Here is a 144179-nt window from a genome sequence, read left to right as displayed (position 1 = left end):
TTCTGTAACACACTCCAACCATTAAAATATTTTTCAGTATAATTGTTGGATGTATTTCTTGTGCTCCTAAAAGGTTCACATGTTGTCTTTATAATACCATTGATGGTGTTTCTGTTTGTATGCTGCTATTTACATATATAAAAAGTTTATTTTCGAAGTCTGTAATTCACAGGTTGCCAGATCTTTTAATCATCCTGAAAAATATTACAACAACTTGCAAGTTTCATATAGACCTTCCCTGTAATATTTATTTGTCGTATCATTCCTTCCACATGACGTTTTTTTGTAAAACGCCGCTTCAAAAGTTTGTGAAAAGGGTGCTTTAGCTATAATACTTGCCAAAACATCTGCTCAGTTGAAGTATTTTTGGACAGATTACAACCTTCCCTGTAATATTTATTTGTTGTATCATTCCAACCCTAACCCTAACCCTAGCTATAACATCTGTTATCGACATCAACTGTAACTTACCCATTCGTCATCTCCAATCTCGTTATCTTCTACATCTTGTGGGGCAGATGATTTCATGGCCATTATTTTATCTGTCCAGGAACCACCCACCTGTTCTCCACCAGCAAAGTTAGACACTGTCGCAGATTGGCCCTCAACTCTTCCTATACTAACTGAACGAGACAAAAATGGGGTTTAACTCGGCAAAAACTGGGTCATTTCGGGACTAACATATAGTTCAATTTTATTTTAATAATTCGCATACGCATAGGGATCTTTAGCAGTGGGAGGTAACCGGAGGACCCCAAAAAACCCACGAGATTGGACAGGCGACTCTACTCCTTGTCGCGTTCAACCGGGGAATCAAAACCATGACTAACTACAGTATAAACATAGTCACGAAGATCAAAATTATTGATGCTACACAATAAATAGCCAGATAGTGGGTTCTTTAAAATGAAACAATGTAAGATTTTGTGAGCAGTTATTTTAAATATAACCGACCAATCCACTTGTTCCTTTAAAATACCTAGAACGGCTGTCAGAGAGGACCATATGCTAAGGCATTGTATATCTTATCCAGTGTAAGAGTGAGAGAAGGTAAGCCATCGTCTTAATTTTCGGTAATTATAAAGACTTCTCGTTTACATTAAATTGATTCATATTCTTGACTTTTGAGACTTTTGCAAACAATCTGGCTTGTGCCTTTTAGAAAGCTCTCAATGGATCAGAATGAAGGCCTTGCTTCCACCTATCCCTTTTGGGCCAAATTGTTTGCACAGCTGACCCGAAGCCGCTGTACTGAGAGAGAGAGAGAGAGAGAGAGAGAGAGAGAGAGAGAGATGGGGTTTAACGTCCACTCGACACAAACTAGGTCATTTCGGGACTAACATATGGTTTTACTTTATTTCAATAATTGACTTGCGCGTAGGGGTCTTTAGCAGTGGGAGGAAACCGGAGGACCCGGAGAAAACCCACGAGGTTGGACGCTGTACTGAGAGAAAGGACGGCACTGTGTTTACTCACAAATAAATGGACTATATCCACTAGTTTTAATACGAACAATATCATCATTATCTAGGTCCATCTTATCAAGCTGTGATTCCTGTATCCATAATGATAGAGTATTATTTGGTGCTGTCTTTTCTGTTATTTTCTTCAGTTCTTGTTTGACAATAAGATCTGTTAATTCTTGTTCTGTTAGTTTATCTGTTTTACCCTTTGCCTCGGTTTCTGCAAGAATAATTATTTAGTCTGGAAAACATTGTTTTAAACTAGGCCAAATATAATTCTGTTTCAGACTAGGCCAAGTAGAACCAGTTGGAAAATGCTGTTTTAGACTAAGTACATGTATAACCATTTGGAAAACACTTTATAACATTAGCCTAGGTTAAAAAAATTAGTCTGGAAAACACTGTTTTAGACTAGGCCAAGTATAATCAATTATAAACGGCTGTTTTAGACTAGGTCAAATATAATCAATTACAACAGGCTGTTTTAGACTAGGTCAAATATAATCATTTATTAACGGAACACAATTTTTATGAGAAACAATCACTGGTTTTATTCTGAAAGCACCACGTTTCGTTTCGACAAGTATCCTCTTATTATCAAGCACAATAAGGAACGATAAGAGGATACCCGTCGAAGCGCCTTGCTTTCAGAATAAAACCAGTGATTGTTTCCCATAAATTGTATTCCGTTAATTTGTTTCCCAAACCCTAAATGTCACTTAAAGATTATAATCATTTAGACAGAAAATACCCAACTCATCTGTTTTGGACTAAGCCATATAAACAGAATGTTACATGATGCATACATAAGGATGTCCACTATGACTCTGCTGTAAGGTGGTGTTTAAACTTACAATTAGATATTGTCTACACTGACAATTGCATGTAAAATATGTCTTCACTGAATGTTAAATGTTGCCAACACTAGGATATCAACACATGTTATCAGATGGTGTTTACTATTACTGTAATGTGGTGTCTACTCTGATAGGTATAGATAATGCCTACATGCATCGCTTACTGGAAAATGTCCACACTACTGACTGGAAAGTGTCTACACTACTCACTGGAAGATGTCTATACACCTGAAAAATGTCTGCACTACTTACTGGAAGATATCTAGTCTACTTAATGGAAGATATCTACACTAATTACCGAAAGATATCTACATTACTTACTGGAAGATATCTACATTACTAACTGGATGATGTCTACACTAATTACTGGAAGATAACTACATTACTTACCAGAAGATATCTACACTACTTACTGAACGATTTCTTCACTACTTTCTGAAAGACATCTACACTACTTACTGAAAGATGGCTTCACTACTTTCTGGAAGATGTCTACACTACTTACTGGAAGATGTCTACATTACTTAATAGAAGATATCTACACTACTGACTGAAAGATGTCTTCACTACTTTCTGAAAGATATCTACACTACTTACTGCAAGATGTCTACATTACTTACCAGAATATGTCTACATTACTTACCAGAATATGTCTACATTACTAACCGGAATATGTCTACACTACTTACCGGAATATGTCTACATTACTTACTGGAATATGTCTACATTACTTACCGGAATATGTCTACACTACTTTCTGGAAGATGTCTACATTACTTACTGGAAAATGTATACATTACTTACTGGAAGATGTCTACACTGTCTACTTGAAGATGTCTACACTACTTACTGGAAGATGTCTACACTTGCTGTCAGATAATGTTACTAAAGGATAACTTACTTATAGTAAAATGACATGAATAAACACTGTCTGTGCTATGTATTGTAAGAAATAGACAATGTTTGCACTTACTGTAAGACGAATTAAGGTAGCCTGTCATAACTTTAGTAGTTTCACTGAAGTTTGGTTCAATTTCTTTTCCATTGACATCAAATTTTCTTCTGTGAACTCTTCCAGGTTGCACATGGAATACAAAATACTTGACCTAGAATTAGAAAATAATCATTAATGGTTATAAAATATCACTTGTTTCTCATCATCTTTCCTTCAGTGTTGGCAAACATTCTTTGTACCATTTTTTATATTAGGCTAATAGATTCAAAATCACAATTTTTGTACTCCTCAACACCTTGCAACCCTAGCGACCTGTATTCACCTTTATAAGATCATGGTCAACCTCACAAATATCTTGTATTTCTCAATATAGTGTTATATTGTTGAATTTCAGAACCCATAAGGTTAATCCTTTAAAGTTACAATTTCAAAAGTTACAAAGTCAAAACATAATTATTTCTATGTCTTTTGCTCAATAGGTTGTCAACTCACTATTATACAATATCTTTCTCACACTTATAAATTTTCACACCGGAAATAATAACACAATTACCTTCCAATTACCTCCCCTGTTTTCCTATTCCCCACTAGGAATAGCTATCTTCAAACATTTGAATTTGAAGTTGAAAATGATATTTTTGCCAATTTCTCAACTGGCATAGTGAATTATAGGATTAATAGGATTATTCTTTAACAAGGTAGGACTGTTTATAGATACCATCTATTTTAAGGTTTTATTTTAATACATTTTAAAAATATAACTTAAAAATATGAAATTGTAACTTTAAGAACTTTACATTTTATCAGAGTTGTTCACCTTTGATTTTTAAAGAAAACAAATTGAATTCTCTAAACGTTTTCACTGGAACAAGAAATTAATTTTATTTGACCTTGGCTTAATTATTTCAATATAAGAAGATATCCATCTTAAACACTACAGTATACACTTTTCTTTTATATTCTCTCAGCATATTATCTCCATGTTTTCTTCTAATTAAAAAGAAAAATTACTGTCACCTTTTTATTACTAGTATCTGTGACTGCTATTTTAGATTTTCCTTTTATACAAGCCTCCAGTATAACTCCTTCCCCTTTGCTGTGATTAAAAAATTAAAACATGTTACCTCATGATCTGGATATAAAATATAGTAGGGCCTACTATTGATCTTAAATGGCAACATCATTGATAAATACAAATTGACAAATGAGTGCCAGTAAATCTTTACTCACAATTTAAGCCACCAGAAATTGCCTGGTCCCCATATGGACTTGTCAGTTGTCACCATGAGAAAAGGCAATGGGAAAACACATGTATCACCTATATGGGCCCGCACATAAAAAAATTATCAATCATTTTTTGGGCCCCTACTGACAAAAAAATCGTACTAAAGGGCACACATATGATCAATCATTTCATACTGGCCTGTGTTCAGATAATCAACTTTCTTGGAGTTGAGATCAGTTGCTTTTTCATTTGAGCTATTTAAAACTTCTATCGACAGTGTAACTAACAGCCAGAATCTTATTATGCACTAGAAGTTACAAAGTTTGATGAAAAGAATAAATGTTTAAAAGCAAAAAGAAGATGATAGATATCTGGGGGATTACCCACAAATTTGATAAAATCCGAAGTTCTGAGACAATATTTCAACTCATTTAGGTTTATACAATTATTTATTAAGAGTGGAGTGATGTCGAAATAGCGGCAAAGCTTCACATATTAGTTTTTGCGATGACTGTAGAAGAAAAAAATATACTCTACGTGAGCAGGGATGAGGGTCCTGATCCCATGGATGCCCTCACCCACCCCTATCTCTGGACACGCTCCTGGATGAGCTCTCTTCTAAATCACCCTGGGACTGAGATATAAAATATTTTGCCTTTCTACATTTTAGATTTATAGATTTTGTTTACACTGTGCCTACTTTTAATGCGATAATGTTGATAAAACATGGGAATCATTATTTATTTTAGTAGCACTAGCAGCTATATAAATTCAGTTACAGTTTTACAGCATGAACTGAAACAGAATAATATAATAGGGTCCATGGTACTTAATAAAATAATACCTGATCCATGTATCTTCATTCCAAACTGATGACCAGTTAATATTGTTCTGTGGTAAATTTGTTAATGGTGTATTATCGTATAATCTTGACATTTTCTTGTTAAAAACAATAAACAGGAAGGGAATGTCAACAACCTGACTAATCTACTTTCCCTTTTCTATTTCCTGTCAATATTAAAATAGGTTATCTCCCTTTATTTAAAGCCACCACCCTTTCTTGAAAGTCCAGAATAAGAAGAGAGAGTGAGAGAGAAATGGGTTTAACGTCCACTCGACACAAACTAGGTCATTTCGGGACTAACACATGATTTAATTTTATTTCAATAATTCGCTTGCGCGTAAGGGTCTTTAGCAGTGGGAAGAAACCGGAGGACCCGGAGAAAACCCACGAGGTTTGACAGACCCTAGACAGACGACCCTACTCCTTGTCACGTACAACTGGGGATTCGAAACCACGGCACTTGACTCAATGACAGACTTTATGATACAGCCCGCACACGCTAACCATTCAGCCATCCAACCCCCCAGAATCAAAAGAAAACCAATAAATAGTTCATATTGACAAATATTTATTTCTATAATTTTAAACATATTCTTTCTTTGATTAATTGTAGAGCAGGCTTAAACTTTTAAAAATATCCTTGATTACCAGTATTTTTAAAATGTGTAATATCATGGACCTTATAATACATGTATCAGGCCTAATTAAGGACCATGGTAATATCTGGCCGAGTTCACAAAGCATTCTCAGACTAAAGTTAAGAATTTACACAACTTTCAATCACTTTTAATGAGAAATATCTTTGATCTAGAAACACAAAACTTTGCACATAGTTTCTTATTGATGTATCTGATATAATAAAACAACAAAAGTTTTATAAAGGGCTATATTTCAGTTAAAATAAGGCGAACAATTTTAAGTAAATTCTTAACTTAAAGTCTGAGAATGCTTTGTGAAATCCGGGCTAGACTGGCTTGCTTTAACGAAACCTTATAAAACTTGTTGAAATAAAGTGCATGGATAAATATATTGATTTGATTTGTTTTTATATGTTGACCATGAAGTAAGCCTAAACTTAAACTTTAAAAATTTGTAAAAAATTACAATTACATTTGTAAAAAATTACAATTACACTTAACGATCTCTGGAAGCTGATCACTAATCAAATTAACATATTAGAACAACCCTATTTTGACATAAATCAAAGATCCCCTTTAAGAACATTTTGTGAAATGTACTTTTATACACTGTAGAAGCATGTTATTATAGCCTATTTAGTTCACATACATTTATTCAATAACTAACAATTAGAAATATATTTTATGTTTTAATCGCTTCAAACCATGTACTTTTATATATCATACATATAGTTTACGGCCATAAAATATACATAACAATATTTGTCAATTGAAATATATTAATATTTTAAATTAGACATAGTTTAATAATATGTAAGTGTAGATAAATATCACAGACATAAATAATTTAAAAAATTACAATTCAATATATACTATTCAAAAAAGTAGGGGATATTTGATTTTGGGAGCATAATACTAAAATATGCAAATGACTACGAAAAAAGTCACTATAGAACCTAACAGAAGAAACATTTCCAGTTACATGTGACGCCCAAACGCACCAATAGCTACCGCATGGAATGCAGGTGATGCTTGGGATCATCATGGGGGTCCAACCCAAGATTTGCACGACTCTGACTTTGAATGTTACAGTCATTGTGGCATTGAATTCCAGGGTGGAAACATCAGTTTAATTGTTTTAGTGACCAGAAAACAAATTTTGATATGCGTCGGCTTACCCAAAATGAAAGGTAACGTGCCCTTGGCATGCTACAGATCGGCACAACACAGGCGGTTGTGGCGCGGACGATAAATGTTTCTCAGTCTGTCATAAGCAGGCAATGGTCCAGATACCGTGATACACAATCTGTACAGGACAGACCACGCTCAGGTCGACCAAGGGCGACAACTCAAGCCCAGGATCGATTTATCCGTACCTTGGCCTTGAGAAATCGTGTCATCACAGCAAATCAGATCAGCGCTCGTCTTCAAACAGACACTGGTGTGAGAGTGAGTGGCCAGACGATTCGGAATCGACTGCATAGGGGTCACCTTCGCGCCCGACGTCCTCGCGTGATCCCTTGTTTGAGAGATCATCACATTCAGGCAAGACGTCGTTGGTGTAGGGATCGTCAACACTGGGATAATCGACGCTGGAGCATTGTGATGTTTTCAGATGAGTCAAGGTTCACTGTTGATTTTTTGGACAGACGTAGGAGGGTGTGGCGTCGTCGAAACGAGCGCTTCCAAGACGTTAACGTCATCAGACATGATCGATTTGGGGGTGGTTCTGTTATGGTGTGGGGAGGCATCACTGTTGCTGGAAGAACGGCTTTACATGTTGTTGCAGGGCGTGTTACAGGCCAGTACTACCGGGACAACATCTTGGCAGTCCATGTTGTGCCGTTCGCACGACGTCATGGCCGCCGTTTCATCTTCCAGGATGACAACGCAAGATGTCACAGGGCCAGGATCGTTACAGGTTACCTCCAACAACAGAACATCACCACATTACCTTGGCCAGCACTGAGTCCCGACCTCTCCCCCATCGAGCATGTCTGGGACATGCTTGGACAGAGGTTACGTCAACAACGTCCTGCCAATGTCCAAGAACTTGCTGCTGCGTTGCAACAGGAATGGGACAATCTGGACCAAAATGACCTTAGACGTCTCATTAGGAGTATGCCACGTCGGATCAATGCTTGTTTGGCAAACAGAGGAGGATTTACCCGTTACTGACTTGGTTGTGATGCTGTGGTAACTTTGCTGTTTGACCCCGGGTATCATTTTACCCTTATAATGGTCAGTCTGTGCCTTACTTAGTCTAACGATCATTTGGAATAAATCGATGAATGTGAACTTCATTTCATTTTGTCATTTGTTTCTTCGTCAGTTTCATTAGGTGACTTTAATAACACTTAAAAATCAAATATCCCCTACTTTTTTTGAATAGTATATTTTAGATAATTATGATAAAACAAATATTTAACAAATCGCATTGGGCCTTGACATTAACATGAAATCTATAATAGAAATGAAATGAAATGGGGTTTAATGTCCTACTGTTCTGCTCTGACTGGGCTAATGAAGACGGGTATATGCCATACAGTGTGCTATGAGGAAAAATTTGCCTGGGAAGCGGCACTATATGGCCTACTCTTATACTGAATTCCAACTGCCAAGGGATCTTTTACGTGCATGCCAATGTATACACGGAACCTTGGTTTTTTGTATCATCCGATTGACTAGACAGCTGTCCTTGCCAGGCACTCTGTCCTGCACCACTGACAAGGGGAAACCACGTCAGAAAATCCTGATGAACTCTCTCAGCCAATGCAGGAATCGATCACTCGACCTCCAGTCTAGCGAGCCAAAGTCTTACCCACTTAGCCTGCAGAATATATAATGGAATATATTGCTACTGATCTTTTTCAATAACTTCAGGATGGCTGTTTTATGAAATCAACCTTTATCCAAATAATAAGTCATATGGTGCAGGACGGTAGGATGTTAAACTCCATTTCATTCATTCATTGAAGTGTGGTCATTTATTTAATTTTCGATTGCTACAATTACAAGAGGTTGAAAAATAGGTTGCCAGGTAACAAAACATATGTTCACAGCAGATAAGTCAACTGAGCAGTCCACAAAGGTTGTCACATTTTTAATATTTTGTAGGTAACGAAAGACTTTATGGTACAAGGGTAACAATTCCTAGCAGTTGGGTGGAATAACTAAAATTTGATCGACTTCTCGCTCCTCCTAATACTGACATTTATCATGCAAAACACATACCAGTAATCAATTGATTTCTGCATGTCAATTAAGAACATAAATACTGTATATAAATTCAAAGTCAATCAGATAATAACTTTAGCATATATCGCATTCACAAATCTAGCACACCCATTGTCTAGGGCATCTACAAGATTTTTCTAAGTGCTCAAGAGCCAAAACCATAGAAAATCAATAAATATATTTGTCTCATGAACATGCACAACATGTATAAATGTTAGTTCAATTTAATTCTAAAATTAGCCTCTTGATCGTGAGTCGACAAGCTATTGTGAATAACAGGACAGAGAGTGCAGGTGAAGACAATAATCGACCGCATTTCAATGCAGTCGTATAAAAACAAAATGGAATATTTTTTACACTATACAGTGGTTCACTGGTCAATTACAAAAAAATTAAAGAAAAGACTCTATAAACAATTCAAATTTAATTATTCCAGAGATAAACACTTCCTGTTTGAATCTAGAGGGTTGTTATTGTGCAATAGACACCACCTGAGATCATTAAGACCCAAGATATATGATGATCATACCCACTTTCATACAAGTTCACGATGATCATAATCTGATGAATATACAGATTTAAATCTTTTTTAAATTTTCAGTAATTTCAATGACATCATGTGTGTGCAAATCTGATACTGTTTGGGTAGAGATCCATGACTGTTCATGTTACCAATAATTGTTTAGGGTTATTTTATTGCTATGGCTAATGGTTGACAATATGTCATGATTTTTTGATATGGCAAGATAAAAGGAGGGTTTAGTTTAAAATAAAAATAAATTAGGTGTACAAATTAACAAATCATAAGGGTCAAACTCTCAACTTTACCTATGCAACATACATTATGCAAGAGCTAAATAAGTCTATTGCAGGTTCTTCTTTAGGCCTGAAATGTTATCTAAATTAATTAACCTATCCAGACCATAATTAAATCTAGATGGCATCGCTAGCCTGCGATCTTTAGTGGATTATGAGCTGATTTACTGCATAACTTTCCTTCATGATTTAACGATTAAATGGATAATAGAGACTATGCTGTTTATCGTACTGACTTTAGTACCGATGATCGAGGCTAGGCGGAAATTTCAATCACTTAGTTCTCAGTTCATAGTGGATCAATTTGAATAAAATTTTCAGCAAATTGCCTTTACATTATCTAGTTTTAAACTATTATATTGAGAACTGCCAACTCGTTATCGAACCTCCCATAATGTATCTTTACGTATCGTGGTAATTAACATGTTAAATTACAATCTTAGTATCAAGTTATGGACAGATATAAATAATTTCATCAAATATATCAATGATTTTCAAATAACAGGTACCATGTATAAAGCAGGTTATGCTTACCCGACACCAATTTTTAATTATTTCATTTTTGATTTCATTTTTAATTTGTAAATGAACTTTCATACTGTACCAATTGTCTATAAGTAATTGTGGTCATTTAAAACTGGCAAATTAACATTTAAGTATGTAAATTATTAAATAAATGAAAAACTAGTTCTTCCATTTCTTAATTCATCATAAAAAGGTTTTAAAAATGATAACCAGTATAAGTAATCATGATCTATTAAAGCTTGAACAATAAACGTTAATATCTATTTAAAAATTTTTGGTCCAATGAATCATTTTAATGAGCAATTTATTGTCTAGAACATCACATCGTAATATAATGGTCCATAAGTCATTGTGGTCAATTAAATCTCATAAAATGGGATCTTAAACATTAAACTATTTAAATGAATGATCAAATTTTTGGTCAAATTATTAAGTAATATTTGTCGACAAGTTTTAAATTAATTAAATGAGTTTTCAAACCAAAATTTATATTTTTTGAGACAAGCAATCTTAAATATGCAAATAAATTCAAATGAACAAATTTTGTTGATTATAATTATAAAGATATTTCAATTAATAAAACTACAAATCTTTAAAAACAGTTGTAACTTAGTGCATCTAATAACATATTAATCAGTAATATTTTTCAACAGGTTTTAAATAAATTATATGATATTATAATTGATAAAATAGATAAAAATATAAATTTTTGATAAATTCTGAAGATATTTCAATTAACCGATAATAATAATAATAAAAGTTAAATTACAATTGTACTTTTGCACATCTCCAACATCATGATTGTATCAAGAAAAAATAGTGGGCTGTATAAAAAAATCAAAAACATTTTCCAATATAATTCTAATAACAATATCAATAACAAGATTATATATATAACATAAATATTCCATTCCAGACAATATACTAGGATATTCCATATAAGTAGTGAATTTTATTATTACAAATATGTGATATTGGGAAATATATGAATTTGGAACTGGTATAATTCTTATTAACATCTGAATAGAATTTTAAAATACATCATTCTGAGTATACTTTTTAACATTTTAAATGAAAAGAATTTTGGTTATACCATCATAAAAATATAAAATAACAGTTACAACAACAAAAATAAAGATAATACTGGCAAGAAAAAATAAACCGGAACACCAAACAAGTACATTACATATATTTTATAGCTACTGAAACTTGGATTAAATTAATTGTAGCAAGCATGAATTCTATACATTATAGCTGAAAAATCTTAGACTTAAATATAGAAATATATTTTATCATATAAATCCTAGTCAACTTTACACCTAGATACCGTTTGCAGCAATATTGGATTGTACAGAAAGCATATATAGCTGTAGCCCGATAACAAAATAAAATAAGAAACTAAACTGAAAAGGAAGATAATTGTAGAACATTTTAAATATATTTCGACAGAAAAAAATACAAAAGGTGATAAAGCATATAGCTCTCACTCTTATACAGAAATGTACATTAAGATTGTTTTACGGTAATTCAGGAAGCATAATAAAAAAGAAAAGAATAAATTTACACAACAATCATGTGTGGCAATTAGTCTGTGATGCTAAACCTGAGATTGGATTCAGATAATTCCTAGTTTTGATTTGATGTATCTTGATACGATAATCTGTGGTCTTGACTGCCATTCCTCCATAATATCATGAGGAGTTGATATTTGATCTCCATGTAAACGATCCAACAGTGTAACACATATCACAGCACCTAAAATATACACCAAAAATTAATTAAATTGACAACCACTATGCCTAATATTATAATAAATGGGGTTTATAATTGTTGCAGCAGGACGTAAATCCGATTTCATGATAGGTCAGTTAAAGTACTACTTTCTGCAGAGCATTCCTTTGGAATTTTTGTTTTCATTTTGGTGTAATTTTCATTTTGCTTATAGCCTTGCACTGGAATTTCAATTCTCCCTATAGCCCCACCTCCTGGCTGTCATCCAAGACGAACTGCATCCCTCTCAGTATGCCACAGAATAGAACTGGCTAGAAAAGAGGATGTCATATTCTGGCATTTGATTTACACATTTAATCTTGGATTATCCTTTTAATTGATTAAAGTAACAAGTTTTTATCCCTGGAACTTTCAGAACAAACGCCTGATAGTTAGAATCCAGTCCTAAAATATAACTGAGTATATCCACCGTGCATTAATCTTGAAATTAGCTTAACAATTAATCCCAAATACGCTTACTTTTGATACCAGCCCTGTGACAGTAGGCTGCAAAACAAAGAGATTCCATTTCAATATTCCTCACTCCTCTTTCATGTATTCTCTTTAAAAATGCCATCTTATCCGATTTCTTGTAATCACAGAATGCCCCATCAAGTCGACCTTGACCTGTTAAATATAAAATATCCATGGTAACTGTGTAGCTTACTTGTCACTAATAGGCAGTACCTGGAACAAGTTGGGCTTAGATTTCATAAAGTAGAAGCTGCTGGAGGATGAGACAAAAATTATGTGGTAAAGGTACTTTTGTATTTTCCTTCACTCACTGCTATTTGGCACCTTTTGGCACCGTGATGAACAGCTAATTATTAACTGTAGATCTTCCCCTAGGACTTGGGACTCAAAATTTTGTGAGACCTTAGAAAGCTCACAGACTTGGGTTATGGATTTAGACAGATAATCATTTTTTCCAAATATATGGTAAGTATTAGTATGTTTAGGGGTATTATATGCAGAAACTGAAGAATATGTTATTTTAAGAATGCAATATGGGCTTTTGAGTACATATGTGCACAAATATCACCTAGTGGAAAAGGAATGGGATATGGTGAATAACTCTATATGGATAAAGTGAAAATGTGCTATACTGCGGGCCTAGTGTATCCGTTTTATTGAATGGTGTAGACTGCATTAAATTGTCAGTATTACCTTCATAGAAATCATATGTACACATAGTTTTTCCACTGATGGTTTCAAAATGGTCGTCGGGGCTTGAGCTAGCGACTAATTCTTTTAATACTGTCTGATCTAAAGCTGCTGGGTATTGTAACATCATTCCCAGTGTTGCCTAGAATGGTAAAAAAAAAAAAATGTTAATTCAAAATGTTTTAAAATTTTGAGCATACATTTTTGACAGAGATCTAGAAAATAGAAGAATACGGACACCAACAAATAAGACAAACCAATTTAAAATCGACATAAAATCCATCCTAAGTAAATGATTTAAATAATTTATAGGATATTGAAAACTTACAACTTCCATATATGGTCTTAAAATACCATCTACGGCTTCTTCTGTGATTATAACAGTTCCTGGCTCAACTCCTGAATAAAACAAGAATATACGGTTGTAGGCCCAGGGTCCCATATTTTATGTCAGAAAGTCGACTTGCATAATTTAATTGCATTGCATTAGGCCCGAATATGAATAGAGCCAGCTGGGAAACATTTATAGAGAGTGCCACTTAACAGGCCTTTAACGAGTTACTAGTCTCGATGATTCAGCCTAGTAGTTTCATAGGTTTCTGTTGTAAACAACCGGTTGTACGTGGCAAGGAGTAGGGTCGCCTGTCCAACCTCGTGGGTTTTCTCCGGGACCTCCGGTTTCCTCCCACTGCTAAAGACCCCTACGCGCAAGTGAATTATGTAAATAAAATTAAACCATATGTTAGTCCCGAAATGACCTAGTGTGTGTCGAGTGGACGTTAAACCCCATTTCTCTCTCTCTCCCTCTGTTGTAAACAAAGAATTAAGCAGAGTTATCTCCCCTATATTATTTCAAGTCGTACATGGTTGTTAAGGTAAATCCTTAGTCTCACAATCCTGATAATATCCAGCTTAAGGTTTCTCCCAATCGTTGATTTTTTAATATATTTATTTAATTCATAACAAATTCCTACTGTATTTGATTGTCAACAGCATCTTGAACTGCGGATTACGGTGTTGATACTAACGAAGGCTGACTATACACCAAGAGGTGAATGCCCAAGTTTGGTTGCATCAAAATGAACAAACTACATATACTATACCTAGTCCACCACTTGTACCAATTCTAAAAAACATGACATCACTACTACCGGCATGAAATAGTAGTTTTACTATTTCATGGAAGATAATGGATAAAGATGGTATACCCATACCATGCTGAAAGACATAAACAGATTATCTAAAAAATAGTGGATGGTTATAACTGCATGGCAATAATGCATCGAAAGCAATGTGACTAAAATGAGTTCTTTATTTGTTCTGCATCATTATTCTAACTATTTAGATGTCTTATTTGAGCCACTGTGATTGGCTAAAACAATTATTAGCAAAGAATGAAAATTTTACCATTGGTTAAATGTCAGGTTTACACTCCCACCCGCTGTGAAACTGACAAATGATAATCCTGTTCTTGGGACTGACTTTGATCCCACACTCCTGCGAGCTAACATTAACTTCATTAAGCTCGATATGGAGAAAAAAGTTTTCAGATCCACTTAGCCTCACCTACATGCTATACCTTTATTTCAATATTTTGCAAGCTGCTGTTGCTGTCATCTAATGGTGATAATAGAAAGCACACCTTGTTGAACTACTTTGATTAATTATATCCAATTAGGCCAATGAGTATACTCTCATATATTTATATGGTCTTTTAAATGGATTATATTTCGAGGGGAATCATTGCATTTTTTAAGAATGAACCCCAGGGTTAAACAGAGATTGCCAATGACTCATGACTCGTATACTTACACTAACTGAGAGTACTGGTCCAACTTTATATAATACATATCTATCTGATCCTCCTGCTATATTACATAACGACTGGCCAGCAACCAGTTTATACTTTAATTCATTCACCATAAACTCTGCAAATTTCTTCATTCGACTAGGAGAGCCACCAAAACAAACAAACTAAAATTAACAAGAACATAATATAACTTTTTACAAATTAATGTTGACTTCGATCGTTAAACTTAATACAATTTGACCACAATGTGTAACTTTCTTGAATAACAATTGACGTCACATTTTTAAAATTTTTCTTGTTTATTGCCTGTTGTATAGAAATGTATTTTTCGTGGTAATTGCTGAATTACCAGCAATACTGCTGAATCTTAATACAGACAAACCTTAACATCTTGAAACATATCTTTAAGATCGTGTGATCTGTTACTAAGGGCGATGTGATAGAGTACATCTTCATCCTCTATATCTATATTTGGGTTTAGAATCTGCATTGGTCCTTGCCTGAAATACAGATAGAAAATTATAAAGCAAAAATAATTAATTTTATAATGACTGATTTGTCATATTGTCATTTCTTAGACATAAAAGACATTTTCTTTCAGAACACAATACCGGATATACTTTATCTTAAAAAAGTATCCACCATATCTCCACTCTACTGCATAGTTTTCTTTATATCCACTGAGAACTTTGTATACTAAATTCTTCATTTAAAATAGTTTAATACAATCTGATTAAAATACTGATCTATATTTCGGATCGTTTTTTATTCTTTCGATGGCTTACACTACATGAAGATCTGACCAGTTATAGTGAGAGTTCAGGTCAGAGGTCAAATGAGTGGCTTTTGATCCTATGACGTCAGACATTGATTAATCAATCAGCATTGATGTTTCTAGTGGTTTACCCACAGTTCTGTGCACAAAAAGGCCAAAAACTCGCCGTAACAGACCGTTTCACTGGCTAATTCCTCACATCAAGTAGAACGCCTGTTATATAACAACTCTTCTAGTATAGTGTAGTAAAGACAAGTAAACGAAATTTTGAACTAAAAAACGAAACGAAATAGGATCTGCGTTTTAATCAGATAGAGTTTAATAAATATATCCTTTTAATATAAGTAGTATGATTGGTTGGGAGACTTGGCCATGGTGGTTTTCCCATTTAGTAAACTTGTAGAAACTAGCTAGCTCGGACAGCGCAATTGACAGCTATAGATGAAGACATGTCACCCAAGACTGGGTAAAAACTGTTTGCAACCAGTTGTAAAAGTAAAACATGTTCGGACAGTCAAAAACTAGTGTTAGAAGAATCACTTGTCAAAAATATTCTTCTCTGGTTGTAATAGTGACATGCACTTACTTTATTGTACCTTTATCTAAATCAAGTTGGTCTACTTACTGTTGTTTAATAACTGCATCTTCGGGTGTCTTAATTGGGTGGAATCCTGCCATTTGCTCTGTTGTAAGTTATACAGTTTTATTCATGCCTTTACAAATAACAATTCAACTTCAGAAATTATAACACTGGAAAAGTAGATAAAATGTAAGAGTTAAATTAATATTATCAATTTTTGGACCAGGATATGCATGGAGAAGCCTTACTTTTCTTGCTGTTCTAGTCATTGGGGGGCGACACTCTTCAATAAAGCCTTAGGCTCTGCCAATTCATGTACGATTGACATGGAACTGTGCATGTTTGATTTGTTACATCCCACTTCTACTCGTTGCCACTGGCAACCTTTGATAAAACTGTCCTGTTTAATTGCAATACATGCTTATTGACATGGAACTGTGCATGTTTGATTTGTTACATCCCACTTCTACTCGTTGCCACTGGCAACCTTTGATAAAACTGTCCTGTTTAATTGCAATACATGCTTAAAAGTATCCGTGTATCAGAAATGTACAGAAAGAGTACTGATCATTTCTGATACACGGATACTTGGTTACTTTTATACCTGGTTACTTTTATACCGTTTTAGATATCTATCAAGCAATAAGTAGCGGACTTTAGTCCGACCCAGATCGCAATTGATAACGAGGCTCTAACCAATGTACAGGAAACAACTAGTCAAAATCATAGTAACAAAACAAAATGGGGGGAACTACATGGCAATTCAAAAACATATACAATGACATTAAATTAACATAACAACATATTACAAAGATCAATTATTATACATACCAATTGGCATCTATTTCATAATTTGGTTTGATTTATATTAATATGCAAAATATATAAATTAGAATATTGAATAATATATTATTTTAATTAATTGTGATGATAGAAGGCGCAGTTCTCTTGCTGGACACTTCACAGATTGAAAATAAGCAGGATGAAAAAAAAACGCCTAGAAAGTCATAAACTTTATTACAAATAAATTTCAACGGAAGAACCATCCGCCGATGCATACTTTCACCAGGAATGACCCACGTTTCGCATTTCCTTTACACTACATTTAATAATATCGCAGTCCTCTACGCCATAGACATTGTTTTGACGATGTGATCTAAACAAACACGTCTTTGTTTTACGCTCAGAGTATCATAGCAAGACGCACGTGTGAATACTACTCAGGTCGTCTCTCAACTGCGAAATCATTCTACCATGAAATGTAACGTGAGGCTCAGAAAGGGATAAATAATGAAAGAACAGAAAGTATTTGTCACTTTTCGGTTGAAACGACTCGATAATAAATACTATTTTTCACATTTTGCTTCACAATACTCGATAGAAATGTGATGTAAGTAACTTATTAGCACCTTTCCTCGGTGTATCGGTGAATATCAGGACAGTTTTGGTCGGGAGCCGCCTCGGCTGGGCCCCTCGACCAAAACTGTCCTGATATTCACCGATACACCTCGGAAAGTGTGCTAATAACTACTACATAATTGACAGACGTTGATTTTTGATATGACTTCACATTTCCAAGATGGCCACGATGATGTCATGCTTGGTTCCTGGTTCAAATAGTAGGCCTACTATCGTGTTTGTTTTTATATAGAACAGTACATCTTATACAGTAGTACACTTCAGTGGCTACACAGACTTGACGATAAATGTCATACATACATAGGGTTAGATCTAAATATTAAGGCCACCTCTAGATTTTGTCAAGGTAGCCGAGATGAAAATTCGTACATAATGGGTTATGGTTAGGATTAGGTCCTGGGTTAGGGTTAGCGCTAGCCCTGTTTAAATCTTGTGACCTTTGACTAAACCTGCAGGTGGCCGTAAGAAATAGATCCCTAGTAGTCCATATACATGGGTTCAAAACACTGTTCACGTATTTATTTCTTCTTTTCTTTCGATTATTGTAGACAGTTCAATTGAAATCTTATTTCTCTGTGCTTTGTGAATGGCTTAAAGGGAATTTCTTTGAAACATTCCCACACACGATACTGGATGTTTGTTCGATCTGGAAAATATCTTTCCGTGTTTATACTCACAATTCTAACCCTAACCCTTCAGAATAGTTTTACCCGCAATCCAATGTGTTTACAGCTTCAATTTGTACGTTTGACATGTAAATTGTAAACCTAGCCCTAACCCTAGAAAGATATTTTCCAGATCATACAATGATCTAGTATTGTGCCATTCCCAAAGCATTAATGAAGCTGAAATTTTTAATTCAGCCTTGAGTCTTGACCGTAGAACACGGACACAGTCACAGTTGTTCGAGTTTTAGATGAATAGATCTCCAGTGATAATCTCATCATACATAACCTATATATTAACAAGCGATAAAATATACCAGTATTATTGTAATTCTAATCGTGGCTTTACTCTGTGAAGCATAAATGCATAAGCTTGTCTTCTCCGACGATTAATGTCCTGCTTCTACTTTCCTATTTCCGGTTTTCTTGGTCAAATCAGGTGAAGGTCGTTTTCCAAGGTGACCTTTATTAGAGTGACTCATGAATAAAACTATGCGGAGTCCGATAAGAACCCGTTACTAAAGTAACTAGAATAAAACAATCTGCTAGTGCAACAGTTTTTAACATAACTTACATGCTTTCTGTGTTGTTGTGAAAGATAGGATACGGAATGTCTTCATCTTGTAGGCACGAATTAGTCTAGTAACGAATTGACACACATAGCGGAAATGGTTAAAGTTATCTCCCGTTCGTTAGAGGGCATCTGAGACATCCATTTTATATTAGAAGCGAGGATCTTGCTGTATAGTCAAGGTATAAAATGAACTTAACGCCCTTTTTCACCCAGCAGTTTAACAATTATTGTTGTTTATTTCATTAAAAGCCTTCTGAAATAGCAAAACAGGAAACCGCTTCAGTAAACATTCAGTCATTGACGCTTTTATTTATTTATATTAATTACCAGTTATTCTAATCTAATTCCATCTATCTATCATTCATAATCATACTCATAGTATCAACTTCCAGACAAGTATCATTGACATTATTCACAGGGCCATGGCATCTTTCCCGGTATTTACTATTAGTATTTAGGGGTTTCAGGTCAATATATTTTAAATGACAGAAATAATTCTTTGAATAGTCATGACTTGTGGCACCAAAATGAGTGCTTTTCAGTGATGTGTGTGTCTGTCAGTGTGTGTGACCTCAAACCTAAGACTAGTTAAGTGATCAAGGGTATTTCTCTGAGTAGCCTACCAAGTCCCACTTGCAGTCATTGTTTTTTTAAGGCGAGTGATTGCTCTTGGGCGCCTGGCTCCCCCAGCCCCCTTAAATACTGAAAATCGCTTTTCCTTTACAAAGTCATGGGCTGTTTATTATCATTTATGAAACCAAGAATGACCCCCTAAACATGCAGTTATTGATCGCCAGAACCATTTCCCATACATACAACTAATCACTCTCCTAATTAAGTCACCTTCATATCAGATCGCTCTCCTTAATTTCTAAATCATTCTTCTTATTGAAACTGAGAGTTTTTTCAGAGGAGTATAAAATTAAAGTAGCTAAGTCTCTAACTCAATATTATCCAAAATCTTCAACATTGAAAACACGATTTATTTGTCAAATTAAATCAACATTCATGTTGTGATCTTACCGGAAAAAGATGGGCTTTTGATATCCAATATTTAAGACAAAATAAACATTTTACCATTGGTACACGAATCGTGTACCATAATGCGCTTCAGCCCCAGTTGTATCAAGAGACTCGAGGGACGAGACTCGACACATTGCACCAAATCAAACGGCGTATGTAGACTGGAATAACCAGACGCTAGAAATTTGCACTCGCTTGAGACTGCTGGCTTATTTCGCCGAACATAACTGATTTGAAATTGGAGTAAAAATGGAAACCATTGAATGTAAATCAGTTTATATACATTCATATTACAGTATTATATGCGTTGCGACCCACTTTTGTCAATTTCTAGGTCCCAAATGTTAGCGATTTAGCTCCTTTAAGGTATAAAAGCATAACAAAAGGATCCTATTGATATTTTGAATTATTTAATTGCAGATGCAGGCCGGAGGGCAACCAATGAAGTATCCTTATACAATTGCTGCTAAACTACAGCAGTTTCCATGGAAATTTCACTGGAAAAATGGTCGATTTATTAGGTTCACTGCATATACATGGCTTATATGTTTACCAATTTTCTATAAGATTCACAAAGGAGGTAAATTACATTGTATAATTACATTGTATTCTTTTTCTGTAATGGGGAGATATTATTAGATTTAAATTGGCAAGACCTTTGGGATTTGGGTCAAAAATGAAATTGTTGATCGTCATCTCTCTCAAAATAAAATATACTGGTAAAAAAAAGGGGGTAATCATATAGAGCTTGCCCTAATACTAACTGAAATATCCCATCAGGAAAGATCAACACCCATCAATACCTTTTACATAAATCAAAGAGTTTTAGTTTTTTAAAATGAAAATGCAGTCAGAACTCCGTATAAAGGGGATTGAATATCACACTATCATGATTTTGAATATAGAATCTAGTCTGACCAAAAAAGGGAAAAATGTAAATGTCAGATGCAATTTGAAGTATTGTGCATACCAGACATTTGGCCTGACTATACAACTTCCGGTTTTGATACCGATATGTTTGGCTCAGTGATTAGTAAGGTGCTGGTTCACTAACTAAAAGGTTCCGGATTCGATCCTTGATTTTTCAGTCGAGTTTTCTCATGTCAGTATTGTAGAATGGAGGGCCTGACGAGGAACGGCATCTAGTCATTTGAATGGTCTGAAAATCATAATTAGTTTCGTCTACACATAAGCATGTACTTAAAAGAACCCATGACAGATCAAATGCACGAAAGACCTTGTATCCCCCTTTTTTTCCTTTCAATGGTTCAAATTGGGATGATTTTGTCATTAGTCACATACAGTTGTAATGAATGTATGATCAATAAAGTATTATATCATTACAGACTGCAATTACAAACATTGTAACGAAAACACTGTTCTGAAAGTGAGTAAAGTAAATTAAAAGAAACATAATATTTTCTCCTTATTTTAGCTAATTCACCTGGAAACGTCCGCACATGGGATGCCATAAGGAAGAAACGTGATCGTAAGTATTAAACCCCATTCAATATTGAGGTATTATACTGTGGTAATCCGATGGCTGGATTGGCCTGACCCCCACATCATGAATTGAATATCTACATCTATGTCGTACACACTCAGACTGCCATACATTCTTTTGTGAGAATATGCTGTGTTGAGAAACCAGTGGTTTCAAGGCAGTGAAGAAAATATAAAATTCTTGCTGTGAAGTGAATATGGAGGCAGACCACCATTAAATTTCATGATCTCGGAAACCACAAACTGTCGTTCATCTATTTATAGCAGTTCCCCGTTTCTCAATTCTCTCCCTTTATGCATCCGTGGGCATTTTTGTTGATTTTTTGGTCTAGTATGGAAGAAGAGGGGTCGAATTAACATTTTCTGTCAGGTTTTGGTAAATATTCGTTATTTAGAGACCGAAGGATAACAGAATTAAGAGGTTGGCTACGGTGAGATGTACGACAGATTGTTATGTTTTTTTAGTATGCTACTTCAAGTTTGTGTATCTCAAAATTTAATTGGTCAAACTCATACAAAATCTGGAGTAATAAAGACATGACCATTTGTTGCTCTGTCTGTAGTGAAACGTGTTCAGCCCAACGAAAATTTGGGGAAAAGTTGGGGCCGGGCAAAGAGACCAGAGTTAGCATTGAAGTCAATGGGGAAATTAATGTCTCCATACACAGAGACCTGTATAAGTACTAAACTGTATTTTAAAACTATCCCTTTTCAGCTTCACCATTTTTTTTGCATTTTGTTATTCAATGATTGATGCAGCTTAGGTCTGGATTGGACTTCCATTGATGACCTTACAGTCTGTGGATGTGCTGGTTACACTCAGATTAGAAGGATAATAAACTTATTGGCCCTTTTATTAAAATCCAAAATAAATAATTATTCTTTTTAATCTGTTTCAGATACACACTTTGATCCAGTACACGAATAGACTATAGACAGTGTAAAAAAAATTATGGAATCATTAGAACATGTTTGATACTATATTCGAATTAGAAAATCTATTTAATAAAAATTAAAACATTTCTTGTTAAGTTTCTATTCAATAATTTGTATGTTTTATTAGTCTAGTTTTTCATTGTTGGGAGTGGAAAATTGCTAATGTATAATTGTGACTGTTTGTCTGATTTGAGTGACACTACACAAGGGTGATAGGGTAGTCAGGGAGCGATGGGCCCAGTACAATTGCTCTACTGTTTCCAGTTTCGTCCTTATACTACTTACATTTAACGGGTAAACAGCCAGCATTGACTAATTGGGTCTACCACTTTAATACCAATTGTCAGAATAATAGGGGTGTTATCCATTGCCTAGTGAGCAAGTGTAAAGATGTTGAATGATATGAAGTCCTACTGTACATGAAATACTCAAAATGATTTGGAATTTGTGACAACACTACTGTCCTGGCAAAATCTATCCCTGGATGGCACAGGCTTACTAACCTGGAGTTCCCCAATAATATTTCAGTCTAGTTCCCCCTTAACGGTGGTTCAGAATGGAGGGCCGGTCAAGATAGAACCCTTTTTTCATTCAGATGGGACGAAAGATCAAGTTTACCTAGGTACTTGTTGGCATGCATGTAAAAGAACCTTTGATAATTAGAATGTGATGAAAGGTAGGTGAATATTTTCCGCCGCATAGTACATACACTGCATGGGGTATGCCCTTCTTCATTACACCTGTGCGATGTTGATTCATTGTTGAACCCATTCTATTTCATTTTGTAATCAACAATAAAAAAAAAAAACTCTGTATAAATGTTGACAAAATACTAAGGAGTTAGTGTTCAGTAAATTTAGTAAAAAAAAAACTACTACTGTTTCACTTCCTCCTGCACATGTAACTTGATCTGCCAGCTTCAGGTTTGCAAGGGCTTTATAAAATTCTTCACACCACCCACATAGGTCATAGTAGTTTAGGGTTTGAACAAAACTGATTTCAAATGCATCAGTGGCATGGCTTTGTAAAATATTTTGCTCATATATAGAACCCTATTATATGGAATCAGTGATTGATCATTTGAAGAACCCTACCGAAATTCACAGTTTTTGAGGCTAATGAAATTATGGCTCATAAACTTTCTGAAATATCAGGAGGCTAATGTTATTGAAATTGGCCCCCTCTTTCGAAGTTCATTGCTGGGGATTTTCTGCTTAGCAAAATAGAGACTGATGGCGGAGTCTTTGGAGCACAATAACTCTCCTAATATAGTAATTGAAGTAGAATGTTCAAAATTAGTGTAGATGTCTATTAGATGAATGCCTTGACAGAGTTCGATCATGCGCATTTTCCACAAAGGCTAATTAGAGATAAGCAATTTGATTTGTTGAGACTTTGGAACACGAAAACTTTGGTTCCAATTGGACGAGAGCGATGAAACTCTGGGTAGGTATAGATTCATTAATTATTCAATAGCTTGACTAAGTTACATGATGGGAATTTTCTGCTTAGGCTAAGTACGATCAAGCGACTGAGGTTACCAACGGGTATGGCATATCACGAAGATTTAGCTGCTGTGGGTGTATGTTTCGTCACGGTAACTTGCAGCACCTCTTTAATTTGAAATTCGACATTCAATTATTGGGTGTGCATTCCTGAAATTGAACGATGAAGCTGTGGTAGTTATCTCCCTTTATTTAGTCATGCGCATTCTGTGCTAAACAAGCAAGATGGCCTCCGTCGTGTTGGCATTTTGTCTCGCAAACTAAAAAATGGTGTTATTTAGGGTTTAGGATTGAAGAAATTAATGCAGACACTTATTGAAATTAAGGCTGATAATCCCTAAAAAGAAAAAATTGATTAAAAATGTCATGGCTTGGCGGCAGTATTTCGTCTTTCACAGGGCAACTGTCAAATTTGACGAAAGATATTCTTACAGAAGGAACCGAAGAAATAAGTGGTAAGCCCAATCAGTGTTTACTTTTTGTTTTTCGACACTCGTCAAATCCATATTCGATTGTCCAGCATAATTGCCCAAATAGCAAAAATTTGCAAGATTTAATTTGGTTGTTTATTTCGGGCCAATTGAATTGCAAATATGATTATTATTGGTACCGTAATTGTGGTTTGTTATTCAAACGACAACGTAGTAAACGTTTCAGTCACTCAATACTCAGTTCAACTTATTATGGAATATTCAGTATGTAAGTCTATTCATATTGTAATATTGAAATCCCTGACTGTTATTTTTATCACATATTTGTTCTTGTTTACATTTCAAGTGTCCCATGTCTATTTGACTTGTTCTGCAGACTGCATTATCGTCACTGCAGGTGTGAGATAAGGAAAGACCGACTACTTTAGTTCTATATAGCATAGCTTTTGTGAATCATCATAATGGCATTAACTGAGCAAGAACGACATGTATCATAACATACATTTTTGCACAATAATGACTGATTATTGTTCATTTGCTTTTCCCGACACCCCAGTCCCCAGAGTATGTCCGTGCATGCACAAGTAATTTTTTTCAGAGATCGGTGCACACGAATTTTCTTTAGATTTGCATGCCAGTTTGGCACAATATTTTTACCTTGCATGCACACAGTGACTTTACTTTAATCAGTACTAAATGCCATTTTTTTCCGTATATGGTAATCCGTTGTCGATGTGCATTCAATAATAACGATAATACCCGACATGCAAGGGAGACAACTACCATAATGGTAAGTAGTGAAGTGACTCAGTGTGCGAGGCAAATTGACCCAATCGAGTTGCCATGTGTGGCTAATGTACGGTACACGTGCAGTGGTTGCTATAATTTTGAATTTATTGGTACTTTTTTTAAATTACACGTCAGACAGAAATAGCATAATTTATCACTCGTGGATTTATCTCCTTCACGTCTGAAATGTTAGGCTGCACGCCAGAATTTAGTAAAGATTTTCATTGCACGCACAAGATCTCGTCGAAATCTGACAAACTCTGCAGACTGGCCCACACCCAACTACATCTAAGCATATAATCCTATGTGACAAGGGTGCAAGTGATCTTATTTAAATCTTAAGCAGTTTCCAGGCAGTCATTTTCATTTCAAGACATGCATACATGTAGATTACTGTGGTTAGCATATCTGTGCATCATAATTGTCAAAGTCGGTGTAAAACACTACTTGATTAAAGATACATTATCTAAGATTTAGATAAAGAGCTGGCCGTTCTTGCTATAATAGTTCAAAAATAGATAATGCAAAATGAATACATGTATATTGAATATATCATTCAAATTACTTTATTCTGAGCAAAGATATTAGCCTTTGACGCTTTGCAGACAAGATGTGTGCACTGATTATTACTACTAGGGCTAGCAATCGATGCCGATTTCAAATATCGATATCGGCAACCATTTCGGCAATATCGATATTGATATATTGAAAAATTTGAAGTTGAAAGAAATAACTGTTTGTATGCTAATAATGCATTTAAATGTGTTCTTGATCAAATAAAAAAAAACTATGATCCTCAAACTGTTTTCTTAATATTTGTTTCCTTCACAACTTATCGGATGGGGTTATTTACAAAATAGTTTTCGCAGCTTCAAGCTCGCCTTTAATCACTGTTGACAATTTTCCTCGGCCGATTATAACAATAGATAAATTTCTATTAAAATCGAGTTATTTCCCCTGAACAATTAATTAATTATTCATTGTCATTGGTGTAAACGTCTTAAAAATTACCGGCGCGGTGGTTTACCTTACTTACTACTTAGTGTGTGTGTTTTTAGTTTTAGCATGTTTTGAATGATATGGGTGATATGACCGTGATTATTTGACACAAAACATTTACGAGTATCGATATCAAGAACTGAATATCGATATCGATATTTTCCCTTATCCGGCTACGATTATCGGCTATATCGATATTTTTCGCCAGCCCTAATTATAACCACCATCCTGGTTGTTCGTCGCTTAGCCTCACTTCTCCATTTTAAGATTAAATCATTAAATGGCTAAACCGTTCTAATCTACTTAAAATCAGACCTATCCAATGGCATCAAGACTTATTATGGTCTTATCATGTTAATAAATGTCTTGTTCATCGAGTCGCTCATTACAAATGGCACATGCAAGCATTCTGGCATGCGATTCATTGTGTCTTAAATATTGGATACCAGAAGCCCATCTTTTCACGGTAAGATTAAAGATAACAACATCATGTTTGTAATGTCGAAGACTGGATGATACTGAGTTAAAGACTTGGCTACTTTACTTAAATGCCTAAATAAAGACCTGTAGTAGACAGATTTAGCTCTTGCATAATGCTTGTGAAATTTGTGATGTGTTCGGTTGGGTAGTCTTACATGCAGGGCTGTCGGTAATTTTTCACGGTTGATTAGCAGCACTGCTAATCAAAAAGTCCAATTTTGCCAAATTTGATTAGCAAATTTAAAAATTGATTAGCAGTTTTCAGTTTCAACATAAAACACCTAAATAACAAGATATTACTTTAGTTCATAACAAATATGATTAGATTCCATTCTTACTAATCTTAGATTTTTTTAGGACTGCCACAAGTACTTGTGACAGTTTGTGAATGTGATGTAGACATTTAGTTAGGTCTTATGTCTGAAGCCAATTCTTAACAGTGACTTCCGAAGCCCCAATCATTTTAATTGTTATTTTTTATACGTTAGAAATCTTCGTTAGAAAACAATTTCGTCTGCTTTTTATCGTGTATTGCTTTTTTTGTTCAATCGGGCGCACCTCAATTGACTAGACACGTGATATTTTACGGGAATTTTTACTTTGATTTATCATTTTACAATACGTTAACATTTATTTTTTTATATTTTATTTACAATACGTAGAGGATATACTGGATTTATTTCTTTCAAAATATCATATAATTACTTGATGTCTCGCAACGTGAGTGGTACTACTTGATTCCCTGTTTCCGGTTTAATAGTCCCTATTCATAGCGTTATGTCCCTGTATTATATAGTACCGTATAATGAATTGTGTCTGGGTAGTTCGAGAAGATAATGTCACACGGAGAATTCAGTTTTGTTTATAAAATTTTATTCAACATTTTATACTTGTTGAAATGTTGAGAAAGCTTTCTAGTCTTCAAATGTGGATTATCCTTGTGTCAATATCCAAAATGACAGGCATATTAATGATTCGCAGTTAGTGCGAATCAAAAACTTTAGATTTTAATTTTTGATTAGCAACGGACAAAATATGTATCGCAAATTGCGCTGCGATACTGGTTGTCGGCAGCCCTGCTTACATGTATGTTTGATAGTCATAATAGTATTAAGTTATCATATTTTTAAGACATTACAGACATTAAAAAAAAACTTGGTCATATCTCAGGTGTGTTGCACAGGACTAGTCTGGAAATCATGGTTTTAATCATATATTTACATGTACTTGACACAAGCTGGTTTCCAGTCGTTTAATATATATTGATAAAATTTCATAAAAAATTATATTGAACATCTGGGGATTTACTGATCATTTCATAAACAAGGTGTATTTTCTTTTCATGAACTAAAGTTATTTTGCAAGCCACATTACATGTTGTCTTGAGTGATATTCCCAGTCTATTTGAAACTGTCACATCACTCACATGTCCATAGCTACTCTGGCTTTCCTAAGAGTTTTTAAGAGTTGTTGTACATTATATGTACCCCTCTCTGTCCATCCCCCTATCATTCATAATGCCACGTGTATGATCTAGAGGGTAAATTTGTTGTGTTTACATACATATTCATGAAACAAATTAGTGGACTTGACATTTTATGTTAGTGAGAGAAATAAGCCTGTTGATATTTATTTAATTCTGATAATGACCTTATGCCCTTGATAATTTTGATGTTCATGCTCTCTTGTGGCTAAAGTTATCTCCCTTGACTTGAAATTTACATGTACATGATGTTTTGTGTTAGGATTAGGATAAGCCAATCTAATTCAAAGGATTTAATTTCCGATATTACTTCATAGTTGTTACCCTTTATCACTTGTTAGTGTCCTGAAAATGTTCTGCTTGTGTAGTTACCTACAAAAGAATCATAATGGACAGTATATTTTGTCAGCTGACAACCTATCTTTTATCATGTTTTTTAAAAGTACAAACCAGATCCTTTGAATGTTTGACTTGTATGAAATTATTATTACTATATTTTTGTACAAGAGATACATATAAAGATCATAGATGGCATTGTGAAATCACTAGGAAAACCAATGTAAACTTAAAACAACCCAAAGTTGAAGTTGATCGAAGTGGAACAAAGTGGTTTTAAATAAATGTATTTGTGTAGGGTCTATTTTCAGACTTTATTCTTGTATATGAAGGCATTTAAGTAGGCAACAAATTGCCGACAAATACCTTATAAAAAAAAGTGTTCAATCCTTGCATTTGCCGAAAGTTCATGCAGATTTTCCAGCGTGATTTTCCGTTGTCAGTGATGCAGGATGGAGAGCCTGACAAGGACAGCTGTCTAATCTTGCAGATGGGACAAAAAAAAAACCAACAAGGTCCCGTGTATACATTGGTGTGCACTTAAAAGATCCCTTGTCAGTTTGAATTCGATATAAGAGTAGGCCATAGTGCCTTTGCCAGGGCATTATTGCCATCTTAGCACACTGTATAGCGTATGTCCGTCTCCATTATCCCAGTTGGAGCAGAACAGTACGTAGGATATTAAACCCCATTTTGTTTCATTTCATTTTCTTATAAGAAACATTCAATTGGAAACAAATACTGGATTAATTTAAAGCAACTTTTTAACAAAGATTCTAGAGTCTTTATTATTTGCTTGAACAAGAAACCCACTCCCTTTGTTCTTAATAACTTTAGTCATGGTAATACTATGTTTTGAAAGAAGTCTATTTTTGTCAGGGGCTCATGAAGTATAGGGTCATCAATAATGATAATAATGGGGACATGATGTGTTGATTGTATACGAGTTGCTTGAAGCATGACATTACCACTGTTTCTAGGATACTGGTAGATCCTGATTACCTCCACTTTTATCTCTCCAGACATGTTGTCTTACAGGTGCAATTCATGTACACACACACAGACCATCTTACATAATAACAGCTGGGGAGACTGGAATATAGGGAAAAAAATGTTTTATTCAAGGACACCTTAGGATTTGACACTCAGCTTTAGAAAGGAATGAACATGCAACCGTTTGGGTATAGATCTAGCTCTCTATATATACTGCTCAGCAGTTTCTCTCACTTACCCACCTTAATGTAACATTCATATGAGTCTAACATTAGTGTCAAATATGAAAGGTTTTCCAGATGATTATTGACTGTTATATATGTTTATTGTACACAAGCTTGGAAATATACCACTTGACCATATCTGTGCAAATTTGCATTTTGTCAGGCACAATTCGTCCTGTGGTTTTGTCTCGCACAAAAATGTATATTTTCTGTAAAGATTTTATTGTTATTTTAAATACATGTACATGTCCAGCACAAAGTTAAAAATGACAGGTGCAACTTCAATGATGGTTGACGTTTTGTCAGGTACAGATGAAATTGTATTTCTATTCCAGATGTGATTGTACACTCGAAAGCAGAGCGGATATAATATTGTCCTGCATATGAATTCTCACACACAGACAATGCTAAAAGACTATTAGACTTAAAAAAACTTATTCATCTTCCAAGGTCATTACTCAGGGGCGTGTCCAGGAATTTGAGCAGGGGAGGGGGGGGAATCCAAGGTGGAGACAATGTGAAGGTTATAAAATCAGAAGCTCTGTGACAATATTTCTGTTCATTTAGGTGTATAGATGTAAGATTAGAGTTGAGTCAGGCTATACAATGTTTTTATCAATATTATTTTGATGGATGTATGAGAAAAGATACGCTCTGTGCACTCCCCCACCCTCTAGTCACACGCCTGTTGCTGTATAAACAGTTTTTAAACTGAATCAGTGAGAGTAAGGAAATATTTTCTAATAAAAGAAGACTTTGGTGACATTTAAAATTATGTAAATATATGAAATTGTAGGGGTTGAAATTGAATGCAAATGCATATACTGTTGTCATAAACCTTGCTTTCATAAATTTCAAGTGTGAAATCTTTTATTCAGCAAATAAAAATGTTACTCTCTAATCTCAATCATATCCTGTGTATTATAAACATGTTTTATCTTCAAGGAGCAAATATTAATACTGTAAAAATTCTATTGAGCAATCAGTTTTACAGCAACTGACCAATTAAACCTGTATATTACTTGAATAACTCAAACTGAAAACTATTTCAGATTGAGACTTCATTTTAAATAAATTCTTCAATATTAAAGTAACAATTCGCCATTTGCATTTCTGCTAAAATATCAAATTTCTCACAGCTTAATCCATGGTTTTTAATGTACACAGGATGAATATTTAAACATACATTATGCAAGAGCTAAATCTGTCTATTGCAGGTCTTTCTTTGGGCCTGAAATGTTATATAGATTATTAATTAAACATTAATTAACCTATTCAGACCATAATCAACCTTAGATGGCATCGCAGGCCTGCGATCTTTAGTGGATTATGAGCCGATTTACTACATAACTTTCCTTCACGATTTAACGATTAAATGGATAATTGAGACTATGCTGTTTATCGTACTGACTTTAGTAATGATGATCGAGGCTAGGTGGAAATTTCAATTGCTTAGTTCTCAGTTCATAGTGGATCAATTTGAATGAAATTTTCAGTAAATTGTCTTTACATTATCTAGTTTTTAACTATTATAGTGAGAACTGCCAACTCTTTATCGAATCTCTCATAATGTATCTTTAATAAAAAAAACTATACAAATTCTAGATGTACATGTATATGTAAATGATGGGCGTATCATTTTTGTTTGCCCAGAACAGAATGGTGACGGATTCATGTCATAATGAGCAGCATAGATCCATGAAATTTCAATCAATGTACCTTTGCAAATACTGATGGTAATTGAACCATTTTTATACGCCCACATTGAAATGTGGACGTATATTGCCGTCGCCCTCGTCCGTCCGTCCATCGTCCACAATATCTTGTGAACTCTCTAACGCTCTTAATGCATTATTAAGATTACTGAAACGAAGAAGCCTATTGAATTTCGGCAATTTCTGTTTATTATGTCTAGAGTCATGGCCCTTTTTTCACTTTATTGATCCTTGTGAATCTCACATCAAAAGTTATCATCCGATCTTTCTGAAAATTCTATGCATTATTTAGATTGCTGAAACGAAGAAGCCTATTGAATTTCAGCAATTCCTGTTTATTACGTCTAGAGTTATAGCCCTTGTTTCACTTTATTGATCCTTGTGAACGCTCTTACGTCAAAAGTTATCATCCGATCATCCGGCAATTTCCGTTTATTACTTCTAGAGTTATGGCCCTTGTTTCACTTTATTGATCCTTGTGAACGCTCTCACGTCAAAAGTTATCATCCAATCTTTCTGAAATTTATATGCATTATTAAGATTGCTGAAACGAAGAAGCCTATTGAATTTCAGCAATTCGCGTTTATTACGTCTAGAGTTATGGCCCTTGTTTCACTTTATTGATCCTTGTGAACGCTTTCACGTCAAAAGTTATCATCCGATCTTCCTGAGATTTATATGCATTATTTAGATTGCTGAAACGAAGAAGCCTATTGAATTTCAGCAATTTCCGTTTATTACGTCTAGAGTTATGGCCCTTGTTTCACTTTATTGATCCTTGTGAACGCTCTAACGTCAAAAGTTATCATCCGATCTTTCTGAAATTTATATGCAGTATTTAGGTTACTGAAACGAAGAAGCCTATTGAATTTCAGCAATTTATAATAATTACTTCTAGAGTTATTGCTCTTGTTTCACTTTGTTAAACCTTGTTAATGCTCGATTGATAATAGTTATCATCCGATATGTATGAAATTAATATGCATCATTTAAATTTGTGAAACAGGTCTAAATTTCAGCAATTTCCATCAATAATTTCTAGAGTTATGGCGATTGTGAACATTTGAATTACAAATGTGATCTGTATGAAATTTATATGCATTATTTAAATTAATAAAACGAAAAAGCCTGTCAAATATTAACAATTTCTGTAGATTACTTCCAGAGTTAAGACCCTTGTTTCAGTTTGTAGAACCTTGTAAACCCTCAAACGACAAAATTTATAATCTGATCTGTATGGAACTGTCTTGTAAAGGCTCCCAATTACCTACAAAGGAATAAATATGCGACAACCCTTGACGACCGCTCGGACGATTTAGCTGCTGTGGGCGTATGTTTTATTGCCTGGCAACCTATCTTTGTACTGATGTTCCTATTAGAGATTTATCTTTCACAACCTGTCTAAAATGGCGCAACAAGGCTTTAATGTTTTGTTGTAATTTGGAATATATTGAAATGTATCATGATTCAAGATGCAGAGCCATCAACTTATTTCTGTGATGAGATTTTTTTCAAAAGAACAAGTTCTAATCTACATTGTTTCTGGGCTTGGATGGATGGAGGATGTAATAGTAAATACAGGAGATTTTAAGATGTGTCTAGGGGATGGGATATTTGGGTAAAGGGTTCAAATTAGAGAAAAGGCAAAGATAAATAAGGACATGTATCCCTACTATATATATTCAGCAGGTGTGGATTTGCCTTGTCAGTGGCAGGGTTATGGTAATGGTATGTAATGGTCATGTAATGGAAGATTTCAAAAGTAATGGAAATGTAATTAAATACATTCTAAAAAACGTGTAATGGTCAATTATTTCCAACTATGACAAGCCTCAAATTTTAGCATTAAAGAAGTAAATTAACTATATTTAATGCTAAGTTCTCACTATCACGATTCACGCTATGATTGAAATTGTGGTTTTAATTCTGGTCTTATCATACATAGAGGTCAGTCGTAGCGATCCTGTTGATCAGCACGTACCTGATCGTGGACTCAATAGTGACAATCCCATTGTAATGTATCGCACGACAGTGTGCTAGGATAAGAGAAATCAAATTAATTGAAATTTAAAAACAAAAGCAGATTTAAATCTGTTTTAAAAAAACATAACAAGAACACATAACTATTTAATTTTATTACTTTTTATTTGGGGACCCATTACAGACATGCAATCTTAAACAAAGTGGATTTCCAAATAGATATAAATTGTAATCAAAGATTAGTGCTAATTTAGCATTCAATCATTAAACCAATCAGTTAGATTAAAAGACAATTAGACAGTCCTGTTACACATTAATTCTAATCTCAACGTGACTAGTGGCAAACCAAACAGTGGCCTTAAAGTATTTCATCATTTTATGGTTACTTAATATGAAAAATATATATATATTGTTTTAGTCTTGCTGTGCTGAATGATATCTTAAATGTTTATAGACAAACCATTTGGATTGATTAAGAATTGTATCTGATTACTTGAAATCAAATGAAGTTATAACTATACTTTCAGTTCATTTTTCAAAGCCATACATAGTTACAACAATGATTTATAGCAATTAGCAAATCAAATGATTTTGTATGTGCTTCATGACAGAAAAATAACGTTGTCTTTTGAATGTCTATAAAGTAATGGGTAATTAATTACTTTCAATGTAATGGGTAATGGTAATGAATTACATTGCTAAAATTGAGAAAGTAATTTATACATATAAAAAGTAATGGTAATGTATTTAATTACACTGACAATGGAATGGCCCCAGTCCTGACTCATTGGTGCAGGACGGAGGGTCTGGCGATTAACAATGTATAGTCCTACAGATGGGACGAAAAACCTGAGGTTCTATATCCAGGTATAATTTTCTTCATAGTACACTGTATAGTGTATGCCCATCTTCATTAGCTCAGTGGGAGCTGAAAAGTAGTACGTTAAACCCCATTTTATTCATTCATTCATTCCTATAATATATTGACTAGTATAGACATGTACATGTATGTTTAAATCCCCAATTTTTGTAACCGTACGTATTGCCTTTTATTTCAAATATTATATGTCCTACATGTAGTGATAACTTTTATGAGGTTAAATGCAATAATTGGTCCACCAGGCCAAAAGGCCAACATGTAAATTCCCCTCCCCTTCCCACCCAAAGTAACACTACACTACACTACACTTCTCTTGATAGATGTTTTCATGGGGTCTTAAATTGTATTAAACTGTCATGCATGACAATTTCAGAGTTCTCGTAATGAGCGATATGTACCTTAATAAACTTATACATTTTTTCCCCCCAAGCCTTAATAAGCCACTTTTATCGCAAATACATGCATCCAATAAAACTCGTACAGATGAGAGAATCATACAATCATTCTGTATGGTCACAATAATGAACATGCAGTTGTTATTTTATTCAAGACTTTCATAGACTTTAAAAAGGTTTATTGCTTTCTTTTTTATCTGGGAGCTGAGTCAGATCACTGTACACATGTGTATGCAAACTGTGTAGGTCATTGTCAAACCATTTTAAAACCTTTCAAACTTGTACAAAGACACTGACTCTAGACGGTTAAAGGGAATCATAATTTCTTTATTTAATTATTTGTTTATGGCAACGATGTATATTTAAAAAATATAGCCTCGGTTTCACTTTATAGTGGTTGCAGATTTTCAAGCTCCAAACAGGGTGCGGAACCTCGGCATAGATTGTCCCACAGGCCAGCAGCATCTCAAACAATTAAGGTGGGGTTGGCTTAAATTGATTGATTAGGGTCAGAAATGAGTATTATTGCTTGAAAAATCCGAGATTACGATTATTGCCAGGACAAAAAGTGTGTGGTTTTTTTTTAAATCATATGCTCCTTAACCCAGATCAAATTCCTGTCTATGTACTTACATACATGTATGTATTGTTCTAGATTTTAGTTATCTTTACATGCATGTAATGACATGAAAGGGAGCCACAGTGGCTAAGTGGGTAGGACACAGGCTCGCTAGCCTTGAGGGCGCATGTTCGATTCCTGTATTGGCCAAGAAAGTTCAATGGGACAGCTGTCTAGTCGTTCAAATGGGATGAAAAACTGATATCCCATGTAAACATTGGTGTCCACGTAAAAGATCCCTTGGCAGTTGGAATTCGATATAAGAATAGGTAATAGTGCCGCTGCCCGGGCATAATTTCTCGCATAGCACAATGTATGGTGTATGCTTGTCTTCATTAGCCCAGTAGGAAATGAAATGAAATGGGGTTTAACGTCCTACTGTTTTGCTCAGAACTGGGCTAATGGGGACGTGCATACACTATGCAGTGTGCTATGAGGGAAATTTTGCCCGGACAGCGGCATTACAGCCTACTCTTATATCGAATTCCAACTGTCAAGGGATCTTTTACGTGCACGCCAATGTGTACACAGGACCTCGCTTTTTTAGTCCCATTCGAACGACTAGACAGCTGTCCTTGTCAGACCCTCCGTCCTGCATCACTGACAAGAGGGAACCCTGCCGGAAAATCTGGATGAACTTTCTCGGCCAATGCAGGGATCGAACACCCGACCTCCAGACAAGCAAGCCAGCATCTTACCCACTTAGCCACCGTGATCCCCTTGCGCAGTAGGAGCTGAACAGTAGGACGTTAAACCCGATTTCATTTTATTTCAATGACATGAAAATATCTTGAATGTGATTTGAAATAGGGGAGGGGGGGATATTCCCTTTAAGGTAGATTATAACAGGATGTGGGGTTAAACATTTGAATGGTTGAAAGAAATTCAAAACTTTAACTGAATATTCTAGAAGATTACTCAAACCTTATGAAGGATTTTAACTTTACAACAGTAGAGAAGGCAATATCTATTCGTTATCTTACACTTATAATTCTCACGTGTCTCGCTTTATGGAACAAAAGCTAAGGCCCGGGTCTCTTATCAGTAAATTTTAGCGTGGCTTGGTGGTTTACTCTCTCAGGTAAAACAATGGTCGTCTCCACTCCTTTGCCAACAAAGTTATTGGACAAATTTATAACCACGACTGTCACATTGTGTACTAAGTACTTGATTTAATGCTTCATATTCATTTTACCTGCCTACATTGAAGGCCAATGTTTACACAGGTTTGTCAACAGTCTCCTATCAAGACTTTAGATATTGAAGTATTCCGTTTGTCTGCGTGGCATACATCAACCTTAAAGCTACAATGATATCGCATAGGATTAATGTCGCCTTATATCTTATAAGAAAAACTTGTTTCAATACTAAGGTTGGTATTGTAAAAAAAAAGATGTTTTATCTTTTTAAATTATTAAATAATATAGTTTACTATTAAAATATTGATTAAAGTGAACATTCATTTTAATTTTTTTTTTTTCTTAAAATATGTAATTTGTCTGTCATATTTGATTTAATTTATAAATACATGTAAGTGCTAACCGCAACTGAAGTCAACATGTTAGAGCCTGATACGAGTTGTAGAATTTATTTGCTCTTGGGGATTTAGATTTGTACACAAATGAGGAATATCTGTACAATATTATATAAACCTGTCTAAATGAAATTCTTTTTGGCAGGGGGGAGGGGCAGCCAGTGTTCTGAGCTAAAATTGAGTTTTGGGGCTGCCGCTGGCCCCCAGGAAGATTATTACACTAAGTAACAAATATTAGAGGGGGTGGGGGGCCTCTGACAGGTGTCCTATACACAACTGGGGCATTTCTACAGTTTAAGCAGGTTGTCAAGACCTAATGAAGGAAGTTAACACTAATTTAAGCAATATTTATAGACTTAAAAGACCAGAATACTTTAATCACTGCATTGTTGTAGATGTATTTGTCAAATATGAAAGGACAGAGACCACTAAAATATCCCACCACATCACAATCCACTAACCACCACCCAATGCACAGATAATAGATCTAATAAAGTTCATATTTCAATTTTTTACAAATTCTTTAAAAAAAAACAGGTAAAATAAGCTAGGATGGAAATTTAAGCATATACATGTATACCCATACATGTATATTCATGCTTTAGTATACATTCAAATACTGTATGATGTCAATTATAAAGATCATGAGATTATCAAGTAAACTGAAGATGCGATGTGTCGTGCATGATCAATCATGCATTTTACTTCACTGTCTTAGTATAATATACTTTGGGTATACTTGTGCAATAACACTGTCATGTGCCTGATAGTTTCTTCTGGATAGTTGATCATAAACCTAGGACAAAAATCTATCAACTGTAAAACATTTTAGGTTTTACACCCGACACCCTTAGTTTGTTTAGATATACCGGTATAGAAGTGCCTGACAGGGTAAGCTTATTCTTCAGATTAGAAAACTTTATAGATTTATGTAATTTTTGGGGTCTAACGCATAAGCTTTAGATCATGAGATCTGTCATTGAGTTAAGTAGTGAGGTCTCATTCCCAAGCTTGTATTTGACAAGGAGTAGGGTTGCGTGCCCAACCTTATGGGTTTTCTCTGGGTCCACCTGCAATTTCCTGCCACTATTAAAGACCTTGGGTGCAAGTGAATTATTGAAATAAAAATGGCCTAATTTGTGTCTAGTGGATGTTATACGCCCCACATTGAAATGTGGTTATATATTGTCGTTGCCCCCGTCTGTCCGTCTGTCCTTCGGTCCGGCATCCAGAATTACTTGCGGACGCTCTAGAGGCTAAAGTAAATATCCGATTGACATTAAATTTATACACAGTGTTTAAGGTCATCAGACGAAGAAACCTTTTGATCACTTTGAAAAATCTTGTGGACGCTCTAGAGGCTAAAGTTAATATCCTATTGACTTTAAATTTATACACAGTTTTTAAGGTCATGAGATGAAGAAGTCAACTGATTTTCAATGATTTCCGATAATTACTGCCAGAGTTATGGTCCTTGTGGATGCTTTAGAGACCATAGTTTTCATCTGATTGATTTTATATATAACCATTTCGATTGACCTTAGATTGATACACAGAGTTTAAGGTCTTGAGACGAACAAGTATATTGATTTTCAATGATTTTTGATAACTTGAACAGCTAAATTCTTGATATTAAATGTTTTGTATACTATAGAACGTTAGCATGGGTCAAACAAATTCTGATTATTTTCTGATAATTACTTAATGAGTTGTTGCTCTTAATTAGATTTAAGTGTATTATAATTGTTTCATTACAAACAAAAATAAAAATATCCTACTACTCTTGTTGACTGACCAGACTATTTAGCTGCTGTGGGTGTATGTTTCGTTGCCTGGCAACCTATCTTTCTCTCGCCCTCTATTCAATTTTATATACCGGTAGTCAACATCCTATTGTTTATTTTTGTTAAAATCAAGCAGTGGATTTTTATATTATCGCCTGATCTATTTCGTTTGTAATATGCAAATATTGTGAAATAAATTTTGTAGCGAATCGATCGATAAGAGCACATTGTAGACTGTGTTCAAATTATGTGATATCTTATGGTAATTCCCAGTTGCTGACTTGAAAATAATGCACAGATTAGTTTACAAACCATATTTTCTACTCAATGCTTGTGTTTGCAAGAACAATATATGACCAGTAACATGATTCAAGTGTTCTTTGCAAGCCGGAAACCTTCCATTACTGTAAATACAAAATGATTTGTATGCACCATATATTACAGTGGATATTATAGTCAACTTTTACTTTCATTTTCTACAAAATGTCATTTCAATTTTGTATGGCAAGACAAATTTCTTTGGATAGACTTCTACAGTGGTTAGTTAAATATGCATTATGTAAGAGCTAAATCTGTCTAATGCACATCTTTTGTTAGGCCTCAAATGTTATGTTATTCATTAATTAGACATTTATTCACATGCTGAGCCCATAATCAACTTATAGCGAGAAGTGTCAGCTCTTCATCTAAATTTACATAATGCATCTTTACTTTAACAAATGTGGGTAATCCAATTATCCAAGGATATATTATTATATGATATAAAAAACAGTTAAAATTACCATGTCTAATTAATTACATCAAAGAGAGTTAAGGCAACTGGCCAATTAGGAAGGTTTCTTGAGTGAAGCCAAGATGATAATGATCTACAGGTGTTTTTGGGTGCAGAATGAAATAGGTTTATTTTACTTCCTCCACTGATGTGATAGCGGACAAAAACACAGGTGTGAAATTGTGATTAGATTAACTAAACATACATTGCACAATACATGTATATAGATATAAACAATGAAGGGCATGTTGGGGTGAAGTAAGATTAAAGTTCTAAAGTGATGCATACCTTGTCATAAATTCATCGGTAAAGTTGCTTTAAATAACCAGGTAATCTAAGCTGATTTTCACCTGTAAGCAGCCCTGATTAGGCATTATAATAATAACTATTTATTATGGAATAACAAGTAAACCTTTTACCTGAGAGTACCATCGTCGAAACAGTACCTGGTAATAAATCAGTAATTTTCATTCTGTCAATATTTTGAAGGGGATACGGTTCAATTACTAAATGCCACTCAAAGAAATCGCTACAACCTACTTAGGGGGTTAGATGGCCGAATGGTTAGCATGTGTGCACTGTATCATTAGGTCTGTCTTTGAGTCAACTGGCGTGTTTTCTATTCCCTGGTTGTAATTGACAAGGAGTAGGGTTGCCTGTGCAACCTCATGGGTTTTCTTCAGGCCCTTCGGTTTCCTCCCAATGCTAAAGACCCCTACGCTCAAGCAAATTATTGAAATAAAATTGAATCATGTGCTAGTCCTGAAATTACCTATGCTAGACTAACCTCTCATTTACGACTGGCTCTTCTTGCAAGTTTCTTACCAAATGTACAGCCATAAATTTTCAATTAAATTGTGTAAAGCAGAGCTTTAGGTTAATGTTTGGCCAGCAATAAATGTTTGTCAATTTACATGGCACAAAATTTAAATATTTTAACTGCATTACAAATTTTATTTCCTCAAAAAGGCAAAATACATGTATATATACCAGACTTGGTATTGTTTTATTTTTTTAAAAAGAAAAAGGAAAAAACAGTCCAGGTTAAGAAACATTTGCAAAATATTCAAAATTCTGTTCTTTTACTATTTCCAGATCCTACCACAGAGTTACAACTTGCCAGAGAAAAACTTCAAACTGCCGATACGTTAAATAATGCAATTAGACAAGAGGTAAGTGTTGATTGTTTTGTAAACAAATTGTAAGACTGCAATGGCCGAATATTAAAGGAGCTAAATCGCTAACATTTGAGACCTAGAAATTGACAAAAGTGGGTCCCAACGCATATAATACTGTAGTATGAATGTATATAAACTGATTTACATTCAATGGTTTCCGTTTTTACTCCAATTTCAAATCAGTTATGTTCGGCGAAATAAGCCAGCAGTCTCAAGCGAGTGCAAATTTCTAGCGTCTGGTTATTCCAGTCTACATATGCCGTTTGATTTGGTGCAATGTGTCTAGCCTCGTCCCTCGAGTCTCTTGATACAACTGGGGCTGAAGCGCATTATGGTACACGATTCGTGTACCAATGGTAAAATGTTTATTTTGTCTTAAATATTGGATATCAAAAGCCCATCTTTTTCCGGTAAGATCACAACATGAATGTTGATTTAATTTGACAAATAAATCGTGTTTTCAATGTTGAAGATTTTGGATGATATTGAGTTAGAGATCATCATTACTAAAGTTAGTACGATAAACAGCATAGTCTCGACTATCCATTTAACCATTAAATCGAGAAGGAGAATTATGCAGTAAATCGGCTCATAATCCACTAAAGATCGCAGACTAGCGATGCCATCTAGAGTTGATTATGGTCTGGAAAGGTTAATTAATGTCTAATTAACCGGCCTAAAGAAAGACCTGCAATAGACAGATTTAGCTCTTGCATAATGTATGTTTAATGTATGTATTATTAGAACAGGATGTTCTTTAGGATTTAATAATGTAAAAAAAACTTTCATGAAACAGAATGAATAGTGTTGAATGTTTTGTTAACATCTTGTGTAGGAGGACATGAAATTATCTAGTCCAAAATGAAAGGACAAACTTGTTTTTGACTGCTACCTCAAGCGAGTGGCTTGTGTTATCCAACAGTGACCAGAAAGCTTTCAGTATTTATTATCTGCAATTTCTGTTATCAAAAATGTGTTGAAAAGCAATAGGTTACTATGGCTCATGAGCGTGAAAAAATTTCATGTCAATTTAAAGTGTCCACATATAAAAATATGCATTGATCATTTCACAAAATTTTGTTTACTTATACAGAAGTTATGCAACATAGTGAAGATGGTACTAAGAAATCATGAGAAAAATAATTTTATAAGATAAAAAAAAATGAAATTGAAAGAGAGGGATATAATCCATTCAAATCGGACAAGAATATATTACAGAATTAGAAAGCCTTTTTGATATCACTTTTATATCACTTTTAAATCGTCATTGTTACTGATTCACATTTCTATTCATTAATATTCTATACATTTTTTCAATGTGTTGTGCAGAATACTGGTAATACCCTTTTGTTATGTTAATCAGTGTATAAATAACAAAAGTTCCGTTTTCTAATTATCATATCTTGAACAGATATTAGATAATGCGCAATTGACATTCAGAAAGTCAAATATTGAACATGAATAGGTTTTAGATACCCACTATTACCATGGAAAACTACAAAATTTAAATGTTTAAAAGTTAGTGAATGAAATATAGGGAGCGTTCAGGCACAATACAAACAACACGTGTCTCAAATACACACACATGTAAAATCTTGATTTAAAGTGCATCCGATCAATGAATATTACTATGCACTAAACACTAAATCGCATATGTTGTAATTTTGATGTGTTTGATATAATTTGTATGTGCATGATGTAAATGTTTAAAATAAATTGAATTAATTTTAATTTCTTGAATGTAAATCAGGGCATCAGGTCCTCATATTATTGTCATTTGTATCTATCAGCCAGAAAATCCGTCAATTTTAATCTGAGGCGAATACTCTTCTGTGTTGAGTTCTGACAGACTCTTTTTCATTCCAAGAGACCAAAGGAAGATTCCCCAAAATCTAGAAATTTATCCACTTTTTCAATTGACGTTTTAAGAATGCAAGCATTATGGTGTTATTGTCCCTAGGGATTAAACCTATATAATTGAGTGTATTGTGATCACATGGATTATGACCCTTAAGTTACCACATGTCACTGCAATATTGATCATACATTGTAACTGCTCAGTAGTTGTGTCACTGCAGTATCGATTGCAGCTGCAATTATAGCTAAACAGTTGTGATGCCACTGGAATATCTGTTTCAGCTACTCATCGGTTACATCACTGGCACACTGCAGTATCCACCTAAACTACTCAGTTGTCACTGCAATATCCATCAAAACTACTCAGTCTGTACATCACTGCAGTATCCATAAAATCTACTCAGTTGGCAGATCACTGAGTATCGACCAAAACTACGGTACTCAATAGGCACATTACTGCAGTATCCATCAAAAATACTCAGCAGGCACATTACTGCAGTATCCATCAAAACTACTCAGTAGGCACATTAATGCAGCTACTCATCTGTTACATCACTGGCACACTGCAGTATCCACCTAAACTACTCAGTTGTCACTGCAATATCCATCAAAACTACTCAGTCTGTACATCACTGCAGTATCCGTAAAAACTACTCAGTTGGCAGATCACTGAGTTTCAACCAAAACTACGGTACTCAATAGGCACATTACTGCAGTATCCATCAAAACTACTCAGTAGGCACATTACTGCAGTATCCATCAAAACTTTTCAATATTCACATCACTGTAATACAATCTGTCACTGCAATATCCATTGCAACTTTAATACTTTCTCATCAGAAATGACATTTGCCTTTAGATATATTTTTGTATTTTTCAGAATGAAAAGTTAAAGAGAGTAAACAGAGAGTTAGAAGAAAAGGCTGAGTCAGCTGAAATACAGATAAATAATATATCAAGAGAATACAGAATATTACTAGAAGAAAAGGAGGTTAGTTATGTTGATGTAATGCAGATGAAATTCGTGTTTAAAAACAGATTAAATGCATATTTAGAAACAGATGAAATGTATGTTTGAAAACAGAAGAAATGAATGGTTAGAAATAGATGAAATCAAAAGACTATAAAAAAATAACTATGATGGCTGTAATTTTCCTTAATAAGTGAGCTTGTGCCATATTTTGTTGTGATCACAATTCTATATTAGTACATCTAATGAATGCACTGCTCTGCATGGTGGTGTCTTAACTACTGATATGAAATTGTTGGATTATTTTTTTTTCAGAAAGAAAATAAAGAATTAAAACAGAAACAACATGAATTATTAGATTTTCAAGCTAAATCAGCTTTATCAGTTCATGACTCACCTGTACCTCATATTACCAGCTCCACACATCGAACATCTAATACCAGAATACAAACAGGTGAGATTTGTTCTTGACCAACTCCAGTACTGAAGAACATGAATAGTTACCAAAGTCATCAGCATTAGACAAAAATGAAATGAAGTGTGGTTTAACGTCCTACTGTTCTGGGCCCTGATTCACGAAATTTTAACTTAAGATAAAAACCAAATTTTAGTAGATACCTCAATTTTGATTGGCTAAGCACTAAAATCAATCTAATATTATCCAATCAAATTACTAAAATTTGGATTTTATCTCAGTTAAGTTTTCGTGAATAAGGGCCCTGCACCTACCGGGCTAATTAAGATGGACATACATGTACGCCATACAGTGTGCTATAAGGGAAATTTTGCCAAGACAGCGGTACTACAGCCTACTCTTATATCATATTCCAACTGCCAAAGGTTCTTTTATGTGCACACCAACCATGTCTTCATGGGACCACGTTTTTTTTAGTCCCATTCGAATGACTATACATTGTCCCTTGCCAGTTCCCCCATCCTGCACCAAGGGGGAACCACGCATACACTTTGAAATCCAAATCCACAGAACAATATATTTAATGACTGTAACCTCCATTCATTTGGTAATCTGAAGGAAATGGTTCATCTGTTTCTGTATTCTAACAAAAGAACAAAATATTTAATTTAATGTGTCATTATAAAGCTTATTAGGAGCCACGGTGGCTGGATGGTTAAGTCACTGGCTCGCTAGCCTGGAGGTCGGGTGTTCGATCCCTGCATTGGCCGAGAAAGTTCATCCCAATTTTCAGACGTGGTTTCCCTTGTCAGTGGTGCAGAACGGAGGGCCTGACAAGGACAGCTGTCTAGTCCTTCGGATGAAACGAAAAACCGAGGTCCGGTGTATACATGGGAATGCACGTAAAAGATCCCTTGGCAGTTGGAATTCGATATAAGAGTAGGCAATAGTGCTGCTGCCCGGGCAAAATTTCCCTCATAGCACACTGTATGGCGTATGCACGTCTTCATTAGCCCAGTATAGGAGCAGAACAGTAGGACATTAAACCCCATTTCATTTCAATATAAAGCTTATCATCTCGTTTAATGTTGACAAGGATTTCTTGTTTTACAGTATACAATAAATCTTCAAGTGGAATTTCTTGTTTTTTCTTGCCGTTTTTTTACTAACAGTTAGGACTGATTGTGATTTTTGTATACAATTCTCAATGTGTTTAGAGTTTTTAAATGCCCACGTTAAAATGTGGTTGTACATTGTCGTCGCCCCTGTCCGTCAGACTGGCGTCAACAATTGCTTGTGGACGCACTAGAGGCTAATGTTAATATCCAACTTTATACACAGTGTTTAAGGCCATGAGATGAAGAAGTCTATTGATTTTCAATGATTTCTGATGATTATTGTAATTGATATTAAATGTTTTGTATGCTAAATGTTAGAATAGTGCAGAACTAGAAGCCAAATGGGTTATTACTGGTAATCAGATTTTAGTGTGTTGTAAATGTTTTCATTTATGACAAATGGAAAAGTATGCGACAACTCCTGTGGGTGTATGTTTTGTTACCTGGCAACCTATCTTTCCATGTGTTTTCTGGGTCTGCAATTATCTTACATTTACAGCATAACAATATATTGTAACATAAATTCTTGCCTCTACCCTGTGCACCATTCCTGTAATTTTATATGAATATGATGTACAGAGTTGAAACTGTCTGAATGACTAACTATATAGTATACCACATATAGAAAATATTGAACACATTAGTTGAAACTGCTGATCATCATATGGATAATTTTGAGTCTGCTGCAAACTACACAGTTGTTAAAGTTGAATGTGTAAAAAGTATAACATTAACAGTTCAAAAATAGTTAAATTCTGTTTAGTATTTATAAAGATATGATGAATTGAAAAAATTCAGCACCCTCTTCAGACGATATGAACAAGCCAGCGCCATTGGGTAAAAATTTTGATATTTTGGTCTCGTTTTCTTAATTAAATGTTAAATAATCAGTTGGAGTATATTGTAGTGTGGATTAAGCAGAGAACACTAAGATATTGTCCGAAAAATACAAATGACGATCAGCATCTTGAAATAGTTTTCTTATTTCTATAGAGGTTAACGATAGATATAAACATCATTCATTTTCATTGGGATGGTTAATGAGATTTCTAATTAAAACTGCCCTATAGATATTTTTATCTGAACTGCCATCATAATAGCAAATGCAATCAGTCTTGAAATATTCCAAGCAAAAAGATTTTAAGAAAGAAAGGTACTGAAATACCCTTGATCTGGACAAATCTTGTTTAGTGTAGAGATCTCTTAACATGGAGGTGGGGGGGGGGGGAGGGAATAGTTGAATGGTTAGCATGTGCATGCAGCATCATAAGGTCTATCATTGAGTCAATTGGCGTGGTTTCAATTAACCAGTCGTATGTGACAAAGAGTAGGGTTGCCTGGCCAACCTCGTGGGTTTTCTCCAGGTCCTCCAGTTTCCTTCCACATCGAATGGATGTTAAACCATATTTCTCTCTCTCTCTCTCTCTAAACATGATTGAACATGAATAGTGCAAATGTTTTTTATAACATGAGTGTATGTAAAGAAAAATAACTGAATTCAGATAAAACAGAATAAATCAACTGCACTTTTTTTGCAGATGTCAAGATATTGCGTTGCTTGTCAACGCAAACGACCTTCCCAGTAGATCTGGTATTTCAATTATTTTCACATTTCAAATGTTACTTATCATACATGTATATCATAAGAACACTGTGTAATATTCTGTCGGTAGCAGTTTTGGACTCTGAACTTCTATTCAAATTTGCTTCGTCATTAAAATTGAAACCGATTTTTGTCACAAATTTTGTAACAATCGAAATTGATATGATTTCAGACCGATAAAGTAATTAAATAAAGATTTATATAATATTTACGTTTACAAAAAAAAAATTAAAAAAATTTGAATTTCAAATTCAAGCATTTACATGTATAAATCCTATCATTTTGTCTTAACATGCACTAGATACCAAGAAAAATAGTTTGATAATTACGTAAGCTATTCATCATTATAAATTTTATATTTTACTTAGCTACACAAATATACAATCAGGACATATGTCTCAACATGATTTATTGATGATGACATTTTAAAACTTAAAAACACTGTCTGAACATAATGTTAAATGTAATGCTAGGCAACTACATGAAATATATATTGACATAAGTCAATGTAGACTCACAACATTTAGTAATTCATATCTAGCTTTCAAATGTAATTTGATCTGCTCATAAATTTTGTAGATCTTTTTGTTGTGTGTGTTTAAACATGATTTTGAAGAACACATAAAGTGAACACATTAAAATGGTATTTGAATGTTTTTTGTTTTGATACATCAAACATAAATTTTATTTAAATCCATTCATAATTAATTGAGTTATATTCATTCAAAGAATATACCTTGTTGACCCCAGAAAACATTTTACCCAATTATCTAAATCACTCTCGATAAAATTGTATGATACTCTACACTATATACAAACATGTAGATATGATTGGTACTTAATCCGGGGGGTTGGAATGGTTAGGTAGCACGCGCTGTATCATACGGTCTGCCATTGAGTCAATTGGCATGGTTTCGAATCCCCGGTTGTACGTGACAAGGAGTAGGGTCGCCTGTCCAACCTCGTGGGTTTTCTCCGGGTCCTCCGGTTTCCTCTCACTGCTAAAGATCCCTACGCTCAAGAGAATAATTGAAATAAAATTGAACCATGTTAGTCCCAAAATGACCTAGTTTGTGTCGACTGGACGTTAAACCCCATCTATCTCTCTCTGTCTTTCACTTTGGTACTTAATCCACATGATGAATAAAATATAACAATTACGTCAGAAATACAACATAGTATAGCTTATTTTTTAAATGAAAAATGGTGCAGTGTAACATCCTACTTTTCTGCACCAACTGTCATGAAGTGTGCTATATGTGGATTTTGCCCGTACAGCAGCATTTGCATCTACTCTTCATCGAATTCTAACTATCAAGGGTTCTTTTACATGCACTAAAATGTAGACAGGACCTGTGTCTTTCATCCTATCCAAACAACTAGGCCCTCCATCCTGCACCACTGACAAGGGGACATCAGGCTGGAAAATCCTGAGGAACTTCCTCTGCTAATACAGGAATTGAACCTGGGACATCCTGGCTAGTCATACTGCACCTTACTTACTGAACCACTGCAGGTTTATATAATATAATGAAAAGGTTGTAATTCATATACAATGTATAGTCAATTTCAAAGTGGTGGTTTTATTTTAGATTATGTTTAGGTTTTGCTGTGAATGTGCTATATGATTTGATAATGCTCTTTTCTGATCTTGCTTACCTGAGCTCATTAAAGATGAAATAAAAACAGAGTTATCAGCCAATAAACATTACTTATATCAATAACATATATATTGCAATGTCAAAAGCATTTAGATGCCCTCTTCATGGTTACAGTGAATCACATTCATGACTGATTCCCATATATGAAACCCATTATATATTTATTATAATAGATAGGTGTCAATCTATAGTATGTATGTATTATATTATATAGGCACAGATCTGCAGTATATATTTAAAGGAACTGAATCACTAATATTTGGGACTTAGAAATTCACACAAATGATAATGCAAATAAAGATGTAATATGAATGTATATAAACTGATTTACATTCAATCACTTCTGTTTTTACTTTAATTTCAAATCAGTTATGTTCGGCGAAATACGCCAGAATTTTCAATCGAATGGCAACCTCTAGCACCTGGTTATTCCAGTCTACTCCGATAGTATTTATTGCGCATGCTCTCCAGAAAAGAATGGTGTAACCGTTTCATATGACTCAACTGGTGGAATATATCTAGCCTCGTTCTTTCAAGTGCCTTGTTATAAATGGTCGCTGAAACACATTATGGTACAGGAATCGCAAACCAGAATTGCCTTCGAGCACCATATGTAGTGAAGCGACTCGGTAAACGAGGCTAAGCATATCCCAGAGAAGAATACTACCATTCAATTTAGACTCTTCTTTGTGTTTATCGCCGAACATAACTGATTAGAAATTATAATAAAAACAGAACCGATTGAATGTAAATCAGTTTATATACATTCATATTACATTATTATATGTGTTGTCACCCATTTGTGTCCATTACTGGGTGCCAAAGAATACAGAATTAGTTCCTTTAAAGTGATTCGATTTATTAATCTTTTTACATGATAATTTACCAGGGTTTAAATCTGTTTCCTGTCTTAAATACTGGATTATAGATAGGGTTATAGAGTATGTATTTTGTCTGATAAGGAAATGACTGATTCTTCTGCAAATTAATATGCATAAATATAAGAAAAGAAATGAGAGAGAGAGAGAGAGAGAGAGAGACTCTCCCACTCGACACAAAGTAGGTCATTTCAGGACTAATGCATGGTTCATTTTTATTTCAATAATTCACTTGTGCCGCATAGATGTCTTTAGTAGTGGGAGGACCCGGAGAAAACCCACGAGGTTGAACAGGCGACCCTACTCCTTGTCACGTACAACATGTATTAAGATAAAGTTTTGATCAATCATCACCTCTTTTAGGAATATTGCCATCCTATTAAGAATGTATTCCTATCTCACATCCTGATTAATTCAGGAAAAATTATAAACTTATTCAGCACTTGTCTTAATGTTTTATTAGTTCATTTTTATTTGTAAAAGTAATCTATTCCTGTTCTTTCGATGACACAGATAACAAATATTGAGATGGTGGGCAATATTTTGTAACCTGTTTTGTTGTTTAAATTATTTCCAATTCTATCCCTAGCTATTGGTAGAAGTATCCTATTGGAGAAGAATTCTTTGGGGTTTTGAGAGCAAAGCCTTTGAAAATATTTTTCAGTTTTGAGCACATTTTGTTCTAAAAATTGCTTAAATTCTATTTCCCATTGACAACTCAAATTTTGAGCCTTTGACACCTCTCTTAAAGCTTGCTGACGAAGCTAATATTTATCATTCTATCATGTTATCAATATCTATTTCCTATATTTTAAAGTAACTGGTGGAATAAGTTAATTCTGTATCAAATAATAAATCGATTGTATGTTATATTATGTATTATGTATTCCGATGAATTATGGTGCGGATGTGTCATAAAATTATCACTATTATATTTTTCTTTTCGAATAATTGTTTGAGAGACACACTGTATAACCAAGAAACTTCAGTTTGGTATCTGAGGTTAAAGAGACATTATACTAGGTCCATGTACCAAGATGTATAAGACACAAATTATTCTCTGACCTCCATGGGCTATAGGTTCCAATGTCATTCATAATCTATAGGTGATATTATCAAATTTCTTTTTTATTTATTTACTTTCCATCCATCATACTAAAATTTCTCACAAATGCTTAACAAGCATTACATGTACCTCTTAGAAAAATGAGCCAAAATATCGAACAAGAATTAATCTGCAGGTTGGAAAAAGAATTACATATACCAGTACACACATCTTATCTAAGAATCAAAATATTTTTTAACTTCATGACCACTCATTTAAATAAATGTACATATACTGCTTTCAGTATGGATAGACGTTTGGATGGGACGAACAACTGGGGTCCTGCGTTCACATTGGCATACACGTAAACGCTCTCCTGGGAGTTGGAATTCGATATAAGAGTAGGCTGTAGTGCCGCTGTCCGGGCAAAATTTCCCTCATAGCACACTGTATGGCGTATGCCCGTCTTCATTAGCCCAGTCGGAGCAGAACAGTAGGACCCCATTTCATTTTTTTCAGCATGGAGCCACTGTGGCTCAATGAGTAAGACTCTGGCTCAGTATCTGCAATGGGTTTTTCAGCATGATTTCCCTTCGTCAGTGATGCAAGATGGCTGGCCTGTTTCTATTGTATAAAAAAAAAAGTTTCATCATTGGCCAGAACATTTGACAAGTGGAAACCATTTTGGAGAATCATGAGGAACTTTCGCGGCCAACTTTCTCCTGGATAGCAAGTCAGCACCTTAATCACTGAGCCACCACACTTCTCCTATAGTTTGCTGCATTGCAAAATTTCGTAGCATAATGTCTCTTTAATAATGTTTTTTTTTTTTGATGATTTATAGCAACATTACTGATTAGCTATAGAGAACTATGATATTTAAAATCTGATAGATTTTTCAGTGAACATCTGTTGCTTAGTTAATATTTCCCAATATGTCGTCTGATATGAATAATAGTCAGTGGTAATCGATACATTATAATCTATTATTGTGTATTTTATAAATAATTGATATATTATGCCATTCATTTAAATATTATAAGAACTTTCACTTTCTAAATGACGTATGACCATTTCTTAAAAGTTATTGGCATCATTTTCAAATGCCAACTTTTAATGTGGATGAATATTGTTGCCACCTTCTTCTAATGGTCGATGTCCATCCACAGATTTTTGTGATCGCATAATGTAGAGTTATTTCCCATCTTATATTCAAATTTATGAGTTCATTGGGATTTTATGGTGTGGTTTCACCTTGTCAGTGGTGCAGGAAGGAGGACCTGACCAGGACAGTTGTCTAGTTGTTTGGATGGGACGAAGAGCCAAGGTCCCATGTACACATTGGCATGCACGTAAAGATCCCTTTGCAGTTGGAATTTGATATAAGAGTAGGTTGTAGCGCCACTGTCCAGGTAAAATTTCCCTCATAGCACAATGTATGGCGTGTGCCCGTCTTCATTCGCCCTGTTGGAGTAGGACATTAAATCCCATTTCATTTCAAATTTATGAAATTGTCTGAATGTGATATATTGTTCAGCGTTCTCAATGCAATTTTTTGTGTGGATTGTTCATTATAATATAAGGAAGAATCCTATTGATTTTCAGAAATTACAAATTGTAAATTCTGGACACGTTTTGTGGTCTTATCTTTGTTGTTATATGAAATTCATATGTAGGAAATACTTCTATATTGCCATTCTGGATATACTTGGAATGTTGTGAAAGTGAGGTAGAAATGTGGACTTGATCATGTCTCTAGGGAATAGTTTTAAACTTTCCTTGAATTCAAATAATCCATTTATTACATACTTAGAGTTCTATTGGGGAAACCGGTAATATTAATCTTAAGAAAAAAATCACAGGGTGTTGGGTCAATATCACTCCACCCCCCATCCCCACCGTTTGTGTGAAATACCATACTGGTAATTGTATTGTAAATCATAGGTAACCCTAGTAAATCATTTTAATTAAATACTACTGTTTACAGTTAATTGTTATTTCACTAAACTATCCCTGAAAGTATTCAATATAAATATAAATGAGAAAATGTTTTGTTAAAACTATGAGTGTTAAATAGTCGCCTGTCCAACCTCGTGAGTTTTCTCTGGGTCCTCCAGTTTCCTCCCCTATTCACCTATTCACAAGCGAATTATTCAGATAAAATGGAACCATAAGTTTGTCCTGAAATGACCTAGTTTGTGTATAGTAGTCTGATGGTTGTTAAACCGTATTTCTGAGCACTAGATGGTGTATACACATGAAAATGTTATGTTAACACCAGCAGTCACTATACAGGTATTGATATAATAAGACACACCCCCCACTCTACTCGACATTGTTCCTTGCATTGCTTAATATTGACTTAGTAGAGTGATTTATAATTTTCCACTAGCGCTGTACTTTTAAGAATTGCGAAAGAAAGAATGGAGGATATTCAGAAAATTGTGTAAGTGACTTTTATCTAGCTAATGAAATTTTAGCAAAGCAGTGATATCAGGTAGGGATATATATGGCACTTGAAAATGTTTGGATAGATATTTTGAGCGGATATTATACTTAAAGATACGATATGGTTAAGTTTAGGAATTTAATGCCCAGATGATAAATGTTCATTTAGAAGTGTCTGACACAGTTTAGCTTTATAATTATGGATTCAGTCAACATTTAGAAATGTATATTCTATTAAGTGTCCCCTAACACCATGTCATGTTGGTGAATTGGACGCGGGAAAGATATTCTCAAGAAATGATTACCTTTGGCGTACCTCAAATTGATCTTAAAATGATGATTGAAGGATTTTTAAAGATTATTTGGATGCAAAATATGGGGATTTAAAATAGAATGTAATTTTTAGTGGTTAGTGTAGAAATCGTACGACGATAGTAACTGTAAAATGTTTGTATTAATAGTGTAATGGTGGCCAGTTATCTGTACATGAAAGAGAATCTAATAAGATGACCCAACCCTTACTTGCTAAATATACTATCAGAGCACGATTTAAGCAAACATACAGTCTTATGTTTGCTTAGTGATTAATCAAATTCTGTTGACATATAACAAATCATACAATGGATAATGTATGGTATATTTAAAGGATATGCTAGGACGATTGGTGCAACGAGCAGTCAGTGTCTCCAATCATATTTAACTTTGCTATCTTCGACTCACCCCTCCACAAATCCCGCCCTGACTACATGCGTATCTTATCACCACATCAAGTTCAAAGTCCAACATATTGGTTTAATCTTATCTCGATTCACTGTTTGCCATTTGGAGGGTTAGTAAGCTGCTGTCTACTTAACCACGAGTTAGAGGTAACATTTTCTATTTCTAACTCATTGGTTTTAATTTTATATTATTCAATAATTGATTATCTTGTGACAATAATTAATGTTAGACCATTGATATCCAGAAATGTTTTATGTATGAACTACAATATTTTCAATGCAATATTCATGGCGATTGACTCGGATAGGATACCGATTACTACCAGAGACCGTCGCCATGAATATAAGTAATTTTCCATTTTGTTGAATTTGAAAAATCACAACTAAATTGTACATGTTTTAATTAGCTTGTAGGAAAACATTTTATAATATATCTACCAATTCATGTATAGATGTTCAAATTTATAAATCATTTGGATTTTATTTTAGTTTTCATAGAGTTCATGCAACTCTTGTGCAAAATGTGTTACTCTAACTTGGTCAGTATTGGTACTTGGATTTTTGGCATTTTGGTGAATTTTAGGTGGTTTTGAAAATGATATTACATATAAGTGAAAATAGTTAAGTTTACATTTAACATTTGAATGAAATCAATTTTGTTTTGAGTTGTTAGATTATTAGTAAAAAAAAGAAGTTTAAGTTACTCCACCAAAATAAAAAAATTAATTATAGGCCTATAGAGCTATGGGTTGTCTGTCAGTCGAATTCAACACTTTATTCTGGCCCTATATAAATTATACCTGGTCTTCTTTACCTTTTAGATGATAGGGTTCCACTTTAATCAGTATTACACAGTCTAGGGCATAGAAAAGTTGTGGTGTACAAGGGTATTGGATTTCATAAGATACACACCAAATTGTCCTGTCAGCATAGTAATTATTTAGTTAACCTCTAGGGTGAATGAAAGCATCAATTTAATGTAGGTTACCTTCAAGTGTGTTAAGTTGTATGTCATGATAAGTTTTTATTTCAAATCCACTGTGGTCTCTCTATCATCTTTACCTATAGTCTTGAGGTGAGAAAAGTAAATAACAATGGCAATGTACATCAAATTACAAATCAAGTGTCATAAAACTAAAATTACTATTCTAGTTATGAGACACAGTGTGCTTATTCTTCATGAAGGACCTGAAGCCACTTCCCATTTGTCTTGGAAGTTAACATGACTAATTATTTATATAGTAATTTGTACCTAATTGCTTTACGAGTTGCATTATCAAACCATTTGTTAGTAACCAATAACCAATCATCAACTCGACTGGATTACAAATTTATGCGTGTTCAGTATTATCTTTATCTTACAGTTTGCAGTAGCATACCGGACGATAGATAGTGGGGGGGGGGGGGGTCACTGCCCAGTAAAAAGGTTTTTGTCAGGAAAGTAGAAGGATACACGAAATACTGGTTATGTTTTTTCCCAGTATGCACAAACTTGAGCTGTGCCAGTGTAATTTCTATAGTCATGATTTTTTTTATAAATTAAAGCTTGTGAGTTCAGTGGTTGTATAACAAATATAACTCATAAATATGGTTATTAATAATATTGGACAATAGATGCCCCTTGAATGTATAACAGGCTTTAATAGAGTAATGGCTGCAAAAGCTGTTAAGATTATCCCATCTTCATTAGCCCAGTCAGAGCAGACCAAACCTCATTTCATTTCATTACTTATGATTTTCCTAAAACTAACTTATAAAGGGCATTAATCATATCAACAAACTAATTCAGTGGATGAAGGACTACCTCCCAAAACACATCCTGTATTAAACCTTTATATTTTTTGTGTACACTCTTTTCAAGTTTGTTGCTTGTGAAGTTATGTAATAATATGTCCTTTTATAAAGCCCTAAATCCACAAAGCATGCTCATGATGCATAATACACCAGTGTCTATATGATATAATTCAAACAGATACATTTTCAAGTCAGATTTAATTAACTCGGAAATAATGAAAACACTGTCTTTTTTTAGCTTGGTGTAGTTTTGCATGTACATGTACATTTGTGACATTTTCTTTCCGATTTGATGCATTGATTCATCATAAAATTGAAAATAAAATTTAAAATAGATTGCCATTGATAGTTTCCACTAAATTAGATCATTTCAATAATAAAAAATTTGCTGTAGGCGTTGCTCTAGTAATAAGTAAGCTGATAATATTTTATATATTAATGGTTAAGGTAGAGTATAGAAACTAGTTTGAATAAATACTGTCATATTAAACATTTTTTCTATAGGTTGTATAGTAGTCCTGTATTAATATTAAACCTTAAGTTAATGTAACCTTACAATATACACCATATATTAATGGGTTTGAAAGCATAGAATGGATCCTGGTGGATAGTTCGTTTGTATGCACCACCTCAACTTGGTGGCCTATTATATTACAATCATGTGACCTGACCATTCATAAAATAGTCCTTTTCATTATTACATCTTCCTGCTTTAACAGACGTCTAACCTGAGTGTTTTCTATACAAGCATTAGGTCTAAATTGATATGGGTCACAAGTAACAGATTTTATAGCCATTTATACCAAACAGAAAATCTGTATTGAATTAGATTAATTCCAATCCAATACAACTCCTGTTATTTAATTTAATATAATTCCCCTAAATTCCAGTTGTCATTTCATGACTCATGCTAGTTAAACATTGCATAACCACACAGGATGTTCGATTTCCTAGAAAAAAGGTTTTTTATATTTGAAATTCAGTAAGGTGTGATCTTCATTCAAATCGACTAAGCCACGCTAACTTAGATATTTTGGTATGTACTGATGAACCAATGATAGTGGGCTTTCAAAGTCACATGTACATGTGCTTCATACCGGTATATTGTTAAAGGTATATGCAGGTATTATTTTAAGGCTCAGATTTATCTCTTTATTATTTAATCAATGTGAAAACCTAGTTGAACGTTTGGAGAGATTATAAATTGTGGTTTCCAAGTAGAAATCCAGGTAATTGCTTTTTGTGAATTTATTGTGGTTATTTAGTTAGCCATTATAATTGTAATTTGATCTCCATATTGTTCTGTAGTGTAATAATGTCAGTGGCACGTGCTGCACATTAAAACAAATCAATTGATTTTTTTTTAAAAATGATATTTCAACATATTGTTCTACAGGTGATTATTTGTATTTTTGCTAAATCATTTAAAGTTAAATAAAGATATAGGTGACGCATTCAAATCTCTACATGTATTTCTTGTCATATATTTGCAACTTATGGTGAATGTATAAATGTATATTACATTGTACTAAATACAATTTGTAGTGGTGGTTTGGACGGATTATGTGTGTGTGTATCTCTCCCCTCCCTCATTCTTTGTTTTTGACACCCCGCAGGGCCATACAGAATCATTTGGTGTTCTCCTCCAACAAACTAAAATGGATCAATCCTTTCAAGTTAAAGACTATATAAATGTAGAAAATTTAGTCAGTGATTTTACCACCTTCCACCTTTTATAAACATGCCTGACTTTATAGTGCATAAATAAGGTTTAAACATTGGTGCTAGGATCATCTTATAAAAGTAAATTACTTTGTGGTGAATAGATATATTTAAACAGGATTTAGAAACAGGCAATCAGATTGGTTTGTTTAATTTATACACGACGTATAGTCATGGAGACATATATCAAACAGAATTGAATTCTCATTCCAGCCCTGTAGTACATCAAAGCAACTTATCTAATATGAAGAGTCCAGGGGAAGAACGATCTAAGTCACATTTTTGTCTTTTCGCATAAAAGGCAAAACAGACTTTTGGACGCGAACAGTACAACGAGTGGGTTTAATTACAACTACGAAATGATGGTTAATACGAATCATAATTACCAGTACAACAACTGACTTCCACTTTTCAGCCAAATTAAGGTCAAATAAATACAATAGACTTGTATTGGTCCGGGAGGCCATTTCAGAAGGGTCTTGGTTCGATGTGACTTCGATCGTTTTTACCTGAAATTGATTGTTCCACAGAAAGCTTATACAATTTGCTACCAGGTGGCGCCATTAACTGGGGTTCGTTGAAAAAGTGACTTAGATCGTTCTTCCCTGGGGCTCTTCATATGTAATATTAATTGGAGACCGAATTATTGCACCAATAGTTTCAATAATCATTGGTGTTGTACCTTCACAAAATTTAAGAACTCCTGTGTACAGAAAATGGTATATTTCTCTAGTTTAAATTTGAATAAGATGAAGATGATATATTTTTGGGGTAATTTGTAAAATATCTTTTATCTCTTTCAGGTGGTTTTCATGAAGACGATCAGGATTTGGGAGACTCTATTAGATTACAACATGAAGTCAATGGATTGCGACAAGATGTTCAAAGATTACGAGCAGAATGTCAACATTGGCGCTCAGTGGCTGGACAATTAGTAAGTGTTTTATTGGTATCATCATTCAGTCAATTTCTCTCTCTAATTTCTCTTAGGCCTAGATAAGAATATTTGGTACCTGTACACGTTATAAGATTTGTTTGGAGGGGGGTGGATGGCCTAATGGTTAGCATGTTTGCGCTGTATCATAAAATCTGTCCCAAAATGACCTAAGTTTGTGTCGAGTGGACCTTAATCCCCATCTCTCTCTCTCAAATTTGTTATACCATTACATAAATAGAGGAAGTTTTGTTCTGGGTTGTGAAGTAGGGGAGCCATGTGTCGTATGAACCAGGATGTACCAGGTTCGATCCTGCTGTTTTTGGCAGAGAAAGTTCTCCTGGTTTTTCTAGCCTATTTTTGAGATGTCAGCACTTGGGGCAAGATAAAAGTGTGTAGTCGATAAGATGGCACAAACAACCCCAAAGTATTGTCCAGAACCTGTGACACTTGGAATTTGAGGCACAAATGCAGCTGAAAACTGAATTGTGACTGTGCAGGCAAACTTTACCTCATAGCACATTTCATGGCATATGACCATATTTAATAGCCCATTTGGTGCATTTTTCGGGCTTTAAAATACATGAAGGAGATTCTAACTCTAGTGTTTTTAGGTGCCGACGGCCTAATTAAGATACCGTTTAAAACGCTGAATCAGTGCAAAATTAGTCCAAAACTCTATATATACATATACAAATATTATATTTTTTTTTATAAGCCGTCTTCATTCTCCTAATTGGAGCAGAACAGTAGGACGTTAAACCCAGTTGCATTTCATTTCATTTCGTTTTTGTTAAGCGTGAATCCATGTGGTTCTTTGTGCGGAATTTAAGTTCAATCAGCATCTAAGGGCAAATGTAGGTCAATTCACTAATTCGCCATATTAATAACCTGTTAATGAACTTTACATACAGAGGCAAGGAGGTCATACGTGTTAAGGATTCAGCTAATTTTACACAAACAATGAATATTAATACTCCATATCACCCCGCCATATCACTTCTCAAACAAACAAAATGGTTTTGATTAGATTAATACGATAAATGAATGCATGCGATTAATTTCTAATTAATATCTGACTATATTTATTTATGAGTTTAATATATTGACCAAAAGGTTTATAAATCCTATAATTAATAGATTAAGACTAAAATGATACACGCACACCATATATGGGTTTAACCTATATTTAACCTTTTCGAATTTATATATTGGTTGCTAAGGAATGTCGGTCTTATTTAAATAAAGTTATGTAAGATAGAGATAGATTTGTGTCAAATATAGATTGTACACTAATGTTGGTTGTGTCTCGGCTTGGTACGAATTCAAACTCTTATCTCTAAACGAGTGATTCCTATTGGAAGATATTAGTACGAGGAATTGAAGATCGAGATAAAAGCTAGGACATGACGCTGTTATCTGCCGCGTCACCCTATGTTGCTATGTAAAATAAGAATTTTCTCCCATATCTCAATGTGAGGTTATCTATTGAGGGCTAGTAGTTTATATTGAAGACCAACCCATAATATCAATACAGGTATACGTGAGACGGAAACTAGCGGCCATTGCTGTCATATTTCCAAGGTTGAATTGATACCTTTCAAGGGTATTTAAATGACGAAACTGTTGCACTTGCAGAATTTGCATCCACTGCGGTCTTTCAGGTCAAATTTTTTAATTTTTTTTTCTTTTTTGCTCTAAGGGAATATCAAATAATTTGTTAGGAATGTCTGAAAAATCAAGTTCAGGATAGTTTTGTGTAATATTCAAAAATAACATTTAATACTACTATAGTTCAGTTGATGACCAGATTATGAATTAATGACTGACTGAGGAATAGTTCAATTAATTTATTGTTTAAATAGTAGACAGTATCAAGGTATGAAAATATGAAACCATCAGATTAAGATTCTTATGTTGCAAAGTATTTTGTGTATTTTGCAACGTGGCGAAACCTAAAAAATTATTTATTGAATTTAACTCATTTGAATAGCGTCTCAGGAAATGTAAAAATGGAAACTTATTCATGTGACTTTTTTTGAATCAGACTGTTTATTCAGATTTGGTGAATCATTGAACATTAAAACCAGCTTAATCACTTTGATAGCAAACATAAGGTGTAACATAGATAGGTTCACATCTAATGCTGGAGTAGTTGTATGGAGGTTTAAAGGGACGCTACCATGGAAATAAGGAGGAAGTATTTGCTACATATTCCCATATGAATAATAGAGTGTGGCAAAGTTAAATTATAATTTTTCATTCAAAACTGCAAAGGAATAAGTGTATTTTTGCATTAATGTGAATAGTCATTGTGCAAAATTGTGGAAATCTAACCGGCAAATTATCTGTCGATAAATTAACCCATAATTCTGGTGGTAAGTGTAATTTTAGGAGAATGGAGTATAGCTCTTTAAGGAAGTATTTCGTTTCTCTCAAGATTTGTGGTTTCGTTATCAGCTTTCATATATTAACATAAGATTAAGGGGTTAGATAAAGGACATGACCGTTGGGGTTTAAATATTGTTACTGATCATGAGTCACCTACTTTTTAAATCAAATTTTAATTTGCTTCAAACTGGAGCAATAAACAATCTTGAAGCCCTTACCACAAAATTTAGTGCAATCTCTTAAGTCAAGTTCGCGATAAACTATTCCCATAGTAACGTCTAAGATTTCTTCATAATTTTTTCTGAGTAAATTTAAACATCCCAGTGACCACATCATAGATGAAACCAATCTGATCAGACAAATTTATTTAACATTTCCGAATTCAGGAGTTTTCGGTAGATTCATTTCATTTGAACTATATCTAAACTGCAATCAGTAAATCGAAACCTGATTTAAAAAAGTATATGGCATAGACAGTAAATATTAATGGATCTGTGTGTAGTTTTTATTTATTTTTTTGTTCAGGATCCAAACTTCTAATGGGTTGTATATTTTTTGTTTATTACCTGTGTATTGATTGTTGTAAAGGGTGTGTACATGTATTTTAAGATTTATGATTGCTACACCGTCATGTGGATGGGCTAGTCGATACTTGTTGCTTTTTTACTCATGTCATTCGTCTTAATATGAAATATTAATGTCCTGGATCAATTTAGGAGATTGTAATTTCATGCATACATTTCTAAAAATATTAAATATAGACTATAATTTGGTTGAAGTTGAAAGCCACGTTGGAATCATTTTGGAATCTGTCTGCTAATGCTCGTTAATTGTAGTGTGTATTGCTGTTAATGGCATTGTTGGGCAGGTTATTAAATAGGGAGTAGGCGGGAAATGACAATTATTTTAAGAAAATGATTTTTTTGTTTTTTTTCAGTCTGGCAATCAAAGTGCAGAAGAGCAAACTAAACATACAGAAAGTTTACAACTTAAAGACAGAATACAGGTAAATTATTTAAATTGTAATGTATGAATATAGGAAAATCAACTTTCCATTAAAGCTAGAATTTTAATTGATTTAAACAGTATTTATTAATTACAGTATTTATAATTAGGACAATATACAATACATAATAAATTATATGGATTCTGAAACAAGCTATAAAGCTTTGTTTTAAATTATCAGTACAGGTAAATAGACTGAAAGTTAATGCAAGAATATAAATTGGCTAACTACTTACAGTTTATTCAGGTAAATAACCTACCTGTACTAAAAGTTGAAATTGTTGAGTCGACTACGACCTATTTTCACTACTAGATTAACAATGTACACAAGTTAGAATTAGGTTTTTGTGAATGAATGAGTTAAAATCAGATAACAATGTAATATATATAACTGCCTTCTTTTTCATTCTGTGCACTTGAAAGACTTTAATACTTTTCTTGTTCAGGAACTTCAAAATCAGTTGATCCGAGAAAAAGATCACCATCAACATGAAGTTATCTCCCTTCAAGATGTTCACCATGAAAAACTCGCTACTATCAAGAAAACCTATAAACAAGATTTGGCTCGATTGGAAGAGAAGTTATCTGAATGTAAGTTTAGTATACCTCATCTATACAATCTCTTGTAACATGGACGGGAAATCTTCCTTTGTTCTTTTCGTTGAATAAGTAGATTGTTTTCCCTCTAGTAGATTGTGTGGAGCTTAACTGTGCAATAACTAGACATGTTCAATGTTATAGCACACTTTTGCTGATTTACACTAGTTTTAGTAGAAATCATATAGAGAAGTGGGGTGGGTTTTCTGTGCAGATGTCAATGTTACAAGTCATTTATAGCACACTTCATTCGTCAACAGGTAAAACACCTCGGCCTGCGGCCTCTGGTTAAACCTGTTAACTCATGAAAGCTGTGCTATAAATATAACTTGTGTTATAAAACAAATGATTTATCTTATTTGTAAACTATAAAGAGATATGAAGTTTGTGTTTCTGACAGTAATGTACCAGATGTATTGGTATTTGTTCTATGACTGATTATTATTTTATTATTTTACAGTACAAGATAACACCAGTAACCATGGTGACAGTTCTACAGATTTACATAGTCTTACACAAGCTAAACAAACAGTAAGTCAAACTTCATAAATCATTATTATAGTAATTTGCTTGGCAATTTTCATCTAATTCTTTGAAATTGTTATCTCTCAATAAGAAGACATTGTCTGTTAATATAAATATCTTGAACGTAATCAAAAGTAGTTAACGAAACCGTGACACACAAATATATGAGCAACCCTTCAGTACTACACCACAGCAATGAATAGTGACTGGATAATCTGCTCTTTAGGGTATCATATTTGTTTCTATGTGATCATTGAATACTTTTTAGAAACATTGAGAAACCACTTCTTAGGAAAATTGACCAACCAAAGCATTAAGAATTGTAGGAGTTGGAAATGATACGTTCTAAGTAAAATTTTCATTCCCTTTATTAAACAGCTAACTATAGGAAAAGAAAATAGCCATATTTTAGTCTAAAAAAAAGTGTTTATAATGCAGTCTTTTATTCCAATATATTATAATATGTATATATATTCATTTCTTGTAGCTGGAAGAAGAAAATAAAGAAATGAAGAAACGTATTGAATCTATGAGTGTTGAGTTAGAAAAGTTTAATAATGAGATAAAAGTTAATAAAACCCAGTCACAAACATTACAATCTATTGTTAAAGGTATGGGAATTATATTTACCCTCATGTTTTGTTCTTCTCTTCTCTCTTCTATTCTTTTGGACAGTTCATACAGTCGATCATGTCAGGACAATCTAACAGGAAGTATATAGATAGAATAGGTACAAACTAGTTAATACTATATTGAATTTACAATACGAGAGTAACTTTGTTGTGGCAAAGTTTTAAAGTTGTATCAGGTGGTTAAAACAAGAGTAAGCATACTTTGGCTCGCTGGCTAAAACTAGTATATGTACTTGCTTGTTGAGACTCTCTCTCACAATTGGTCGACAACACCATTATTTTTACATTTGAGACATTTATGTTGTTTTTTTTTATGTATTTTGTAGATTTAGAAGAAGAGAAGAAAAAGTATGAAGTAGAATTAGTCCAGGTGCGATTAGCTTTATATGAATATAAACAAAGATTATTGGATCAACTGGATTCCGATCATGTAAAATATAATAATCAAACTTCCTAGTTTGAATCTTTTAGCTTGATTTCTATAATAACTTAAATCTTCTGTATGAAGATGGAAATCTAATCTTGAATGTATGAAAAATGGCATGAATCTAACTCATAATTCTTTCTATGGTCCAAAACATTAGTTTGATAATTCGTATCTTATTGATGTTTTGAAATTAATGTGACCGTGCAAACTCTTACATATCATAATGTTTAATAATAGCATTAATAGCATATGTAACATTATGTATTCACTGATTTTGAAACAGCCTAAATGTGAGTACATCAATGATGCAATGGAAAAATGTGCCATGTATATATACTGATAGTGTATCTAATTTTAGTAGAGCATGCAATACGGAAGCGTCCAAATAATATATTGGCAATTGCCGGTGTTCATCGTATGATTCTTCTGTTTCTTAGGGAATTTAAAAGGAAGATTTTGTAATATAAATTGCCTTAACTGTTGTCTATATGTAGCCAAGTTGTAAACTAACACCTCATGCATATTTTAACTAAACAAGAAGATCTTCAAATGTTAATAGTAGTATTTGGAATGAATAATTAAAAGCATGGATTTCTGACCTGTTAAAAGAATAAAAAATGACCTAAATATATATTTTATTATCATTTAAAATTGAATGAAAAGCATGAATATCTGTCCTGTTAAATAAATAAAAATGGTCTAAATATATATAATATTTTAAAATTGAAGAAAAGCATGAATTATCTGTCCTGTTAAAAGAATAAAAATGACCTAAATATATATAATATTTTAAAATTGAATGAAAAGCATGAAATTTCTGTCCTGTTAAATAAATAAAAAAAGACCAAAATATTTATTATAATATATAAGTTGGTAAATCATTTTATTACTGATAAATAAATACTGAAATAATGTAATATTATAAAATTTCACATCAAATTTTAAATTATTCCTGAGAAATTTTCATATTTATTTTTAAATCAAGTTTTTAAAAGACTGAATAATAATATTATGTGTAAGATATGGATAATTGGTAATTTTAGACAGATATAGTTGACTGGATAACTGAAATGAAAGAAGTGACATATGAGTCAGATCATGATGCTGCTGTAAAACGCCTTAAACTTTTAAATGAAACACAAGACTTAGACACCAAAATAAATGAGGCAGGACGGAAGGTATTAATATAATTATAAATGTTTACGAACATATTGATTGTTGAGAGAAAATATTGTTTTATTAATAACTTAGTTAAAACATCAAGATAGTCGAGATAGTAGACAGTCTATCAGATCCCATGTATTATTGAATTTACTTGTAAGTGTTGAAATGTTAAAATATTTCAAAACAATATTTTAATCATATGGATTTTGTCTTCTCACTAATCAAAATAACATAACAACCCAATTCAATGCTTTAGTGGGACCTAATCAAAGAAATTTATCTCCTTTAATTTAATGATAATGAAACAATTGGTACATGCTCATTCCAGCTACTAAAACACCCTAAACTTGTTAAATATCTTCAAAAATTTTATTTCCATTTATTTATTTTGTGTACAGTTACGTCAAGCTAAACAAGAAGCTAGTGAACTACAAGTGGAGGAGAAACCAAGAAGAGTTGAGAGTGAATACTCTACATCTAGTATGTATTATGTTATTAAAATATTATTAAACATATTAAATTTCATAATCAGCTTCCTCTGAATAAATTCTATCACAAATTAACAAAAGCTAATTTCTACTTTTTACCATATGATTTCCTGCTAGATAATTTATAAGCTTACACACTTTGTAATGGAATCCTTTTCTTCTAGAAAACACAATTTTGTTATTTCAATCATTTTCTAGCTGTTGTCTATTTTTCCACAGATATAATAATGTTTATATATTTATGATACAGTGATATATCTACTTTGCTTCACCTACTGTACTAATAAAACCTATATCCATCCAAATTTTTAACCTAACCTTTGTCCTAAAACCTTAATTTTCCCACATATAATGATATATACATAATGAGGATTATATGATGATACAGTGAGGGTATGATATTTCTGATATATGATATATCTACCTTGCTTCGCTCGCCGTACTGATAGAACTTATTTGTTCAAATCATTAACCTAACCTTTGTTGTAAAACCTCCCCCACATGTAATGATGTACATATGAAGGTTTATATGATGATACAGTGAGGGTATGATATTTCTAATATATGATATATCTACCTTGCTTCGCTCGCCGTACTGATAAAACTTATATCCTTCCTAATATCGTTAACCTAACCATTGTCTTAATAAAACCTTCCCGATAATGATATATAAGGGTTAAATGATGATACAGTGAGGGTATGATATTTCTAATATATGATATATCTACCTTGCTTCGCTCGCCGTACTGATAAAACCTATATTCTTCCTAATATCGTTAACCTAACCATTGCCCTAAAAACCTTCCCCACATATAATGATGTACATATGAGGGTTAAATGATGATACAGTGAGGGTATGATATTTCTGATACATGATATATCTACCTTGCTTCGCTCGCCGTACTGATAAAACCTAGATCCTTCCATATCTCCAAATCATTAACACCTAGTCCCTAGGACTAACCTCTGTTGTAAAACCTTCCTTATAATCATGTATAATCTCCAAATCATTAACATCTAACCGATAGTGTAAAACCTTCCATACATAAAAATGACCAGGGTTTATATGATGATACAGTGAGGGTATGATATTTCTGATATATGATATATCTACCTTGCTTCGCTCGCCGTACTGATTAATCCTTGATTTATTTTGTCCTTAACCAAATCTTTTTAAGACTTTTGTATAAAAATCGTGAAATATTGTGGTTGCCTGACTGATAAAACCAAATCTTTATCTTAAATTCATTGCTGTATAGTATAATCATGTGCTTTATTTACATGCATTATTTGTAATATTATTCCAATAAGAAGAGAAAGTAACTGTGACTACTATCAACTATTTAATCCTAAATTTCAAAGACTTTAAAATAGTAATAATACTTTAATTTATTCGAGATGGGTTGGATGGCCGAATGGTTAGCACGTGTGCGCTGTGTCATAAGGCCTGTCATTGAGTCAACTAGCGTGGTTTTGATTCCCCGGTTGTACGTGACAATAATAATAATAATAATGAAGTTTTATATAGCGTCTTCTCCATGTTGACACATGCTCAAAACGCTTTTTGTAATGGCTCTACTGGTAAAACTGTTGAAACAGGAAAGTCTTTAGTGCAGATTTAAATTGATTAAAAGTTTGTTGATTCTTGATCTGTTGTGGAAGTTCGTTCCATAATCTAGGATCAGCTGAACTGAAAGACCTATACCCATATGACTTCAAATTATATCTTGGAACAACTAGTGACTGTTTGTTTTGAGAGCGAAGTGATCTAATAGGGTTGTAGTCATATAAGAGTTCAGATAAGTATTGAGGAGCTGCATTATTGCGACATTTATACACTAATGTTAGTATTTTGTATTTGACTCGCGCCTCAGCAGGTAACCAATGTAAAGAAGCCAGCACATTCTGGATGTGATCAAACTTATGTGTCCTTGTTACTATTTGGGCTGCAGTATTAAGAACCTTTTGGATCTTGGCTAGAAATGCTTGTGGGATTCCATAGAGTAAACTATTACAATAATCAATCCTTGATAAAATAAGTGATCTCACAAGTAGTTTACAAGCGTCAGCAGTGAGATAGTTTCTGATGTTGCATATACAGCGTAGATGATAGTAGCATGTACGGCATACCATATCAACCTGAGCGTCCATTGTCAGAGACGGATCAGACAAGGATTAGGGTCGCCTGTCTAAACTCGTGGGTTTTCTCCGGGTCCTCTGGTTTCCTCCCACTGCTAAAGACCCCTACGAGCAAGCGAATTATTGAAATAAAATTAAACCATATGTTAGTCCCGAAATGACCTAGTTTGTGTCAAGTGGACGTTAAACCCCATTTCTCTCTCTCCCTTTAATTTATTTGATATATTATTAATAAATACATGTTTTTGTATATTTCAGCAGATTTAGATGTTGATCAGCTAAAAGAGGAGAATATAAAACTGCAAGAAGAAGTATCTTCTTTACATAAACAAAATCGTAAACATATCGTTGAAAAAGATCTTTATGAAGAGAGATTAAAATCTTACAGAAGACGGCTAGCTGAAATACAAGGTGAGATTCAGTTGAAATAGATTTGTATTAGTTTTTCTCTGCAATGACTTATTCAAATATTTCTCATCCAGTAAAAATCTTGGTATAGGATTGCCATGGGCACCGAGGTTTAAACATACTTTGCTAAAAACATGTTGCTCAAAATGTAATTTGTAATAAAAATTTCACCACTATTTTTTTGAAGATATAAAAGATATATATTTAATAGGTAGTGTAACACAACACAGATCGTACAGAGATAACTGCAAAGTTAGTAACAGCTGTCTAGTTATTCGGGTGGGACAAAAAAAACGAGGACCCGTGTACACATTAGTGTGCACGTAAAAAATCCCTGACAGTTGGAATTCGATATAAGAGTAGGCCGTAGTGCCGCTGTCCGGGCAAAATTTCCCTCATAGCACATTGTATGGCGTATGCCTGTCTTCTTTAGCCCAGTTCGGAGCAGAACAGTAGGACGTTAAACCCCATTTCATTTCATTTCACTTTTGCAAAGTCAGTATAAATTGATGATAATTCCTTTGATTTATAATACTGTAATTATTTTCTTACAGATGATTTTGAAATGGATGAAGAGTTTGATGACTCTGAATTTGATTTAGGACAAAAACCTATGGTCTCTGGTATTGATTCCAATTCTCCGTTAGACGAACAAGTACGCCATCTACAGAGTCAGGTTCAACAATATCAGAATGATATAGAACAATTTGAATATGTTAAATGTGATTGGCAGCTAGAGAAAGAAGCATTAGAAGACGTTTTGATGAAACTACGTGAAGAATTAAAACAAGCTGAATCATCATTAGCAGTAGCACAAGCACAACAGGTTAGTAATTTTGTCAGTTTTTAATGTAGATGGTGAACTGGTAGATATAAGTTGTTTAGGTACTTTTATCAATACCATTTTCATTAGTCTGACTGTGGCAGATCAATAGGATGTTCAATATCCTTTTTGATCAAAATTTGATTTACTTCACTTGAAACAAACAAAGAATGAAGAAATAAATTAAAAACAAACCTGTCATTGGCAAGGGCCAAGGGCTCCTTTCTGATAATTCTTTAAGATTTCCACACTTACTCATGTTCATTTATTCTTGGTCACCCTCCTAATAAATTCTTGATATAAGCTGGTCATTCTTTGTTAAAAACTTATATTATGACAATGATGGGAAGGTGATGGTGCATAGTTTGGAATATAAGATACCATTTTAATGAATAAATAAACCACAATTTTACATTGATAAAAATACCTTTGGTTGGTTTTATATTGTTGTGGGTGTAGTTCAAAGTTTTTTCTTTGTTGTTTTGTTTTATAACAGTCTAGCTGTGTACATGTAGTAGAAAAATACAACAAAGTGTTAGCTATATGTAAAGCTACCCTAAAATGGGATGTTCTTCAAAAGTTAAGCATGTCACAGATTTGAGAGATTGCTTGTATAATTTCCCTATCCTAAAATGGGATGTTCTTCAAAAATTAAGCATGTTACATATTTGAGAAGTTGCTTGGATAATTTCAGTCTATGAAAAGTTTGGGTTATTTGCTTTGTTGTATTTTGTTGTTGGATGGTATTGATGTTGTGCTATGTTGTATTTAATGTAGGGTTTAGAAGAGGTAGCTAGACAGGGTACACAGCCATCTCTTATTGTTGATGTAAGTTTTAATATAAACCCCTTTACCGCGTTTTGATTGTCAAAATTCAACAGTTCTATCAATCCATAAAGCTTACCTAGTCGAGACTGAAATTTACCCTGCTTGTTTTAAAATGGTCATAACCACTCCTTTTCTTAAACCAATCTTCATATTTCCTTCATTTTGACTCCATAAAGCTACTGATGTTGTAAAATAGCCTATATATTTGTTTTAATGGGCATTTATTCTGAATGTTCAATTACCATTTCAAAGATCTATACCTTTTGTAATGGATTTTTTTGGTGTTTTTTAAAGGATGCTACAGAAACTGATGAGGACACTGCTAATAAATTAGCCAGTCAAATCAATGAATTAGTCAATGGTAATCAACAGTTAGAAGAAGAAAGGGACCAGTTATTACAACAAGTGGTAAGTTCTTATATACATGTATATCTGGGGGGGGGGGGTGGATAGCCGAATGGTCAGCATGCATGCGCTGTATCATTGAGTCAACTGGCATGGTTTTGATTCCCCGGTTGTATGTGACAAGGAGTAGGGTTGCCTGTCCAACCTCGTGGGTTTACTCCGGGTCCTCCAGTTTCCTTCCACGGCTAAAGACCCCTACGCACAGGAGAATTATTGAAATAAAATTGTACCATATGTTAGTACTGAAATGACCGGGTTTGTGTCGAGTGGACGTTAGACCCCATTTTCTCTCTCTCTCTCTTATCTAGAAGCACAGGTTTATTTTTACTAATTATTCTGTGATGTGTAAATATACCAGGCTGGTGTACAAGCAAAGAATTGCTGAGAGTTACAAGTAGAGAGTTTCTGCTCTGCCAGTTATTTCATATTTAAACCTGCTGTATTGTAGCTAGCTGTAGTTATTACAATCAGACTCATGAAATGAAATGGGGTTTACAATCAGACTCAGTCAGTTGTATTTCAATAGAAACTTGAAACATTGCTTTTGTTATTGTAGTGATACCATTACTGGGATTCTAATCTTAATGGTGACACACCAAGTACCAAATGCATGTGTAAGCATTTTTGTAACTTGGCCCATGGTTCTGAAATGGCAATCATGGTTATATGGAATAAAGATATAATGAAATCTAATGTTTTTGTAGACTGTAATATGTTTTTGATTTGAATAGTATCAAATAGAGATTATAACAATGTTCTTGTATTTTTACAGACATCATTAGAAGATAAAATACAGGAACTAGAAATAGAAACCATCAATCTAAATACTAGTCTTAGTCAACAACAGTCACTTTCAGGTATAGTTTGATTTATTTGAATCACTGCTACCAGTACTATTACGAAACACAATGGTTACATGTTGTCATCGGTGTTGGGACGAGGCGCCTGACAAGGAATATCATCTAGTCAATCGGGAGTGACAAAAAACTGAGGTCCTGTGTACCCATTGGCATGCACATAATGCCAACTATTAAAAACCTTAATAAATAGATATTTGATGAATCTAGACAGAGATGTTGCTGTCAGGACAAGAATTTCCCTCACAGCACACAGCATGCCTCATTTCATTTCATTTGAGGTTAAAGTGTATGTTATGTAAACTGGTTAGTGACACCCATCCATAGACTTTATGAAAGATTACATCTTGTAATTCCCACCACAGACTTTACAAAAAATTACATCTTGTAGTTGCCCCAACAGAGTTTATGAAAGATTACATCTTGTAGTTGTCTCCACAGACTCTATGAAAGATTACATTTTGTAGTTCCCACAACAGACTTTACAAAAAATTACATCTTGTAGTTTCCCCCACAGAGTTTATGAAAGGTTACATTTTGTAGTCCCCTCCACAGACTTTCTGAAAGATTATATCTTGTGTAGTTCCCACCACAGACTTTATGAAAGATTACATCTTGTAGTTCCCACAACAGACTTTACAAAAAATTACATCTTGTAGTTGCCCCCACAGAGTTTATGAAAGATTACATCTTGTAGTTGTCTCTCTAGACTCTATGAAAGATTATATCTTGTAGTTCCCACCACAGACTTTATGAAAGATTACATCTTGTAGTTCCCACAACAGTCTTTACAAAAAATTGCATCTTGTAGTTGCCCCCACAGAGTTTATTAAAGGTTACATCTTGTAGTTGTCTCCCTAGACTCTATGAAAGATTATATCTTGTGTAGTTCCCACCACAGACTTTATGAAAGATTACATCTTGTAGTTGTCTCTCTAGACTCTTTCTGAAAGATTATATCTTGTAGTTCCCACCACAGACTTTATGAAAGATTACATCTTGTAGTTCCCACAACAGTCTTTACAAAAAATTGCATCTTGTAGTTGCCCCCACAGAGTTTATTAAAGGTTACATCTTGTAGTTGTCTCCCTAGACTCTATGAAAGATTATATCTTGTGTAGTTCCCACCACAGACTTTATGAAAGATTATAAATCTTGTAGTTCCCACCACAGACTTTATGAAAGATTACATCTTGTAGTTTTCACCACATCTTGTAGTCATGAAATAAATGTTATACTTTCTTTACAGGTGATATTGATGAAGAGCTTAAAGAAAAAGATAAAAGATTACAAACATTACAACAGGAGAAAGATGAATTAGAGACAAGTTTAGATCAACTTGATTTACAGCATCAAGAGGAACAGACACAGTTAATCACTATTAAAGATCATCTCGCTAGAAAGGCAGATGAATTGGCCAAACAGCTCAAAGAAAATGAAACAATCATTGCTGATTTGACTCAGAAACTGAACTCCCAATCAAATGAATCTGAAAAAGATAATTCAGCCATGACTAAAGATTTGGAAAACAAAGTTGAAAAATTAACAAACGATCTTAGTCGAAGTAATGCCACATGTGACCAATATGCCAAAGAAATTGATGCTTTGAAAGATAAATTACAAAATGGTGCTGTGGCTGAAAAAGATAATTCAGCCATGACTGAAGACTTGGAAAACAAAGTTGAAAAATTAACAGACGATCTTAGTCGAAGTAATGCCACATGTGACCAATATGCCAAAGAAATTGAAGCTTTGAAAGATAAATTACAAAATGGTGCTGTGGCTGTTAATGATCTACATATGGATATACGAGAATTAGAAAGCTCTCTACAAAAATATAAAGATGAACTTGCCCACAAGTCTTCCAAGATGAAGGAACTAAAAGATGCAAATGTGAAACTGAAAGAGGAGAATCAAAACCTAGAGGATAAAATAGAAGATTTGGAAGATGAGGTTGAAAAATGGCAGTCAATAAATGAAAAGAATCGAGTTGGTCAGACATCTAGCAATTCTAATTTTGAAGCTGACTTCAAACGATATGATGAACAATTGGCTGAAGCAGATGCAAGGTTGGAAGAAGCCACTGCTAAAAAAGCTGAAACTGATAATACAGTTCAAGAATTAACCAAGTTAATTGAAAAACTGCGAAGAGAAAATGATCAGTTGATGACTCAAGCTCATAATTCATCTATAGAAGTTGAAACTCTTGCCCAAGCTTCTCCTGTGTTAAATTCCACTCAAAACACAGATCTAGAAACACAGTTAGATGCAATGTCGTCCGAGAAACAACGTCTGGAGAAAGAACTTGACCTCTTAGAGCAGAAATTATCCAATCAGACAAAACATTACGAAAAATATATTAAAGAGTTGGAAGAGAGTAAGAATATGGACGAAAGCACCTTGCAACAAGAACATCAACGTCTTGCCCATATCCTACACGAGAAAGAAAGAAGAATATCAGAGCTCAATTCACAACTTGAAGAGGTTGAAACTGAGTTGCAGGATACCAAAGAAACCATGAAAACGGCTGTGGAGAGTCAGAATCAGATAGCAACCATACTTCAGGAAAAGGAAGAAAAAATTCAGAGCTTGATGAAAGTCGAAGTTGAATGTGATGAGCTAAAACAGAAGGGAAAAGAATTAGAAATAACTTTACAATCTATGCAGCATTTAGAGATTGAAGTCCAAAGATATCAATCTTTAACTGAAATCCTGAAAAAAGACCTAGAAGAAGCTCAAGCTCTGGCTCAACAAAACACAGAAGCATTAAATGAAAAACATAAAACATTAGCTGTGATAACCGATCTCGAAACCGAATTGACTGTAGCTACTGAAAAGATCACAAGTCTGGAGGAAATTATTAAGAAACAAGAGTTAACAATAGCTGATCATGTCAAAGGTATTGCATTGCTCAACCAGAAAATAGATGAACAACGCCATGAATTACAAGTCGAGAAAGGTATAATAAGTCAACATGAAGACTGTAATGCTGTTCTTCAATCAGCTCTGACTACGAAAGAAGACGATTTAAAAAAACTAGGAAGAAAGCTAATGCGTGCTTCAAGTTTTCTCAATGATGATCAGAAAGCTGGTATTGAAATCGATCGTGATCCTGATTACACATTACCAGCTATAGAATACCTTCAAGATAACAATACCAACAATACAGTTAATGGTTTTGATGAAGAAATGGACCAAACAGATAAAGTCAGCAAGCATCTGGACCAGTTACAAGGAAAACTTGGTGAAAAAGATCAAATTATCACAGAATTACAACAGAAGAATTCATCACTGCTCAAAGTTCTGGAATCAAAATCCTTGACATCACAAAATGGTGAGGGTAGTATCCTGGATGTACGCAGACTGGAAAATGAAGTAAAGAAACTAGTTACTGAAAAAGAACAAATTTTAGCCATAATGAATGAGAAATCACGGGAATCAAGCTCCTTGAAGGCGGAAGTACATCGCTTAATGAATATTGTTTCTGCTGAAAAAACAGCTTTGAATAAACTGCAGAAGGACAACCACGAACTCACACAAAAACGTGACGGTCCCAGTCCAAATGATGACATGCAGAAAGCAGCCTTGCAGCAATTGTCCAGACTTATTCGGGATAAAGATGTAGAAATAGAGGCCTTAAAACAAAAGAACGAAACATTGTTAGCAGTTCTTCAAGATTCTTCCACGGATAACAGTAACAATCAGTTGAGTACTTTATTATTGGAGAAAGAAAATTTAAGTAAGAGATGTGCTGGTCTGCAGAGTCAGAATGAACAGATGATCGTATACCTCAACCAAAAACATCAAGAAAGCGTCACATATCACAATGAAGTTCAGCGTCTGTCGGTTATAATATCAGAGGAAAGCCAAAAGTACGAAACCATTAAAGAAGAATATGCCAGAATAGTTCCACAATTTGAGGAGAAGAAAGAGGCATTACTGAAACTTCAAGATGAACTTATAACCTACAAACAACGATTTAGCGAATTAGAAATTAGGTATGGCGAAATGTTACAGAGATCAAATATCAAAGACACTGTTGATGTCACAAGTTTTAATGCCAAAGAAGATGAACTTAAAAGAACTCAAGATAAATTTCAAGATTTACAAAAATATGTAAAGGAGAAAGACAGCAAATTACAGTCTCTAAGTCAGCAACGTAATGAAATGGAAAATGAGTTGGTTGGAAAAGAGGCTGATCGAATTAGCTTGAAGAAGCAGGTTGAACATTTACAATTTACTGCACAAGGTCTTCAGACAGAACTTTTTGAATTACGATCAGAAAATTCAAAATGGAGTCAAAATCGATCAGAACAAGATTCGGAACATCTGATGTTAAAAGAGGCCAATAATAAACTTAGTTTATCACTCAGGGAAAAAGAGTTAGAATTGTGTAGCATGATGGACAAATGTGATACATTGACCAATTTGATGCAGGATCATAGAAAGGATCAAGGTGAAGAAGGTCAGTTAGTTCACCAGGAGCAAGTTGACCGATTGGTTCAACAGATGGACGTATTAAGACAACAATCTGTAGAGTTACAACAAGAACGTGATCAGGCGTTATTAGCTCTACAACAACAACAAGAAAACAACAATAAATTAATTAAAGAGGTAAGCACATATTGCTTTTGAAAGCTTGCCCCATGGTTTTATAATTTCAAACTTTCAGATTTGCTTTCCTGCCTCTGACTCGAAATCTGAAACATTTCACATCATTTCTTGTTTTTAACTAAAGGAATAGTAGATCATCTTTTGACAACCTGGCCCCAAGTTCACAAAGCATTCACGACTTAAGAATTTACTCACCTTTCAATCACTGTTTATGAAAAATATCTTTAATCCAGAAACACAAAACTTTGCACATAGTTTCTTATTGATGTGATACATTAAAACAACAAAAGTTTTATAAAGGGCAAGATTTTAGTTCAAATAAGGCAAACGATTTTGAGTAAATTCTTAACTTAAGTCTGAAAATGCTCTGTGAACTCGGGGCCCGATTAAATTATTATTTGAGTAAATTATTGATGTAAATATTTTACAGGTAGAAAGATTGCAAGAGAAAGAAGGTAAAATGACGAGAGAATTAGACAGATTAAGAACACATCTAATACAGGTAATAATAATAATAAATAATTTAGGCCCCACACCTATTGTATACTTAAATTACATAGTGGTAGTTTAACTACACATTATGCATAATACATCTATAGATATCAATGAAATAATGAGAGTGCAGACAGTAGAAAACTACTGAAACCATCTGTCTGTAACGGGCACCAGGATCTTTCTTCTATGTCTTGTTGGTTTAAGTGTGTTGTTATAGTTATTAATGTTTAACATTCACTTTCACCGAAGGTGATATCGCAGACAAGTTGTCTTATTTTCAATTTTTTATTATCTTAGTGCACACGGAGGTGTCTTTCCTGTAGGGGAAACTGGAGCACCCAGAGTAAACCCACGACGTTGAGAAGGCACCCCTATCTCCAAGCCACATACGGTCACACCAGAGATCAAAACCACAACCACAACCAGAGGTGACTCCCCAGCTAGAAGTCGAAGCACGACACTTTAGACCACTAGGCCATCCCAACTTTCCCCTGTTGGTTTAAAACATTCAGTTCCAGTTATGAATACTTTAGATCTTTGAGCGAATAATTCATACATTACAATATAAATGTAAATCATTTCCTCATATTTTTTTTATTAAAGATTGAAGAGGGTTATACAAGAGAGGCATTAGATTCAGAAGAAAGAGAAAAAGAATTAAGAAACAGAGTAGCTATAGCTGAAGAAAAACTTCTCTCTACTTCAACTGATGTAGAATCTGCTAGGTATGTACTGTCTGTACTTTGTATTTTTTATTTTTTAAAAACTTTATGTGGTCACTTAACTAATTTCCCTGAATGAATTTTAGGAAGATATGTGATATGTGAATACATTTAGGGTAAAATAAATTTACTTTGAAATTAGTGAGAGCAAGAAATATGAGATCAAGTGTAAGCTGATTTACTTTGTTAAAGGTCATGATCAGATTAGAAGTTGAAGGTCATGATCAGATTAGAAGTTGAAAAAGGGTGAAGGAAGGTCTTTCAAAACTTGTGGAAATTGACTCAATGAAATAAAATCCCAAGATAGCCGAAAATGTTTTCACCTTCACCTTCCAACTATTATTTACATCTGTGTGTATTTATCTTATTTCTAATCTGTTTTATTACAGTCAACATATGTCTATACAAATAGAAGAATTAAAATATCAACTAGAGATTGTATCTAGTCAACGAGATGCAGCGTATAGTCAGGTGACAGGCATGCAGGATCAATGTCAACAATATGCTTCTTCATTGGCTAATCTACAATTAGTTCTAGAACAATTCCAACAAGGTAATCATTCTGTATGGCATCTTGTCAACTATTTCTATAATGGGGTTAATGTCCACTTCCTTATTAAAAGGTGCATGATTTTGTAGATAATGTATTCTTACTTGATTCAAAATATTATATTTATATAGCATATAAGGTGAAACATACTTGATGGTGTTTAATGGTGGGGAGGTGCTAGAGCAGGGCAAAGCATAGAGGCATGTTTTGAAGAGGTGACATTTTTTGTCTGCTGTATTTTTTAAAAAATGTTGACAAAATTTTATTTTTCGACAAGACTGCTTGCTGTCAGAAAGTCTGATTAACGTATATGGTGTTAGTTGATTGGCAGCTGTAAAATCAATTATCTGATAATTGGTGTGTTTAATTTAGAAATGAGAAGTTTACAGTTAACTAAGATTGTAGTAATTTGATTGGATAATGTTAGATTGATTTTAATGCTTAGCCAATTAAATTTAAGTATCTACTAAAATTTGGATTTTATCTTTAGTTAAGATTTCGAGAAACAGGGCCCAGTATTATATCCAGTATTAATGTTGACATCCTTCATATTTTTAGTATGCATTAATTTTCTTCTACACAGTTTTGTTCACCATCTTGATTGCTATATCAACATTTTTTTTCTGAAATGTGCCTAGCACTGTTTAATGATTTCATCCCCTAGTTTCAATCCTGGTTGTTAAAATGGCTTTCACCAGGTTGTTCTATCTATACTTACAGATAAAGAATGGCAGATCGCATCAGAATCTGAGAAATATCAGGAAGAAATACAATCATTAAAACAAGAATATGGTTCTGTACAGAATACTCTTATAGAAACACAGGTAATAAGATTAATTACAGACAATACAACACACAGAGAGAGAGGGACAAGTGGGTTTAACGTCCACTTGACCCATAATATGGTTCAATTCTATTTCAATAATAGGCCTCCGTGTAGAATCGTTACCCGTGGAACGAAACCAGAGGACCTGGACAGATGACCTTACTCTTTGTCACGTACCATTTTTGGATTGAAATCATGCCACTTGACTCAATGACAGACCTTATCATCTAAAGCGAGAGAAAGAGAAATGGGGTTTAATGTCAACTTGACACAAACTAGGTCATTTTGGGACTAACACATGGTGCAATTTATTTCAATAATTTGCTTGCACGTAAGGGTCTTTAGCAGTGGGAGGAAACCGGAAGACCCAGAGAAAACCGCCAGTTGACTCAATGACAGACCTTTGATCCCCCCCACCCCCTGTAGTTAATAGCAACACAGGTTATTTCTCCAAAATAAAGCCCTTTTGACTAATATATCTTGGATTCACTATAACATGGGTTTCATCAGTGGAATCAGCATGTATGGAGTATATTGTCATCAGTAAAGTGTAATTCTCAGCTTACCTCACAGCTAAAATGACTTTTACCTTGCTTAAAAATGTGATGATTCTACTGCTCACCATGTCATTCAGTTGTCAGGATGTGCTTTGATCCGGTGACAATTGATTGCAAGTTTGTCATAATGACGTATTTATGTTTATTTTTATAGCAACAATTAGAAGAAGCATCAGAAGGTTTAGAAGCTGCTGACAGATTATCTCAACAGTTAGATAGAAAAGAAGAAGCTGTTCAAGCATTACGAGATGAGGGTAGGATATGTTGTCATGTTTTATATCATTCATCATGTTATTAATAACCAACTCCCATTTTCTAACAAAAAATATTCAATTGGAATAAAAGAAAATTAACAATTTTATTATGTTAACCTTGTAGTTGACAGTTATGTCAGTTCAAGTTTTGAATTATCAAGAATTGGTTTTATTTTAACATTTGTTCAATTTTTTTTTCTCATTGATTTGCTTATTTTTTAATTAATAAGATTTAGCACTAACCATTTGAGCTATTTCGCTAACATTTAACTCTTAAACCTATAAATTAGTTCACTTATAGCAATAAACATGTAGCACTCAGTCAAATTACATAGTCTAGAAATCAGTCAGATTATATAGATAAACAGTCAATAAATTACATAGTCTAGCAATCAGTCAAATTACATAGTCTAGCAATCAGTCAAATTACATAGTCTAGAAATCAGTCAGGTTATATAGATAAACAGTCAGTAAATTACAGTCTAGCAATCAGTCAAATTACATAGTCTATCTAGCAGTCAGTTAAAAAACCCCATAGTCTAGCAATCAAATTATATCGAGTAAAACATTTGTTTTTGTCATATTAGAATTGGTTGCATTTGATTAATATGACATCGGAAAATACATATAGATACTAAATTATACACTTCATTTGACAAATCTTGAGTTTTAGTCATGATCCTTAATTTGATTTAATAAATATCATTTACCAATCAACCAGTTCATATCAATTTCACTCTTCCTTATATGGTGGTGCACTTCACGCCTGCTCTTTAAACTACACACCTTCCAAAACATCCTATATCCTCATCCCGTACCCCCATTCCCCTTACCTTGCCCTATTCCCATTTACCTTCACATCATACCTCAAGGGTTGCTAACTGCCTGGGTGAATAATTCAAGCTTTGTGTGGAAAAAGGCATTTTAAAATTAGCTTTCATGATTCTTCTTTTTTTTTTGGCTTTATCTTAGAATTTAAAATGTCCACTGCATTAATTATAGACTTTCTTTATTGAAAAGCTTGCTTCGTTTGCACATTTTTAAAAAAAAATGCTATCTTACAAATTTAAATGCTTTTTAGAATTTTATGAAATCAGATTTGCACTTTTTCTTGAAATTTTGTTTTTGATGCGCTATTTCTCTTCATAATTAAAACAGTAATGTTCAAAATGGTCATTTAAGCCTTTTAGGGTTATTACAGCGAGTCTCCATGATTTCTTAGATATTATGTAGGGTTACGTGCCCCTGGTTATATAATATCAGCTGGTAATCCTGAGTCATATGATTGGTTCTCTGGATGCTGGTCGATATTAAACAAACAGGTCAGCCAATCAACAGGCAGTTAGTTTATACTTGGGGTTGTGATATCATCCAATCATCCTCTGCATGTTATCATGAATATTCTATTTGTTTTATTTTTGAATTATGCATGTTTTAAGTAGATATTTTCTGCAAAGAAATGAATTAAGTGAAGAGTTATTGTATATGAGATACTGACCTTGTACAGCACAGCTTATAGTATATATGAAAATAAACTTGGACAGAGCTGTTCACACCAGAATGTTCTTAGCAGAAGATGCTTATTACGGTGTCATGGTCAATATGGCCGATACGGAACTGATGTATATTGTGGTTTATTTTGGTGTGACTTCCGTTTTTTTTAAAGTTAATACACAGACTTATCATTTGTTGCATTAACTTGAATAACATTTGCTATTAATTCCAATCATTATTGATTAATCCATTAAAAACTTTAACAGTGATTTGAATAAGCTTGAAAGTAATGCTGCAATGTTGTAATCAAAATGAAAGTAGAAATTTAGTTTGTGTTGTAATCGCTAAGTTTGAAAAGGGCTGTAACCGAACGTGTATAATAATTAAAGAATTGACCTTTTGCTTCCAAAGATGGCAGTATATATACATGAACAGTTTTGTTTTTTTTCTAAAATCAAAAACAATAAATTAATGACCTATCTTCATTATCCTAGATGAGGCAGAAAAGTCAGACGTTAAACCTCATTTCATTTCTAAATTAATCAACGTAAAAATGATGAAATTAGGCACGTACTAGTTGAGATAATTTGGAGAGTTTTTTTGGCATTTCTGATTGGTTGAGATTTTCATTCATCCTTGATGTTTATTTAATCTCAGCTGGTAATTCTGAGTTTTTTTCGATCCATGTCTCAAGTTACCCGCCGAGATTACATAAATATTTGGCCTTGCAGCATGAAAATTAATGCACTTTTTGTAATAATTTTTAATCACTACTTGTTTTTATTGCATGCTTCGAGTTCCATATATCACACACAGTGCCTGGCATGGAAATTTGTTTTTGTCAACATAATATTTGATTAATCATTGTTTTTAATTGTTTGTTGGTTTGTGGTGGTATTAACAACACAATATATTTGGATTAACATCATTGTTTTTTTTATTAATTCTCTAATAGTTTGTGGGGGGTTTGTGGTCTTAAGCTAAACAGCTATTTGTAATCTATCGCATGTGTGTAAAAGAATTTGTTAAATTCATTATTGAAATGTTAAACATTTTTCGTTTGGTGATTGGGAGTTGTTGTTTTAGCTGTATATTTTTATATTGAATGATAATCTGATATATGGTGATCTATTGTCATGTATATGTGTGTATTCCAACAAAAGGTCAGATTTGTTTTTTTATTTTGTTGATTCTTGTGAGTTACAGCTATATTTAAGTAATCAGTGTATAGAATTACTGGTAAACATAGTTTTGTTCAGAAAGAGTTTGTTGATAGTTTATTAGGTGTAATTTTGAAACTTTTATAATTTAACATTAATTTAGCTATTCTTATAATTAACACTAAGCTTTTTTTTACAAATTGTGTTTCCGTGTTTTTTTATATCTAACAATGTATATAGTTTATATGTAGTAGTGGAAGCATGATTCTGTCTTGGTTTGTCTCAAATGTTTTTTGTTTCACCAAATTATTTGGCCAAAATTGATATCTTGTACGTACATATGATCTGAACAATATAAGATCTTAAATCAACTTTTCCCCCGAGGCAGTTGTCTGAGTGGTTTGTTTATAAGATAAAGTGAGCATGACTGACTTGAACACCGCATGAGCCTTCCACTGACGCCAGTGCCGTGAGTATTACATCAGGTACTGAGGCGTCACTCCGATCAGTACCTTTTGTCATATTCTCAGTTATGGCGTTGTCACCAGCACTTTGACAGCATGCTACCAGTTGCCTTTTACTATTATAATTCACTAAATTTTGATTTTTTAGTTGTAGGACAGTAGTTTTAACATTGCTCACATTTTTTCAATTTTGTGTACTAGTAGTTGAGAGATATTTTCATTTTCTAGTTTTGACATTGAAACAACTGATGTATTGAGGGATAGAGAATTCGTAGCTAAAAAATTATTAAATAACAAACTTTATAAAGATTTTTTTTTTCATGGTTCCTGTTTCAGTTCAATTAAGAGAAAAATCTCTGAAATTAGCAGAAGAAGAAATCCGAAAATTGACATCAAGTACAGAGGCTAAAGTTGATAAGTAAGTTTATTAAAGTCGTTAATGTCGATCGTGCATTTTTCAGATGATATTCAATTTGTCACAACTCAATCCACACATAAATGTACTCAAATTGATTAACATTTCATTAAGGCGACAAAATCACCCTTTACATTTGGAATTGGATGTAGATTTTGTGGAATATCACTGTCCAGGCAGAATTAATGTATTGTGTTGATGAGACGTTAAACTCTATTTCTGGGAGCCACGATCCCTGCTAGGCGGAGAACAATCATCGGGATTTTCCGGCATGACTTCCCTTTGTCAGTGGTGTAGGACACAGGGCCTGGCAAGGGAAATTGTATAGTTGTTCAGATGGGACAAAAAAAAAACAAGGTCCTGTGTACACTGTGGCATGCACGAGAAAGAACCCTTGACAGTTGGAATTCGAAATAAAGAGTGGCCCATAGCGACGCTGTCTGGGCAAAATATCCTCATAGCATATCGTATGATGTATGCCTGTCCCCATTAGCCCAGTAGGAGCAAAACAGTAGGATGTTAAACCCAATTTCATTTCATTTTCATTTCATTTGAAACTCAATTTCTATCCTATCTTATTTTTGTATTAATGTGTTTTCTAGAGAACTGATGAAGAATCTGTTACTGGGTTATTTTACTACACCACAAACTAAACGCAAGGAAGTTGTCCATACTATTGGAGGGGTTCTCAACTTTAATCCTGAGGAATTTCAAAAGGTGGGTACCTTTTAAATAATTCTTTTATTATTCTTTGCTTCCATGGGTTTTTTGGGGTTTGTCTTTAAATTGTGTTCCTTGTCCAATATAGGGTAGACGGACTCCAGTCAAGTGAAAATATTGTTCAAATGCTATTAATAAAAAGTTACTCTAATTTTGTTAATAACACTGAAATTTCAACTCAGATGAACAAAGAAACAGAAATGATTAGATTTAATTAAGAGTTCAGCTTGAACTTATGCACAATATAATTATACTATGTATCCGTCGTTTTCCATCGCCCTGTCTTCAACGGCATATACAGCCGACATGGAACACAAGGACTGAAGAATCAATAAAGGAAGGCAAATACAACTGTGGAATAAATATCTGTATTTTTTGTTTATTTTTCTGTAGATTGCCATAATTTGGATTTTGTGAATTTTTTTTTGTTAAGTAATGTTTCAAACTGTTTAAGATAAGTTCCAATTTAAATGTATTTTTGTAGATATCTGAAGCTGAAGGTTCTTCAGGTGGTTGGGTACCTGGTTTATTTAAATTAGGAAGAAGTTCACATCCTACCCCACCTACTACACCTGTACGTAACTCAGGAACTAAAGCACCAAGTCTAAATCAGGTAATTCAATTGAGATATTTATATCTCTTTATACTCATAACTATCTCTGGAAACTATGGAACTATATCTTGAAACTATCAAACTATATCTTAAAACTATCAAACTCTCTCTCGAAACTATCAAATTATCTCTCGAAACTATCAAATTATCTCTTGAAACTATCAAACAATCTCTTGAAACTATCGAACAATCTTTTGAAACTATCAAACTATCTCTTGAAATTATCAAACTATCTCTTGAAACTATCAAATTATCTATTGAAACTATGGAACTATCTGTTGAAACTATGGAACTCTCTCTTGAAACTATCGAACTCTCTCTTGAAACTATCAAACTATCTCTTGAAACTATCGAACAATCTCTTGAAACTATTAAACTACATGTATCTCTTGAAATTATCAAATTATCTCTTGAAACTATCCATGTTGAATATGTATATAATTATACATAGGATATCTGATCTTCTCTTATTTATGGAACATTTCTTCTCATTTTGAATGAGGACAATTTTGTTAGTTTTATTTATCTTTTATCTTTTCTTTCAGTCTTTCTCTCAACTTTTCGTGAAATTTTTGGAGACTGAATCATCACCTCCTCCACCTGCGGTCAGACTTCCTGCAGAACAAATGGCAAAAGAACTACAAGAAAAACATCACAGAGAAAAAGAAACCACAAGATTATCTAAACCTCCTGCTTTTAATCCTTTCACAGCTCCTCGTCACGTATCTATGCCGATATCAGTTGGCACTGATCGCTCGGCCAAGTCTGATTCACATATATTAATGGGATCGACCAATACACCTAGTTTTACACCCATGTTTACAACGCCTGTCGCTAATGATAATATAAGTCAACCAAATTCAGGTCGTTCCACTCCACAAAATTCCAGTAGCGCAATACTCAAAGATGTCCTGGGTTCAAGATGACAGTAGCTCTGTATATTCATTAACTTAATTTTATTAACATTTACACATGACAATATTCATGTGTATATAACATTATTAATCACTGGAAGATGGTTGTGATTTGTCTGTGAAGAATCCAGTCATGACTTAATAATGTCTAGGACGTGCCATTTGTACTCTGTGTGCTATTTTACTGGCAACTCATGTTTCTTAGCACAATCCAACCTCGTGGGTTTTCTCCGGGTCCTCCAGTTTTCTCCCACTGCTAAAGACCCCTACGCGCAAGCAAATTATTGAAATAAAATTGAACCCTATATTAGTCCCGAAATGACTGAGTGCAAACAAAGGGTAGTAAGATCAAAAGCTGTGCCAAAAGTAGAACAGCTGAAATGAAAAAAAATCCACAGATTCACCAAGTCCGTGGTCAAATCGGTCTAAAAAAATCCCAATGTTGCAAAACATTAAACCCAATTAGAGATTTCATTTAAATAGGTCTATTGTCTTTTAAGCTGTCACTTCAACACCGACCTTAATCTCATTAACATTTGTGGTTATTATTTTATTTAAGGTGAAAATACTCCACAAAGTGATATTTGTAATGTGATATATATGTAACATAGCATTTGGTTGAATAATTGTAATTCCAGACCCACAGTAAAACACCAGAACTAGTCTAAATTTTTAGCATTTTTTGATAACAAAATACAATTACCTAGTAATTATTATCTGTTAAATATTAATAAATGCACAATTTGTTTTTGTGTTTCATACTAACTCATAGTGCTTACCAAACTATTATAATAAAACCAAACTTTATTAACTGAAAAGCTCGACATAAAATGAAAAAAGGTGATTTTGTTTAATAGTTGTTTGTTTGTGATTACCTGTATATTGTAAGTAAAATTAATCATATTTATATAATGGTGTATTATTATACAATATTCACCTGTTAAAAGTTTTATATTATATAAAGGGACCTATTGTTAAATAAAAATGTTTGTTTATTTCTTATTGCTGGTGTGAAAATGTTTGTTGAAATAATGAATAATTAAATGAACTAGTGTTTAACATTCTATACTTAAAAGTTGTTACAGTTTTATATAAAAACAGATTAAATTTCATAAATTTAAGATTTGTTTATATAATTAAATATTACATATTTCAAGAGAAGCAAATAAAATATCTGAAAATTGGTCCGTTTGTTCATCTGCATATTTGAATTCCCATACAAATAAATCAGAAGAGATTTGAGAAAAAAGACTTATTAGTTAGATCAAAGTAAGACTTTAAGATACATTATGTAAGATTTAGATAAAGAGCTGGGTTTTATTGCTATAATAGTTCAAAAATAGATAATGCAAAGTTATGAGTGTTTGAAGTATTGACTATATATAGTTCTGATTGTCAAGTACCATTGCTTTGATAATAAACAAATTATCCATGTTTACATTAAATTGTGATTGTGATTCAATCCATTCAAATTTACCGCCATCCGATGGTCTAGGGTGTTGATTGTGGGCTTGTCGTGGGAATGAATGCCTAATTAATAAATTATTTAACATTGAAGCCCCCTCAAAAAGACCAATTTGTAGATTTAGCTCTTACATGATGCATCTTTAGTCAAAAAGAAAAGTTGCCTAGATCATTTGGATGAATCATATGGTCTCTTATTGGCATTACTAGAAATATTCTGATATTTATTTCGGTGAAGTGTCCCTTTAATTGTAAATGGAATTCTGGTATATAATTGTTATATTATAGAATATCAATAATTGTACAAAACAATGTTATCTTAATACTAAGCATGTATAGTTGTATTTAAAAGGGAAATTTAACAATGGGGAATAAATTATTTTTAAAAAAAGGACATGGAATTTTATTGTTGTACCACATTTATTAACAAGTACAGGCATACTATGGACCAGGAACTGAATGTGACATCATTTCGGCCATCTTTGAAATGGGACATCATTTGAAAAATCAAAATCTGACAGTTGATGAACGATTTATTGTCAAGGGAACAACCACCCCAAGTTTCATATCCATCTTTTATAAATTGGTAGAGCCTTAGGCTTTTTGAAAAACAAGATGAACAGTGCTTAGGTAGTTTCTGGTCCAATAATCTAGGGCATAACAGTTTGAGTGTCATTTAAGCTCCAACAATAAAGGTTATATATAGATTTAAAGACTTCACAATCAAGAATATTGTTATTAAAAGATATTTTGGTCCCAGAATTATTCAGATTGATCAATTAAAACTTTTCAAGGCCATATTATTATCAGCAGTGGCATGTCCTAGGAGATGAATGGGGGATCCAGACTCGAGAGCCCCCCCCCCCATTTTCTGTTTACAAGATGATAAAATCTGATCAAGGGCAACAAGCCATGAAGTAATAATCATAAATAATACAAGTTTGATTAGCTTCCATTTCTTCCTAGCACCAACATAAACAGAACATGTACCGAGAATCAAGGACACGTCTAGCTATATAAATTTCAAGATGCATAAAAAGAAACATTGCATATCCATAACTAGCTTTCCAGGCCAGTCATTTGGGTATTTTTGACAATTTGGAGATCAATTAAACATACATTATGCAAGAGCTAAATCTGCCTATTTCAGGTCTTTCTTTAGGCCTGAAATGTTATCTAAATTATTAATTAGACATTAATTAACCTATCCAGGCCATAATCAACTCTAGATGGCAGCGCTAGCCTGCGATCTTTAGTGGATTGTAAGCCGATTTCCTGCATAACTTTCCTTCTCGATTAAACGATTAAATGGATAATCGAGACTATGCTGTTTATCGTACTGACTTTAGTAATGATGACCGAGGCTTATGGGAATTTCAGTCGCTTAGTTCTCGGTTCATAGTGGATCAATTTCAATGAAATTTTCACCAAATTGCCTTTACATTATCTAGTTTTTAACTATTACAGTGAGAACTGCCAACTCTTTACCGAATCTCCCATAATGTATCTTTAAGTAATCCTGAAAGTTGGTTTCCAATAGATGAATTAGGGTTTAAGTCCTACTCTTCTGCACCAATGGTTTCGAATCCCTGGTTGTACGTGACAAGGAGTAGGGTCGCCTGTCCAACCTCGTGGGTTTTCTCCAGGTCCCCCGGTTTCCTCCCATTGCTAAAGACCCCTACCCCTACCATGTTAGTCCCAAAATGACGTTAGACCCCATTTCTCTCTCTCTTCTGCACCAACTGGACAATGAAGATAGGCTTAGGCCATGTAGAAAGTTTTACCTGGACAACAGGGTTTCTGCCTACTTTTTGTTGTTGTCCAAATATTACAGGATTTTTAACATTCAAATGACTAGAAAAGGGGAAACCTGGCTGGAAAATCATAAAGAACGGTTTTGGCCAACCCTGGGAACGAACCAGGGTCATCCATCCTGGTTTGTGAACCAACACATTACCCATTGAGCCACTGTTGCTTCTTATCGCTCATAATCACCAGCGACACCCATCTGCAAAATGAGTGAACAACAAGAAAAATAAATAAATCTATGTGTAATAATTCAATCATAACTTTATTCTGCAGTGATGTCATTAGATCATTCAACTCATAATACAAAGATAAAATAATATAAACCATTAATATACACATTACAAATATACATACAAATAATATAATCAAACATCATAAAGTCATTTAAGGGGACGACCACAAGTTTATCCTTTATAATAAAATTCATTGATGTCAATGCATGATAGAACACTTAAATTTATTTCGATTAAAGGTATGTTTGGCATTATATAGTTATAAACTATCAATATCTAGTATGTAAGCAATATATTAGATTACTGACTATTGAAGGTATAATTTTATAGTACCGTACTGTAAGCAATACATTAGATTACTGACTATTGGAGGTATGTTTGGCATTATCTAGTATGTAAGCAATACATAGATTACTGACTATTGAAGGTATAATTTTATAGTACCGTACTGTAAGCAATACATATATTACTGACTATTGGAGGTATCATTCTATAACGATATAATTTTTATAAACTATCAATATCTAGTAATGTAAGCCATTGACTAATTGATAGATATAATAATTTACTAGTGATTTTAAATACATAAATATTACCAGTACAAATCTGAAAACAGAAAATACACGAATATATAAATTCAGATAAATTTATCAATAATTAATGGAAACATAATAAAATCTATCATAATAAAACATGATTTCTTTTAGAATATTTTAAAACTTTCATCATCTAACTAATTACCATCATACTCTAAAAACTGCTACAGTACAACCATAACTCAACCACATCTCAAATTTGATTAAGATGGGCTCAAAATATTTAAATACTAGTGGCCAGATTTGCAGTCTGTGACATTGTTGTGCCCATAATACCAGGGACCAGAGAATCTTTCACAACCTTCACTTATTTACTGTTGGTGCCAAGAAAGCAACATTGTAGAGCCCATTATGTGAGCAGTTGGTTCCTCATCCACGATCTTCACTTGCTTTAGTCGAGACGTGGACGTATTGGCCCCTGGAAACCACTGTATAGGCTGTGGAATATTCAAGAACTTGGTAGTCAAAGTGTTAAAGAAAATGTTTGAGAATATGATAATCACTTTAACAGATAACAGCTTAAATATCTGTGTGTGTTTGTTGATGTTATTGGAGTTGATGATCTGTTTGTTTTATATTCATAAGTATTTATTCGAATCCAGGGCAACTGTGGTATGATAAACATTGGCCAGGGATAAAAACGATTGAGAATGAAATGAATTATGGCTGTTGTAGAATGTTTTCAACATGTGAGCAATTTTATCACCTGAGATTATTAAACACCACTCCAACTCACATTTAAAATATAAACTTTAATATAGGTAATATGCTTCCAAAACTTGCTTGCCTTACATAAACATACATAAACATAACAATAGAGGATGAAACAGTTGCTGATTGTTCCACATAGCTCATGCAACACCTATATGAAATTCGATTATACAGCTCTATGTACAGAACTTTAGGCACACTTTATATATCTGAACCCCCATAGACTAGAATATAAGCAGGACTAAAATTATGTCACAGCTTGTTTATTGGCGGAAAGTTAGACTAATCACGGAAAACGGCGGGAATCTACCTGTGGCAGGTTGACATTCAGAATCGTATTTTACTTATGAAAAGGATATGTTGACATAATTCCTTGATTATTTAAAAAATTAATGAAGCTTTTCAGGTGACTGTAATTGATTATTACAGTACACACTAAAGTCTTTCATTTGAATCACCAATAATCAATTTATTATGTCTCGTGAGGAGCTTACATAGCCTGTATTCATTGGATATCTACAATAGTAATGAAGCATATTACCCACAGAAAGTGAAAAGAAACTAGATTATAAACAGAACTTTGAAGAATGTTACTAGGATATAAAAACAACAGATTTTAGAATGTTATGGACAAAAGAAAAACAAAACAATTTGGTAATGCCTCTTAAAATTAATAATATAGATAATTTAACAAAATAATCCTGAATTTCTTCAACAAATCATTCATTAATACAAAATGCGACCAAACAGATTAAACTTTGATAGAAATGATAGATAGCTAATTACAAAGCAGTATGTTCATTAACCTTTTTGTACTCGTGTATGTAAATATCCTCTACCCTGATGACAATCTTTTAAAGGCATTTAGTAACTGGATAGAGCAATAAACTATAACACATGCTTGGAAAAATGTTGTCTCTACATAAATATGTGTTATGTTTATTACCCTGGTGACAAATATTAGATTTAGTTATGTAGCTCAATTTCAAAACAACTTGAAACTAGTGATGCCTAGATCGCCCGAGTCACAGAATTAGCAAAAGAGAGAGATTCCACTCGACACATACTATTTCATTTTGGGACTGACATATGGTTCAGTTTCATTTGAATAATTTGCTTGCGCGTAGGGGCTCTTCAGCAGTGGGAGGAAACCCACAAGACTGGACAGGCAACCCTACTCCTTGTCATGTTCAAGTGGGGAATCGAAACCACGCCACTTTACTCATGACAGACCTTGTAATTTCAAGCCCACACATTAAACAACTAGACCACACACCCCACCCCACCCACCCACCCATACACAGAATTAGCAAAAGGTCCTTAACTAGTTCAAGGTAGTTTCAGACAATCCAAGTGTTAAGGATTAACATAACTCATTGAATTATTACTGAATAATTACGATAATGTTAATTTTATAATAAATATTTGTGATGATGCGTTACGTACATAAGCCTATACAGGTATTTATAATTTAAAACACTGAATGACATATCTTTTCATTATCTGTAAACATGAATATGATTTTATACAATGCTAGTATTTCTTACATCTAATTAAGCATATACATAGGTTGAAAGTGATTTCCTACTTCTAATTAAGAATGTACATGGCTTGACAATGTGTTGGTAGAAACATAGCGTTACACTACATTACTAGAAATATGTCTTTTCTAAAAAAGCATAAACATAGATACATAGCTTGGCAATTTGTTCATAGAAACATAGCTTGACAATGTGTTCATAGATACATAGCTTGATCATGTGTTCATAGATACATAGCCTGACAATGTGTTCATAGATACATAGCGTGACAATGTGTTCATAGAAACATAACTTGATAATATGTTGCTGGAAATATTCCTACTTAAGCATTTATACATAGCTTTACAATGCATTATCTACAATGTTTTCATAATGAGACTAGAAATGAAAATGAAGTGAACATGTTCCAACATTAATACAATAATCACGTCGATCAGATGAAATGAAAATATTACAAATAATTCTAGAAAATACATGATTAAAAATATTTCAAAAAAAAATATGAAAAAATGTACATGACAATCGCATCGGACTAGGCAAAAAAATATTCATACACCAACTACATGTAATACATAAAACTACAATTAATTAAACACTCTTCAACATAAAATGCATTGTTATATAAATTGGATATGTCATGAAATATATCAAATGTGTTATCTCTTGCATGAAAAATATATATACCTAGGAATATATATTAGGTTTTTGCTTTAATGATAACTCCTTATACTTAGGTGCCGGTGTAATTCTATATGAAGCGCCTTATTACAACATGAGATTACTATCTGCATCAAAAGATATATATGAGACATTATCATAATATTGACAATATATTGTTTTGAAATGCCATTGCTTGGTAATGTAATATCTTTAATGATAAAATGCCCTAGTATTAAATGTCCTGTGCCATTTTTAGACTTGAATATACATGTCAGTTGGTTTTGTGGTTCGTAAGTCAATGTATAGGTATTCTTCTATACACACAGAAGGACAGAAATTCTGTTTCAGCTTAATGTGGTTTTTAAAACTGTGGTAAGATAGCATGTGGTTGTTGAAACCAGGGTAAGACACCCATAGAAACTGAGGTAAGATACCCATAGAAATCAGGATAAGATACAGCTAGAACTATTTTTTAAGAGTAAATAAGGTTAGGGCATGTGATTGTTGGTGAGATTGTAGGTTAGGGTAAGTATTAGGGCTAGGTCCTGGGTTAGGGTTGGGATTAGCACTAGCCCTGTTTACATTTTGTGACCTTTGACCGAAGTTGGCCTTATCAAAAAATAGATCTAACTGGTAAGATACCCACAGAGAAACCCGGGTAAAACACCCATAGAAACCCGGGTAAAACTACCATAGAAACCAGGGTAAACACCCATAGAAACCAGGGTAAGACACCCATAGAAACCAGGGTAAGACACCCATAGAGACCAGGTTGAGATACCCATAGAAATTGAAAGTTGTAGAAATACTGTAGCGATACACTGGCAAGATAAAGCAGAATCATAAAATATATCTTTTTGAAATTAAACATATATTTTTCTAATATCAATTTTGCTACTGTAAATTTTATCATGTGTGTATTTTGTTTTTTAAATATCCATGGCAAAAAAATAATAACCCGGTAAAATTTATGTGTAATCTCAACAATTCAATTCTAGCCAACAAGCTTAATGACCAAATTGAATTCCTTCGTTTCAAGATGTTTTTCTCATAAATTGCATAGACTAAAACACCTAGAACATAATAATTACACACACAATTAATATCTGAACAGTTATAATCTTTAGACTAGTTACTATACACGTATGTTATAGGTGGAAGTAAATTTGTGTAGTTCCATACACTGTAATTGTACCACTGAGAGTAACATTTTTTTTGGATTTCAGGCGCCTTATAAGTGCATTATTATACTACAAAAGTATGATCAAGCTCACTGATTCGTTTCCATAAAAATCGATTAATAAAGCTGAGTAGAACTAAGTGGCTTAGACTACAAAGCAGAAGTGCTGTGAGCTAGGCACAAGTTCAGCAACACTGCTTGCTTTAAAATAATTTAAATAAAAGGCTATTAAGGCCTAAATAATAAATGAATGAATATTTCTATATGGTTAGATAGATCAAAGCTGATGTTGTTTATACAGTCAATATAATTAATATAAAAGCTTTAGAATGATATACATATATTGTTAAATACATTTTACATAAAACATGTGATTATGGTAATCATGAACAAAGTCAATTACATTCATATGAACAATGAGCTCTTTTCAAAATGTGATATATGTCACACAGAACATGCCTTTCTCAAAACTGTTTTAATATTAACCTAAACTATCTCTAAATAAAATCTCAAATGAAACATTCCCTTTTTTCAAATCCATTACATATTCCTTAATAACTCTAATAAAATATCCCCTTTTTCAAACCATTTTTATATCTCTAATCACCCCCACCACCCCTCAAATGAAACACTCTTTTTTTTTCAAAACCCGTTTTATATACCTTAGATTCTCTAAATAAATCTCAAATGTAAATCCATTTTTCAAAACCTTTCTTATATTGAAAAATTCTTTCAAAATTAATGGTACATATTTTAATCAATTTTTGACTTTAGTACCGGTATGTTTCAGAAGATCACGTTTTCGAAAAGCACTCTACAGTCTACATATACATTGTTTAAATAACATATGACTTGATGGTTGTTAATAAATTCACAATATTGAGATTTATATTGGATGAAGAGAATAATTGGAATACAAAGGGGGAAATCTTTCATAACCACAAATAAATATACATATAATTCACAAATATACACAATTAGTTCCAATTACTCTGTTTACAAAAACACTTATATATGTATAATATACATCAGTTCATGCATTACTATACTATACTGCTATATCTATACACAATACAATGTCAAAATTTCCTTCAATAATTATCTTACTCACTGCAATTTTTTGTTTTAAGTAATGGGTAAGATGCTGGCTCGCTAGCATGGAGGCCCGGGTGTTCGATTCCTGCATTGACCGAGAAAGTTCATCCAGATTTTCTGGCGTGGTTCCTCCTTGTCAGTGATGCAGGACAGCTGTCTAGTCGTTCAGATGGGACCCTATCCTTAATACTGATATGAACTTAAAATCACTATAGTAAGAGTACTGACTAGTTATGGTAACTGATATTATCAACAGGGACGTTCTTGATTTCACAGTCCGTAAGTTCATAGTGTGATTGTCATTTAGATAGTCGCAGATGACTAGGATAAAGGTTCCTTGAAGTTTTATTTAGATAGTTGTACATGGTTGCTAAAGTCTGTTCGTTATAAATACTGGTTACAGTAGAGATGTTAGGAGAGTTAAGTTTTTATCACATAAAGATGCATTAGGTAAGAGATACATTTAAATCAGCCTATTGTAAGTCTTTTGGCTTCAAAGGTTATATATATTATTATTTAGAGATTTATTCACATGACAAGCCTGTAATCAACTCTCTAAACCATCAGATGGCCGAGATTTAAATGAATCTGAACACACACAAGATTTAAATATGTAACGATAAAATGGATAATCGAGGTCAAGTCTCATTTAACAAGTACCTTTGCTACGATAATTAATGAACTACGCTACATCTTCAAACAGTCATAACTTTGATCAGAATAAAGTAATTTGAATGAAATTTTTAATATATTCATTTTCTATTATCTATTTTTGAACTACTATAGCAAGAACAGACAACTCTTTATCTAAATCTTACATTACGCATCTTTAAGCTGCAGGAAGCAGGATATTATCAAGGGAAAATTTACAATGTATTGAACCTAAATACCCAAACCAGATGAAATGACTACATAAATTATTATATATAAAGTAAAAAAATAATAATAATATAAAACTAGTTAATGAAAAGTGGAAATTAAAGTTTGAAAAAACAAATCGCTAAAAAGACTAATTCGACAAGACACAATTACAATTTCCATTAAATTTAAAACTCTGAAACTAAATACATAATGGAACCGTAATCTGTTCAATCAGGAATTTAACAGATAAGTAGCCATATTATTTTTGGTATTGCAGTTCATTACCATCAGCAGAGATCTATGCTAAATTATATTTAAAAAATAATCTCAGTTTCATCAATAACATGTATAGTATAGTATCAATTAATGGATTGAACCATAATTAAACCTAGGTACCACACTATAAACCACAACATCAGTAGTGAGAGATAGAGAATTGGGGTTTAACATCCACTCGACACTTACAAACTAGGTGATTTTAAGACTATGACATGTTTAGTACCATAATGTCTGGGCACTTCACTATGATTGATGAGTTTTTATGACATTCATCTGGTTTCAGTCAGCATGATCTTGGAAAATAAGTTTAACATAGCCTGGATTTCCTATTAATGGAGAAGCACAAAATGGGCAGATGGCTCTGAAGCCATGACAACCATGAGGAACTGCCACATACGCCCAGTATCTGCAAAACAAATTTTAAAAGTAAAAATATTGAATGAACAGATTGAACAATAAAGAATGTTTACAGCTATTTATTGAAACATGAGCATTTATTAAACAGGAATTATGCAAGAGCTAAATCTGCCTATTACAGGTCTTTCTTTAGGCCTTAAATGTTATATAAACTATTAATTAGACATTTATTAATATGACGTGGACATAATCAACTCTCGATGCCATCAACTCTCGTTGCCAATGGATAGGCCCGATTTAAAGTAGATTATATTATGATTTAATTTAAAAATGGTGAAGGGAGGCTAAGCCTCGAACAAACAGTGTGGTGGTTACAATCAGTGCACACACCTGGCCAAACCTTCAAAGGTTAATATCTTCGCTCAAAATAAGTAATTTAAATGAAATTTTCAATCTATTCATTTTGCATTATCTATTTATGAACTATTATAGCAAGAATGGCCTGCTCTTTATCTAAATCTTACATAAAATATGCAACTTTAATACAAATTTTTTGTCTTTAAAAACTCAATGTTTTAAAATAAAGGGGAGGCAACTCTGCTCAATCAACCTTATAATCATATTATCTCCCCTTAGACCACGAACCATACAAATATTAGTGTATTATAAAAACTTACTTGACTGTTTTTTCAGATGCTACATGACCACATGGATTAAAACAAAATGTTGGATGCTCGGAATCCATATAAAGACTTAATTCACATCCCATTTGTAACTTAACAAATGGACCCACCTAAAAGAACAAATGTTTTATAATATTCAAATACCAGTTGTTTTAACATAGGGTTCTTTTTTTATACACACACCCAATGAACAAACCCAGTCAAGTCTCTATAAAAAAATTCTATTGAGAACTCAGACTTGTTTCATGTTAACAAGAACAATCATGACCTAATGAAAAATCCCTGCAAATCTGTTTAATATAAATCAAGATCAGAGAAAATAAACTTAGAAAACAAATATATCTCAAATAAAAGATATGATATTCAGGAGGAACAAACAAGTCTTGGTTACATTTCTAATGAATCACTCTGTCATGTTCTTGATTAATAATTAATCTGTATTACAAGCAGACATGAGTTTTTGAAATTTTTCAAGCTGTGTCAACACTAATGTTAGTAACACAAAAGTTTCTGTCTATTATTTATTATATGGTGTATATTATGACTAATCCTGGACTGAAGGCACCTGTCACAGACTTTGTCAGACTCAAATTATCATGCAACATTTTTATTTTAATGTATATGTTGTGTGATAATTTGTGTCCAACAATATCTGACAGGTGAGTGAGAGTGAGAGAGAGTGAGAGAGAGAGAGAAATGGGGTTTAACTCCGTTCGACATTAGGTCATTTCAGGACTAACATATGATTCAATTTTATTTCAATAATTCGCTTGCGCGTAAGGGGTCTTTAGCAGTGGGAGGAAACCGGAGGACTCGAAGAAACCCACAAGGTTGGACAGGCGACCCTACTCCTTGTTACTTACAACCGGGGAATCGAAACCACGCCACCTGACTCAATGACAGACCTTATGATACAACGTACACACGCTAACCATTCAACAATCCAACCCCCTTGTCTGTTACAGATGCTTGATGTACAGGCTTGTATAGGTTGTGTGATAATTTTTACTTGACAAAGTGCCTTATGTCCAGGTCTGTATATGACACACTTTTTTTTAATAAATACAGAGAGTCCCAGCCACCCTCCCCCATAATTATTAAAATATTATAATTACTTACTGTTAAACATAGTGGACATGTTCTAGTACTTTCTGAATCTAATACACCCCATTGATGTTTACCATGTACATGACCACAGTTTAAATATACATACGGTTGTTTATCATGTAAGTTTAATGAACCACGTGTTGGAAGGACTAGAGTGTTCAAACCTACAGGACACTGTGGACGTCCTGCATTGATTTCTCCCACTAAATCTTCAAATTCATGTTCACTCTGAAACAGAAAACATTTATTCAAGTATTTATGTGGATGCCTACTTATTATTAATTCTTCTGGCCTCGGTTTCACAAAGCATTCTCAGACTTAAGTTAAGAATTTACTCAACTTTCAATCACTGTTTACGAGAAATATATTTGACCCAGTAACACAAAACTTTGCACATAGTTTCTTATTGATGTATTTGAAACATTTAAACACCAAAAGTTTTATAAAGGGCTATATTTTAGATAAAATAAGGCGAACAATTTTGAGTAAAATCTTAACTTAAGTGTGAGAATGTTTTGAGAACTCGGGGCCTGACTAACAAACTTTTGTTATGAATGAAATGAAAATGACATGGGAGTTTAACATCATACTTTTCTACACTAACTAGGCTAATGAGGATGTGTGTTATGAGGAAAGAATTTAGCTGCACAATGGCAATTTTGCCCCCTCTTCATCAAATTCCAACTGTCAAGGGATCTTTTATATGGTGAACTTCTGTTTTATGTCCAATCTAAACAACTAGACATCTTTTCCTTGCCGGGTCCTCCGTCTTAAAAATCTGACAAGGGGATTACTGTCCGGAAAATCTTGAGGAACTTCCTCAGCCAACAATGGGATCGAACCTGTGACCTCTTGGTTTGTGAGCCAATGCCATACGCACTGAGTCACCATGGCTCCATTTTGTTAGAAATGAAATGAAATAAAATGGGGTTTAACATCCTACTGTTCTGCTCCGACTGGGCTAATGAAGACAGGCATATGCCATGCAGTATGCTATTTAGGGAAATTTTGTCTTGACAGCAATACAAAATGCCAAGGGATCTTTTACGGGCATGCCAGTATGTACACGAGCCCTCAGGTTTTCATCCTATCCGAACGATTAGACAGCTGTCCTTGTCAGGTCCTCAGTCCTGCACCACTGACAATTGGAAACCTTGCCGAAAAAAATCGTTATGAACTTTCTCGGCCAATACCGGGAGCAAACCTCCGACCAACTAGCAAGTCAGCGCCTTACTCACTTAGCCTCTGTTACTCCCCCATTTTGTTAGAGAGAGAGAGAAATGGGGTTTAAAATGTCCACTCGACACAAACTAGGTCATTTCAGGACTAACATATGGTTTTATTTTATTTCAATAATTTGCTTGCACGTAGGGGTTTTTAGCAGAGGGAGGAAACCGGAGGACCTGGAGAAAACCCTGTGATGTACAACCAGGGATTCGAAACCACGACAGTTGACTCAATGACAGGCCTTATGATACAGCGAGCACATGCTAACCATTCAGCTATCCAACCACCACCCCACATTTTGTTATAGCCTACTGTTGTAATTACAAGGATCAAGAATGGAATGGTACAAATTTAAAAGCTCTAACGGTAAATAAACCTGAATACACAAACTGATGAGTATGTAAAATTTGTGGCAAAGCTCAAAAACTATTTGATAAGAGAATAAGATAAAATTCTCAACTTACAGGTGCTGAAATAAGACCAAGTGCTGAGCGCCATAACATAGTAGCACCACATAAATCTATTAATGTACCATCACTTAATATATTATCTTCGTCAGTTATCTGAAATAAATATTAAATAATTACCAAATTAAGAAAAGAGAGAGAGAGAGAAATGGGGTTTCACGTCCACTCGACACAAACTAGGTCATTTCGGGACTAACATATGGTTTAATTTTATTTCAATAATTCGCTTGCACGTAGGGGTCTTTAGCAGTAGGAGGAAACCGGAGGACCCAGAGAAAACCCACGAGGTTGGACAGGCAACCCTACTCCTTGTCACGTACAACCGGGGATTCGAAACCACGCCAGTTGACTCAATGACAGGCTTTATGATACAGTGCGCACGTGCTAACCATTCGGTCATCTACCCCCCACCCCCCCAATTTAGAAAGGAAACCATTCCATGAAATATTACTTTGATTTTTCAATCAAATTTTAGAGTTTTGCGGAGAATAATAAATGAGCAACTTACTACCTGACAGCTTTTTAAAGGAGACGGTCGAGATTCCCTTAAAGGAAATACTCCACCCCCTACAGACACCTCCCTCCATACACCAGGTTGAGCTGATGCAGCAAAACCCCCCTGAGGTTTCATTATAAATACACCATTAGTAGTTAAACCATCAATTTCATCACCTGAATACCACTTTACAGCTTTCTCCTGTAAACAATACATTATTTATTACTCTAAAGTATATCTAAATTCAAACGGCTCTTTGTCAAACTTTGGTATGGGCAACTTAAAACAAAATTTCCTATAGAAACTTGGAAATAACTAATTGGTACCGATTAATATATATGTAAATTTCTGCAGCATGTATAACAATAAAGCCTAATTTGCTTTGTTTAACATTGAACTATAGAAATGATTCAGCCACAAACAATATAGTGACATATCAATCAATCAATCCTGCTTTCTGAAGCTTTGAAAAAGCACAATTCAGTTTCCATTTGATGCTACGTCACTCGTTCTACTCATATTTTGTTTGACTTTTGAGTCATTGAATACAGTCTTGCAAAGTAGTGCTTATTCAAAATGATATTATAAGATAAATTCTGGAATCCACAGACTATAGCTTTCAAGAAGAGTCAATTAAAATTTGATTTGATTAAAAGATACTTTTCTTGGATATAATGATTCTATTTTCCGAAAAATCAAATTTTTGTTTCCATTCTCCTGATATATCATTGTCAGTGAAAATTTAACTATTAACTGTTGAACTTTGAATATTTCATGCACTGTTTATTTGGTCTATGTTTTGTTGCACAGTTTTCTTGCATTTGGACTTACCCCTAAAAATATATTTTTGCCAGCATCAAAACCTGCTGCTATAATTCTGGCTGTGTATGGTGGATTACGATCTACGATAATACGACATGCAAACCGCGATATTGTACTCTGGGTTATATTATTCTCACTACTACATCGTATATGACCGGGTATAGTATCCATGACAACATAATCTATAGGATTCTCTGATGACCGTCCAATCTGAAATATATTTTCAAAAAATTAATTTTTAACTGATTATCATTATTTTAATCTGGTTACAGTGACATAATTGGGAGAGGCATTCTCTCTTTGGGTGGTCAAACAAATCACGCCTCAAACCTTCCTTAATAAATCAAAATAATGCTGTTTTCAGAGGATTTTAGCAAACCAACATAAATGCTGTTATCAGGATTATGAGTTTTGAAAATATCTTTCACAGGGTTTTCGATCAGTGGTATATCCCCCATATTACTACCTTATTATTTATCTAAATACTTTACACATTGTATGAAGCAAACCTATCCCACACCTGCTCCCTTCCTAACACAATTTATAACCTAACCTTCAAGCTTGATAACATTGAGAGAATGCTCTTTGAAATGTCACCCAAATAAATTAGTAGCTGTTTTTCCATAAGTATGTGTTATTATATAGTAACTTATAGCTTAATATAATCTTCAAGATAGAGTTAACACAAAAAATTTAACTGAAAATCTAGACTTTTTGGGTGAAATTCTTTAAAATATCCGACTTTAAGACTTGTACATTGATTAACTATTGAATATCTCAACTGATCAATTATTTTGTCAGTTAGCCAGGATTGACAACAATCACTGAAATAACAAGCAAACAATAGTAAGGCTGATTTCTCTACCTCAATTACAAAATAAATTGATGATACTTATTAATTACATGCATGAGAAGCTTCCATCGCAGCGAGCAGGTTTACACTGATCGAAGAAATTGCTTATCACTCGGTTTAACTTGAGAAGAAAATGAGCATTATCCAACATTGTCAAGATATTTATGCCAACGAGGCTATATACCAAGTATCATCACTATTATTTAAACATACATTATGCAAGAGCTAAATCTAAACATTTCTTTAGGCCTGAAATGTTATCTAAATTATCAATTAGACATTAATTAACAAAACAAGACCATAATCGACTCTCGATGGCATCAGATACTCAAGATTTTAACTAGATTAAAACGGTTCGCCATTTAAAAATTTAATTTAGAAATGGGAAAGCGAGGCTGAGTCCTGATTATCCCAGAGCCCTGGTTACCACTGTGCACACACCTTGTCAAAACTACAAACAATGATAACTCGGCTGAGAATGAAGTAATTTGAATGAAATTTTCAATATTTTCTTTTTTTATCATCTATTTTTGAATTATTATAGCAAGAATGGCCAACTCTTTATTACGGTAAACTCTTAACTAATGTATCTTTAACTAGAATCAGAGACTTCAGAGTTATCATGTTACAATGCATGGACATATCAAACTGTTATCTCTATTTAGCTAAAAATCATTAAACTCAGTCAAGATATTTACCTAACATCTATACCTAGTTTAAACATTCTAGCTCAATTAGAGAATTCCATGCATTAGATCTCAATCAATGGAGGTATTGATGTAAAGAAACTATACACAAAGTTTCATCACTCTCACTCAATTAGAATCAAAGTCATTGTGTCCCAAATTACTCCCAAAGCTTCAAAAAAACAAAATCCTTATGCCCATTGTGTTTTAGAAGGTGTAACAGACAGACGGACGGACAAATCTTAATAGACCTCTATCTAGTTTGAACATTCTGACTCAATTAGAGAATTCCATGCATTAGATTTCAATCAATCAAGGTACTGATGTAAAGAAACTATACTCAAAGTTTCATCAGTCTCCCTCAATTAGAATCAAAGTCAATGTGTCCTAAATTACTCTCAAAGCTTCGAAAAACCAAAACACTTATGCCTATTGTGTTTCAGAAGGTGTAACAGACAGACGGACAAATTTTAATAGCCCTCTATCTAGTTTGTAGTTTGAACATTCTGGCTCAATTAGAGAATTCCATGCATTAGATTTCAATTAATGGAGGTATTGATGTAAAGAAACTTTATCACCCAATAATACATTCCACAGTGGATATCGCTTGTGTGATATATTTCATAATCTACTGCGATATCTCCTTAGGAGATATCGCTTTACATGAATTTGATTGGTCAGTTGAAATGGAATTACTTTTTTTTATTTTCAAAGAACAGTTCATTTCTTATTAAAAGTAACTTTTTTTTTTCAAAAATGAACTATTGTTATTCAATTGACCTTGATGGAAACACTGGGCCAATATAAAGGACTTTGCAATGGTTGACTTGCTGTCAAAAAATGATGTATCACTACGCCGTAATGTTCAGTAAAAGTGAAATCTACAGCAAAGAATTATATTTATTTATTTGTGCATGTAAGAAGGGATTGGGTGATAAATAAAATCTCTGACTCGTCTTTTTTGATATTAAAAAATATCAACTCGAGTTGATATTTTTTGATATCAAAAAAGACTGCTAGGTGATTCTCTATATACACAAAGTTTCGTCACTCTCACTCAATTAGAATCAAAGTCATTGTGTCCTAAATTACTCCCAAAGCTTCAAAAAACCAAAATGCTTATGCCCATTGTGTTTCAGAAGGTGTAACAGACAGATGGACAAATTTTAATAGCCCTCTTGTTTCTACGAAAAAGTGGGGTACAACAATAAAATTCATGAGTTACACAAAGAATATATACAGTACATGCACCACTTAGGGTGACCCACCATAAATAAATATCTCCAAATATCTCGACAATTACGCCACAATATTTATATATATGCCAAGCCTCAAATCAGTTTCACACAATTATAGTCACTAAATAAACGATCATGTTGTACCTAATAAGCTATGACCATTAATCATCTATAAATAATAGACTGAAAACTGGTTCCAAGTTGCGTCCATAACATCCAGACACTTTTGAGTAAAAGATAGGTTACGTGCCCTTGTTTTGAAATTAGTCTCGCTTAACCAGTCTATCGACCATTCTACGTCTGATTGACAGGTCGGGATAATCAAGACTACTTTTTTACGAAACATAACAGAAAGCTAGAACAAGAAATTGAATTTAGAAATAAGCACTTTAGACAATCAACAATTGTTTTAAGAAACTTGTAAAAGTAAAATGAAACTACTGCTAGTATCATGTTCCTGCTAAAGAAAGTGATTCAGAGATAGTATTTGTACTAAATCAAAAGATGCCGCTCTTAACGGTACAGTTAATGATAAAGCAATTTAAAAAATAAAACAAACGTAATTACTAAAGCTGCTGTAATAACCAAGAAGCTAAATTTTACTGCTATTCAAAATCGTCAACAATAGATTTTTTACGGCTGTAATAGTTGATATATTTGTAGAGAATTGCACGTGCCATGGCTATTTATCGACTCAAAGCGAGTGCGGGGTAGTCAGAAATCAGTTCGAGACACGCAACTGAAGCGTGCACATTTAGCCGTGTCGAGACCAACTTTCTGTAAAGTGCACGGGTCATCCTACGCACTGCACTGTTGTAGTTATTAACAGAGATAAGAAATTTTATAGCATTTAATTAGTCAACAGCTGTTTGTGAGACATTTTGATAACATTATCTAACAATGGCATTTTATGGTTCATTATAAAGCGTTTAAATCATATTATTATAAAATCAATAACATCCATTGATACAATACAATAAAAAACAGAAGACAATTAGGCTTTTCTCAAATGATTAAATGGTCTGTGCAAGCGATAATTCAATTTTTTAAAAAAAATATGTGAAATGAATGTTTTAATCAATATATAGTCACAGTGGGAAGTCGAAAGGTAATATCTGCCATTTTCTACAAAATTCACTTTTTTGCACATTTTGATCTAGATTTTAGTTTTATAGGTATTTTTTTTCAAAATCTTGTACCAGTATATGGATGGGTGGTTTCAAAAAGAGTGAAAATGTTGTACAAGTATAAGGATGGGTGGTTTTAAAAAGAGTGAAAATGGTTTTTTTCTATTAAAAGAAAATCTACCATGTAACTTACAAAGCATTACAAGCAATCCAAATATTGCCAGTATTGTTTTATGGTTAGTTAAGAGCCGTATCAGTTAAAACAATTCTTGTGACTCTACTGTGTGATAAGCTTATATCTAGGCATTTCAAGCAAATGAAGGTGAAACTGACTGTATTAAACTATAAACCATTAAAATTTTAGTCTATTTTCAACACTGAATTATAGCCTGATTAGACCTGATAGCTACCTGTTGCTTAAACAGCTATTTGTATAAATCTGAGAAAATCTTTAGAAATACAGCAATTTGCATACAACATTTATATAACGTTTTTTGTAAGCTATCATGATTTTTAAACACTATGCATTTTTTGGCTCTCGTGAAAAATTTGGCAAAACCCGGATACAACATTTTGACTCCCGCAGCAAGTATATGTAAATGTAGTATCACGTGTGTCAATATCAATAAATAAACTGATGTAGGTATTGTATACATCTGATGTATGTAAGATTATAGATTAGAAATACGCCAACACAGACTTGTTGCATGTAATGAAAAACAATTCATGACATTCTTTCTTCTCTACACATCCTGTATAACTGTTTATTTATTAGTGTTTTATCTATTAAATACCCTGGCTTACTATTCTCTCATTTACTTGTACTTGTTAAGAAAGTGTCAAATTTCCCTGGAATTGTCAGTTTTAGTTGAATCTGACAGTTTTATTCACTGTGGCTGTTGTATTATTGGCAGTCTTATTCTCTTTACATTAGTTTTTGTTGTTGTTTTTATTTTTTATACTATATATTCCTATGTAGTAAGATCTATCTGATAGATGTATACAGGAGTTGGCTATTAGGTCAAGATTCAAGGAGAACTACACTTCCACAAATATGTCAGGAGATACAATTTTTCAGCCAAAGTAGAGAGAGAGAGAGAGAGAGAGAGAGAGAGAGAGAGGGAGGGAGGGTTTAACAGCCACCAGACAAAAACAAGGTCATTTCAGGACTAACATATGGTTCAATTTTATTTCATTAATTCGCATGCACGTAGAGATCTTCAGTATGGGAGGAAACCAGAGCACTCAGGAGAAAACCCATAAGATCAGCCAAAATAGGCATTTGAGGCAGAAGTAGCCTTTGTTCATGCAATAATCATTAATTTGGGGGGCAAAAGTATTCAATGATAAATTCAAGCAAAATTTTTAAAATCCTCCTAATAATATTATCTGATAGTGATGTAATAAATATAATATATCATACCTGAAACATATCAGTATCATCATCAGACTGATATTCTACTATTATAGCTTTATTTCTAGTTAATGTATATGACACTGAATGTAATGCAGAATCTTGAACTGCCTGCAAAACAAATATTAGAAAAAGGTGTGTGAATTAATTCAAATTATAATAATATTACTATCTGAAGCATCGTAAATTTTAAACGGATTTCTTCGATTATGAACAAACAGCTTAACTTTGGTTATTAAAAACTTTGAAATTACAAGTAAATAGTTAAATTTGTCAAAAGAGAACTTTTTTATTCGTTGGAATATTTAGTTGTGCAATGGATTTTACTGAACGGGAGTTGATTTCAAACACACAGGTAAGTTTATAATAACCAAAGTTAAGTAGTTTGTTCATAATCGAAGAAATTTACGATGGTTCAGACAGTAGTAAGATGATTGACAGCATCAAGGTCTCCCACAGTTGAACATCATCAGTTTACATGTTGGCCATATGTTGTTCCAAGATGACACCACTATGAAGATTAGAACATGTTATGTCACTTTAAGATCGATATAATTCAATTTAAGCAAACATACAGAATATGTTTGTTTATACAGTGACTAAGGGATTATTCTCCATTATTACTTCACCCAAAGTCATACATTATTGAATTATTAAAAGAAATACTAGTATCAGAAAGAGAGAGGGAGAGAAATGGGGTTTAATGTCCACTTGACACAAACCAGGTCATTTCGGGACTAAAATACTAGTATCAGTTTTTGAAACAAGATGGAAGAAAAGTTGCCAGGCAACGTAACATCCATACATCCGAGAGTTGTTACATTTTTATTCTTTTTTAGGTAATGGGAGCATTTACAAGACATTAAAAACTGATGAAGGGCAAAAATTAAAATCTGACAGTTAGTTATTCCCAACAGAAACAAATCATGTACAGTACATGCATCAGATAATCAGCTGTTTGAGTTATAGGAAATCATTGATCTCACAAACAGAAACAAAATGTTTAAATTTCAAATCCATTGTATGATAACCTAAGCCAATGTAGTGATCGGTGATATTCAATAGACTTCTTCATCTAATAATTCTACTGATACAACCTTCAAAAATAAATGAAAAGTTTAAAAATGATTTTACCTTGGAAGACTGTGGACATGTTACAAGATGTCGTTTAAAAGGTTTGACACCATTTGATTTTGGTCGTTTATATAAAATATATTTACTCTTTCTTCTTCCTTTATCTCCATTAGGAAGGTGTCCATTATATCTGTAATACATACATACATGTACACAAATAGGGTATATTACAATAGTTATAAATGTATGTAGATGTCCAGAATATTTGTAATGGACAAACAAGTAGTGGATACATATGTATATGTACTACAACAGTTACATTTGGATAAACAAACAGCATATATTACAATAGTTATAAATGTATGTAGATGTCCATTATATTTGTGATGGACAAATAGTGGATACATATGTACATATATATGTACTACAATAGTTACATTTGGATAAACAAACAGCATATATCACAATAGTTACATGTACATGCAGATGTCCATTGCATCTTTAGACTATCAATTAATTTTTAGCATTTTCCTACATTCAATCCAGATTATAACCCTTGTTATTTGTTCATATTTCTGAAGTTCTAACCCATTACATTAACTGGCAGACTATCGCCATTCAGGAGACGACAACCGTCAAGATCGATTGCATTACTTCTAATGTCTTTCTTGCAAATCTTCTATTGTTTTGTTTTTCATTTTAGGTGAATTCTGTATCATTACAGATTCATTGACTTAATTTGATGTTTATTTTTTGCAGTGTCTGAGTAGTTTGTCTTGTCCACAGGTTTGTCTTATTGGTTTTATTTGTGTGCAGTGCGGTCCTCCTGCCTTTACTATTATAATAATCAAACAAATTGAAATAGTGTATTATACATGTACCACAGACCTGCAGATGTCTGCCTTACAATATTTAAAACTGCTTTACTTTGTTAATATAGATGGCTACTAAAACCAGAATTTTGTTGCAATAATGAGTTAGGATTATCATTTTTAGTTCCATGTTTCAATTTTCAAATTCATATGATTTGTTTTAACATGTGTGTAATTTGAATATAGGAATGCCTATTATAAATTTATCTTTATTTTTTTCAGTTTTGTGTGTTTGCCCAGTCCCAAAGATGCATCCATTTACAATGTATTGTAAGTACCTCCAAACAAGTTGTTTATGAGAGGAAGTTTAACTATGTACATGTACATCCTACAGGGATGGTACAGAGTCAGAGACATTATTAAATGTCATATAGTAAAGATAATCACTCAACTTCACACATTACATATACAAGTATTACAGCAAACTCCATCACATTGTCTTTGTTATATACATAACTTCTCACACTGCTACTAGTATATAATAATTTGGGATTTTAGCACCCCCCTGTGGTTACAGGCAGTCAAAAAATATGTGTACATGTAGCTCTTTAGATAGGGATTGTTATGAGCATAGTCACAGAATCCACCCATCATGAAAAGCTGAATCAACAATGGATATTCAATCCTAATTTCAGAGGCTTCTCTTCTGTTATGCTTTCCAATGATCTAAGTAATAAGTAAGATCCACTGCAAAACAGTTTGGCATTGCAGGTGCATCCAACCAACGTTTACGGAGGGCAAATTCTGAAATCTTTCTGATTTAAAATTACATCAGATTTTAATAATATTCAAGAATTCCGAGATTAAAGTATATTGGCAACACAGGTGACCATTATATAAGTCTAAACATAGTCTAAGTATGACACACTTTACATAATAAAATACCAGGAACTTGTACTGTATTGTTAACTAATGTCATGATATAGGTGTTATGTCATTACTCATAGTCAGGCTATAACCATTTAAAGACAGAGAAAGTTATTTACAGAAATTAACGTCTAACACATGCACACAAATATTTTTGTATGAAAAATGTTTTAGAGACCATGCACAGTGTGACAATATATACATATAAAGATGTATTATATAAGACTTAAATCTGCCTATATTACAAGTCTTTTTCTATCATCAAATGTTATTTAAATTATTATTTAGACATTAACAAGCCCATAAGCAACTCTCCAGGTCATCAGATGGCTTAGACATTTAATGGATCAGAACAGACATGTCATTTAATAATTTAACGATCAAATAGATGATCAAGATTTTATTTATTTTCACAGTAATAGTGCTTGACAAAACTTCAAACACTCATAATAACAATAACATCCTTCATGTTCCTGAACCAACGACTGCAAGTTTTATCACATCTAGCTGTTGCTAGATTGGCCTGACATACCCGAACTTATAGGAACGTTATCCCCCTTTACCGCATGACACATGAACAATAGTGTTGTCCAATCAGAGGTTATGACACAAACAAACTCAAATCAAACTTGGCGACTTCCATGGAAATCTAGACCCTGAACGAACCTTGAAAGCAAGAGATTTTGTATTCATGATCATATTTTCTATCAAGGCATCTGATAGGTTCCTAGCTGGGTCAGTAGCCAATCAAAGTTCATCACAAAATATGCAGGGTATTATGTGAAGGGCCTGATAAAGCGAGATCAAACCTTCTATTGAAGATGAATTTCCCTCAGAATTAAGTTCATTGTAACGTTACTGAAACTTTCAATATATCCTTCTCTCATTATCGATTTTTGAACTATTATAGCAAGAACGGGGATATTACTTTTGGATATCATTTTTTTTGTTCAACCATCAAATACTGAAATACTCCTTGAGACAGTTTTGCAAAATATAAACTTGTGGGACATCAGCACAGTAGTGTTAACACTAGTTTAATGCAAGAGTAACACGGTTATACATTTACATGTAGCTCAACTAAAGGTCTAAGATTAGTGTCAAACATAACTCAACCTCAACACAGGTGACTTGAATTGACCCAATATACATGTATGTACCATTCTGCACACTTCCGACGTGATTTCCCCTTGTCAGTGATGCAGGATGGAGGGCCTGACAAGGACAGCTGTCTAGTCCTTCGGATGAGACAAAAAACCGAGGTCCCGTGTAAACACTGGAATGCACGCAAAAGATCCCTTGGCAGTTGGAATTTGATATAAGAGTAGGTGATAGTGCCGCTGTGTGGGCAAAATTTCCCTCATAGCACACTGTATGGGGTATACCATTCTTCATTAGCCCAGTATAGGAGCAGAACAGTAGGACGTTAAACTCCATTTCATTTCATTTTATTTTCATTCTGCACACAGAGAACTATCTATTTTGCGAATAGATCTCTGCACTAAATGGCCGCCATATCCAACAATTAGTATACTGTTTTGTAATGCGGTCCTACTCCGGTTCACATCTGTTACATTGTATACACAAAAGAACTAATTAAACCTTCTCAAAATTCTTGATTTAGGACAATTATAATGTCTACTTGTAGACAGCAAAAGTTTAGTATGCCAATGTACATGTATCTTATGTGTATTCAATCCTACTGTTAGAGAATGAAAGTACATTTTCCATCTTCATAATGTCAATGTGATTTTGCTGAACAGTTTTGATGAACCTCTTTGTAATCTAGTTTAATCCAAACAGGGAGATTATCCATTGTTGATATTTTCATTTAGTTTTCTTAATTAAATATTAAATAATCAATTTGTTGAGCTGATTAAGCCATGGATAATCTGATGTTACTCATAAATACTTTAATTTTTGGTACTTATAATATTGTTCAATAATTTAAACTGTTTATCTCGCTATTGACAAACGTTATTTGGCAGCCAACCAAGTTTTAAAGTTATCAAACATTACTTTTGTTTGTACATGACCACAATATATCATGTTTTAACGCCATGCTTCATTAGCCGAGACAGTGCAGAAAACTAGGACACTGAACCCCATTTCATTTCATTGAACTCCATGCAAAGACTACTGAACTTCAATGGTATAACAAAGTTATGTATTTTCAGTCAAGGTTTTAAGACCTTTTAATTTATACATTTGTTGAATAACACACTGTTTATGGATAACAATAAATGCCTTTATTTGTGTAATATGCTTGATAACGACTTGTGAAATCTTGTTGAAACCTTGCAGTGAAATAAACCATAGTAAATGTTATCCATACATGTACATAGTGTGTTATTCGATTATGTTCCAATTACTAATTAAATGCCATTCAAAGAATAGAATTTATACATTGATTTAAGAAATCTACAAATGTACAATATAACAATTGAAATAATATGTGGAATGTGGACTGATTCAAAGCCTCAGGAAGGAAGGAAGGAAATAAGATTAAACAACCAATCAACATAAATGACATTCTTTAGGTGGGAATGACAAAGGGAAAACCAAAGAATTTAAGAGAACACCCAGGTTAGGAAGGGGATACCGATATATACTATTCAAAAAAAGTAGGGGATATTTGATTTTTAAGTGTTATTAAAGTCACCTAATGAAACTGACGAAGAAACAAATGACAAAATGAAATGAAGTTCACATTCATCGATTTATTCCAAATGATCGTTAGACTAAGTAAGGCACAGACTGACCATTATAAGGGTAAAATGATACCCGGGGTCAAACAGCAAAGTTACCACAGCATCACAACCAAGTCAGTAACGGGTAAATCCTCCTCTGTTTGCCAAACAAGCATTGATCCGACGTGGCATACTCCTAATGAGACGTCTAAGGTCATTTTGGTCCAGATTGTCCCATTCCTGTTGCAACGCAGCAGCAAGTTCTTGGACATTGGCAGGACGTTGTTGACGTTGACGTAACCTCTGTCCAAGCATGTCCCAGGCATGCTCGATGGGGGAGAGGTCGGGACTCAGTGCTGGCCAAGGTAATGTGGTGATGTTCTGTTGTTGGAGGTAACCTGTAACGATCCTGGCCCTGTGACATCTTGCGTTGTCATCCTGGAAGATGAAACGGCGGCCATGATGTCGTGCAAACGGCACAACATGGACTGCCAAGATGTTGTCCCGGTAGTACTGGCCTGTAACACGCCCTGCAACAACATGTAAAGCCGTTCTTCCAGCAACAGTGATGCCTCCCCACACCATAACAGAACCACCCCCAAATCGATCATGTCTGATGACGTTAACGTCTTGGAAGCGCTCGTTTCGACAACGCCATACCCTCCTACGTCTGTCCAAAAAATCAACAGTGAACCTTGACTCATCTGAAAACATCACATTGCTCCAGCGTCGATTATCCCAGTGTTGACGATCCCTACACCAACGACGTCTTGCCTGAATATGATGATCTCTCAAACAAGGGATCACGCGAGGACGTCGGGCGCGAAGGTGACCCCTATGCAGTCGATTCCGAATCGTCTGGCCACTCACTCTCACACCAGTGTCTGTTTGAAGACGAGCGCTGATCTGATTTGCTGTGATGACACGATTTCTCAAGGCCAAGGTACGGATAAATCGTCCTGGGCTTGAGTTGTCGCCCTTGGTCGACCTGAGCGTGGTCTGTCCTGTACAGATTGTGTATCACGGTATCTGGACCATAGCCTGCTTATGACAGACTGAGAAACATTCATCGTCCGCGCCACAACCGCCTGTGTTGTGCCGATCTGTAGCATGCCAAGGGCACGTAACCTTTCATTTTGGGTAAGCCGACGCATATCAAAATTTGTTTTCTGGTCACTAAAACAATTAAACTGATGTTTCCACCCTGGAATTCAATGCCACAATGACTGAAACATTCAAAGTCAGAGTCGTGCAAATCTTGGGTTGGACCCCCATGATGATCCCAAGCATCACCTGCATTCCATACGGTAGCTATTGGTGCGTTTGGGCGTCACATGTAACTGGAAATGTTTCTTCTGTTAGGTTCTATAGTGACTTTTTTCGTAGTCATTTGCATATTTTAGTATTATGCCCCCAAAATCAAATATCCCCTACTTTTTTTGAATAGTATATTACACCTGTGCGATCAACAGGCCTGGAATCTATGGTTTTAGTTATACCATACAAATTGTTAGGCATTTATGAATTAGTACCTGCCATTTTGAACTTGTGTCAGGCATTAATGAACTAATAAAAACACTGATAACAGACAAATCAGTGCCGGACAAAAAGACAGGCACCAGAGGAATTGTGCTTGATAAAGCCTGAATTCATACCTGACAATTTCTATGACAGGTGCCTTATTTTCAGGCTAGGGTATTTTGAATTAAACCACTAGGAAATCAATTTTCCCATATAAATTATGTGGAAAGCACACTAACCTACTGTATATTATCAATTCATTTCAATGAGTTTAAAGAGACACTTGAAAACTTCACTTATCATGTGAAGCAGAAATCTATCTACATGTAATAAGTACATTATTGAGTGGGTGAATTCATGTAATTTCAACTTGATACAAATGGAAAGGAAATGGTGCGTTAGGTTAGATAGATTGTAATAACACTATAAGCTTATTAATATTATGTATATGCTGTTAGTCTAATTTGCTTTACACCTAATGATAATTTAAAAGTTACATGCGTAATTTCATTATTTTATTATCATAAACCAATATAAATTAGGTTACATAAATATACAGATTAATGGTTTAACTGCAAGCAATGGTGCATATTATTCATTTATTGACTGAAATCTTTACAAGTCAGTTCCTCGCTCTCACTGGTCTAATACAGTGGTATGAAACTGCATAACTCAAGTAATGCTTTATTGGTGAGAAACTGCTAGCAAGGTATAATCAAACTCACAACCTTATTGGAATTATATATGCAGTAGAAATCAGTCACACATGCATTTGACAGTTAAAGAACTAAATTGAGATACTGAATAAGATACATATATTAAATGGGATTTAAATGGTATAAATTACACAATACAGCTATAAATAGTCCGCGATTTCTTTTCAGCGTGCAGTTTATATGTCAATAAAGAACAGATTTTAGTTCATTTAAGTATCAAAATCAACTAGAAATTGAAAGCAAGAAAATTGAACTTCTTTAAGTGGCATTTTAGTAATTGAACAGTTCCACACTAAACACTATTTATGGAGAACAATTACTGGCAGTAATTGTTATCCATAAATAGAGTTTAGTTTAATGTGTAAAAAAATTGAAATACAATGTATTTAATGAAATTTACACTCTCCTCAAACCAGAACAGATTTTAGTTCATCTAAATATTAAAATCAACTAGAAATTGAAAAAAGAAGATTGAAATATAATTTATTTAATGAAATTGACACTCCTACATATCACTTCAAACAAAACATTATAGAGGATTGTCATTATATTTTTCATTTAAAACAAGGGAGTGTATATAAAGGCCTAAATCTACATGTATCACATAGACTCTTGTGGGTATAATCTACATGTACACTAATCTATACACTCTTAAAAATTCTCTAATTAATGTAATTAATCTTATTTTAAACAATATCATATAAAAAAATAATGTTAGCGACTCACCTAATTATGGAAAGCAGAGAGAGAGAGTTTAATGTCCACTCGACACAACCTAGGTCGTTTCGGGACTAAAACATGGTTCAATTTTATTTCAATAATTTGCTTGCACATAGAGGTCTTTAGCAGTGGGAGGAAACCGGAGGACCCGGAGAAAACCCATGAGGTTGGACAGGCGACCCAACTCAATGACAGACCTTATGATACAGCGTGCACATGCTAACCATTCGGCCATCCAACCTCCCATCTCAGTGATGAATTGATGGATTAAATAATTCAAATTGTGAATAAGTTTACACATTTAATTTAAATGCTTGTGATTTAACGATAGTTACATAATGTAAATCAAATCTAATTAAAAATTATTATTTCACCGACATACTAAGATCTAAAGTTTGTAAAGAAAATACAATGGTGTGGTCTAGTGCTGGGTATTGCCACTGCAGTCATGATATGATGCGTATTGTGATTCAGGTGATTATTAACGATTCATATCACAATTCATAACCAGGTCAATATTTACCAAGAAAACAACGGGATAAATGAATAATTGATAGTTTTAGTCCTGCTAATGTCAAAGAAATAAAACTGTTTTATATCACAATAGTGATGTGAATCAAAATACGGACCAAAACAAGTTAAGAGTGTTTGTGTTCCTATGGATAATGTATGACGTGGATAATTCAGAGTGACAGGTTAGGCCCCACTTACTAAAGCAACAAAAAAGCATTAACAAGAATAGGGGAACATTGATTCTGCACCTTGTGATTCAATACCCGAATCATGAGAAGGTAAATCACTATACATCAATTAAACAATATATTGCGCCAGCACTAGTGTGGTCATGAATGTTTTATTTCAATGAAAGGTGTATTTTAATAAATGGGGATTTCAATTCAAGACATTTTAAAAAAAAACAAAAAAAACCTCACTGGTTTATCCATTCTAAGAACGTTCCTGCTATGCATCATTTAGGCCTTGACACCCTATACCAGTGGTTCTCAACCAGTGTGCCACGGCACACTATCTTCCTAGATGTGCTGCCAAATTTTGAACGACACACTAAGATAATGCGAAAAACCATGTGATCCTAATTGAGTATTTACTGATGTCTACTGATAAGTTCATAGCTGTGTTTTTCTTTATCTAGTTTGAGTCATTCTATGTGTCTATGGCTAGTCTCTGTCTACAGTTGCATGCAGTATATGACTGGCCATGTTTTTATTTTGCAAAATTCAATATTTGTCATATATTTAGCCAGGTGTGCCGGTGGCAAAAAAAGGTTGAGAACCACTGCCCTATACCCTATTTATTTAGGAGATTAGAAAACAACTATCTGATCAAAACACAGATCCTATTTCATTTCGTTTTTATAGTTCAAAATTTTGTTTTACTTGTCTTTACTACACTAGGATCTGGAAGAGTTGTTATCATTGAGGTGTTCTGGATGGTGTTAGGGATTAGCCAATGAAACGGTCTGTTACGGCAAGCTTTAGGCATGTTTTGTGGGGAACTGTGGGTAATCCATTAGAAATATCAATGCTGATTGGTTAATCAAATGTCTGATGTCATAGGGTCAAAAGCCACTCGTATGACCTCTGACGCGACCTATCGCTACAACTTGTCAGATCTTCATGTAGTGTAGGCCATCGAAAGTATAAAAAAAAACGAAACGAAATATAGATCTGTATTTTAATCAGATTGAGAAAACAAAAACAGCAACCTTTGTGAACTAGATTATTTTGCTGCCTCTATTTTTATAATAATTACCTGTAATTGCATGATTCGGAGCCTGTTTTAATCACAGGTATCAATTATAAAAAAGACATCATCACATCAATCAATCTAAATGTCAGGCAGGGCACAAGTTATCAATCATTCATAAACATCTTTTTTTCATTTCTTTCAATATAATCCTCATAACAGCACACTGTCAGACTTTAAACAAGACCTTTGAAGTGGGGGAATTGTTTGAACATTAAATTGATTTAAACAACATCGTGTTGATTTTTCTTTCCAACCACACAAATATGGAAATATTTACTTAAAATGCATAGAATAAATATTTAATGCACGGCTAATTTTCATAGCTGAATATTTAAAGGATTAAATAGCATTATTTGATATGAAAGTTTTGAACCAGGTTTAGAAATGTTTTTTTGTTTGCATGTGTGCTGTTTATTTCCAGTTTCAATGATTATAGCGGATATGTATTGTGTAAATTGTTCAGTTGGTAATGTTTGTATTATTGAAATAACCTGGCTAAAGCAGAACACAATGACATAATTTTCAATCAATGTGCAGCTTTCCGTTCAAATAAATGAAATGAAATGGGGTTTAACTGTTAACACCTTACTTCTCAGCACAACAAAACCAATGAATACTGGCTTACAACATAAGCGTGCTAGAAGTGACATTTTGCCCTGACAGTGTCACTATGTTTTAATCTTATTATGATTTCCAAATGACATGGAATCTTTAACATGCTGCCAATGGAACCTTGCTTTTTGTTCCAACATCTACATGTAGAAAGCAGGCTCTTTCTTGGAGGATGCCATGTTTGAATCCCCGATCTCCTGGCTAGTAAGCCAGTAACATATTAATCAAGTGACCGTGATTCCTACATTCAACAATTTTTGTTACTTAACTTTATAGTATAATTGTTTAAATAGCTGTTCCAAGATCTGCTAATATAAGTACATTAAATGTACATGTAGATATACAGAATGAAACAAAAAAAGGTTTTTTGTCACATTAATTTTGAAGTAAAAAATTTTTCTGACACCTTTAAATGGTCATTCTTATACATTCGAACCTAATATACTTGTAAAAAAAATGTGTTCTCTAACTGGACTAATGACTTAGGGTATATGTCATGCACGTGCAAAGAGGGACATTTTGCACAGGCAGTGGCACAACAGCCTTCTCTTATTCTGATTTCCTATTGTCAGGGAATCTTTAAAGTGCTATCATTTGTATACGTAACCTTGCACCACTCACAAGGGGAAGCCTTGCTTAACAATCCTAAGGAATTTTGGAATCGTCAAGAAAATACTGACATCACATCTAATTTGCTGACAAAATGAATATTAGTCAGTCTAAGAACTATGCTCTTTAGTCCACATGTTGTTAAAGTACATTTTTTTCTTTGATCTTTAAAATCAAAATAAAACTAAGGTAAAACAAAAGTACAAGTGAGTTGAATAGAAACAAACATGTAATTCTGTGCACCAGTACGTTCTGTTTTTTCTTTAAGAAAACAAGTTGGTTGAACGAAGGACTTGAGGACAAGTCGTGTGTGAATGTGTCTGGAGTTGGTTAAAGTCAGTGAGTTATGATGAGCATGTAAACATGTTGTGTGTTGTGTTGACCTCGTGTAAATTAAACAAGTGATTTGAGGTCGAAACTATTTTAAAACAAGATAATCAATACAAGCCTATCAAATATTGGCTAAACAATCACTTGATTCACTGCCCAACAACCACCAACTATATCAACTTAAAATCAGAAACCTCTATTAAAAAAAACCCATAGATTCCTTGAGGTTTGTGACAAGTGAAAATATCAACTTGATTAAATTTGATGAGTTGAACTTTGAGCTGATAATCGTTATTTCTAAAGCTTAAAAACACTGACATTTGAGAGAATTTTAATCCCTCGCAAACTACAGCATTGTAAAAGTTGAATCTCAAAAAGGATTATCAGTCTAAATATACTATAGGTTTATTTTTTTCTAAGCCTACTTATCTACATGTACTTATCTACATGTAGATGTGACAAATTATTAGTAAAACATTTTGATTGGCCTCTATTTCATTAGACTGAATCCAAACTGTGACATTATCTGTTGTTAATATTTTGATTTTGTTTTCTTAATTAAATTTAAATGTTAAATAACTCATATGCATACAGTTTACTGTGCATAAAGCTGTGAAAATATATTGTTTCAAAAAAGACAGATCAACTGCCTTAAACTCTTTCATTTTTTAAATTACATGTATGGCATCTGAAAAAATATTTTTCATACTTATGTACTTTGTGTTTTTATTAATATATTACATTATATCTAAAACTGCAGCATAATAATACCTCTGACTTTGATCAGACAATCACTCAATGATCAACCAAACAATTCTGCTTGCTAGTTTTGTTTGGTAGGTTGATAATAATATGTAATTGACCAATCACAATCTGAGCATAACTAACATGCTCTATACAGAATTGACTTTTTAGACCAAGATGAAGTGGAGCATACATTTACATCCAATAAATAATATTGAACAAAATGTTGGTATAATTTTAATTAGACTAAGTTGTTTGTTCTTTGTACCGTACATCTTATCAGATACATGTACATGTATCAATGAATAATTGGTTTTATTTGTAAGCGTTAATCTTGTAATTTTTTAACTAAGAATTCACCACAACGTTATGAGTAACCAAAACCCATGGCTATCATCTTTATTGGATAAATATATCCACTAACACAAACGATAAAATAAATTCATATACAGTATGGTTGATAGAAACAACAGTGGGATAGAACAGAATGTAAAATGGAGATATAATAAAAGTATTAACATCAATATCAGTAATCTCTAGAGATGGATCTGAACAAATAACAGAATTTCTTTATTGTTAATGTTAGAGCAATGAATAAAAGAAATGACTTTCAAACAAGCTCATCACGTCCATCAATGTTAAATGCTATTACCTAAAAGTGACAACAATGAATTAAATTAGAGCCCTCTTAAAGGACAATGATAAATTCCTTGAGCACATGAACAGCCACCAAATCATGTATCTCAACAAATAACCAATAAACTTTGTATGTTTCTATAAAGGGAGACAGACACATGTATAATAGAAAACAAAATTATGGCAGTTATGGCAATATCTCCTGGCTGGTGTTTGGTAATAACTGTTCAACTGATTCAATGAAAAGTGACAGGGGAAAGCTTAAAATATTTTCCTGCGTTGAAATACAAAAAAACACAACACAATTTATATGGAAAACAATCACTAGTTTATAAATAAGTATGCTCTTGACGTTTTCCAGCACAAAAATGATAAGAGAATACTTGTCGAAACGTTGTGCTAGTCTATAAACAAGTAATTGTTTTCCATATAAGTTGTTTTTAAATGTGCTAAATTGCTAAATGCCACTTAAAGGATTATATGCATGGAAATACTTTCAAGCAACTTTTAACACTTATCTTTATGCTTACAGGGGGGGAAATATATACATTATGTATGCATGCAGTTTGTAAATCACAAGTATTTAATCACAGATAAATGATGAAATAAACTATAACTTACCCTAGAACTATCAGTTCACCATATTTAATAGGTTGACTGTCATCATCAACACTGTGAACTGGTTTATTTAATGGCTTACTGTCACTGGAAGTACAGGTAGTTGGTAACTTATCGCCAAACATCGAGTTCTCGTCAGGAGGCCTTAAAGTTAAAATAAGTCAATATACAATGACATGTATAATGATATAATATTCTGTATGTACATACATGATTTTAATGTGCAGACAACTTCAGTTGTTTTGGCATTTTTCTTTGTTGGAGTGGGATGGGACAGGGCATTATAAGTGTCTATTGAAAATCTACTCTCACATGACATGTACAAACGTACATGGACTGAAAGTCTATTTCATTAAAAATTTAACAAATTGAAATGTCTACTTTAAATATTGTTAATGTTGACATGCAACGGATTTTTGGTTCAAATAAAGACATTTACAGTATATACAAGTACATGTAGGTTGAAATTTAGGAGCAGTATTGATTATGTTGTGATTTTCAAAGAATTCAGTAGAAAACTCTTGCAAATAATATCTTGCAATTAGTGCTTGGATTGTCAATAATTAGATACATGTAACACTATCACAGTTTTTTGAACATATTTTTATTATATTAAAATATGTAATTTACTTTCCTGGTGTAAGTGACAAAGTCTAAGTTGGTTAAATATAGTACAATGTACATGTGTGGCCCCCAACATCACAGTAATTTGATAATCCAAGCCATTACATAATGTACCGGTATTATTAATCTTTAACCTAATATTTAGGCTGACCCAAGGCAACCCTTTTTTCTTATGGGTAAAACGATTTTGACCTGATGACCCATGCAATATCATCAATTTTAATTTGGAGTGGGCTAATAGTCATGCCAGTTTTTTTGCCACTCAATTACATTTACATGCTAATACGTTTTCTTCTTTAATAGCAAATGTCCATGTACATATAAGTAAGGGTCAGTTGATAAGTTCATGGTCAATCCTCTTACATGTACCGTACACAGTATGTATCTTTATACAGTAAGGTAATCAATAATAGTAAGCTGTAACATAACGATTTAACAAACCAACCTGATCAATCAAGGTTTCAAAACATTTCCCACTGGGACAGAAGAAATATCTCTTTCACCAAGAAAACAACATACAGACTAGTATTTAATTATTGTACATGTAAATGTATGCCTAATGACCTAATAAAGTTAAAGCATCTTCATCACATAGAGCAAATCATTAGATGAATTGTGTTGGTAATCCATGTGATAATCACTAACAATGTGGTATGTTTTGCACAAGCAATCCTTAATCTGCTTAATCATTCAGGATATAAATTGCTTCAATGTCATAATTTAGTAATACAGGTAGAACTGGATAAGTCAATGGAATATATGTACACACTATACAAATACGCTTTGAGCATGCTTATGAATGGATTTGGTGCTCAATTACAGTTTATTTTCTTACCGACATTTTGACAGGGATTCTTTAGTCTTTATTAACAAAACAGTAATTGTAATCCATAGAATTTAGTCCTACACTAAACAGTTTGTAGGTTTAGCTTGCAAAAGACTTTACATGTATGTTTGATTGAATATTGAAAACTATTTTTAACTGATTATGTCAATGATCCACAAAAAGGGATTACCCCATTAAAAACCAACTATGTTAAACAGGAGCTAATTAAATCTTTCACACATTGATCTTTGTTTTCATCCCAATTTTCTGTCTCACATATATACACATTGATTTCTAATTGATATTCCTGACAATCTGAGAATAAAACGACACTCCACCAAGTCCAAGGCACAATTAGAACTTTCTTAAGAAAATAAATAAATCTAGATCTAAATGAATTCTTTTTTTTCTTTTTTTTTTTAAATGGAAATAAATTATAAAAATTAAAAAATAGAATAATAACTAGATTCTACAAGTGGTATGTTTTAGATTTGATTCGGAGAAAGTATTTATTAGGTTATATACACAGTGCAAAACTGATATCAATTATATTCACAGTGTCAGTCAGTGCTCGGTCACAATCACGTCCATCAAGAAGACGAGACTGCAGCACACGCAAAACAAAAGAAATTCCAAGCAATACTGAAGATAAATCGCCTTTCATAGAACTTACTTTTTCTTCGTATCTGGCATGCCTTTCGTTTTCTCCTCTTAACATATACCTTAAGGCTTCTTCATGCCTTCCATAAATCCAACCCCATACCATTCATGGACATACTCGCAATATTATTTAGAACAACAAAATGAAAACATTTGGGTTTCATCCAACACCGGAAACGGAAGTCTGCTGCTGTAGTTTATCAGAGAGGGCGCTGGCGTGACGGAAACGTAAACAGGGGAATAAAATAAGTTTATTCAGTGCAGATTGCGTAAATATTTTTATTTTTCTGTCGTGAACAACAACTGTTTGATCGAAATGGATCTTCTAAACTTGTTTTCTGGTGAAACTGGTGATTTTCTTCAAAATGTGGCGCTGTTCACGGGTGATAAGGACATGCTTCAAAGAGTAACAGGTCTTCGAATCGCTTCCACTGTCTGGAATCGAATCTCTGGTGAACAAGCAATCGAGGCATTGCGAAATCAAACTATTCTGAACATCTCTCAGTACGTTAAAGATCACCCAAAAGCATCCAAGGAAGAGATGGTTAAAGAAATTGGAAAGCAAATTTATCTCTTTCAGAAGCAAGTAGAACAATTGTAGTTCCAGGCCAGTGTGACAGTAAAAATTCGTGTAATTTGGTAATGCCACCATTGGCACCAGATCACAAATTAACTAGGCCTATTTTTAATTATGAGACTGAGAGGTTATCCTTAATATTGTAATATTTTCTACTCTGTTAATTTAACATTATCTTAATCAGGCGAAGAAGAACAAAACGTTTACATGTACAGCAGAAGGATATGGTGCCCAGTGGCAGTACTAAGAAGTAGACTAGTGAACATTTATCATTTTAATTTATAGTGAATCAATTCATGGAAAATTATAAGTATGGTTCTTATAATGTAACATTAAAGAATGTTTCACTGGCAAAATGGCCCAAAACATCAAAGTACTTGAACAATAGCAGAAACATATGGCAGTTTGTTTAATGAAGAATGTAGCAGGAACTAATGGAATTTACATACAATATAGTTTTGCGACACACATGTTCAAATTACATGTTTTAGACTTTTTTATTATTATTCTATACATGTAAGCTTATTTAGCGTAGTGTTTAAACTTTATCCATATGTGAACTATATCCTTTAGCATATAAAAAGACAGAAAATAGACCAATTTCTTTGCTTTACCATTTTCAGAATATGATTTGAATACATCATACGTACATTTATGAGTTTGATAGTACATGTACATTTATGAGTTTGATGGTACATGTACATTTATGAGTTTGATGGTATATGTACTTTTTAATTTTGCTCATGTATATTTGTAATATTTTAATTTTTGTTGTTTTTATTAAAAGCAATTGATATTTTTCTTTTTTGTTTAAATTAATGTTAATCTCAGGCAAAAGGAAAACATTATTGTAATACATACTGTACATGATATCATATATCACATAATTTTGTCAGTGATGAAGTCATAACGTTCATAAACCAAACAGCCAAAATTCACTCTTGGCTCAAAGTCACAATTGACTCAAAATCATTTGATCAAAGTAACAAGTAGCTGTTAATCATTTGATCAAAGTAACAATTGACCATAATCTTTTGATCAAAGTAACAATTGACCTTAATCATTTCATCAAAGTAACAATTGACCTTAATCATTTCATCAAAGTAACAATCATATTGAATGTGGTTTCAAGTAATCATCTTAATCAATTAATATGCCAAGCCAGGAACTGCTTGCTTTTCTTCAAAGAAAGAAGCTGAGTAATTATTAATCAACTGCTTAGTTTATCCTAATTGAAGGGGCATTAGTTAAGATTAGATAAAGAGCTGACAGTTCTGTTCTCATTATAATAGCCTTGGCAAGATCACATTTTTTTTTTTAAGTACCCGGAGGAACTCCTTTGGATGAAATTTTACCTTGGAAGCTACCCTGCAAAAGGCAATATGTATTTTATTTAAAGGAAACAAGATTGAATAGGCCTACTAATCAATCTCACGTTTCCTAACCATCCTTGGCTAAGCCTACTACATGTATGTGGTTTCTCTGGGAAGTTCCTAGGAAACATTTGTCTGCGATATCACCCAAGCTGGAAGCTGATGTAAAACCATATGAACAAACGAACTATAAAAGTTAAAAAATAGGTAACGAAAAGGGAATATGTTGAAGATTTCAGTCAAATTACTTAGCTCTGAGCCGAGATATTGGTGATATACACTGTTATTACACTGTATCCTTGACTGTCATTGTTACGATAATAAACAAAGTCTCGAGTATCTATTTGTATAGTAAAATTAACAATTGAAAAACATATTCAAATCTACCTAATATCGGAGCCACCTGTTGGCATCGAGAACTGCTTATGTTCTTGGTACGTAATTAATGTTTAATTATTAATTTATATAACATTTAAGGCCTAAAGAAAGAGTTGCAATAGGCAGATTTACCTCTTGCATAATACCTGTTTAAGTACTTCACATACTTCAAACAGTACCCAGTATCACTGATTTTGTTATATTACCTGAACATTGATCCAGACTTACATGTAAATTTTAATGATCAACTACCTTTAGAATTTGCCATGCTAAATTTATGTCAATATATATCATTAGATTGACATAAAATAACAAAAATTTTGTTAGCCATTCTGACCAAATTTTTGGATGGATTTGGTTTACATATGAACCTTTACAGTATCTATAGCCCAAAAACGTAAGTGACTGGCAGCATTATAAAGAAAGGTTTGATCTCGACTGACATGATCAGCATCATTAGGAAAAGATTTTTCTCAGACAGTCATGACCGATATCATAAGATTTTTCCCAGACATTCATGACTGGCATCATTAGGACTTGTTTTAAAAATGACATTAATATAATATGTGTAGATTACATAAATGCATGCATTTGCATCTACCATATGTGGATTGTGCCACAAAACAATACATTTTGTTTGAATAGTTTGGCTGGTGAGTCTTCTGGTAGCATTTGAATAGTAAAGACAGCAGTCATTGTAAACACTACCTGGTCTGTTCCTGAACTGCAATAATGTTATATTACAGCGATGTGTTTCTATGCTGCTATTAGATTTTACTGGGTCACAAGAGCATATCAGTACATGACTGTACATTTACTGTTTCAATATTAAAAAAAATTGAACTTTGTCTAAATCTGACAATCTGACACAACATTTACATAAAACACAGAAACAAGAATTAAATATCACATTCTTTTTGCATTATCATCATGTCATTAACAAAAATACCAAGAGTGCAAGAACACTCCCTAAAGATTTTATTTGAGAGTGAGGAGGTACTGTATGCATCACAACGTAGAAAAAATACAGATTCTATACATGTAATAAAATTGCAGCATTCTTATTCTCCTCCTGTCAACCTCGGGTAAGATTTGGTGATAACTATCCTTGTATTATAATAGGAGATAAAGTCTACAATGTTATAAAAATCTTTTTAATTATCACAAGACAAAAGACATGAATCAAGATGAGCGTTAATTTCTACAGTTTTCACCGTAACTTGACAAACTGGACACAAAGCCATAGGAACATCTGATGACACATGATTGTCTGACGACACACTGTTACTTGATGAACTTGATTCTGGGATTTGAGAAGATGTTTGTGAGAAAAAATCAGAAATGTTTTGCCTTTGGTGAGATGGCGGAGAAGTAAGGCCATCTTTGGATCTGCGAGATTTAATAACGGGTGACACAAGATTATCAGGGGAATTTGAGCGTTTTAATCTTTTGTTTGGAGGTAGCTGCTCGCCATCGTCACTATCTGATAAATGTAAAACAGCTTTTTTTATTTTCCGTTTGGCATCTCCATTGTTCAGAATGTTCGATAATTTAGGGGTAGATTTTCGGCGATTGAGAATGTCTATATCTTTATTGTGAACAGGTTGATCTTGTTGAGCATTTGCTTGAGGTATTGATAAGTCTTTCCCACTGTGGAAATGCGGCTGATTTGAATAATTTGTATTTTGTGCCTTGTGTTTACTATTATCTCTTTGCATAGATGAGTCCATATTCTTTCTTTGTCCAGGTTTTCCAATGTCTTTTCTTAATTGGGCCAGCCAACTTAATCCCCCATGAGCCTGATTTTGACCACCGATTGTCTCCCCTTTTCCTGTAAATGTTGGTCTAGATATAACTTGTTCTCGATCTTTATTCCATATTGTTTTAGCATGCATGACATTTAAGTCTGGATTAGTATTATTTTTAGGGGTAACCAATGGCTGATTCGTTGTACCGTGTCCCTGATTTGGCCCCCCAAGTGTCTCTCCTTTACCTGTGAAGGTTGGTCGAGAAATAACTGGTTCCCGTTCTTTATTCCATATTGTTTTGACTTGCATAACATTTGAATCATAATTGGAATCCTTTTTCGGAATATATGGAGGGACATTTGTTGCGTCTACTCCAATAGTTTGTACAGAATTATCTCCCTTACTAGACAACTCACCATTTACCCTTGGCATTGGTTTTCCACTGTTTGAACTATTTGTTTTTGGAATATTGGTTTTATTGTTTGTAACAGATGAATTTCTGACTGGAATATTAATATTATTGTTGGGGTTGGTATTTGATGTAGATGTTGAGCTTTTAGAAGAGTTTTTATCATTCACATTTTTACCACTCTCAGGATTTTTTCGTACTAAAACACCGTTTTGTATTACTTTGTCTATTTCTGAAATTGATCCCGATGTAACTGTTGCTGGCTTCTTATTATCTGATGAGTTAACATTTCCCCAAAATGTCCTAATATCTGGTGATTTAACTTTACCTGTTAAATAGAAAAAAAAACTGTTATACATATACTTGAGAGCAATTAAACTCAATTTAAAAACTGAAGGAGGAGGGGGGTGTAAAGGTTAACTCCAGAACTGGTCACGGGGGCCTCAGAAAATTTAGAGTACAACAGTTGACAAGCTGTATGAAGTGATGTCTTTAATTAAATTATAAATGAGTTTTTCTGTATAAAATTCATATAAATGACTTTTCGATGCAATTTGCCACATACCCTTTTCAGAATCTGATTTGCTTTCATTTTCTGCTTTCTTTCCTCCTTTCTTTTTCTGACCATATCCTTCTGGTTCTTTTATTTTCGTGTAAGTTCCACCACATGTTCTTTGATGTTCTCCCCACCAAAAATCATTAGCAGATGGAGCTCGGTTCATGGATCTTTTAACATATCCAAAGTAGGGCTTTCTCTGTTGACAAGGACCGTCACATTTCCACCAATGTGTTTTATAAACAGCAACCTCATCATGAAACGTATGATAAACCTATAAAATCAACATGAGAAAATACGAATGCAAATACAATTTATTTACATACATAAAGTTTTGTACTTTTTATTGACATAAATATTAAGTCATTCTGGCTTCTGTGTACAATGTAAGGTAACATTTTGCCAGGATAGAAACTAAATATTAAAGACTTTTTTCAGTCATCGACACTTTCTTCATAATTGTAACAATGCTACTTGACAATCAAGACTATCATCGAAAATTTGTTCATATTTGTAACAATGGTACTTGACAATCAACACTCAAAACTTCGCTCAGAATAAAGTAATTTGACTAAAATTTCAATATATTCATTTCTCATTAACTATTTTTGAACTATCATAGCTCTTTATGTCTAAATCTTTAATAAAATTACCAATTTGTTGAACTTATGAGGTGGACACACTAGCCGAATGATTCGGCCGAATCAATCAGCGTCAAAATTCGCCTAGTGTGTCCACTGTCATTCGACCGAATTTCTATTCGGCCGAATGAATCGCCCGAATCAAACATGTTTGATATATTCGGCCGAATTATATTCGCCTGGTGTGTCCGCTTCTCCAAAGCATTCGGCCGAATATAGAATTCACCACTCATATCGAGAAGTCATGTGATAGATTGAAGCCATAGACGCCGCCATGTTTAATCATGTGACATGAAAGGTAGTGTGTCCACCCATTCGGCCGAATAAAATTCGGCACCGATTGATTCGGCCGAACGATTCGGCCGACCGATTCGGCTAATGTGTCCACTGCTTTACAATAGTTGGTGTAGGATTTAAAAAAAACATAACTCTTTAATTGTGTACTAATACTTTTTAATAATTGCTGTTTCCTTACCGATATGTTAGTTCCTGTTTCTGCATTTATTCTGTACATATGTTTGTGAAATTCTGGTCCATGCCCGTCATGATCCTGGAAAAAATTGCAATATATTAACAACAGATAATTTTGATACTGATACAGATATATATATATATATATATTTGCATGTTTGTTAAATGTTGTCTTTGTCTAGTTTGCTATTGTTTGTAGTATCAATACAAGATATTTGTGACCTGTATCAAAACAAAGAATTTCTGTAAAGGGAATTTGTATTTCAATCACAGTTTATTTTTTAAAAATTAGCATTTGGAAAATTTTACATAATATAAATGTTCAAACTTACCTTATTATTATCTGTTACGAACAAATAAGCATGAATCATTTCATGCTGAAAGAACAAAATAATATGTATATACAGAAATATTCAAAGATATTTAAAGTGAGAAAAGGAAACCATAAGAAATGTGAAAGAAAAAATAAAATCCTAGACTGTGATGAATTAACTCCTACTGAAAGTACTGTCGATGGGTAGAAGAATCCCTGTAAAGTGCAGGCAAAATCGTATCTCAGTGATAATAAAGTAAAGGTAATATTCCCCAAGCAACAAACATGACAAGACTGTATAGTAGAAGTATTAATCCACAATGTTAAGCCCGTGAGTAATAATTCCATTGTCTTTATATACCGGGTAACAGGATTATTTTTGTAACCAGTTGATAACGGGCAAATGCCCAAAACGCGTCCTGGATTAAGACTACTCTACTTCGTTGCTTGGGGAATTGTGAAAGAAGATGATTCAGACCAGAAACCAATTCTGCATTCTATACAGCAAATGCTAATATGGTACATGTATATTAATCTGTTTGCTGTGTAAGAAAGACTATTTCTCATTCTAAACTGAAGGTCTGCTGATGGTCAATTTGCAGATGATGGTCATGTACCAGAAGGTAACATTTGTTAACTCTGACACCAGGGCAACTTTAACACAGAGTCTACGTAAAGAGCTGTGGGATCCAATTAGGACCATTTTTGGAAGCCTCCCCACCCCCACCCTCCCTCTGGTTCACAGCCTATGTCTATTTATTTAAACAAGGACTAATTTACTAGGGAAAACGGCCCTATTGGAAGCAATCGGTCCAGTAGGACTAACGTCAGCCATTCTTTGACACATATTTTATATAGCAAAACTTGCCATGGCAGCTGCTTTATTTTTAACCCTGTCACAATTGCAAGCATGTGTCAGTTTGTAGCCATGGTATCCATGAATAGGAAACATTTATTTCTGTTTCATTCTTTACTTACTAGCAATGTTTCAACTAAATCTTTTCTTGGTCTCAATTTTAATAATGGCGTACTTAATCTCACAGAACAAAGTCCTCCTCTACCTTCATAACAACATATACCTGCACATCTAAAATAGAAAACAATAAATTAGATAATCTAATTATGTTTTTATATTAAATCATTATTTTATCCTCTACTGTGAAATTTGTAACCCTGGCCCTAGCCTAAATCACAACTTTCTGGTTGGTGACAGTAGTGCACACACAATGTCAATTATATAACATCCACTTGGCATTTAGGTGTCTTCAGCAATGGGAGGAAACCAGAGAAAAGCTGTGAGGTAGGACTGATGAGCCTACTCCTTGTCACTGACTTAGTGACTTACAAGCGAGGGAAATTTAAGCATGAGTGAAAATTGGGGAACAGAGACAGGAGTTATGCATGGTTATTAGGTAAGAGTTAAGTTGGTACTAGTGTACAGTAGCGATATTTACAATCATTTCATATCTCGAATGACGTTGGCAATTTTCAATCAAACATAATAAAAGTATTACACTGTCATTCTTGGGCTCCATTTTACTTCTATTCCTGCAAGCCTTCCCCAGAAGAACCTTTCGTTAAACTGTAGAAACAGTGCTCTTATATCAGGATTTGGGTCGGTTAACTCCCAAAACTCGTCCACCAAACTTGGTGATTTGAAGGTTTTTGATTTTGATGACGAATTGTGATGATTGGAAATTATCGGTGTTTGGGGAGATTCGTTGTTCAGTTCTTCCTGTAGAGCTAAAGCAAGGGCTAAATCGGCATCCTCCATTACCAAGATTTTAGAAAAATTAACTTTTCAGTAAAAGTTTACAACAAATAATTTGATTTTTTTTCTGTTTACATCCATTTTTACCCGCGGCTTCCTGTGATTGGTGAGGTAACTCTAATTCTTAAAAAGAGTTCTTTCCCTTACACCAGAAAATTGTTAGTGTTCGCTTAGACTTTCTTTCCATGAGTCCCTATATCGAAATCCGTATTATAAAAAGTAACGGTAATCCGATTTCGACCTTTGTATTTGCGATATAAAAATGAGTTTTCATTGCCAAGGAGACAAAGGGCCCATTTCTTTTTTCTGGAATAACCAAATATTTAAACTATCAGCAGCTGTGTATATGGTTTTCAGGTTAGAAAGCATTGGGGGGGGGGGGGGGGGAGACAGCGGCGCTGTCTCAGAACTTTGGTGAAGAAGTTTGGGCTAATTGGTGATATAGCCACACGTTTCACGAGTCATTAGCCATTCTATTTGAAACACCAACAGGCAGAGAAAAATAAGATGGAATATTGCGCAGGCCCACGGCCGTTGTTCAGGGATGGACTGAAAAGAAGTCTGCGAGTGCGGGAGGCTTGGGAGCCCCTAAATAAGTTAAAAGTCTTTTTAGTTCTGAATTTCTGAGGTGTTTGATGGTTTGCAGTTGCTGGATTCTGGAGGTTTGGTACGTAGGATATACTCCAGTAATCAGTTTCAACCAACCCTGAACAACCCGAGAGTGGAGGTCCCTCAGTTGGTCCTTCGCGTGGTTTTTACAAAGAGTCAAATACGAGAATGTGTCACTGGTGACACATGAACTAATAATTCCATTCATCAAGGAAGAGGACACTGTGTTCACCAGTCTGTTTCGCCACTGGAACGCCTCTCAATAACCGTTCGATGCCTGATCACTGATTACGAATATTTAAAATTAATCAGTCAATTGGACATAATTGTTACACAATTGGAGAACATCTAAAAGATATCATGACAAGATAGGTGATTCGTGTAATGTATGTTGTCTTGTAAAGCAATTTGTACAAAAAGATAATATAGCATTACGTTATAGCCAGCGGTGTAATCAGCTTGACATCTGACAAGGGTCATGGGTATAAAGAAGAGATCAGGAAGTTAGTTAGAAAGTTAGGTTGGGGATCATGGCAGACCCCAAGTTAAGACGAGAACTCTTAGAAACATGAGTTAATTGGGAATAGGCTTGAGTCCAGGCCAGAGCGCCTTCAGTTAGCACCAGGGCTCACTAAAGACAAGCTAACTAAGAAGTCATTAACTAAGGAATCATAACTAAGGAGTCTTATACATTATATGTTTGGATGAACAATGAAAGTATGAAGTTAAACCAATGTTGTCACCAAGAACCCGAATCAAAGAACCAATACTGTAACATAATGTATTGGCGCCGGCGCTCTGAAGCACCGGGCAATCGCCCTGCTTCCCTTACATTTTTGCCGGCTGTACTTTAAAATGTATTTCAGCAATACACGCCTTCAAGACAGAGATGGTTATCTTTTAGATGGTACCTAGATTCGAGATTTTTGTTCGGTATATATACGTCAAAGTGCACCAAATCGAATCTTGTTTCTATAGATCTGACTAGAAGACGCCAGCTTTTATTGTTTTTTCGGGGGAAGAACCCGAGTGAGAAGAAATAAAAACCTGCCCACCACCACCACATGGTCCCTTGCACCCCAGAACATATGAAATGACTCAAGTCGTATATAAAGATAAGAATTGTTTTATTCATTGATTACTGCTTATTAAAATAATACAAATTCTGGGAATTTCCTGGTTTCTTAAAACCATCCATAAACACTATATTGATTTCTTTCATACAAACATACAACTCATAGCAGAGTATTAAAAACTGGATATAGACAAATGCTCTTGCAACTTTTCATTCTGGATTCAAATGGAATGCATAACACACTTTTCACACAAAAACTGGAACCTCGTAAACAACTAATGTCATTGCACTTAATCTTATATATATCCAATACATAAAATGAAATCACGTATAATTTCATGATTATTCGCGTACTGACTTCGTGTAGTACCTACGAAATTGAAACCAGGATCCAGGATACAAATCTTCATCGTTTTTATTTCAGTAAATGAATTGTTTACGTTACCAAGATGTTGAAACCGACTACTCATAGCGTTAATTAGAATTAAGCCATTGGAATTGGTGAAGTAATGCGCTTTGGCCCTGGTCTGTTAAAACAGATAAGGTGTTCCGTACCTGCCCAAAATGTGTTGTGTATGGATCATAATTGCTGCAGCTACTGATCACAGAGGCTATGAATTCGCGATCCATCGCGGATCCCCAAAACGTTAATTCTAGGTTCCCACTATCACGATTCACGCCACGATTGACATTGGTTTTAATCGTGGAGTTATCGTGGTGATCCTATCAGGTCTTATCATATGTTGAGGTCAGTCGTACCAGACCGTGGACTAAATAGGGACAATCCTACCGTAACAGTTCGCAAGGCAGTGGGAACTTAGCATTACAGTCATGTCTGAGTTGAAATGTTCCCTTGTTTTCAATACTATTGCCAATTATATTGATATTGTGCATGTACACTCAAAGTTCGTCAAAATTATAGCACAAAATAATGGATCAACTATGGACCACAGTACTTAAATTACAACTTAAACTATTATCATTTATAATTATATATGTATTTATTGAGTATATATTATTATAATATTATAAATATATATGAATATTTATGTACATATCAATTTTAAATATTTTTGTACATCTGAACAACTTTGTATTATCATCAAAGAGTGGTAAAATAATTGCTTTATTTTCTCTACGTTTCAGTTTCAGTTGTCTTTATCGGTAAATACAGTGCCGGGCGCAGGCTATTTGGTAAGAGTGAGGGGGTGGGGTAATTCTCCCGGACCCACCAGTTAATACTATGCTGTATAGTGAGTGCTTCGAAGTTCTAATATTTCCAAAGAATAGTAGTATATCTTGGTTTCAAAATAAAGCTGTAATAATGAATACAGCATTTTATTACCATATTTCAGTCCAATTTGGTAACAATATGTAATACAATATTTTGTCTCTTTTCTACTACATGTATATAAATACAACACAGAAAAGCTTGGCATTTCATTAAAACTAAAAGGAAAACCTCTTTCTGTAAGATCCAAATTAGAATCGCCCAATTTTATTCAATGCTAAAAATCATTCAAAATACTGTAATTTTAATCACATCACATGCAAGAAATCATAAAAAAACAATCGTATTCATGGTGAGAATAGAAAATTATCAAAGTCATTTCTTATAACATTAAGCCGTATTATTATTTTACCCGTAGGAAAAACTTGAACATTTCTCTCACTCTATCCCAGTGATTCTCAACCAGTGTGCCGCGGTACACCTGTGTGCCGCGAAATTTTGAACAGCACTCTTAGAAAATATAACTGATGGAATTCGAAACACTGCAATAAAGTAAGTTCATAGCTGTGTTTTTTTTTCTTTTTATTTAGTTTGAATCATTCTATGTGTCTATGACTAGTCCAACGGTTGTGTGCCGTCTATGACTTGCCATGTTTTTATTTTACAAAATTCAAATATTTTTCATATATATATATATATTTAGCCAGGCGTGCCGCCATTTTTCATGTGTTCCAAGGTGTGCCGTTGACAAAAAAAGGTTGAGAACCACTGCTCTAGCCGTTAAGAATCTTGATGAAATCCACAAGTCGTACTAAACTTTACTAAGAGATTCACCATTCTTATTTTTGTTCTTCTAATTTCTGTTTGAGTATTTTTCTCTGCATTTCTCTGTATTCTTTATCTCCTTCTATTAATTCCCTGAAATAAATAATCAAATTAAATCGTATCAATGACTATTAAAACAACTGTTGCTAGATGTGTAAATTGGATGTTATAAAAACATTTGTAAACGGAACACAGCTTTTAAGTTTTTCAAAAGAAAGCTATTCCCGTTTTTTTATTGGAAGACAAGTAAACCAGGCATCGCCAAGACCCAAAAATATAAAACAATGGAAAATAATGTCGTCAAAATATTTCATTTCTGACAAATCTAAAGGAGCTAAACCTATTTCATGTAGGCCAAAAATAAAGGATTTACTTATTATGGGTTGATCTGAGGCCAGCCCTTTACTAATTTTAGTGTTTTTTGGGGAGCTTATGGTGTCGACACAGAAACGCCAAATCGTTCATATCTGAACATTGGCTTCATCTATCGAAGAATATATCTATATTGAACGAAGACAGACTGCCATCTCAAAAAACACATTAGAGCTCTAAATTTTTATTTTTGATCCAAATCAAAGATATCTAGTTGTTTGGGGCTTCAGGTTGTACCGGAACGCACGTGAGCGAACAAAGAAGTTAAAACGGTTCCACTGATGCATGCCCGAGCACCACCTGACTATATAGGTATATTTCTTCGGGGAACGGTCTTTACATATACTAGTCAACTATATGCGGTCCTGTGCAAACAACGACACCCTTACGGCGCCATCCACATCCCCACTCCCCAGAGCACGACAGTGCCTGCACTTAGATTTCGGCGTTTATCTCGGCTTCTGTATCAGTTTTGATGTAATTGAGTGGTTCAAAGGAATAACGTACAGACTACACGGGGATAGTAGTTTGAATTAAAGGTAAGAAAATGGGGATACTTACGCGAAATCTATTTTACCATTTTTATCTTTATCTAATTGTTGTACCAGTTCTTGAATCTGTGTCTCTGTCATATTAATATTAGCAGCCTAAAAACAGAAGAATTATGATCAACAGGTGAAAGTAAGAGCGGGGTGCTGTATGGGAGAGTGATTAGCCAACTACATAAGTGTGTTCGATAGTCCAATGGATCGTATTAAAACGGCTTCCGATTTGTCGTTACATTCTGATTGACATTTTGGCAGCTGGTGCCTGTTTACCAACACGTTGTAATGGAAATGAAATGGATTTTGGACGGACATGCGTATACAGTGCGCTGTGGGGAAAAATGGCCCGGACAGGAGATTTTCTGCTAACTCTTCTTCGAATTCCAATACTGCGGAGATTGATTTTACGAACACTGAAAACTTGTAAACATTCTCCAGGTCAGTGTATTTTAGGTTTTTTTCCAAACACGTGGATTATTTGGAGAAACTTTATCGAAATCCAGTCCTGAAAACTTGAAAACCACCCTTCAAAATGCTGCTGGTGGGCGTATATTTAAATTTGAAAATAGAATAATGGACTACCTGTAATCCTTTAGTGAACTCATCTCTTGTAATAAACATATTACCATCTTTATCAAAATCTTTAAATAAATCAATTAATCGATATCCCGATTCCACAATATACCTGTCAAAACAAACAAAACAGTATAAACAATTAATCCAAATCCTTATAAATAAATCGTATCTGTTAAAATAAATATACAAACTATAACATATCCAATATATATAAACAAATATTCCATATCCTGACAATATATATACATATATACGCAAAAACAACACAATTTTGCTGAAAAACCGAAAGAACTAATCCTTACACAGATTCGCAGTTGACGCCATGAATACCTGGCATAAGCGAAATCTGATAAACGTAATGGGCGTGGGGGGTGGGGGGGGGTCATAATAGTGATAATTTGTCTATCGTGGTGGTGACCGAAATAGCCAAATCCTTTCGCAGGTGACAACATGAATACCTGGCATTACCGAAATTCCATAAAGGTAATGGGGGGGGGGGGATATAGTGAGGATTTGTCTATCGGGAGCCATGAATACCTGACATAAGCGAAATCCCATAAACTTAATGACGTGGGGGTGGGGCATAATAGTGACGATTTGTCTATCGTGGTGGTGACCGAAATAGCCAAATCCTTGAATAAATTCGCAGGTGACACCATGAATACCTGGCATTACCGAAATCCCATAAACGTAAACGTTTGTCTGTCGTGGTGATGCCAGAGTCTCTGGGGTTTAAATGTATTTTGAATATGATATGGTGATAGTTTTGTATAATTCCCCTTTAAAAGCTTATAATGTTAAAACATCAATAAACTCACTTCTTCAGAATACTCATGGGATTTTTTGACATCCAGCTATCTACTACGTCATCTAATCTCCAGGAAGTAGGTATGTTATAAGTATCATCGCATACTAATCCACCATGGAAAATCTTCATCTGACGCTCAGTTTCTAAGATTTTCTTCAAATCCATGAATTCTTCTGTAACTTCTACGTTCTACAACAAAATACACGAATATTTAAATCTTAAAACTTGTTTTATTAATACATATTTTATGAACTCAACATATCAGACTATTTAAATAAAACAGATCGACTTTGTCAGCTTTGTATATTAATGTTCATCGTCGATGTCAGTCTCCTTTCAACTTCCGGCCTGGGTCCAAAATGATAATAACAAGCCAACAGCGAGGGTGATGTTCCCAGCCGAAATCCCGAAATAAATAGATCACACATATAAATTAATTGCACGTTTATCTTTTTCAAAAGTATCGAGCAATCAAACTGATTATCATCAATTCACTAAGTTTCGTCACTCTCTTTCAGATAGAATCAACCTAACGAACATCAACATCAGGTTTAAACATTGTACCTCAATTAAAAGCAGAGTTGTTATCTTCCAAACTTGACCAATCAAATTGCTTATCGCTCTACTTATCCTCAGGCGAAAATGTTCATTATCGAACTTAGTCAAGGTATTGATGTGATAAAACTATACATCAAGTTTCATTACACTCACTTATTTAGAACTGAAGTTATCGTGTCCCAAAGCATCAACCAATCAAATTGCTTATCTTTGCTTACTCTAAGCAGAAATTGCTCATCTTCGAACTCCATCAAGGCATCGACCTAATAAACACCTACTCTAAGTTTGAAAATTCTAGCTCAGTTAGATTTAGAGTGATTGTGTCACAAAAAGTGTGACGGACAGACAGACAGACAAACAGACAGACGGACGGACGAAAAGACGGACGGACGGACAGACGAACGAAACCATTTTAATAGTCCCCTGCCTTCTTCGAAAGGCGGGGGCAAAAATGAACATATGGCAACTTGTCTGCGATATTACTATCGGTGGAAGCGGACGGTAAACATCAAGAACAACAAGGAACAATTATACCGTTATCCAGTTGTTTCCATTATAAACCTATGTTACTACGATACATTGGTGTCAAGGCAATTATTTAACCGTGTAAAAGGAAAATGAATCGGGTTATACGTCTTACTTTTCTGCGCCAGCCGACTTCGTGACAAAGGGCATACGCTATGCATTGTGCAATGAGAGACATTTTGCTATGCGCTACCTCGCTGTATTTTATTATTTCGCCCGATGCCCCTCGTTCTGCGACCCTGAGGAGAGGGAACCTGTCTGAACAATCGTCCTATTCATTAGGCAACACAGGATCCTATGGACTACGTCAAACAAAATTGAGAAATATATCGTGTACGTTTTCGACAGAAACACAAACCTCGTAGGTTTTCTACGGGTTTCGCCACCGTCAAAGACCCTTGTGGGCAAAGGAATTGAATGTTATACCGTGTGTGAGACCCAAAAAGGACCTATATTGTCTTTCCCTCTCTTTTTTTCATATTAAGTACTTACCAATAATTCTAGATAATTTAAAGCACTACTATCATTCTTATCAATAGATTTTAATAAAAACAAGGCAGAGTCACCACCAAACTGATTCGATCCGATCTGAAAAAAAAGGTAAAGCGTGAAATAATTAGCGCGTCCATATATCACGAGCAAAGTGCCATAATTCACTTGGATCATGAGAAAATTGTTAGCTATGTGAACTTGAAATGGTATCGGATGTAATGTAAAGATTACACATACATTGTCTCGCGGAGACTCTGATTGGAGTGATACGTTAGAGCGATTTCAGAAGCCACGTGGAAGATTTACGCAAATCCAAGTCCATTCCATCGGGACAAATAAAACACAGAATTTCATTAATGAATTTAAAGTTGGTAACGTTTCAACCGTGATTCTAATGCCGTTATCAAGTCGCCAAGCAAGTTGCTATACCCATTTTTATCTTTGATTTGGGTAAAATAAAACTCAGCCAATAATAAGGTTGCATCCTTAAAATATTAGTGTATATTTTCATAATCATGCCAATAATTATGTGTTTTAAAAGACAATCTAAACTGTCTAACTGAAAAATTTTCTAAGTAAATAAATTATTTACCTTCAATGATTTGAGCACATCATTTGTCTGTAAACCAATGGCTATTTCTTCTACACCTTTATCGGGTATTCTATTGAAGCACATATCTAACTCCTGTAGAGTTCTGTTTACTTTCAGGGCCTTTCCCATACTACAGGCACCATCCAGACCAAAACCATTCATACACAGATTTAAACATCGGAGACCATAGTTTTCCTTTAAATAAAACAACAAAACTATAATACAATTTATTCAATATTTTCAACTTATTAAAGACGGATGTGAGAGTTTGACAGTTTTTTTTTATAAAAAAAGACAAAACACTGGGAGACTTTCGTGGTAAAAGTCAAAAAAGATTATGTTACCGATAACGTCTAAGTAGACCTTCACAAACGGGATCCCATAGTACGGCCATTATAAAAGTCTGATACCTACCAATGGTGTTTAAATCTTCGATCACCACCAATGACGTTTAAATCTACGATCATTACCAACGACGTTTGACCAATATAAGTACATGTAGATGCTAAATGTTCGATCATTAACAACAGTGTTGACCGGTACGAACATTACAAAAGGCTTTGACAGAAGCGTACATAAATGTAATCATTATCACTGTCTAGTAGTACAATCCTTACAAAAGACATCGTAACCTACCAACGACTTCTAAAAATATGAAAATGCAGGACATTAGTCCGCCGCCATGCTCCAAAACCAATGTCTAGCTTCGAAGCGATCATCCATGGGAGATAAAAACTATTATATCATATTATGCTTACCTGAACACCTTCAGCTATACAAACAGCACCACGTGTTCTAAATCTGTTCCAACTGAGATCTAAACTTTCTAAAGCTTCATTTACAGACAAAGCTTCATTAAAACACTCTGCTGCTTTTTCTTCAAACTGATTATGACTAAGTAAAAGATGTTTAATTGTTGCGTTTTTCTGAAATTGAACAAAACGAGCATTTAAAGCGAAATTTGAAAATACATGTACATGAAATCAACGTATTACAATTTGCATACTAATATTTAAAGAATAAAAAAAAATAAAATTGATTTTCAGTGTGTTTAGGGGCAATGTATTTATTCATTGATTAAATATTCAATATTTACATACCTGTAACATTTCACATATCTGCACAGCTGATACATCACTTAATTCATTCCCTGTTAAAATATAAAACATGCATTTGATATCAACCAATATAGCTAGTCTCTGGAAAACAGTGAAGGGTATATTCTGGGCCAATACGAAATGAAATGAAATGAAGTGGAGTTTAACGTCCTACTGTTCTGCTCCTAACCTGGGCTAATGAAGACGGGCATACGCCATACAGTGTGCTATGAGGGAAATTTTGCCCGGACAGCGGCACTACGGCCTACTCTTATATCGAATTCCAACTGTCAAGGGATCTTTTACGTGCACGCCAATGTGTACACGGGACCTCGGTTTTGTCGTCCCATCCGAACGACTAGACAGCTTTCCTTGTCAGCCCCTCCGTCCTGCATCACTGACAAGGGAGAACCACGCCGGAAAATCTGGATGAACTTTCTCGGCCAATGCAGGGATCGAACACCCGACCTCCAGGCTAGCGAGCTAGCGTCTTACCCACTTAGCCACGTGATCCCCCTGGGCCAATACACCCCGAATTAACTACAAGTAGCGAGACGGGATCGTGCATGGGGTAAGGTATGCTTACTATTTAGTAAAGCTCATCTTCTCTTTGGTGCGTTCTGTTTTGTGATAATTTCGTGTAGCATTATTTACTTTAACGATTCTACTGTAATACAGTAGAATCTGTAGGAGCAGCCACTCTTATACTTTGACGATTATATATTTATTCTTTTATCATACATATATTTTTTCAAACAAAATAAAACCAACCCAATTTACATGTTCTGAATAAAATATTATTTATTAAAAGAAGTGATGACACCATAACCTAGATTGCTCGAGACTACTGATAAGTATCTCAACGATGACTTGACCGACTTGTCTCAAATTTTGCAACAACCCGATGTCGAAATTATCGTTTTTTAACAAATTGAGAAGGTACTCAACAGGCTAATCCATCTTTAAATAGTGTCTTCTGTTTTATTCTTTTGCTGTTTTTTTATGTTGATAATTTGTTTATTTATTTTACAATAATTATGATGAAATTAAACTACATTTTAAACTTGACCCTAACAGTTGGAAAATTTTAAAGATGCTAAAACCTCACTGACTTAGGCCAATATAAAGTACTGAATCGTGTTTTTTCGAACAGTGGTGATTCAGCCCTGTACCATTACAGATTAAGCGGTAGTCGATTTTTACCCAAATCTCGGTTTCATTTTAGCTTACTGTGTCTACTCAAGACAGTATATTGACTTAATTTGAAAGCAAAACGGACAGTGACCCCACAATACACATCAGTAGTAGATATCATTCCATGAAATCGACACTTTTATTTTTCAAAGTGAAATAAATGAAAACAAGATATTAGAATAAACAATTAAAACCTTACCTGATATATCTAGTGTTGTGACAGCATCGTTACGTTTTAATATATCACATAAAGTTATTACACCGTCATTGCCTATTCTATTGTTAGATAATACCTGCAAATAAAAACACATATATAATTTACAAGTGACACAAGAATAAATCAGAAACATGACATTTTTCAAGAAATGCTGGAATACTTAATTCCAGAATTCAATCCATGTAGAACAATTCAAAGTGATTTAGACTATTTTCTAACTCAGTATTATTAGATAAAATGAGAATCAAATCGTTTACATATAATAAATGAGTTGTTCGGATATTATAAAAAATCTGACGGATCAACGGATGGGCTTGAGAGATATTGTTCGAGATCATTAATACAGCCGTTGAAGAGAGTGGGACTCAACTCAAAACCTTGGTTAACTGACATGTAGGAGTATATTTTTGGGATATATTTTCTTTGGTCATTTAATAATAAAGTGCACTGCCTTGCATGGAAATAGTTAATTTAGAACATTGACATTAATTTCGTCATCAAGTAATACGTGCGTGTATAATTATAGAAATCATTACATATGTCCTAATTTGAGTGAAGTTCCAGATAAAAAAATTACAATAGATATATACGAAAGCCCAGAAGGCTCATTCCAGATTCCAAATTCCAGATTCCAAATTCCAGATTCCAAATTCCAGATTCCAAATTCCAGATTCCAAATTACAAATTTGCTGCTGTAGCAAAAAAAAAATGCCAGTCCTAGGATACCGAGTAGCAGATTAGCTCACTCCAGAGAAACTTTGCCCCAAACTGTTAACGTCTGTCGAAGCAAACCCGAACTGGAATAGGGGGTTGGATGGCTGAATGGTTAGCGTGCGCGCGCTGTATCATAAAGTCTGTCATTGAGTCGACTGGCGTGGTTTCGAATCCCCGGTTGTGCGTGGCAAGGAGTAGGGTCGCCTGTCCAACCTCGTGGGTTTACTCCGGGTCCTCCGGTTTCCTCCCACTGCTAAAGACTCCTACGCGCAAGCGAATTATGTAAATAAAATTAAACCATATGTTAGTCCCGAAATGACCCAGTTTGTGTCGAGTGGACGTTAAACCCCACCCCTCTCTCTCTCTCTCTCCGAACTGGAATATTGTTATTATACTCTAACTGATAAGGGGGGGGTGGGGGTGGCCGAATGGTTAGCACGTGCGTGCTGTATCATACGGCCTGTCATTGAGTCAACTGGCGTGGTTTCGAATCCCCGGTTGTACGTGACAAGGAGTAGGGTCGCCTGTCCAACCTCGTGGGTTTTCTCCGGGTCCTCCGGTTTCCCACTGCTAAAGACCCCTACGCGCAAGCGAATTATTGAAATAAAATTATAAAACCATATGTTAGACCCGAAATGACCTAGTTTGTGTCGAGTGAACGTTAAACCCACCTCTCTCTCTCTCTCTCTAACTGATTAGTCAAAAGCAAAAACCTGATCCGATTGGTGGGATCAGATTTGGAATTGATTATTCAAATTTGTGAGATAAATAATAGTGTGAAACATTATCCAGTGTCGCTTTTAATAGAATACGGGGTAACAGATTGTCCAAGTTTTAGAGTAGTTGCCTGAATGTATTCATAAATATTATCTTTAATTGGCATTTAGTAATTGAACATATTAACACAAGGTACAATTTTATGGATAGACAATTACTGAGTTTAAAGGGCCAATCCCGATAATATTTCTGAGAATAAAACTGCTTCATTTTGTGTTAAAATTCCTTAAAATCGTCTACCTTAGAGTCGAGCAACTTACTCAATATATGTGATACGTTTTCAAACAACTTACACCCGTCAGTCTTCATTTGTAAATGGAGACCGGTGCCCCAAGCTGTATGACGCGGTGTCTGGATAAAACCAGACTTTTATTTTATAAAAATAACGTGTATGTGAAATTTACCCTTCGTTATCAAGTACAGTATGTGGGCCATGCACTGTACAGACCTCTAAAGGAACGGGAATCGATTATCAGGTCATCCAACGAAAAAATTGACCCGAAATCTTAAAAGAGTTACGTGTCCGGATAAGTAGTTTTGACGTTCACGTCCAAATGACTCAATATTAAGAGCTAAAAATTTGAGACAGGGTAAATACACCATTCCTCTATATTTTGGCGTTTAAATTTCATACGTACTCGGACTTTTATTTTTGAGACTCTGTTCAAATCGGGATAGTCCCTTTAATACTAAGCGACGTTTTGACGAGTATCCTCGTAGGGGTATCCTCGTCGAAACGTCGCTTAATATTAAACTCAGTAATTGTGTATCCATAAAATTGTACCTTGTGTTATTCATGAATACTTTTATTTCTAGCGAGTGATAACCTCACAGTCAGCCTAATCTGTGAAACAATAATTAAATCATCTACTCTACTGATAGTGTCGTGTTACACTGAATAATTTAAATGCTCGTGACTGTAACTTACTATTAAATATAATGAATATGGATACCTTATTGAAACATAATTACTGATATTCAAGAACAATTGATGATGGTTTTATCAGACTCACAAATTCCACATGAATGACTATATTAGTTATTCTGTAGTGTCCATTAAAATTTTATTAATTTGTTTATGAATATCACCCGAATCAATTTTCAACTCATAATGTTTTTGATACACATTTTTAAATTACATTTTTCATCTAAAGGGGATGTTCTACTTATTTCTAGCAGAATGTAAGGATGACAGTTACTAGAATCAACTTTTACAAACATCTTAGACGCACCCATTTAAATGCCACACTAAATTAAAGTTTGATGGATCATAACGATGAATTATCACTTGGAAAGTGTAATAGTTAATTTCGACATAAAATAAAAACTTTGGCTGGTTTACTAAAAACCGTGTATTGCTAGTAGGCCTCGAAGATGATTTTATATCAGATGACTATGGTGCAAGCTTAAAGATCAAATTCTTCTTTGTGAAATATGTCCCAATCGTAAAGTGACAGAGGATTAAATTTTACAAAAAAAAAAAAAAAAAAAATATGTATTAATATCTGTATAATTTCACAGTAGGTATAAATGAAGTTATTTCCTGATATATTGCATAATAATCTATTAGAAGTAACATCAAGTCGGATCACGTGCAAAGTTCGCCCAACTATGACCTTCTTTGTAAAGAAAGATTAAATAATTACAGTTTACATTAAAGTATTTTAATAGGGCGTCTAACAAAATTAATTCTGACATAATTTAATTTATTCTGACGCACAATAAAAAAATTTTCTTTATATTATGTGACTTTGACTTGAAATTAAAGACTAGAGATTGTGTCTACTTCCTGTATGTAAAACATAATAAACAGCCGAGAAAAGACTGGTGGGTTGGGTCTACTTTCTGTATGCAAAACATAATAGAAAATACTTACTAGTTTTGTAATATAGATATTTTCACGTAACATATCCGATAAACAGACACAGCCATCTTCCTCTATATCATTACCTTCTAAATCTAATTTCTCTATCTTACTATTCATCTATAAAATATAGTGATACAATTAGAACACAGAGAGAGAGAGAGGGAGAGAGAGAGAGAGAGATGCTTCAATTTTATTTCAATAATTCGCTTGCGCGTAGGGATCTTTAGCAAGGTGGTGGGGGGGGGGCGAAACCGGCGGACCCGGAGAAAACCCACGTGGTTGGACAAGCGACCCCACTCCTACGTACAACTACACCAGTTGACTCAATGACAGACCTTATGATACAACGTGCACGCGCTAACCATTCGGTCATCCCATCCCCCTTAGAACACTGAAATACAAGACAATTCGAACTCTACAATTCGAAAATATCAAATCTAAATGTTTGAAATTAAATGAAATGAATTGGAGTTTAAAGTCTCACTTTTCTACACCGACTGGGATAATAAAGACGTGGACAAAAATAAATGTTTGGATGCTACACATACG

The 144179-nt window shown here is 34.0% G+C and overlaps 6 protein-coding genes and 1 long non-coding RNA gene across 13 annotated transcripts in view; 2 read left to right on the top strand and 5 right to left on the bottom strand.

The window, feature by feature from the left end:
- LOC126822268 (arpin) overlaps positions 1-5502 on the bottom strand; it is a 5772-nt gene extending 270 nt beyond the window's left edge. Inside the window, exons 1-6 of the mRNA XM_050551046.1 lie at positions 5345-5502; positions 4293-4371; positions 3294-3426; positions 1477-1683; positions 472-623; positions 1-194 (exon numbers count right to left, since the gene is read on the bottom strand). The exon at positions 1-194 is cut by the window's left edge and continues 270 nt beyond it. Of these exons, the coding sequence (XP_050407003.1) occupies positions 186-194; positions 472-623; positions 1477-1683; positions 3294-3426; positions 4293-4371; positions 5345-5436 (672 nt within the window). The 5' untranslated portion in view covers positions 5437-5502 and the 3' untranslated portion in view covers positions 1-185. The remainder of the gene's footprint in view (positions 195-471; positions 624-1476; positions 1684-3293; positions 3427-4292; positions 4372-5344) is intronic.
- A 393-nt stretch (positions 5503-5895) lies between these two features.
- Positions 5896-19169, bottom strand: LOC126822266 (uridine phosphorylase 2). 2 transcript variants are annotated; one of them, XM_050551044.2, is made up of 9 exons: positions 19061-19169; positions 16705-16829; positions 15687-15804; positions 15307-15468; positions 14598-14712; positions 13823-13893; positions 13498-13636; positions 12811-12957; positions 5896-12315 (listed from the first exon to the last, which is right to left on the bottom strand). In XM_050551044.2, exons 2-9 carry the CDS (start codon positions 16755-16757, stop codon positions 12176-12178), a joined length of 945 nt encoding a protein of 314 aa, XP_050407001.1. In that variant the 5' UTR covers positions 16758-16829; positions 19061-19169; the 3' UTR covers positions 5896-12175. The 2 variants fall into 2 exon arrangements, with proteins under 2 accessions (XP_050407001.1, XP_050407002.1); XM_050551045.2 differs by having other exon boundaries at positions 19093-19127.
- Positions 19170-19336: 167 nt separating this feature from the next.
- Positions 19337-22866, top strand: LOC126822269 (uncharacterized). Its single transcript, XR_008788176.1, has 4 exons — positions 19337-19496; positions 20761-20920; positions 21776-21829; positions 22743-22866. It is a non-coding gene; the product is annotated as an uncharacterized LOC126822269 (long non-coding RNA).
- A 1641-nt stretch (positions 22867-24507) lies between these two features.
- Positions 24508-86383, top strand: LOC126822265 (thyroid receptor-interacting protein 11). 5 transcript variants are annotated; one of them, XM_050551037.2, is made up of 27 exons: positions 24508-24739; positions 40794-40870; positions 43614-43724; positions 44019-44157; positions 57910-58040; positions 61369-61437; positions 61883-62027; positions 62494-62564; positions 63046-63169; positions 63517-63620; positions 64661-64795; positions 65180-65261; positions 67670-67819; positions 68371-68642; positions 69417-69467; positions 69762-69875; positions 70645-70729; positions 71979-75343; positions 75774-75845; positions 76442-76563; positions 76950-77113; positions 77831-77934; positions 78648-78747; positions 82202-82283; positions 82883-82997; positions 83485-83613; positions 84159-86383. In XM_050551037.2, exons 1-27 carry the CDS (start codon positions 24646-24648, stop codon positions 84537-84539), a joined length of 6588 nt encoding a protein of 2195 aa, XP_050406994.1. In that variant the 5' UTR covers positions 24508-24645; the 3' UTR covers positions 84540-86383. The 5 variants fall into 5 exon arrangements, with proteins under 5 accessions (XP_050406994.1, XP_050406993.1, XP_050406997.1 ...); XM_050551036.2 differs by having other exon boundaries at positions 67667-67819; XM_050551040.2 differs by lacking the exon at positions 64661-64795 and having other exon boundaries at positions 63517-63560.
- Positions 86384-90634: 4251 nt separating this feature from the next.
- Positions 90635-121532, bottom strand: LOC126820246 (protein pellino). Of its 2 annotated transcripts, none has more exons than XM_050548074.2 (10): positions 121333-121532; positions 119213-119353; positions 106568-106697; positions 105443-105544; positions 100125-100325; positions 99306-99494; positions 98795-98893; positions 97116-97331; positions 95991-96106; positions 90635-95362 (listed from the first exon to the last, which is right to left on the bottom strand). In XM_050548074.2, exons 1-10 carry the CDS (start codon positions 121350-121352, stop codon positions 95236-95238), a joined length of 1341 nt encoding a protein of 446 aa, XP_050404031.1. In that variant the 5' UTR covers positions 121353-121532; the 3' UTR covers positions 90635-95235. The 2 variants fall into 2 exon arrangements, with proteins under 2 accessions (XP_050404031.1, XP_050404032.1); XM_050548075.2 differs by having other exon boundaries at positions 99309-99494.
- Positions 121533-121595: 63 nt separating this feature from the next.
- On the bottom strand, positions 121596-129659 carry LOC126820245 (DNA-dependent metalloprotease SPRTN). Its single transcript, XM_050548073.1, has 6 exons — positions 129300-129659; positions 128764-128872; positions 127805-127849; positions 127477-127551; positions 126370-126634; positions 121596-126132 (listed from the first exon to the last, which is right to left on the bottom strand). Exons 1-6 carry the CDS (start codon positions 129557-129559, stop codon positions 124802-124804), a joined length of 2085 nt encoding a protein of 694 aa, XP_050404030.1. The 5' UTR covers positions 129560-129659; the 3' UTR covers positions 121596-124801.
- Positions 129660-132222: 2563 nt separating this feature from the next.
- The window catches only part of LOC126821824 (leucine-rich repeat-containing protein 74A), a 14398-nt gene continuing 2441 nt past the window's right edge, over positions 132223-144179 (bottom strand). The window contains exons 2-11 of the mRNA XM_050550334.2: positions 143640-143747; positions 140255-140348; positions 138865-138914; positions 138523-138690; positions 137765-137959; positions 137173-137268; positions 135608-135786; positions 134796-134898; positions 134230-134315; positions 132223-133389 (exon numbers count right to left, since the gene is read on the bottom strand). Of these exons, the coding sequence (XP_050406291.1) occupies positions 133311-133389; positions 134230-134315; positions 134796-134898; positions 135608-135786; positions 137173-137268; positions 137765-137959; positions 138523-138690; positions 138865-138914; positions 140255-140348; positions 143640-143747 (1158 nt within the window). The 3' untranslated portion in view covers positions 132223-133310. The remainder of the gene's footprint in view (positions 133390-134229; positions 134316-134795; positions 134899-135607; positions 135787-137172; positions 137269-137764; positions 137960-138522; positions 138691-138864; positions 138915-140254; positions 140349-143639; positions 143748-144179) is intronic.

This window comes from Patella vulgata, chromosome 5 (genome assembly GCF_932274485.2).
Source record: "Patella vulgata chromosome 5, xgPatVulg1.2, whole genome shotgun sequence".
In the NCBI taxonomy this organism is placed as follows: Eukaryota; Metazoa; Mollusca; class Gastropoda; family Patellidae; genus Patella; species Patella vulgata.
This window is presented reverse-complemented; position numbering and strand designations above follow the sequence as displayed.

What these genes read in the sequence shown, in the direction of transcription:
- LOC126820246 (XM_050548074.2), bottom strand. Translation starts at nt 121,352, where the DNA reads ATGCCAGATACGAAGAAAAA. An exon ending in ATGATACTGATATGTTTCAG is followed by an intron (nt 100,326 to 105,442) that starts GTATGATATATT and finishes AATATATTTCAG; the next exon opens with ATTGGACGGTCATCAGAGAA. An exon ending in CATGTCCACTATGTTTAACA is followed by an intron (nt 96,107 to 97,115) that starts GTAAGTAATTAT and finishes TTGTTCTTTTAG; the next exon opens with GTGGGTCCATTTGTTAAGTT.
- LOC126822266 (XM_050551044.2), bottom strand. Translation starts at nt 16,757, where the DNA reads ATGGCAGGATTCCACCCAATTAAGACACCCGAAGATGCAGTTATTAAA. An exon ending in GATGCAGTTATTAAACAACA is followed by an intron (nt 15,805 to 16,704) that starts GTAAGTAGACCA and finishes TCTGTATTTCAG; the next exon opens with GCAAGGACCAATGCAGATTC. An exon ending in TACATATGATTTCTATGAAG is followed by an intron (nt 12,958 to 13,497) that starts GTAATACTGACA and finishes TATATTTAACAG; the next exon opens with GTCAAGGTCGACTTGATGGG.
- LOC126822265 (XM_050551036.2), top strand. Translation starts at nt 24,646, where the DNA reads ATGTCATGGCTTGGCGGCAGTATTTCGTCTTTCACAGGGCAACTGTCA. An exon ending in ACGGCTAGCTGAAATACAAG is followed by an intron (nt 67,820 to 68,370) that starts GTGAGATTCAGT and finishes ATTTTCTTACAG; the next exon opens with ATGATTTTGAAATGGATGAA. An exon ending in TAAGAACACATCTAATACAG is followed by an intron (nt 75,846 to 76,441) that starts GTAATAATAATA and finishes TTTTTATTAAAG; the next exon opens with ATTGAAGAGGGTTATACAAG.
- LOC126820245 (XM_050548073.1), bottom strand. Translation starts at nt 129,559, where the DNA reads ATGGAGGATGCCGATTTAGCCCTTGCTTTAGCTCTACAGGAAGAACTG. An exon ending in TGGAGCCCAAGAATGACAGT is followed by an intron (nt 128,873 to 129,299) that starts GTAATACTTTTA and finishes TTTCTATTTTAG; the next exon opens with ATGTGCAGGTATATGTTGTT. An exon ending in AAACAGGAACTAACATATCG is followed by an intron (nt 126,635 to 127,476) that starts GTAAGGAAACAG and finishes TTGATTTTATAG; the next exon opens with GTTTATCATACGTTTCATGA.